Raw genomic sequence first — 144179 nt, forward strand, 5'->3', positions numbered from 1 at the left:
TTTGTGGATCCCCTGCAACGACAAAAGAAAACAATTACCAAACTCGTTTTGTTTGAATAATTTATCATTTTACGCAACTGTTTAGTTGCTTACAAACATGTCTATAAGGGGAAAATTTAAACTGAAATCACTTGAGCATATAGGAAGCAGAATTAGAATCAGCTTAAACACCTACATGTATAAGGAGCATAACACCATCCAGTGATCTCATATAGGTAAATGTTGCACCCTACGATCTTGACTGATGCTGTTCCGAATGTCACTGTAGGTGCAGGACTGTTGTTTGCAGGTAGGGCTGAGTACCGATCAGAATTTTTCGATTTCGGTTCCGGTTCCATTACCTTCGTTTTGGTGCCGGTTCCTATTTTATAAACACTCAGGATGACGACATTTTAAAAAATCATAACAGACCATCGAGCCTCCCTCATTATCCGGTTGAAGTGTCAAAGTGGTTTTAAATCGAGAACTATGTTGTACGATCTAAACCCAACACTATCCATTTCGTGTTGCACATCTTCGTGCTGCACTTCTCCGGTGAAAGATGTTCTCCCAGCGATGGGGAGCTACATGAGAAATCAGAATAATGTCCTAAGCAGTCTGAATCTCTGCCTCACAGAACTGGCAGCTAGAACAAGAATCAGTAATAGAGGTGATGTGAAATATTTTTCAATCTCCAATAGTGATTCTGCTTAATCCCACTCGCTCCCCTTCAGGGTCCGGGAGGGACACGGCAAGAAAACAAGTCAGCAATAACAATTCTCCCTGCTACAATGTAATTGCAAAACAGCTGTAACTTTTCACATGGCTTTGTCCATTTACACTTATGGCAGTAGTAGTATGTATAACTATAGCTAGCAAGATGAAGTCACCCAGCTAAGAAAATTAGTCGTTCGCTTGGTCAAAAAAAGCGTCGGTCCATAAATTATCCCCACGGATGTCAGTTACCCAGACGAGCATGCCACACCCCCTCTAATTATTCCACAAGTTCAGAGCCGTATAAGGCTATAGCTAGAGGGTCTTGCTCATCAAACTACCTGCCAGTACATTGTATGCCAGATACCACCAAGAATACATGTCCCTAGAAAAAACGAGCTCTCATTCTCGAGCTCCGGACCATAGGCATGGGTGTGCCTTCTCTTTGCATCGCAGCATCAGTCAATACAAACGATGTTCATGGTAAACACAGTGAATCATGCAAATTTACCTCATCACAAACTGAGCCAACATGAAGTTTTGCATCAGCCCCACACAACTTGAGCGACAAAACAAGGACAAACTCATATTTTATTTTCATGCTGTACACGCTCCTTTTAAAACATACGTTGTGGGGGTCTCGCGTGCAAACTATCAGTGTTAAATGGAAAAGCATGGTGTACTGTCTGTTACTGCCGTCCCGTTGACTGTCAGGACTACTTGAAAATGTTCAGATTTTTGGCATAAAATCAGGGAATTTTGCCGTTTGTTGTAGCTCGAAGTTGAGCATGCTGTTCTAGCAAAACCTTTTTTTAAATAATGAAAACTTGTTACACTCGCAGTGAAGCACTGGGCGTGCACTATTTAGATAAGCCTATAGCCTATTCCACAAGAATTAGTTCTTTGCACTGTCCGTAATTATACCAAACGAAAGTATCCACATATCAAGTCTTCAGTTTCGATAATCCACATTACAAATCTGCGAGCCGTGGCACAAATGTAGGCCTTCCAACAGCTCCAAACAAAGTCTCTCCATGAGGCCATCAAAGGCGCACCCAGCTGTTAGCCATACAAGGGACCGAAGCGTGACTAACCCTGGTGCGAGGGACCCCAGTATGGATTATGGGGCATCCTGGAATGGCCAGGAAACAGCCTTGAAATTAGCTATTTCATAGAGGTATTTAAAAAGTATAACAAGTTTTGCTGGATACAATTTGTATTAGTCTTTCTCCTGTTTCACAAAGGTATGCAGTAGCCTGACAAAGCCATGCAATGCTTTTACATCCAAGTAGTATGCACTACAGCCCTTCATATATATACACATTTCAAATAGGGTGGTATCGGTATCGGTATCGGACGATACTGCACAGCCAGGTATCGGTATCGGGGCCAAAAATGGTATCGGTGCTACACTATTTTCAATTACAGTGCGTGAATCCACCTCCACAACTGGCGTTGTCCAATAATGGTTCAACTCCTACCTATCGGGACGCAACTTCAGTGTGTGTCACAGCAAGAGAAACTGTCTACTGTCAAATATGTGTTCTCCTACCACTGCTATGCTGATGACACCCAGATGTACCTGTCATTCCGTCCAGAGGACACCACGGTTTCGGCACGCATCTCTGCCTGCCTCACTGACTTGTCAACTTGGATGAAGGACCAACACCTACAGCTGAATCTGTTCAAGACAGAGCTCCTGGTGATCCCAGCTTAAGAGTCACTCAGTCACATCAACCTCAAGATGTCAACCTCATCAACCTCATTGTCACCCCAAACAAAGTCACCAAAAACCTTGCTGTCATGATTGACGACGAGCTGTCATGCTCCAATTACATCAACTTAAGGGCTCTGCATACTTCACGTGCGCACTTTGGCGCGAGAACCATTAATGACGTCATCACTTGCGCCAGACTATTCAGACTTCAACAGGCTTTCGCTCGCATTGTCGGAAGTGCCCTCTGCTGTTCATGAGAGAAACGGCAGTATCTTTCGCAACTCGCAGCGTGAGTTCTACGGATGTATAAAATAGAAAGCCAAACACGGCTGCTGTAGGGCTACTGAACGTCTGACTTGTGACTTACCACATTGAAACATATATTTTTTGTTGTAGCCTACATTGCCAGTTCATTCCAAGACCATGTGAGAGCATTGTTCTGGCGGCAGAATTTATAAATAGATCGCCGAACACAACGTGCTTCTGAACAAAGTAAACAATTGTTTCACTGAACAACATTTAAGAGAGAAGATAAAATAACTCTCTAGGACATTTTATTATCCTCAAAATTATGCAGGATCCATTCTGTAGTAGTTGTAGCCTCTCTTCGCAACTCCTGCTTTGTCTGCCTACCTGCATGGTCGCTGGTGGCGCACGACAAGTTACAAAAAATGTGGGGTGCACGACGTCGCGCCACGGCAGCTCGCGCCACGGCGTGTGACGTCATTTTGGGTCACGTGACGGCACGCGCCATCGTTGCGAGTGAAGTATGAAGGAGGGTAGCGCCAGTCACGACAAGTATGAATCCCCCTTAAAGGAACAGACCACCCTTTTTTGATTTTCACATATTTGCAGTATTTCCAAGCATTATTTATGAATGTGCATATAATTTTCGTCTATGTGTTTGCATTGCCCCGTTTAACAGTATAGCCACATTAGGCATAGCAATGCAAGTCTATGGTACAAAATAAAACACAATCAAATGTACTTATAAACCATTTTAAAATTAATGTAAAATTCACCCGAGTGTAAAACGGCAATTTAATTCCGTCCAGTGACCACTTGTGGCTTGATGCTAAAGATACCAGTTACTTCCAGTGATTATGCTAAGCTATGCTAATAATTCTGATCCAATAAATCTAAGTACTGAAAACACTGAGAAGAAAATGATATGCACATTCATGAATAATGTTGGGAAATACTGCAAATATGTGAAAATCAAAAAAGGGTGGTCTGTTCCTTTAAGTCACCCGGACCTGTCGATTCCAGATGTCCAACGTGCGGAAAATCAGACCTGTGCTGACCCAATATTCTTCACAACGACTCCAGGCCACAGTCCTGTCCCACGTGGACTACTGCAACTCACTCATGATGGGTCTACCTGCTTGTGCACTAAAACCACTGCAGATGGTCCAGAATGCACAGTTGATTTTCAATAAACCAAAAGGACCCATGTTACTCCTCTATTTATTGAGTTGCACTGGCTACCAATCGCCACCCGGATCAAGCACAAGGCCTTGACCCTTGCCTACAAACCCCATCGCAGGAACGGCCCTAGCTTATCCAGTGGACTTACTAAAGCCTTATGTTACTGGAAGAGAACTGCGCTCCTCCAGCACAAGCCAAAATACATCAACAATAGGGAGCATCAAACGCCTCAACGTCTGAAAATTCGGCTCTGCTTTTGCAAAATTGTTCCTTTGTATTAATAAAACATCCGTGTAAAATCTTAGCAAAGTTGGTTAATGTAAAGTTGGTTAATGTAAAAACACCAAATCTTACATGTATTGGTATCTGATGGCTGGAAGGTTAAGGAAGATAATCCAGGACAGTAAACATTGGACATCATTGAGGTGACTATATCTGCAATAGTGGACTCCTACTGGGAAGCTTACCACGAGTGCATTATTATTAAGATTGAAAATAATTAGGAACTCACCCAAAAGCTGTTACTACCAAAAGCATTTTTATTTTATAAGTGCTCACACTTAATGAACTGATTATTATTATAAGGCTTGTTGAGCAACATATTAGTATTATACTGGTATTCAATGGAAGATTAATTAATTATGGGTAATAGGCCTGGCTGTGGCTGAGTATTGTTCATGATCTTAAATGATGTGCTCATACCAATGATACAGAATAGCCAACGGGTCGGTGTCTCACAATATAGTGTGCAGTCCCTTTAAGAAACTGTGACGTGACGTTTTCAGTCTGACTATTTTGGGGATACGCTAGTTTTCGTTCATTAGGCAGGTTATCGCCAGGTTATTGCCTAAAACTTCAACAAATCCCAAAAATCTAAAAACTACTGTCTGGGCGTTTGTCTGGATTTTGGTCGGCACAAAATATAATAAGGGAGCTGTGAGATACCATGGTATGCAAGCAAGGTGTCATTTAACCACCAGCACAAGTTACAGCACTGACACATTTAGCCAAATGAGCACAGTGTAATGTGTGGACCGACAGTTACACAGCCACATCTATAGGCTACAATTATGATCAATTATGATCGTCGCATGGTTTAAGCCCTCTACTCCTCCGTGCCTGAAGGTGTGTGTGTGTGTGAGAGAGAGAAAACACCACCAGCCCTTTCCGAGATATGAGCTATCTACTAATGGGAGCAGGTGTTTGTTTACATTTTAAAGAATCTGAACATAGGCCTACTCCTAATATTTTCTCAAAAGGTATCGTCATTTGCTAGTTGTCTGCTGATGTTGCATAGCCTTTTGTATGTTTTTGGGATTTTTTTTTTTTTAATTAAATGTAAACAAGCACCTGCCCCCATTACAATGACCAGGATCCCGGAAAAGGCTGAAGAAAAAGAAAAAAAAAAATCTCAGGTACTGACAAGTCCAGGGTAGTGTGGGCATTACAACTGCATGTTGAAATTGGCTGGAGTTATCCTTTAATGGCTGATTTTAAACGTACTTGTATGTGTGAGTTCTTCGTCGTCGTCGTCCGCCTCCTCCTCCTCCTCCTCCTCCTCTTCATCCTCCATCTCCTCCTCCTCCTCTTCTTCTTCTTCGTCGTCGTTGTCCTCCTCCTCTTCGTCTTCCTCCATCTCCTCTTCCTCCTCCTCCTGTAATGTTACGGAGATCTCTGCTGCTGGAGAAAACAGATCCAGTCAGACGTACAAAGGTTGCCAACCCCTGGCTCAGACTAACTTCAAGACTATGTCAGAATTGGTAAACTGTTGAAAACATCAAGCATCCTTCTGGCCAATTCATAGAGCATACAGTATGTTACTGCATTGGTGGGCAAACGACCCATTAGATCTGAGTCAGACAACTGTTTCCTGAACTCAAACCTGGCCAATGAGCTGCAAGAGCACTTAAATGTGAATGAACACAAGATGTGCTTTTTAAATTCACATACACACACTCACACCCACACACCCACACACACACACACACACACACACACACACACACACACACACACACACACACACACACACACACAGTGTAGTATATAACTACAGTATATACAGTTTAGCAAAAAATTGAGAGACCACCTCCAAATGATACTTTTTTTTCTTACTACTTATTGGCCCGTGGCAACACACACAAACATACACACACAACAAACAATGTCTGGTGGGAGACGTGACGCCTTGTTTTTTCGTAACATTGGTTAAAAACCTACAAAACTGTTTTTTTCCTACAAAAGTGTTATTTTTCCTCTTAAAAGCAAATGTCAATAAAGAAGATGTGGTACACTATGTTTCATATTAGTCTTAGATGAGAAGAAACATTTTTGTTAAGATTTATGTAAAGGTTTATATGTCAAATATCCTGTGGTGTGACTGTAACGTTAATGACACCTGGAATATAATATATATATAAATTAACCAACAGCATTTTGAATAATGTATGAAGCATTTGGCATGATTGCATAAATATTAACTTGATATTAAGGTATGTGAATGTGAAAAAAATCAAGACAGTAATATTAACTACAAGTTCCATTTCGTAACACAAATTGCGTGCTGTGGGGTGACATGTATGTCAATGTTGATGAAAGGGCAGCTGCAAGGCCAACTACAAGGGTCTTAAAGACAGGCTCCTAACCAGCCAGTACCTCAGCTATTGGAGAGTGGTCTGGAAGTTTAAGGTGACTCTTCACCTCTTAATATGTCTACATATTGCAATGTTTCTGTCACGTAATGCTTAGGTTCATTTTATGGTGTCCTGTGGTGTGACTGCTCTTATAAAAGGAGAAAAAGGTTTTTTATAAATGAAAACACATATTAAGTTTAAACACAATATCATTATCTAGTTAGCATGATCTCAGAGGTCAGTCATGTATACAAAATGATTAAAATGGCCACAATACAGTGAATTTCCTGTGGTGTGACTTCATGTCATGCGGTGTGACATGCTTATGCAATGTGTTACTCAATCCTCACTTATTTTTCATGCATCATGCAAGGATATAAGGATACCAGGAGATTTATTTGTCACATTCACACAATTATTACAAGTATTACAGTGAAACCATGCAGTGAAATCACAGTTGTCTGCCTGTACGATGCATAGGCATGTGGGGGTGGGGGTGCGAGTGGGTAGTAGTGTGTGTGTGGGGTGGGGGTTAAAGGACCAATAGCAGAAAGAGCATTGGTGATATGTTTGTGCAGAATATTAATCATTTTATTGTATCTTACAGAAATGTCACACCAATGATGTCACACCACAGGACACATTTTCCCAAAAATGGCAAAAATTAAGCGAAATTAAGCAAACCACTGAGGGCTTTATTATTTTCTATTTTTTTCCCAATTTTTCCACCCATTTTTTCAGGAATTGGAATATGTTTCCTCCTTTAAGTGTGTTACGGCCTTAAACGTCAACTACCCACCAATATTCCAGCTCGGTAAAATCTTGCTGTTTTATGTGAAATAGTTTTAAAATGTAACTTCCTGAAGTTTAACTAGAATCTCTGGTTCCTTCAACATCAACTTGTACACCTCCTGCTACCCTTTGATTTGTCAGCAGGGCTCTAACTTAACACCAGCCAACCGGCCAAATGCTGGTAACAGCGTTAATTTAGAGCCCTGCTTGGCAGTACTTGCATTATTTTAATTTAGAGTCCTGCTTGTCTACATTTGGCAACACGGCATTATATCCTCAGCCCCCTCATGGATGAAAAATGAAAACGAGCCATGCCCCCATTAGAATGGCCAGGCTCTTGTCTCAAGACTTCAGGAGAGTTGTTCAGCTGGTGAATACGTCAAGCATCAAGAATACATCCTTCTGGCCCAGCACAGCAGCACCGTAGCACAGCATGTTGGTGAATACATCAAGCATCCCACTGGCACAGTACAGTAGCATAGCATGTTGGTGAATACATCAAGCATCCCACTGGCACAGTACAGTAGCATTAAGCTGGTGAGTACATCAAGCAACCCACTGGTCCAGTAAAGCATGTTGGTGAATACATCAAGCATCCCACTGACACAGTACAGCGGCATAGAAGCACAGCATGTTGACATTGTCAGGAACTCACCTGTTCCTGTGGAATCCACATGTAGATTATTGGAATCTTCTAGTTTCACGTCCCTAAGAGGTACCGGGCAGCAGGAGGAGAATGCTGCATCCACACGTTCTAGAACACTGGGCTCTCCTTTTTCTTCTTTCACTTCCTGTTTCAACTCTACAAACCAAACACAGAAGATCTGTTATAAAGGATGCATTCTCATACTCCATAATGCACCCCGGTCCAATGAAGTAAAGTCTATTTTCACAACACAGATTAATGTGAAATCAATGTGGATTTGAAATGTAAAAGTTCGTCCGCAGTGGTCTTGTACCTGTAGAGTCTTCCTGTTTGATGTCATGAGGCTCTTCTTCCCTTTTTATTTCCTGTCTTGGACAAATATCCTCTTCAAATTCTTCTTCCTTCAAGCCACAATCATCTACAAACCAAATATCGAGAAAATTTCAGTTAGCACAGAGAGTATGCCATAGCATCATATTTAGTGAGAAAGCAGTGTTGTTGTCACTCAACATACCGTAGTTTTTAAATAACTACACTTCACAGAATTCGGAATACACTAAACAACTAAATTACCACTACTACGTTCTCCACAAGCAAGACTCTATTTCGTCTTACTCTGATCATTTGGTTTTCGCAGCTAATCTGAAAGAGTAAGATATTGCATTAATGGCTCATTGCAATTGTTGAAAACCATCACACCACTCCAGACTTACCCATGGTCAGCTGGGTTCCAAATAGTGGCTGCAACAGAATACCGTAGAGTGATTAACATGAATAAAGATACACACATCACCACCAAAGCAATGTGACACTGGGCACGGTCCTGATGAAGCAGTGATGCTTTTGCTAGGCAGTGGGCATGCACACTTGGCCAGTTTGATGCATTCTGGTTTGAATATTTCTTCTTATGGGCTGTATGACCTAAATCGTGTTAATATAAAGTAAAGATAAATACTTCACGAACAGTGTCATTACAAATGCTTCAATTCTACACGTAGACCTACCCTGCCTACCCATACGGTGGCCTTTCTTTTGACTCTAATGTCTTTGCGTTTAACACCCACACCAGCCTGGCCCATTGCTGTATCAAACCAAATGATAGGCCTATGCCTTGACACTTATTGTGGATCATCGGTTGTAGGCTAAAGGCTTTTATAGAACTGTATTCTCAATTGGATGGATAAAATAAAAACTGACAACATCCCGATCATGACAGTCGCACAGAGAACACGATCTCAGCAGAAAGGACCCAGCAGTGTGCATTCCCAACTTGGACCACTTTTCAAAGAATAATAGGGACACACTGCCTGGGGCAAAATCCGACGGAAGGCAAAGCAGTTCGATTCATTCCAGGCTATTTAGATACGAATAGTAGGCCTACTACGAGTAAATTAACGGGCAGCACAAATATTCAAGCTGTGATGGGATGCATTTTATAAGTAGCCTTCCCAAGAATGAAAAAAAAAAACAACGTGTAAGCTTTACATCACTGAATGAATGCAAAGTCAACTGACATGCTACACGGTCAAACGTGTCCATTTGTCTGCTCATGACCATCAGCGTTTTTCAAAGACACCCTGAGCTCATAAATCACATGACACATTACATCTTTGCTGTAAATATCAGGATTGTTCACCACGAAGGGTCCACAGCGATGATTTAATCAACTACTGCGATTTTCCTGCGTTGTTGCTGGTTTGTTTACAGCCGCTCTCTGCACGGATGAACTTCTTCTTATGGAGTTTATGGTTGGCATACGCACGGTTGCATTTACCGCGACCTACTGGACATTTATGTAACTACGGGTATGGAGTTTCAAATGTGGAGTGACAAAGAAAATGAATAGTATTAATAATTAAAGAAAAAACAAAATAAATAAGTAAAAAGCGTTGACTAAATCCTAAAAAAAGTCATGTGCTCTTGAGAGACTTATACAGCTCTCCAGGCAGACTCCGGCATCGCGAAGAAGAGTAAACCCTCAAGAGGGAGCCTGGCCTGTCCCAGTTATCTGACCTCTGGCAGTATACCTCTGTGCTGTACACTGGACAGGCAGACCAGTAAAACATGTTGTACTGTTTCCATTTCCCTGCAGTTATCACACTGGCCCGTGGCATGTTTGTCTATAACATGAAGATGATGGATCAGCCTAAGGCCTATCCTAAGTCTTGTTACTATTTGCTCCTCTTTTCTGCACCAGCTGCACTGTCTTCTGGTGGGCACCTGTTTTTGTATGGTGCGAAGGAAGCTTCCCTTACGCTCCTTGTCCCACTGCCCCTGCCATTCGCCTACCTACCATCTTAGTTACTATGATATGCTTAACTTCTGCTTCACTAAGTGGAATGTTAATCTGAATCTCTGATTTTAAAGCATCTTTAGCAAGCTGGTCTACAACCTCACTCCCTTCAATACCTGAATGAGATGGAATCCATACAAAATGAACTAGAATGTCTTGCTGATGCAGTCTAAGAAGACTTTGAAGAACATCATACAGTAGATCAGATCTGCACACTGACTTGCCGTGCAGAATACTAGTCAATGCTGACAATGAGTCAGAGCCAATAACTCTACTGAATACACTGCAAGATGAGTCTCTTTTGATTTTTTTCCCCCCATTGCACGGATGAAGGAGATGGCCAATGAAAAAAAGGTAGCGAGGAGTGACGACACGTTACATTCTGGGGCTTGTAGTTGTACAGATGCTTCCGGTATGACATGAATGGGGCCAGAGAAATTGATGGGGCCAAAGAACTTGGATAACAAGTAACAAAACTCTGGTGCTTCATGGGCAATAGTCAATAAGGGGCGTTTTGAGTCACGCCTGCCATTCTGGGATGAACAGGCAGCCATATTACACTGCGCCCCATTCACCCCCCCCATTCAACTTCTATGCTCCAGAGAGCCACAAAGTAGAAGATGTCTCAGAGAATTTATTGGATATCCTAACAGCCCGTCAGGAGATAATCTATCCTTGACATACTCATTGACATAAACATTATCAAATGAAGGCCATCAGTTAATTATAACTATAATTATTTATTTTATTTATTATTATTGTTTTTCATTCATACGAAGACAAACATATACAGTATATTGACATAGGCTACATACTCTAGGCTACATTAATTCTTGTAGCAATATGGTTAAGCATAATATGGCTAAGTATATAATACTCTCTCTGGTAAAAGCATGGGGCCAACTGTTGCAATGGGACGTTCTATTGGCTTTCGCTTCTTGTTATCCACGTTCTTTGATGGGGGGCACCCTCGGCCCGTTCCGGTCGGGCTGGCAGTGCACCGTCAGCCTAAGTCCCGTCAAATAGGCCTACCTGAGGGGCACATTGTAGTCTCTCACCCAAAAACTAAAATAACCTTTCTTGCCTGCTGAAAATGAGCAGTCTTACGACGACGATTCAAACAAATTCACTGCTATCATATGTGAAATACAGAGCATATGCCAAACGGAATCAGGATTTAGCTTGACTCGTTCCATTCACTTCAATTCAATATTTTACAAGCTACAGGCCCAGAGATCGGAAGTAGAAAGGTGTGACTTAGATGCCATACCACACAAAGTAGCCTACAACAAATCCCACAATGTACGGGGTCTGCTCGTTCTTCCGATGCACCATTGGTCCGATGTGTGAATATTCCGAAAATTCCCCATTGATCCTACAGCCCTTAGTGTTACAGACTTTGTAGGCCAACTCGCTAAAATGAAACCCTTTGTCCCGACAGTCCAATGTTCCAACCAAAAGCTGCTTTAGATCACCGTCAGTGTCTGACATGCGCAGTGGTGACAGGTTAGGTTTAGGGAAAGTTTTGGTCAAGGCACAAATTTAAAACTCAGAAACATTGCAATACTGACAGGTTAGGCTTAGGAATGGTTTTGGGTAGGGCAAAATTGTAAAACTTGGAAACATTGCATTAATGACAGGTTATGTTTAAGGGTGGTTTTGGTAAGGGCACAACTTTATCAATCAGACGCCATATATGTGCTCGTCGCAGTCCATGCAACTGAAGTCTACTTGGCACTGGGGAAAAGAGGAGCAGGACATACGTCCTGGGGAATTATGATGACCGACCCAAAACTGCCATTGGTCGGAACATTGAGTTGTCGGAGCAAAGGGTTTAATTTAATCATTTTCAGTTAGTGGGCTGTAGGATCAATGGGACATTTTCGGAATATTGACGCGTCAGACCAAAGGGGCGTCGGAATAATGACATGCTACCCAATGTACTGTACTGCACACTTGAGCCAGAGAGGGTTTATGGGTATGACGAGAGACAAAAGTCCTGACTTTCTCCGGGTGGTACTGTCCACTAAGTGGCGCCAATGGAGGAGCGCAGAGGCAGTTAGAATGAATGGGGACCTGTGCAAATACCCAGACAAACAATACATGTAAATACAGTTGTTATTACTGCAATGCTAACAAATGTATGGAAAATTAGGAAAAGTCCTCAACCTTTACCATGTGTTGATTTTTTGCCATTCTACTGTACCATCAAAACAATTTACCATATGTGTTTGGCTCAAAATCCAGCATGTTCTTTTTGAAAAATAGTCTGAGAGTCTGGTGTCCATTTCCAATATCCAATACATTTATTTGCCAAGTACAATAATTGCATTAGTAAAATAAAGCATGTTTACAGAGCTCCGGAGTTTGTCATTTCATCTGTCCTCGATGCCATACGCAGATCACACTTGTGATTTAGTCTGGCGTTTGCTGCCAGACAACCATCGATTCACATGATCAGAACTAAATTATTCTTGTCCACCACAGGTCTTTATATTAAGCGTATTACAGACACACACACTTCTCATATCTAGTCTATTGTTGTTGTTGTTGTTTTGTGTGTGTGTGTCTGTGTGTCTGTGTGTGTGTGTGTGTGTGTGTGTGTGTGTGTGTGTGTGTGTGTGTGTGTGTGTGTGTGTGTGTGTGTGTGTGTGTGTGTGTGTGTGTGTGTGTGTGTGTGTGTGTGTGTGTGTGTGTGTGCGCACAGTTGGGATGGTTCTTAAATACAGTAAAGAATCTGAGGATTGTTGTAGCCTGTTAAAATAGCACCACATACCTGTCAAATTACCTTTTATTTAACTGTGAGATCAAAGGCAGTCTATGTTAATTGAAATGTTTGTCATGATTCATCCATGCCATGTGGGTTCATTGTGTTCCACTCTCACCAGCCTCTTTAGTGCCAACCAATTATTTTATCAGTTCAATCAACATCTTACATTGTGTCGACATTCCCTAGTAGAAAAGCAACAGTGGTGAACAGAGTTGAAATGTAGTGTGACACGAAGTATGAAGTTCATGCATGTAGCCTAGTATGAACAAAAAAAAAGTCTCTCATCAAAAAGTGAACCTTGTGTAGGTATGAACCGAGCTTTTTTATTGGTATACCGTTCAGCTCTAGTTTCACTCCTAGCAACCAATCTGAGATTAGCATTGCATTTCAGATTGTCCTGATATGACATCATCAAACAGCTGGAGGCGCACCCTAATATGTACTGTATATAGCAGGCATTCTCTGCATGTTGCCTTCTGACCTGATGCCGTTTCAGATAACTCTTGATGTGCTACACTGCTGAGGTTTTTCTCCAGTATGGGTTCGCCTAATGTGCCTCTTGAGACCTCCATTTTGTGCAAAGTCCTTTCCACATGTGGTACAATGGTAAGGTTTGTCTCCAGTATGGGTTCTCTGATGATTTTCTAAGATGCTTAACTGTGCAAAGCCTTTTCCACATACACTACACTGGTAAGGTTTTTCTCCAGTATGGGTTCTCTGGTGAGCCTTTAAGTTTCCTGACATTGCAAAGGCCTTTCCACATGTGGTACACACATAAGGGTTTTGTCCGCTATGGATTCTCAGATGACCTTTGAGATAACTTAACTGTGCAAAGCCCTTTTCACATACGCTACACTGGTAAGGTTTTTCTCCAGTATGGGTTCTCTGGTGAGCCTTTAAGTTTCCTGACATTGCAAAGGCCATTCCACATGTGGTGCACTGGTAAGGTTTTTCTCCAGAATGGATTCTCTGATGGCAGTTTAGTTGCCAGATGTCTCTACATCCCTTTCCACATGAAAGACACTGGTAAGGCTTTTCTCCAGTAGTACACTGGTCAGGCTTTTCTCCAGTATGTATTCCCTGGTGATCTTTGAGACGACGTTTGTCAGCAAAGGCCTTTCCACATTTGGTGCACTGGTGTGGCTTTTCACCTGTATGGGTTCTCTGGTGATCTTTGAAATACCATTTAGATTTAAAGGCCTTTCCACATGTAGTACATTCCCATGACTTCAAACCATCTGTAGCTCCAAAGTCCTTTCCACTTGCAGTTTTGCACAGTGAGCTAAATTCCTTCCTTTGTGGCCCCCCTGCAATAACAAAACAAAACAGTTACCAACACAGTTCTGTTTGAATGAATAATCATAATCTTGTTTAGTTTGTTTTATGCCACCAACCTGTCTACTTGTCATGGCTATTTTTTTGCACACCCCTACAAGGCATTGTGATACTTGTTTTCACAATATACCGCATCAATTCATGACAATGTATCACAATACTTATATCTAGGGATGTCCGATATTGCCTTTTTTGCCGATATCCGACATGTCCATATTGTCCAACTGTCAATTTTCGATGCAAATATGAGCCGATACCGATATCGATATATGTGGGTTATTTTTCCTCAAAACTAATTTTGGATCACATCACATATGTCCTGTTGTGGAATTAACACAACATGCTCAATTCTATTGAAATGCCACACTGGATGCATTCTTGACTGCAATATAGCTTTCCAAATGTTAACATTGTCTGTGCAAAATAGAAAATACGTTAACTTAATTTAGGGGGGAATGTGAATATAATGGTGATCATCCTGTCAGAATATGTGTTTTCTTAGCAATTTCTCATAGAATATGAAGGATAACAAGCAAACGTTTTTCACTCATTGCTAGTGACTGGCTTAAGACATTTAGTAGCAATCCTCTGTGTTTACTCTTTAACTCATTGGCTGCCAGTCATTTTCATAAAAGAGTAACCCACAGTTCCAGAAATTTTTCAGCATTTTGAGTGTTTTTGGAGGCTCACAGAAAATTGAGTGCTGTGTCTGTCAACACCATACCTATCAAAACACAGAATAGATTCTCATCTATCATCAGAAAAAAACTCTCTCTCTCTACCCCTTTCCGTTCTTTCATAATCATCTGTTGAAAATAAGTGGAATTTGCCAAAATGTCTACACACTTAAATCCCCTTTGTGTTCTTTTAATGATAGGCCAAGCTTTCGGTCGACTGACCTTCCTCAGGACTCTTTCCTCATGGGTCATTTCACGTGAAATCAGACACTTTGGGACCCGACCGACACCGATTTCAATCATACTTGCTGTGCCTGTTTAGTAGCAAGGTAGCACCCCAGAACTGCATTTGTGTGAATCTGACACCAATATTAAGGGAGAAACAGACTAGCAAAGGTTTACATATGAGGGTATAACGTGTAACTCGATTGTCGCGTGTGATATAAAAAGTTTGGTAAAGTGAACTCATTTCGGGTTGTGACTCCTCTGACATTCTGAGGACAACGAACAGGTTTAGATCATCTGGTTATACATTTTGTGCGCTCTGATGACCCTGCAGAGTCTCCGCGTTCTTCTTAAAGGAGGCCCTTTTTAACAGTCAATGCCGATTCTCTCTCTCTCTCTCTCTCTCATTAAAAATGCTGAATCACTGAGGCAATTTTGTTTCAAGAAATTTTTGATGCATTTATCTGTATTTGCATGTACAATTTCCAGTGCTGCTCATTCTGAAATTTCAGTTTGTTATTAATGTTAATGCTTCCTTAATTTATTCGACACACTTAACATATATTGTGTGATTTTTTTTTCCATCACCAAGTATCAGCATAACCATTTTCTTCAAGCCGAGATGCATTTTGGAAGAAAAGGAGATGAACTCTGGTCTATGCTCCATCTGTCAGTAAGTCACAAGACACAAGCCATGGTTTTGGTAGTGTGCATATTCTGTATGAGTCATTCTGTATGAGCCATTTTGATATAGATAATTGCAATGAGATTATTCTAGATTAAAATAAATAATCTATGCCCACCCCTAAAAATGACACAATTTATGTTTATTTGTCTTATCGATAAAAAAAAATGTTTGCTGATCCGAAAAATGATCCGATCCGTGGCTCTGATCCGAGGAAAGATCCGAACCACAAGTTTTTTGATCCGTTGCACCCCTAGTTACAGCACTGACAGATTTAGCTAAATGAGCACAGTGTAATGAGTGGAGCGACAGTTAAACAGCCACATCTATAGAGCTACACTTATTTTGCACTACCTGTCAACACAATACGAGGCAATTCCGCATTTGAAGGGGGAAGAAATCGGATCAAGTGGAATGCTGGCTACCATTCGACCAACAAAGCAGCCTACGTTCATGTGTGCGGTGTGTGCTTGTGGACACTCACCAAAAGCCTCCAAAAAGTCGTAGTCGTCGTCATCATCGTCATTGTCGTCCTCGTCATCCTCCTCCTCTTCTTCTTCTTCTTTGTCGTCATCGTCCTCTTCTTCTTCGTCGTCCTCCTCCTCCTCTTCGCCTTCTTCCATCTCCTCCTCCTGCTCCTCCTGCTCCTCTTTTAATGTTACGGAGATCTCTGCTGCTGGAGAAAATAGATCCAGTCAGACTTACAGACAAAGGTTGCCAACCTCTGGCTTAGACTAACTGGAAAACTATTTCAGAATTGATAAGCTGTTGAAAACATTTAATAGAGAAACAATTAATAGAGCATACAGTGTGTTACTGCATTGGTGGGCAATAACCACAGTGTACAGTGGTTAATGAGATGATGGGGCGGAAGAGGACCAAGGAGGGACAGGTGGAGGGACACAGCCCAGAGGAGAGGGTGACAACCTGGACCACCTACTTCCAAAAGGTAAGAACCAGCAGAAGCAGGTGAGGAAGAAGTACCATTAGTCCTCCCAAACCTGAACATCAATGATGGCCCCTTCACCCCCCAAGAACTAAAAAAAACCCACTGTGAGAGTAGGAAAGAGTGCTGGTCCGGATGGTATACCCCCAGAGGTGCTGAAGAACTGTGACCTGGACGACATCATTTTAGCGATCTGCAACCTTGCCCTGCTGCACAATTGGCTGTCTGATATGTGGTCTCTATCAGTGCCTAAATCTGGAGAGTGCCTAAATCTGGAGACCTCTCAAAGCCAGACAACTACCGAGGCATCAGTCTGACATGCATCACTGCCAAAGTCTACAAACACTTGATCCTAAACAGGGTCCGGCAGGCAATCAACCCCCTTCTAACCAGAACGGCTTTAGAGAGGGACGCACCACTACATCCCAGATCTTGGCGCTAAGGAGAATGATTGAGGAGGTGAGGAAAAACAACCTGACAGCAGTACTATCCTTCACAGACTTCAAGAAGGCATTTGACTCTATCCACCGAGGCATGATAGTGAAGATCCTGAAGGTAGGCCTGGATGCTTTTTCGATTTCAATTTTAATCGCAATGTTAATTTTTTCTACGATTACAAATTAGACGTTCGATGCGCATTCAAAAAAACAAAACAAAGAACATCACCGTTTTCACAGACCCGTGAATAACCAATCATATCTAAACAGCACCGCACGTAACCAATCAGTTGAAAGAGAGTCACGTCAAGTTAGGTTGTGGACACGCACTTGTAACACAGTGCGGTAGGCCCTGTTGCAACATAAACAAACACACGTGTAGAGGCTAGCAGCAGCAGCAGCACAGTCTGTAGCAAGCCATATCTCCGAACAAACCCTCGTTATTACATTAGTTCCAAGACTTGTAAGTGAACGAGAACTCTACTGACAGTTCAACAGAAAATAAGTTGCTATTATTGTGTCGTTACTGCGTTTTGTGTGTACTCGCGATTGTTGTTTTATTGCAACATTGCGATAGCAGCGCAAGTATTTGTTTACTGTTTACGTGTTCCATTGTGTCTCTGTTATGTTTGTATAATAGCACTTACTGCTTCTCATGCCGCGGTTCGGTCAGAGTGTTGCGGATTTGTTTATTAATGCTCTGCTCCGGCAGAGTATAGGTCCGTGTAGAGTTAAAGAGCAGCGCAAACTGCTTTCCTCTGTAAGTGTAGGCACCTCAGAGTGCTCATCTGGTTCTTCTGAAAGGAGACGCGCTCCTTTTTTCTGTTACCAAACACACTCGCTGAGTTTTCATTGGGCATTGTGTACTTTGCTATCACCTATTCTTGTTAAGGATATTTGTTTTAGACAGTTATCCCTCTTGTGGTTAAAGATATACTTTAGGCATTCATCTCTCATTTTCCTCCTTTATATTTTGTAGGCTATATTGTAAATACATCTTCTTTGAGATTATCCATTTTTGCTCTGGCCAGACAACCTGTGCAATTTCCTATTTTCTCTGGACCAGCCTTTATAAAGTCCTTTCTAGGTGTCATACCTTGCACCATTTTCACAAGCCATGTGTTGGATTCATGACCTTCATGCCCCCCTCCCCCGGATTTTTTTTTAAAAGAAACTAGATATTTTATTCACATCTTGATTAAAATCGGAATCGAAAATTTTGGGAGTAATAATCGAAATCTAAGTTTTTCTCATATCGCCCAGGCCTGCCTGAAGGCATACAGTATTCCCCCCAACCTACTCAGAGCAATAGAGTCCATGTACGCAGGAACAAGGGCCAGGGTGGTGAGTGACCACAGATTGTAACAGTAAGGAGTTTGACATTCTGGCTGGAGTTATGCAGGGGGACATACTACCCCCCTTACTCTTCATCATAGTCCTTCATTATGCACTCAGGAAGGCAATCAGTGGGAGAGCAGGAACTTGGCTTCACACTATCTCCAAGGAGGTCAAGTCAATACCCCGCAGTGGTCCTCACAGACCTTGACTATGCAGATGACATCAGTTTGCTCTCCGACAACGTGGAACAAGCACAAACTCTACTGAACATGGTAAAGCTAGAGTGTGCCAGGGTCGGCCTCAGGTTAAACGCCAAGAAAACTGAGGTCATCACCAACAACATTCCACCAGAACATCAACCTCTGACTACAGCAGGAGGGACTGTGCTGAAAGAAGTCTGTGACTTCAAATACAAGAACAAGCCTGCTTCACTAGACAAAGCAAGATTACAAGTGACTACAGCCAGTAAGTATATTTTGCTGTTTTTACCAATTGTGTTTCTGTAAAAAAATGTCATCTTGTGTGTATGTGTGTTAGTGCTGTGCAGTGAAATTACTAAGGTCAGCTGTAGTATTGTGAAGGTGTCAGGTCACCTGATTACAGCAATTGTTAGGAGCACACCCCCAGAAACTAGCCATTGTTGAGGTAATTGCTGTGGGCGGTGCGAGTCACTTAACCACAAGAGTTAAATAGCCAGGCTTATGTGTTAAGGTTTAGAACAAGCCTGCTTCACTAGACAAAGCAAGAGTACAATTGACTACAGTCAGTAAGTGTATTTTGCTGTGTTTAATTAGTAGGAGCACACCCCAGAAACTAGCCATTGTTGAAGTAATTGCTGTGGGCGGTGTTCATTGATTGGCAAATGCGCCCATATTAGGAAACAAGGTGGGCTTCCAGCGGCAGCTGGATAGCGGCAGCCCTCCTCGTGCCCTCCTCGTGCTAAGACCGATGAGTGACAAGACAAGCAACTCTATCTGTGCAACTCCACCGAAGCAAGGACACGTAAGGCACATTTTTATCCCACTACTGACCTACATTGACAATGTGTTTCCAGAGAATCCCAGTGGCACCTTCAAGAAACAAGTAAAGACTTTCCTCTTTCGAGAGGAGCTACTAAACTAATGCTTGAGCTGGCCTAGCCCCAGGGCAGACTCTTGACATGATGTTTAGTCAGCTTAGCTTAGCTTGTTTGTGTGTGTGTGTGTGTGTGTGTGTGTGTGTGTGTGTGTGTGTGTGTGTGTGTGTGTGTGTGTGTGTGTGTGTGTGTGTGTGTGTGTGTGTGTGTGTGTGTGTGTGTGTGTGTGTGTACACTTTATTAATTAAAAAAAAAAACTAACCCCCCTTTGAAACTGCACTTCTTGTTCTGTATATTTCCTGTGCACTTTGTATTTGCTTGTGATGATGGCTTGATTATGTTCTCTTTTGAAAGTTGCTTTGGTTATAAAGCGTCTGCCAAATGCAATGCAATGTAATAATGTAAAAAATACCTGGGCTCATGGGTCAACTCAACTGAGCAAGATCTTAAAGTGAGAATGGCACTTGCATGGAGGGCCCTGAATTGCATGGCTGAAGTGTATGGAACTCCAATCTCCCCCGTCAAATCAAGCTTAGCTTCTTCTACCCGACAGTAGAGTCTGTTCTCCTCTATGGCAGTGAATGCTGGACCCTGAAGCCAACCCTAGAGAAATCCCTTGATGGGTGCTACACCAGAATGTTGTGTGCCGTGCTTAACATCAGTGATAGTGCACATCTAACAAACGAAATCCTGTACGAGGGAATACCAAGGGTATGGAGAATCGGGATGATTGGAAGCAACGATGGAAGGCTCGTCTGAGGACGACCTAGAGAGACAGTGTAATAACCAGTATAACAATATTTAACACCATGTAATATTAATGTAATACCAGTGTAACAATATGCAACACCATGTAATACCACTTACACACAAATACATGATGGTACATGGCAGTGCTTGACATTAACTTTTTCGCTTACCAGCCATTTTGGCTAGTCAGTCCCTCCAGTTTTTCGCGATTCAGCGATTGCGTGGATTCATGCAAATTCAATGATATTCCGCATAATTTCACGATGCCACGTAATTCCTGTAAAGCCGCATTTTTCCCGCAAAATTTCCCCTTTGTCCCCTTCAACATTCTGTGGCAGAGGTGCTCAATAGGTCGATCGCGGTCGGACACTTTAAAAATAAAATAAAAAAGTTCCCAAAGGATACCCAGAATCTGACAGGCTAAGTCCAGGCGTCTACACTGTATGCCTAAATAGACATAAACTCAACGACGTCTTCAGATAAGGAGGATAACTGTCAAGCGCCTCACTCAAACTCCATAAGTCATAACATCGGAGCACAAAAATAGAACGACACGAGACGTTTGCCGTTACCGGGCGCTATATGTTCAGTCAGTAGGCCTACAGGCAGCGTCACCGCTCGAAAGAAACAGCCAGAGAAGAAAACAACAGCCCGAATACCGGCAATCCCCTGCTTTTTTCATATGCTCTGAGAAGCGCGCTCTCTGTCTAGCGGCCGCGCTGAACAGACCTTTTGAGAAGACGCGCCTGCACTCAGGTTAAACAGGCACACATTCACTCTCCCGCGGGAGTTGCAAGATGCAACTCCCGCATTGAGCGTGGAGTTGGCTACCTCGATTAGATTTCATTGCCGAGATTACATTCGAGGGGAGAGTGAATGTGTGCCTGTTTAACCTGAGTGCAGGCGCGTCTTCTCAAAAGGTCTGTTCAGCGCGGCCGCTAGACAGAGAGCGCGCTTTTCGGTCCGTTCAGTGGATGTCTCCTTCTTTATTTTTTGGAACTAGGGATGTCTGTAACGTCCACGAAGACAATATCATCCATGTGAAAACGCCAAACGCCCGCAAACCGCTGTTCTGTCTACTTCTCACAGCGGCATTAAAAAAGTCCTCCATGAAATCCCAAACCAACATCACTTCAATAGGTGACAGCAAGCATGCACACATGAAATACCACTTCAGGGAGGGAGAAAATTGCTCTGCACTCATATTAAAGTGAAAAGGGGATTACATAAAATCTGTCCAGAAACCAAGAGGGCATATATAAACTCATTATCTCTAACAGGAGGACGGCAACATCATGTAGGAACATGAAGGCTCTTGTGTTCCTGTATTACAATCAGAGAGTTCAGTGTGGTGTCTTGGAATCAGATGAGCCAATTGAAGTAGACATCTAAACTGGACAGTCTTATTTTCTTTTTTTTCCACTGTAAAAATGTTTTTCCTCTGCACTTTATGAGTGGGTGTGTTATCACTATTGTGATGAACAGCTTTGTAGTGTGACAAGTGTTTTTCTACCGAGTGTTTTTCAACACTTTTGTGTGACAACATATTTGTAGTGTTTTACTCCTAATATTCAAAATGTGGCTGTATGTGCAGCTTTTTTGACTGTTGCTGTCGCTTACAGCTTTTGACTGTCCAAGACAAATTTCCTGCTGGATAGGCCTACATCTGAACTTGCCTGCCACCTGAATTACCCCTATGGCCAAATGTAACTTTTGTAAATGTAATTTGTGTTGGGATTTCAACAGAAAATTAAAAGGAAGTGTGTTTCTGAATCTCTCTTTCTTTTGTCTTAAGCCTGCTTAGATTGATTGTGGTTTTCAGTTACCAAAAAACCCCAGAAAGGGGTGCAAAATCTTTGCAAAAAATGAGAAAATGCCGCAAAATCTTTGCAAAAAATGAGAAAATGCCGCCACAAAATCAGACATTTTGATCGCAAAAATCACAAAATCCCAGTGCAAAATCCTGGAGGGACTGGCTAGTGGTTTTTCTGACTCACTAGCCATTGGGCCTTTTCACTAGCCATAATTTTCTTACCATCATAGCAGCTTTAATTAATTATATAATAGGCTGTAATAATGTAATGTAGGCTCATAGGCTATAAAATAACATAATATAATATAATATAATATAATATAATATAATATAATATAATATAATATAATATAATATAATGTGCTATAGGGCCTAATAATTAGAATTGTTAGGCTTATTAACTGGTCCATGCATGCATGCTACATGTGTATGGAAAGAACAGATTTACTGATCTGAGGAATGGCATAGATATATTGATTGACCATGCAGAAACACCAAGCACAGTGTTGTGGAAGGGCACAAATGTAAGCTACACGAGAGCAAAATATTTTCGTCTTTGATCTGAAGGGCACTTTCTTCATATCATATAGGCCTATCTGTGGAGGGCGCCGTCCAAATTGATGCGCAAAGTAGATCGCGGGAAGTTGCCAAGTTCGCCTCTCCTTGGTCATGGATGTGGAATAACACCTCTTCTGGAATATTTTCTTACAAAAGTATCCACTAGAAAGCACACAGAGATGCGGTAACTACAGAAGGGGCTACGACTTCCTTTCATTCCGTTTAATATTGAGTTGTTTAAAATGCAAACGGACACAAGGCGAGACGGGCACCTAAGGGCGATGGTGATGGTATATGCTTTTGTGCAGTCTGGAAGGCTACTACTGCGCGTTGTTTAAGCCCGGTTTGTCAGTCGGGAACAACAGCACAAGAAACATGGAGGAATATTAAGGTATGAAGACATACAGGCAAATCATAAAATAGTTTAAACCGAACATTATTAATGCCGCATGTGTCCTTGTCTTATCACTGCGCTAATTAGTCTCGAGACTTTCACAAGACAGACTGACGTGTTTTCCTCTCGCCTTGGTCATTTTAATGTCCACTAATACTAAGTATTGTATTAATGACAGATCCCAAAACAAGTCAGTTGAGATGAACTTCGTTACTTTATTTTCAGGTGAAGGTTTTCAGTGACATTTTCAAACGCACGCTGATGTGCCAGTAGCTCGCTGCCACTCCTCTTCGCAAGACATCAGATTCTTGGCGTGCGTGGGCCACAGGTGACACGTGACACAGGTGGCTTCATGTAATAGTGAACCATTAAAAACATTTGCTCCATTTTTTTGCTTCATTTTCACAATAGTCGTTTGGTTTTAAGCCTATGCACGTCATTGATCTCTGTATAGATATTAAATATATTTCTTTTATATTTTGTATTTATCATATACTGTGGAGGCTGCCCTGTAGCCTCGGCTTGGACTTGAGATGTTCTCTCAGACGTAGCAAAAAAGTGCAGTTCCAGTCTGAAAATCCCTTTGGGGTTGTTCCCCGTTTATTGCAACAAAAAGGTTTAAAGGCCGCCTCTCAACGTCATTTCATTAATATTGCTGTGTTCCCCACTGTTATTGAATGTGTTACGCATTGGTCCCATTTTAAAAAACGTTCTGGTTGCTTTGTTTCAAGCCGTTTTTGCAAGCTAGCAAGGTGGCTGGTGGAGAAACACAACATGATCTCCAAAAATTCCGTACTCCTGGACACGGATGTTGAGGACACAAAATCCGTGTCCAGGAGCACGGATTTTGCCAAAATTTCGTGCTCCTAGACACAGAATTATTTTCCGTGATGGACACACAGAAGTGCTCTCTCTATACTCCCACAGCTCTATGTTTCCACAGTCTTGTGTTTTCTCAGGATTTTTCTAATTTCAAATATTTTTTCTAAAAAAAACATTTCTTACTGACAGGTTAGGGTTAGGAATTGTTTTGGTCTGGGCACAGCTAGTTTTCTTTCATTCATTATATGAATTTATTATATGGTTGTGACGTCATCTGTCGAATGCTCCATTCATTTCAACGGGGCTCCCCAACGTTCGGACGTCTGTTATTTTTCGATAACGGACGGGTTGGTCTATAACAGACCGCTGTCAACGGCAACAAGACTTTTCACTGCTAAAGCGACCTTTCAACAAGACTCTAATCAGCTGCTGTGATAGACAGCACCCGTTGTCCTGGCTACCGCTGTCAATGGCAACAATTACGTTCACTGCTAAAGCCACTGGCTTGTATACAAGTCAGTGGCTAAAGCGAATGTTTCATATCACTCCGCAGGGGGTCCGGTCTTTTGTCACTCTAATCAGCTGCTGTGATAGACAACACCTGTTGTCCTCGCTAGCCTACCTAGCTGTTGCCTAGCGGTGTTCCACAACGGCACTGTTTTGTTTTATGCAGCAACAATCTTAACATTAAATAGGTCTAAAGAAATGTCCCCGCATGTGTGAATCATTTAAGTATATCCATATAATAAGCGGGTTAACTTTCGGCGAGTCGGTCGCTTTGTGGAATAGCAGCACTTCAGAGAGAACAAGACCCCTCCGCTCCGCGTCGGGGTCTAAAGATTCTCTCTGTCGTGCTGCTATTCCACGGTAGCGACCTTCTCGCCGAACGTTAACCCTTACTTGATAGCCTAGCAACCAACTGGAAAAGGTATTTCTTCAAAATATGTCTTTAATGACAGGTTAAGGTTAGGGAATGTTTTCGTCAGGGCATAACTTAAATTGCTATTGCATTTTTTTTGTTTAGGATTAGCATTTGGTATGTATTTTCTAATGATAGAGTTAACACAGTGCTGTGGTAATAGCCTATAGAAAGCACTTCCGTGTGCCCATCACGGAAAACAATTCTGTGTCCAGGAGCACGGAAAACAATTCCGTGTCCAGGAGCACGAAATTTTGGCAAAATCCGTGCTCCTGGACACGGATTTCGTGTCCTTAACATCTGTGTCCAGGAGCACAGAATTTTTGGAGATCAGGCTGAGAAACAAGAGGGTGTTCCGGGTCTCTGATTGGCTCACTCCTCCTGCTCTCGTGGAAATGCATCTCTGATTGGCTCAGTCCTCCTGTCCTCGGAGAGCTTGTAATGGGAAACAGAGTCGCCACTTCCCTGGGTGGTACTGCACTATAGGGGCGCCAATGGAGGCGTGCAGGCTCCATTCAGGGCTGTGCTCTTTCGGCAGCGACCCCTCGGCGAGCTGCAGGCACGGAGCAACCAGAGTGGGCATGCTGTATGTATATATGAGGCTTTGTGCTTTGTGTGTATCTGAGAGTAGCAACCATCTGATAGCTAAGCTAAGCTAGGTTTTGGGCCACCAGACGTTGCTTGTTTTGAAAACAAGCAGAAAAAAATTACTCAACATGTTTTTAGAAAAATGGGTTGACATAAACCTTTGTGGGCAACGCCTTTTTTCGACGTGACGCAACACAGAAGCTTTCGTGATTCGCTCGTTTCTCTGTATTATTTATGTCAATTGGGAAACACCGGGAAACACAGCCAGGCAAGGTGACACACCGCTATGAGAGCCTTGCAAGTGAGTTTAACTTGGCATGACCGTCCGATTTTCAAAAGGAGTGAGTAAAACTGTGTTTTATCGGACGTTGGCCTTTAATACAAAAATAACTAGTTCACCCTTGTGCTGTGCATTTCATCATGCTGTTAAAATGTGCTGGCTGAATTTGGCTGGATCCACACGGCTACGGTAAGAACCGTGTGTTTCCCCAGTCCAAGCCTCATCAACTGTAATCACAGGCACCTGTAATTATACCTGCTAACCTATGTGACCTACGCTTAAGTGAAGTGCTCCCCCAAGTGGCTAAATCTAAAACTACATTAAAACCTATCCATAAGTGAGACTAAAATGGCTCCAACATATACGTTTATGAAAAGGTGGACGGGAGTGGTAGGAATGATGGGGGACTGGAAACGTCGCCTTTCGGGGATATACCTTAAGCAGTCGAAGGCGACTGCACAGGCCTAGTTTTAAAATGTAACTTCCAGAAGTTTAACTAGAATCTCTGGTTCCTTCAACATCAACTTGTACACCTCCTGCTACCCTTTGATTTGTCAGCAGGGCTCTGTAACAGCGTTTATTTAGAGCCCTGCTTGGCAGTACTTGCATTATTTCAATTTAGAGTCCTGCTTGTCTACATTTGGCAACACGGCATTATATCCTCAGATCCTTCAGGCTCTTGCCTCAGCCAAGCTCTTGTCTCAAGACTTCAGGAGAGTTGTTCAGCTGGTGAATACGTCAAGCATCAAGAATACATCCTTCTGGCCCAGCACAGCAGCACCGTAGCAGAGCATGTTGGTGAATACATCAAGCATCCCACTGGCACAGTACGGTAGCATTAAGCTGGTGAGTACATCAAGCATCCCACTGGTCCAGTAAAGCATGTTGGTGAATACATCAAGCATCCCACTGACACAGTACAGCGGCATAGAAGCACAGCATGTTGACCATTGTCAGGAACTCACCTGTTCCTGTGGAATCCACATGTAGATTATTGGAATCTTCTAGTTTCACGTCCCTAAGAGGTACCGGGCAGCAGGAGGAGAATGCTGCATCCACACGTTCTAGAACACTGGGCTCTCCTTTTTCTTCTTTCACTTCCTGTTTCAAATCTACAAACCAAACACAGAAGATCTGTTATAAAGGATGCATTCTCATACTCCATAATGCACCCCGATCCAATGAAGTAAAGTCTATTTTCACTACACAGATTAATGTGAAATCAATGTGGATTTGAAATGTAAAAGTTCGTCCGCAGTGGTCTTGTACCTGTAGAGTCTTCCTGTTTGATGTCATGAGGCTCTTCTTCCCTTTTTATTTCCTGTCTTGGACAAATATCCTCTTCAAATTCTTCTTCCTTCAATCCACAATCATCTACAAACCAAATATCGAGGACAATTTGCATCGAAAAGTGTGCCATAGCATCATATTTAGTGAGAAAGCAGTGTTGTTGTCACTCAACATACCGTAGTTTTTAAATAACTACACTTCACAGAATTCGGAATACACTAAACAACTAAATTACCACTACTACGTTCTCCACAAGCAAGACGTTATTAGTCTTTACTCTGATCATTTGGTTTTCGCAGCTAATCTGAAAGAGTAAGATATTGCATTAATGGCTCATTGCAATTGTTGAAAACCATCACACCACTCCAGACTTACCCATGGTCAGCTGGGTTCCAAATAGTGGCTGCAACAGAATACCGTAGAGTGATTAACATGAATAAAGACACACACATCACCACCAAAGCAATGTGACACTGGGCACGATCGTGATGAAGCAGTGATGCTTTTGCTAGGCAGTGGGCATGCAAACTTGGCCAGTTTGATGCATTCTGGTTTGAATATTTCTTCTTATAGGGATGTATGACCTAAATCGTGTTAATATAAAGTAAAGATAAATACTTCACGAACACAGTGTCATATAAATGCCTCAATTCTACACGTAGACCTACCCTGCCTACCCATATACGGTGGCCTTTGACTCTAATGTCTTTGCGTTTAACACCCACACCAGCCTGGCCCATTGCTGTATCAAACCAAATGATAGGCCTATGCCTTGACACAATAGTCTTATTGTGGATCATCGGTTGTAGGCTAAAGGCTTTTATAGAACTGTATTCTCAATTGGATGGATAAAATAAAAAACTGACAACATCCCGATCATGACAGTCGCACAGACCGATAAAGAACACGATCTCAGCAGAAAGGACCCAGCAGTGTGCATTCCCAACTGGGACCACTTAAATTTCCCAATCAAAGAATAATAGGGACACACTGCCTGGGGCAAAATCCGACGGAAGGCAAAGCAGTTCGATTCATTCCAGGCTATTCAGATACGAATAGTACTACGAGTAAATTAACCGGCAGCACAAATATTCAAGCTGTGATGGGATGCACTTTATAAGTATCCTTCCCAAGAATGCAAAAAAAAAAAAAACCAACGTGTTTACATCACTGAATGAATGCAAAATCAACTCGGATATGCTACACGGTCAAACGTGTCCATTTGTCTGCTACTGACCATCAGCGTTTTTCAAAGACACTCTGAGCTCATAAATAACATGACACATTACATCTTTGCTGTAAATATCAGGATTGTTCACCACGAAAGCCCACAGCGATGATTTAATCAACTACTGCGATTTTCCTGCGATGTTGTTGCTGGTTTGTTTACAGCCGCTCTCGGCACGGATGAACTTCTTTTGGAGTTTATTGGTGGTTGGCATACGCACGGTTGCATTTACCGCAACCTACTGGACATTTATGTAACTACGGGTATGGAGTTTCAAATGTGGAGTGACAAAGAATTGAATAATAATAATAATTAAAGAAAAAACAAAAGAAATAAGTAAAAAGCGTTGACTAAATCCTAAAAAAAGTCTTGAGAGTGTTCTTGAGAGACTTATAGGCAGACGCCGGCATCGCGAAGAAGAGTAAACCCTCAAGAGAGAGCCTGGCCTGTCCCAGTTATCTAACCTCTAGCAGTATACCTCTATGCTGTACACTGAACAGGCAGACCAGTAAAACATGTTGCAATGTTTCCATTTCCCTGCAGTTATCACACTGGCCCGTGGCATTGTCTATAACATGAAGATGATGGATCAGCCTACGGCCTATCCCAAGTCTTGTTAATTTGCTCTTTTTTGCACCAGCTGCACTGTCTTCTGGTGGGCACCTGTTTTTGTATGGTGCGAAGGAAGCTACCCTTACTCTCCTTGTCCCACTGCCCCTGCCATTCGCCTACCTACCATCTTAGTTACTATGATATGCTTAACTTCTGCTTTACTAAGTGGAATGTTAATCTGAATCTCTGATTTTAAAGCATCTTTAGCAAGCTGGTCTACAACCTCACTCCCTTCAATACCTGAATGAGATGGAATCCATGATACAAAATGAACTAGAATGTCTTGCTGATGCAGTCTAAGAAGACTTTGAAGAACATCATACAGGAGATCAGGTCTGCTCACTGACTTGCCGTGCAGAATACAAGTCAATGCTGACAATGAGTCAGAGCAGCCAATAACTCTACTGAATAAACTGCAAGATGGTAGAGTCTCTTTTGAAATTTTCCCCCCATTGCACGGATGAAGGAGATGGCCAATGAAAAAAAAGGCAGCGAGGAGTGACGACATTCTGGGGCTTGTAATAGAGCTCTTCAGCATTGACGTCAACTTGTATGCGGCGTTTGGACTTCCGGTTCGATGGCGATTTTTTACATTGCAAAACGCCATAGAGATTCAGGTTTGGCAAAAATATAAGTTGCACGGCAACAACGAACATTAGCGTGTCCCCGCATCCCTTTCTCATTAGTGGAACGGATCGTATCATCATGTTGGTGTATTCACATGTTAAATCATGACGATTATAATTCAATATTGCTAACCCCTTTCTGATCATTAAAACTTCCGAACTACATACTTTCCTTTGGTTGCCATGGGTACATCCCTCCGCACGTACATGCCGTCAGATACAGGCGCCGCTTCTGTAGTCGCCAAAAGCTTCCGGGTTTAGCATATGGACGCAACATCGTATTTATGTCGAAGTTTGACACAAAATGATCAACCATGTCATACCTACAGCCTATTTTTAACACCCTCGACAGTTTGCGGGGGTTCGCTAAGCGCGTGCTTGCACTCGGAGCTTATTTGAAATTTACCCCTATTCATTCCCAATGGAGGCCGGAAGCCGATACGAACCAGGAAGTCCTTAAATGCTAACATGAAAGACTACAATCTACTACATGCTTCCGCGTTACTGAAGAACTCTATTGTACAGATGCTTCCGGTATGACATGAATGGGGCCAGAGAAATTGATGGGGCCAAAGAACTTGGATAACAAGTAACGAAACTCTGGTGCTTTATGGGAAATAGTCAATAGGGGGCGTTTTGAGTCACGCCTGCCATTCTGGGATGAACAGGCAGTCATATTACACTGCGCCCCATTCACCCCCCCATTCAACTTCTATGCTTCAGAAAGCCACAAAGTAGAAGATGTCTCCGAGAATTTATTGGATATCCTAACAGCCCTTTAGGAGATAATATATCCTTGACATACTCATTGACATAAACATTATCAAATGAAGGTCATCAGTTAATTATAACTATAATTATTTATTTTATTTATTATTATTGTTTTTTGTTCATACGAAGACAAACATATACAGTATATTGACATAGGCTACATACTCTAGGCTACATTAATTCTTGTAACAATATGGTTAAGCATAATATGGCTAAGTATATAATACTCTCTCTGGTAAAAGCATGGGGCCAACTGTTGCAATGGGACGTTCTATTGGCTTTCGCTTCTTGTTATCCACGTTCTTTGATGGGGGGCACCCTCCACCCTTTCCGGTCGGGCTGGCAGTACACCATCAGCCTAAGTCCCGTCAAATACCTAAGGCGCACATTGTAGTCTCTCACCCAAAAACTAAAATAACCTTTCTTGCCAGCCGAAAATGAGCAGTCTTACAACGACGATTCAAACAAATTCACTGCTATCATATGTGAAATACAGAGCATATGCCAAACGGAATCAGGATTTAGCTTGACTCGTTCCATTCACTTCCATTCAATATTTTACAAGCTACAGGCCCAAAGATCGGAAGTAGAAAGGTGTGACTTAGATGCCATACGACACAAAGTAGCCTACAACAAATCCCACAATACGGGGTCTGCTCGTTCTTCCAATGCACCATTGGTCCGATGTGTGAATATTCCGAAAATTCCCCATTGATCCTACAGCCCTTAGTGTTACAGACTTTTTAGGCCTACTCGCTAAAATGAAACCCTTTGTCCCGACAGTCCAATGTTCCAACCAAAAGCTGCTTTAGATCACCGTCACCGTCTGATATGCGCAGTGGTGACAGGTTAGGCTGTGACAGACCTGTGACAGGTTAGGTTTAGGGAAAGTTTTGGTCAAGGCACAAATTTAATACTCAGAAACATTGCAATACTGACAGGTTAGGCTTAGGAATGGTTTTGGGTAGGGCACAATTGTAAAACTTGGAAACATTGCATTAATGACAGGTTAGGTTTAGGGGTGGTTTTGGTAAGGGCACAACTTAATCAATCAGACGCCATATATGTGCTCGTCGCAGTCCATGCAACTGAAGTCTACTTGGCACTGGGGAAAAGAGGAGCAGGACATACGACCTGGGGAATTATGATGACCGACCCCAAACTGCCATTGGTCGGAACATTGAGTTGTCGGAGCAAAGGCTTTAATCATTTTCAGTTAGTGGGCTGTAGGATCAATGGGAAATTTTCGGAATATTGACGCGTCAGACCAAAGGGGCGTCGGAATAATGACATGCTACCCAATGTACTGTACTGCACACTTGAGCCAGAGAGGGTTTATGGGTATTACGAGAGACAAAAGTCCTGACTTTCTCCGGGTGGTACTGTCCACTAAGTGGCGCCAATGGAGGAGCGCAGAGGCAGTTAGAATGAATGGGGACCTGTGGAGCTCAACAATGGATGCTGCCGTTGCTTGGGAGAGAATTGGCATCATGTTTTCATTTGAATTTCCCCAAAGGTAGGATAAATTATCCTTTCAAACAGCACTTAGTTTGAATTTGCTCACTTGATCTTTAGAAAATAAACCTTTATTGTCAATATTACGTCTCGAGTGGCTTCACTCATTGTGTTTGGATTGGTCGCCCGGCTGCATTGCTGTGATCACGATTGCCGTAAAGCAATTTCGTTAGCAAAATGGGTTGTGCTCGCTCGACAGCGCTCCTAGGTGAACCCACTGTGGTTGAGCCTACCGCAAGACCATTTAACGCTCGCATTACAGACAAAATTAAATAGGACTTTGTTGTGACTCTCGACTGTGATTCCACCAGTTTCACTCCAACCACATACTGTAAATGCCCAAATTAAACTCAAAAGGGGCACAAATGATGTCGTTGTTCGCATGGTAGGCCTACCCGTGGCCTGTCTCAAAATCTACAGTCACGAAAAATGCTGTTTAAATAAACTCGCTGTGAGAATGTTTTTCATCACGGAATGCCAATAGTTGAATCAAATCTGAATATGGTATGTAGGCCTAAAGCGTTTTTTTTTTGTATGAGAAGTGCTTCCCATGACACTTGGCTGACTCGGGACAGTGATTAATTAAAGTTTTAATCCTACCTAGAGCACCTTTAATATCAAAATAAAGGGTATAGGTAAAGGATACATATAAAAATGAAGATCATGTATAAGTGAACACTTTGTCAATTTAATTACTTTACATCTCATTATGTGTATAGCAGCATTTATCATCAAATTAAGTGCATATAGGAGTCTAAAAGCGTATGTATCAGATACTAAATGTACAATTGATGACATAAAACAGCTTAAAAAATAAAGAGAGACTTCAAAACTATGTGTATAATGGCAATGAAAGTAGGCATACTCTTCAGCTTTAATTTGATTGTGTGTGTGTGTGTGTGTGTGTGTGGGGGGGGGGGTGTTGTCTTTAAAATATTTCTAAAATTATATTTTAATTTCAGAACAAAAGTAAATACCCAGACAAACAATACATGTAAATACAGTTGTTATTACTGCAATGCTAACAAATGTATGGAAAATTAGGAAAAGTCCTCAACCTTTACCATGTGTTGATTTTTTGCCATTCTACTGTACCATCAAAACAATTTACCATATGTGTTTGGCTAAAAATCAAGCATGTTCTTTTTGAAAAATAGTCTGAGAGTCTGGTGTCCATTTCCAATATCCAATACATTTATTTGCCAAGTACAATAATTGCATTAGTAAAATAAAGCATGTTTACAGAGCTCCGGAGTTTGTCATTTCATACGTCCTCGATGCCATATGCAGATCACACTTGTGATTTAGTCTGGCGTTTGCTGCCAGACAACCATCGATTCACATGATCAGAACTAAATTATTCTTGTCCACCACAGGTCTTTATATTAAGCATATTACAGACACACACACTTCTCATATCTAGTCTGTTGTTGTTGTTGTTGTTGTTGTTGTTGTTGTTGTTGTGTGTGTGTGTGCAAGTAGCCAGTCTTCTATCTTGTACTGAAGACTCAGAGTTCTATTTGTTCCTCCAGCGTCCGCCATCATTTCAAACAGCAATGGAGCAATGTAGCAATGTATCTTATCTTTCTAAGCTAGGCTACTTCAATTGTACTATATGGCAAAACTCATAAGCAGACTTAACAGCAGTGCTGCACACACAGTTGGGATGGTTCTTCAATACAGTAAAGAATCTGAGGATTGTTGTAGCCTGTTAAAATAGCACCACATACCTGTCAAATTACCTTTTATTTAAGTTTGTGAGATCAAAGGCAGTCTATGTTAATTGAAATGTTTGTCATGATTCATCCATGCCATGTGGGTTCATTGTGTTCATTGTGCCTCTTTAGTGCCGACCAATTATTTTCATCAGTTCAATCAACATCTTACATTGTGTCGACATTCCCTAGTAGAAAAGCAACAGGGGTGAACAGAGTTGAAATGTAGTGTGACACGAAGTATGAAGTTCACGCATGTAGCCTAGTATGAACACAAAAAAAACGTCTCTCATCAAAAAGTGAACCTTGTGTAGGTATGAACCAAGCTTTTTTATTGGTATACCGTTCAGCTCTAGTTTCACTCCTAGCAACCAATCTGAGATTAGCATTACATTTCAGAGTGTCCTGATGTGACATCATCAAACAGCTGGAGGCGCACCCTAGGCATTCTCTGCATGTGCCTTCTGACCTGATGCCGTTTCAGATAACTCTTGATGTGCTACACTGCTGAGGTTTTTCTCCAGTATGGGTTCGCCTAATGTGCCTCTTGAGACCTCCATTTTGGGCAAAGCCCTTTCCACATGTGGTACAATGGTAAGGTTTGTCTCCAGTATGGGTTCGCCTAATGTGCCTCTTGAGACCTCCATTTTGGGCAAAGCCCTTTCCACATGTGGTACAATGGTAAGGTTTGTCTCCAGTATGGGTTCTCTGATGATTTTCTAAGATGCTTAACTGTGCAAAGCCTTTTCCACATACACTACACTGGTAAGGTTTTTCTCCGCTATGGATTCTCAGATGACTTTTGAGATTACCTAACTGTGAAAAGCCCTTTCCACATACGCTACACTGGTAAGGTTTTTCTCCAGTATGGGTTCTCTGGTGAGCCTTTAAGTTTCCTGACATTGAAAAGGCCTTTCCACATGTGGTGCACTGGTAAGGTTTTTCTCCAGAATGGATTCTCTGATGGCAGTTTAGTTGCCAGATGTCTCTACATCCCTTTCCACGTGAAAGACACTGGTAAGGCTTTTCTCCAGTAGTACACTGGTCAGGCTTTTCCCCAGTATGCATTCCCTGGTGATCTTTGAGACGACGTTTGTCAGCAAAGGCCTTTCCACATTTGGTGCACTGGTGTCGCTTTTCACCTGTATGGGTTCTCTGGTGATCTTTGAGATACCATTTAGATTTAAAGGCCTTTCCACATGTAGTACATTGCCATGACTTCAAACCATCTGTAGCTCCAAAGTCCTTTCCACTTGCAGTTTTGCACAGTGTGTTAAATTCCTTCCTTTGTGGCCCCCCTGCAACAACAAAACAAAACAGTTACCAACACAGTTCTGTTTGAATGAATAATCATAATCTTGTTTAGTTTGTTTTATGCCACCAACCTGTCTACCTGTCATGGCTATTTTTTTGCACACCCCTACAAGGCATCGCGATACTTGATTTCACAATATACCGCATCAATTCATGACAATGTATCACAATACGTATATCTAGGGATGTCCGATATTGCCTTTTTTGCCGATATCCGACATGTCCATATTGTCCAACTGTCAATTTTCGATGCAAATATGAGCCGATACCGATATCGATATATGTGGGTTATTTTTCCTCAAAACTAATTTTGGATCACATCACATATGTCCTGTTGTGGAATTAACACAACATGCTCAATTCTATTGAATTGCCACACTGGATGCATTATTGAATGCAATATAGCTTTCCAAATGTTAACATTGTCTGTGCAAAATAGAAAATACGTTAACTTAATTTAGGGGGGAATGTGAATATAATGGTGATCATCCTGGCAGAATATGTGTTTTCTTAGCAATTTCTCATAGAATATGAAGGATAACAAGCAAACGTTTTTCACTCATTGCTAGTGACTGGCTTAAGACATTTAGTAGCAATCCTCTTTGTTTACTCTTTAACTCATTGGCTGCCAGTCATTTTCATAAAAGAGTAACCCACAGTTTCAGAGATTTTTCAGCATTTTGAGTGTTTTTGGAGGCTCACAGAAAATTGAGTGCTGTGTCTGTCAACACCATACCTATCAAAACACAGAATAGATTCTCATCTATCATCAGAAAAAAAACTCTCTCTCTCTCTACCCCTTTCCGTTCTTTCATAATCATCTGTTGAAAATAAGTGGAATTTGCCAAAATGCTCACTTCTCGCCAAAAAGCTGAGAAAACGCCATTTGAAGTAGAACTACAATTGCAAATGTTTTTGGAAGTAATGACATCGTCATCATTGACCCGTGGTCCGTTCCAAGTACAGTTCGCTGCGACATGAATCCAGTTGGACCTGTGGACGTCCCTAGAGCGTCCCAAGTAATTCGCCTTGTCCATATTAATTAGGCTATGTAGTCTACAATACGTAAACCGTAAAGGTTTAAACCGTAAAGGTTTGAGGAATTCCACAAGCTAGTTTCCAGTGTCAATTCTGTGCCTAAATATTTTCGTCATAATTATCGTTAACGATTGTTTTTCCCCTGACGACAATAAAACAATGACGGAAAAAGCAGCACGAAAAATATAACGATATTGATTTATATTTACGTCAAAAAAAAAAGAAAAATGTGACTACAATACCACCGGAGACGAAAACCAATAGGAAGCATATAATTTTCATGAAATGTTCATGATAAAAGACCGCAGATGGCTACTCACACCCTTTTCCTTTCTTTGCTCACTTAACCTGTCAAGCGCCAGTAGGCTACAGCCGCCTGAGCGCGCCTGCTCTAAGTGCGACGCAACATAGCCTACACTCAGAGCATGTTAGTCTGCGCCAATCAGGCAACCAGTCCAGTAGAGATAGTCTACCTATTGTGCAATGCACAGATTTTGCAAAATGCTTAGTTGACAGCAATATCTAACCAGCAGCCGTCTCGCCAAATCGCCGTTCATTATATGGGTCATTTCACGTAAAATTGAAAGAAAAATGTCTGCACACTTAAATCCCCTTTGTGTTCTTTTAATGATAGGCCAAGCTTTCGCTCGACTGACCTTCCTCATGACTCTTTCCTCATGGGTCATTTCACGTGAAATCAGACACTTTGGGACCCGACCGACACCGATTTCAATCATACTTGCTGTGACTGTTTAGTAGCAAGGTAGCACCCCAGAACTGCATTTGTGTGAATCTGACACCAATATTAAGGGAGAAACAGACTAGCAAAGGTTTACATATGAGGGTATAACGTGTAACTCGATTGTCGCGTGTGTTATAAAAAGTTTGGTAAACTGAACTCATTTCGGGTTGTGACTCCTCTGACATTCTGAGGACAACGAACAGGTTTAGATCATCTGGTTATACATTTTGTGCGCTCTGATGACCCTGCAGAGTCTCCACCTTCTTCTTAAAGGAGCCGCTGCCCTTTTTAACAGTCAATGCCGATTCTCTCTCTCTCTCATTAAAAATGCTGAATCACTGAGGCAATTTTGTTTCAAGAAATTTTTGATGCATTTCTCTGTATTTGCATGTACAATTTCCAGTGCTGTTCATTCTGAAATTTCAGTTTGTTATTAATGTTAATGCTTCCTTAATTTATTCGACACACTTAACATATATTGTGTGATTTTTTTTCCATCACCAAGTATCAGCATAACCATTTTCTTCAAGCCGAGATGCATTTTGGAAGAAAAGGAGATGAACTCTGGTCTATGCTCCATCTGTCAGTAAGTCACAAGACACAAGCCATGGTTTTGGTAGTGTGCATATTCTGTATGAGTCATTCTGTATGAGCCATTTTGATATAGATAATTGCAATGAGATTATTCTAGATTAAAATAAATAATCTATGCCCACCCCTAAAAAAGACACGATTTATGTTTATTTGTCTTATCGATAAAAAAAAAAGTTTGCTGATCCGAAAAATGATCCGATCCGTGGCTCTGATCCGAGGAAAGATCCGAACCATGAGTTTTTTTGATCCGTTTTAATGAGTGGAGCGACAGTTACTCAGCCACATCTATAGGCTACAATTATTTTGCACTAAGGGGCAAGAAATCTGCCAGTGTCATGGTTTGTGCAGGCTTTATTAAGTTGTGTGAAGCAGTGGGAGCTGAGAGATTAAGTGGAATGCTGGCTACCATTCGACCAACAAAGCAGCCTACGTTCATGTGTGCGGTGTGTGCTTGTGGACACTCACCAAAAGCCTCCAAAAAGTCGTAGTCGTCGTCATCATTGTCACTGTCGTCCTCGTCACTGTCGTCCTCGTCACTGTCATCCTCGTCATCCTCCTCCTCTTCTTCTTCTTCTTCTTTGTCGTCATCGTCCTCTTCTTCTTCTTCGTCCTCCTCCTCCTCCTCTTCGCCTTCTTCCATCTCCTCCTCCTGCTCCTCCTGCTCCTCTTTTAATGTTACGGAGATCTCTGCTGCTTGAGAAAATAGATCCAGTCAGACTTACAGACAAAGGTTGCCAACCTCTGGCTTAGACTAACCGGAAAACTATGTCAGAATTGATAAGCTGTTGAAAACATTTAATAGAGAAACAATTAATAGAGCATACAGTGTGTTACTGCATTGGTGGGCAATAACCACAGTGTACAGTGGTTAATGAGATGATGGGGCGGAAGAGGACCAAGGAGGGACAGGTGGAGGGACACAGCCCAGAGGAGAGGGTGACAACCTGGACCACCTACTTCCAAAAGGTAAGAACCAGCAGAAGCAGGTGAGGAAGAAGTACCATCAGTCCTCCCAAACCTGAACATCAATGATGGCCCCTTCACCCCCCAAGAACTAAAAAAAACCCACTGTGAGAGTAGGAAAGAGTGCTGGTCCGGATGGTATACCCCCAGAGGTGCTGAAGAACTGTGACCTGGACGACATCATTTTAGCGATCTGCAACCTTGCCCTGCTGCACAATTGGCTGTCTGATATGTGGTCTCTATCAGTGCCTAAATCTGGAGAGTGCCTAAATCTGGAGACCTCTCAAAGCCAGACAACTACCGAGGCATCAGTCTGACATGCATCACTGCCAAAGTCTACAAACACTTGATCCTAAACAGGGTCCGGCAGGCAATCGCACCACTACATCCCAGATCTTGGCGCTAAGGAGAATGATTGAGGAGGTGAGGAAAAACAACCTGACAGCAGTACTATCCTTCATAGTCTTCAAGAAGGCATTTGACTCTATCCACCGAGGCATGATAGTGAAGATCCTGAACAGCCTGATCTCCAAAAATTCTGTGCTCCTGGACACGGATGTTAAGGACACGAAATCCGTGTCCAGGACCACGGATTTTGCCAAAATTCCGTGCTCCTGGACACGGAATTGTTTTCCGTGCTCCTGGACACGGAATTGTTTTCCGTGATGGGCACACGGAAGTGCTTTCTATAGGCTATTACCACAGCACTGTGTTAACTCTATCATTAGAAAATACATACCAAATGCTAATCCTAAACAAAATAATGCTATAGAAATTTAAGTTGTGCCCTGACCAAAACATTCCCTAACCTTAACCTGTCATTAAAGACATATTTTTGAGAAATATCTTTTCCAGTTGGTTGCTAGGCTGTCAAACTCATATAATGAATGAAAGAAAACTAGCTGTGCCCAGACCAAAACAATGCCTAACCCTAACCTGTCAGTAAAAAATGTTTTTTTTTTAGACAAAATATTTGAAATTAGAAAAATCCTGAGAAAACACAAGACTGTGGAAATAGCCTATAGAAAGCACTTCAAACAATTCCGTGTCCAGGAGCACGGAAAACAATTCCGTGTCCAGAAGCACGGAATTTTGGCAAAATCCGTGCTCCTGAACACTGATTTTGTGTCCTTAAAGTGTTTATGAAACGAAAACAAACGGTCATTCCCATTAAAGCCCTGTTTTTTTCTGATAGCATCGATGAGACTTTGAACCCAATCATCCTGGAGGAACTTGTGAAAATGGCAACTCAAAGTGTGAATTCTGTGAAATTTGGTGTGACTAATGAGCTGGGCTGTGACATCAAAGAGGAGAGTCCCTGGTTTGCTAGTATGGCGATGTGAGAAAACAACACACATTTGATGGACCCACATCTTATAAAGGAACCAAAATTATGTTACAAACATCAGCGTGTCGAAAAACCACACATCCAACCTCATGAGAAAAAAAAACAGCAGCACAAATCTATTTCAGAGGCACTGATACATCTGCAGAAAGTGATATGTCTGACAGGCGAAGTGACGATTGTTGACATAGCCTGACAGTTCTTATGTTTATGGTTACGGTTGCTAAGGGCGCTTTGCCATGACCCAAAGATGACATGGCGTGTGTATTTGTTGACAAATGGGGGGCATTTTGATTCAATTGCGCGATATAGTGTGATTGAAATGCATAAAGGTTACATGCAAAAATATCATCAACTAGAGAAAAAACGGAGGTATTAGGCTGTTGGAAAAACACCCTATATAGCCTGAGTCCTCAGCATATTTTTAGCGTTTATCATTACTATTATTTTTTGTGCTCAAAGTCACAGGCGTTGCGTGTCCCTCAGCCTGACTCTGAGGATGAGGTGTGTCCAAACGTCAGCCACACATGCACCACAATACTAAAAACAAACAATCAACGCTTCAAAGTAGGCCTACGCTATGTGCATCTCCGTTTATTCGCTAAGCAGTAGCAGAACTTTTTCTAGGATTTTTTTGGCATCAGGGAGCATCATGGCAGGTTACAGGGGGTGAAGGGGGGTGTTCCCCCCCATGAATGAGAAATTAATTAGGGGCGCTCAAATATATATACAGTATATAAAAATAAAAGTATGAGGGTGCACCCACGGAGGTATGAGGGTGGAGCGCCCCTATTTCCCCGTTCAGAAAAAGCCCTGAGTAGCCCAGTCTGTGAGTTGGCTGTCCTCGACCGAGAGCACCACGCTGATGCGCGGATATCCTCCCAAAACCAATATATTGACCAGTTGAATGGCAATCAACAAAAAGTGCATATTCCGAGAGCATTCGCAACGGTTTGGCATGTAATGTGCATTACCCTTTCCTGAAAACAACATACAAAGCAGATGGACAAGGTAAAACAGGGGCAGTTTCAGTCTGCACGCCGGCGATGTCAATTGTTGGAACTGCTTGAGGCAATAGCATTCTCTTCAGTCGAACCATGCCCGCGACCTCCACATTTGTGGTGAAGCACAAGGGGTGGAAATGTGCCGAGGACAGCAGTGACCAACAGCTTGCTTCAAAACCACGCATTGGATCCACAGAGCCCTAGCTTGATTTAGCCTTCTCCTTGTTGGCCACAGTTCCATCATTCTTCACAGAAGAGAACTTGTGCAAAGATATTCCTTCTGTCAAGTAGCCATTTTTGCAGCTGGCACCGTTCGGCTCTCCAGCAACACACTGCTTGACACTGCGCTTTGTTTTGGTACTAGCCGCCATTGATCTGAACAAGGTGGAATGAGGTGAACTCACCCCTTCTATGTCACGCATATCATTTGCATAAAATTTGCATGTCACCAAAAAAACACTTTTTGGGAACGTTTTAACATGACTTTTAGGACAAAATATCACCCAGACAATATCCCATTTTATTCAAAAGGCTTAGAACTTTCAGAATCTGTCCTGGAAATGGTCAAATTCCTTTACTTTGTTTTCGTTTCATAAACTCTTTAACATCCGTGTCCAGTAGCACAGAATTTTTGGAGATCATGTTGTCCTGAAGGTAGGCCTGGATTTCAATTTCAATTTTCGATTTCAATTTTAATCGCAATGTTATTTTTTTCTACGATTACAAATTAGACGTTCGATGCACATTCAAAAAAACAAAACAAAAAACATTACAGTTTTCACAGACCCGTGAATAACCAATCATATCTAAACAGCACCGCACGTAACCAATCAGTTGAAAGAGAGCCACGTCAAGTTAGGTTGTGGACACGCACTTGTAACACAGTGCAGTAGGCTCTGTTGCAACATAAACAAACACACGTGTAGAGGCTAGCAGCAGCACAGTCTGTAGTAAGCCATATCTCCAAACAAACCCTCGTTATTACATTAGTTCCAAGATTTGTAAGTGAACGAGAACTCTACTAACAGTTCAACAGAAAATAAGTTGCTATTATTGTGTTGTTACTGCGTTGTGTGTGTACTCGCGATTGTTGTTTTATTGCAACATTGCGATAGCAGCGCAAGTATTTGTTTACCGTTTCCGTGTTCCATTGTGTCTCTGCTATGTTTGTATAATAGCACTTACTGCTTCTCATGCCGCGGTTCGGTCAGAGTGTTGCGGATTTGTTTATTAATGCGCTGCTCCAGCAGAGTATAGGTTACACAAGTCCGTGTAAAGTTAAAGAGCAGCGCAAACTGCTTTCCTCTGTAAGTGTAGGCACCTCAGAGTGCTCATCTGGTTCTTCTGAAAGGAGACGCGCTCCTTTTTTCTGCTACCAAACACACTCGCTGAGTTTTCATTGGGCATTGTGTACTTTGCAATCACCTATTCTTGTTAAGGATATTTGTTTTAGACAGTTATCCCTCTTGTGGTTAAAGATATGCTTTAGGCATTGATCTCTCATTTTTCTCCTTTATATTTTGTAGGCTATATTGTAAATACATATTCTTTGAGATTATCCGTTTTTGCTCTGGCCAGACAACCTGTGCAATTTCCTATTTTCCCTGGACCAGCCTTTATAAAGTCCTTTCTAGGTGTCATACCTTGCACCATTTTCACAATCCATGTGTTGGATTCATGACCTTCATGCCCCCCTCCTCCGGATTAAAAAAAAAAGAAAGAAAATAGAGATTTTATTCACATCTTGATTAAAATCGGAATCGAAAATTTTGGGAGAAATAATCGAAGTTTTTCTCATATCGCCCAGGCCTGCCTGAAGGCATACAGTATTCCCCCCAACATACTCAGAGCAATAGAGTCCATGTACGCAGGTGGTGACCACAGATTGTAAAAGTAAGGAATTTGGCATTCTGGCTGGAGTTATGCAGAGGGACATACTACCCCCCTTCCTCTTCATCATAGTCCTTGATTATGCGCTCAGGAAGGCAATCAGTGGGAGAGCAGGAACTTGGCTTCACACTATCTCCAAGGAGGTCAAGTCAATACCCCGCAGTGGTCGTCACAGACCTTGACTATGCAGATGACATCAGTTTGCTCTCCGACAACGTGGAACAAGCACAAACTCTACTGAACATGGTAAAGCTAGAGTGTGCCAAGGTCGGCCTCAGGTTAAACGCCAAGAAAACTGAGGTCATCACCAACAACATTCCACCAGAACATCAACCTCTGACTACAGCAGGAGGGACTGTGCTGAAAGAAGTCTGCGACTTCAAATACAAGAACAAGCCTGCTTCACTAGACAAAGCAACAGTACAGGTGTACAATTGTGTTTCTGTAAAAAAAATGCCATCTTGTGTGCATGTGTGTTAGTGCTGTGCAGTGAAATTACTAAGGTCAGCTGTAGTATTGTGAAGGTGTCAGGTCACCTGATTACAGCAATTGGTAGGAGCACACTCCCAGAAACTAGCCATTGTTGAGGTAATTGCTGTGGGGACCCACTAGTTTGACGCCCTCTTGGTACTTCACATGGTAATCGAACATTTCAAACAAGCGATTTAAGGTTAGGGTTAGGTTTAGGGTTGGGGTTAGGGTTAGGGTTACAGTTAAGGTTAGGGTTAGGTTTAGGGTTAGGGTTAGGTTTAGGGTCGTATGACTTAAGCGGTAAGTACCGAAAGGGCGTCGAATTAGTGAGTCCCAATTGCTGTGGGCGGTGCGAGTCACTTCACCACAAGAGTTAAATAGCCAGGCTTATGTGTTAAGGTTTAGAACAAGCCTGCTTCACTAGACAAAGCAAGAGTACAAGTGACTACAGCCAGTAAGTGTATTTTGCTGTATTTTGCTTAGTAGCACACCCCAGAAACTAGCCATTGTTGAAGTAATTGCTGTGGGCGGTGCTCATTGATTGGCAAATGCGCCCATATTAGGAAACAAGGTGGGCTTCCAGCGGCAGCTGGATAGCGGCAGCCCTCCTCGTGCTAAGACCATCGAGTGACAAGACAAGCAACTCTATCTGTGCAACTCCACCGAAGCAAGGACACGTAAGGCACATTTTTATCCCACTACTGATCTACATTGACAATGTGTTTCCAGAGAATCCCAGTAATCTGCAGAAGGTGCAGGCCTTTCAAACCCTCCGAATAAAGCAGAAACCTGGCCAACCGTCAGCCACTACAACCTAACACAACTTCAATCACCTCCTTCACTGTTGGTCTCTGGAACTGCCAGTCAGCTGTCAACAAAGCAGACTTCATCTCTGCTAACGCTAGTAGTCTCTCTGTTGACCTGTTGGCACTAACAGAAACCTGGTTGAAGCCTGAAACACAGCCACTCCAGCAGCACTGTCAGCTAACCACTCATTTTCACACACCAGTCGACTAAAGAAAGAGGAGGGGGAACAGGGATCCTTATCAACAAGCATTGGAGCTATGCCCCCCTGCTGCCTGCCAACAACTACAGCTGCTTTGAATACCATGCCATCAAAGTCACAGCTCCAATCAAGGTGTCTGTATTTGTGGTCTACCGTCCTCCAGGAACACTGGGCGACTTCATTGACGAACTGGATACACTGATCTCCTCCATCACGAACCTAGGTGGCCCCCTACTTGTCCTCGCCGACTTCAACATACACCTAGACAAGCCGTAAGCCACAGACTTCAAGGCCCTAATGAACTCATTTGACATTCAACTAGCCAGCTGCCCCCCGACTCACAAGAGTGGTAACCAGCTCGACCTGATCATGACTAAGGACTGCCAAGCGGACAACATCAAGGAAACACCAATGCATGTTTAAAACAGTTTTTTCCTTCATTTCACCACCTCCCTACCCAACCCTACACCCTTGGTCACATATAGGCGGAATCTACACAACCTGTCACACACTAGCTTTGCATCAGTGGTGGCAGATGCCTTGCCCTCAGCAAGCGTGCTCTCCTCTCTCGATGTTGACACTGCTACGGATTCGCTCAGCTCCACATTGACTTCCTGCCTCGACAACCTGTGCCCACTAGTCACTAAACCTGCAGGACCTTCACAACCGCGACCATGGCTGACAGAGACCATCCGAGCTTTATGTACCACCCCCAGAGCGGCGGACAGGAAATGGCGCAAAACCTGCAAACCATCTGACCTCGAAAAACTTAGATCTCTACTAGCCTCCTTCTCCGCCTCTGTAACAGCTGCCAAGACGATCCTCTACAACGACAAGATCAGCAACACTTCAGACCCACTTAAGTTGTTTTCTACATTCAAGTCACTGCTCAATCCTACCCCCCCCCCCCCCCCCCCCCCCCCCCACCCCCCCCCCCCCCCCCCCCCCACCCCCCCACGCCCGCCTCCCCCCCCCCTGCGGCTGCCACAGACCTGAACCCAGACAACTTTGCCACCATTTTCATGGAAAAGACGGCAAATATTAGCAAGCAATTCTGTGAGCCGCCCTCCACCCCAGAAGATACCCCCCTGGCAAAGGTGCCGACTCCTGCAAGACTCCATGAATTCACTCTCACAAGGAGCCGTCCCACTACCTGCCTACTGGACCCAGTGCCCACGAACCTTTTTCAAGACATTTCCCATACAGTTGTCCCAGCGATCACATCCATCATGAACTCCACACTCTCCTCTGGCACTGTCCCCTCCGCCTTCAAACAATCCAGGGTGACACCACTACTGAAGAAGCCTACACTGAACCCTGCTAATGTTGAAAACTGCAGACCGGTCTCACTGCTTCCCTTCCTATCCAAGACACTAGAAAGGGCAGTTGCAAAGCAGGTCACCAACTTCCTAAACCAGAATGGATTACTGGACCCAAAACAATCTGGTTTCAGAAGTGGACACTCAACTGAAACTGTGTTAGTCTCAGTGACTGAGGCTCTAAGGACTGCAAGAACGGAAGGACTATCCTCTGTCCTCATCCTACTAGACCTGTCTGCAGCCTTTGACACAGTCAACCACAAGATCCTCCTGAAGATACTCACGGCCATGGGAATCACTGGCGTTGTCCACTCATGGTTCAACTTCTACCTATCTGGACGCACCTTCAGTGTGTCATGGCAAGGGAAACTGTCTACGACTAACACCCTCTCCACAGGCGTACCCCAAGGATCAGTGCTGGGACCCCTTCTGTTTGCAATATACACCTCCTCCCTGGGACGTGTCATTCAAACACATGGGTTCTCCTACCACTGCTATACTGATGACACCCAGATGTACCTGTCGTTCCGTCCAGAGGACAACACGGTATCGGCATGCATCTCTGCCTGCACCGACTTGTCAACATGGATGAAGGACCACCACCTTCAGCTGAACCTGGCCAAGACAGAGCTCCTGGTGATCCCAGCTATAGTCGCTCAGTCACAACATCAACCTCAAGATAGGCTCCACCATCGTGACCCCAAACAAAGTCACCAAACACCTTGGCGTCATGATTGATGATGAGCTGTCATGCTCCAACTACATCAACTCAGTCACCCGGACGTATCGATTCCAGATGTCCAACATATGGAATATCAGACCTGTGCTGACACAATATTCTACACAACGACTGGTCCAGGCCACGGTCCTGTCCCACGCTGACTACTGCAACTCACTCATGACAGGTCTACCTACTTGTGCGCTAAAACCTCTGCAGATGATCCAGAATGCGGCGGCACGCTTGATATTCAATCAAATAGGTTTTAAGCCTATGCACGTCATTGATCTCTGTATAGATATTAAATATATTTCTTTTATATTTTGTATTTATCATATACTGTGGAGGCTGCCCTGTAGCCTCGGCTTGGACTTGAGATGTTCTCTCAGACGTAGCAAAAAAGTGCAGTTCCAGTCTGAAAATCCCTTTGGGGTTCTTTCCCGTTTATTGCAACAAAAAAGTTTAAAGGCCGCCTCTCAACGTCATTTCATTAATATTGCTGTGTTCCCCACTGTTATTGAATGTGTTACGCATTGGTCCCATTTTAAAAAAACATTCTGGTTGCTTTGTTTCAAGCCGTTTTTGCAAGCTAGCAAGGTGGCTTGTGGAGAAACACAACATGATCTCCAAAAATTCTGTGCTCTTGGACACGGATGTTAAGGACACAAAATCCGTGTCCAGGAGCACGGATTTTGCCAAAATTCCGTGCTCCTAGACACGGAATTATTTTCCGTGATGGACACAGAGAAGTGCTCTAACTATACTCCCACAGCTCTATGTTTCCACAGTCTTGTGTTTTCTCAGGATTTTTCTAATTTCAAATATTTCTTATATAAATATAAATAAAATAAATATAAATATATAAATAAAACTATATATTAATAGTAAATAATAAATAAAATTTCTTACTGGCAGGTTAGGGTTAGGAATTGTTTTGGTCTGGGCACAGCTAGTTTTCTTTCATTCATTATATGAATTTGACAGCCTAGCAACCAACTGGAAAAGGTATTTCTCAAAAATATGTCTTTAATGACAGGTTAAGGTTAGGGAATGTTTTGGTCAGGGCACAACTTAAACTGCTATAGCATTATTTTGGTTAGGATTAGCATTTGGTATGTATTTTCTAATGATAGAGTTAACACAGTGCTGTGGTAATAGCCTATAGAAAGCACTTCCGTGTGCCCATCACGGAAAACAATTCCGTGTCCAGGAGCACATTTGGCAAAATCCGTGCTCCTGACACGGATTTTGTGTCCTTAACATCCGTGTCCAGGAGCACAGAATTTTTGGAGATCAGGCTGAGAAACAAGAGGGTGTTCCGGGTTTCTTGTGGAAATGCGTCTCTAATTGGCTCAGTCCTCCTCCTGTCCTCGGATAACTTGTAATGGGAAACAGAGTCGCCACTTCCCCGGGTGGTACTGCACAATAGGGGCGCCAATGGAGGCGTACAGGCTCCATTCAGGGCTGTGCTCTTTCGACAGCGACCCCTCGGCGAGCTGCAGGCACGGAGCAACCAGAGTGGGCATGCTGTATGTATGTATGAGGCTTTGTGCTTTGTGTGTATCTGAGAGTAGCAACCATCTGATAGCTAAGCTAAGCTAGGTTTTGGGCCACCAGACGTTGCTTGTTTTGAAAACAAGCAGAAAAAAATTACTCAACATGTTTTAAGAAAAATGGGTTGACATAAACCTTTGTGGGCAACGCCTTTTTTCGACGTGACGCAACACAGAAAAGTTTTCGTGATTCGCTTGTTTCTCTGCATTATTTATGTCAATTGGGAAACACCGGAAAACACAGCCAGGCAAGGTGACACACCGCTATGAGAGCCTTGCAAGTGAGTTTAACTTGGGATGACCGTCTGATTTTCAAAAGGAGTGAGTAAAACTGTGTTTTATCGGAAGTTGGCCTTTAATACAAAAATAACTAGTTCACCATTGTGCTGTGCATTTCATCATGCTGTTAAAATGTGCTGGCTGGATCCACACGGCTAGGGTAAGAACCGCGTGTTTCCCCAGTCCAAGCCTCATCAACTGTAATCACAGGCACCTGTAATTATACCTGCTAACCTATGTGACCTACGCTTAAGTGAAGTGCTCCCCCAAGTGGCTAAATCTAAAACTACATTAAAACCTATCCATAAGTGAGACTAAAATGGCTCCAACATATACGTTTATGAAAAGGTGGACGGGAGTGGTAGGAATGATGTGGGACTGGAGACGTCGCCTTTCGGGGATATACCTTAAGCTTAAGCAGTCGAAGGCGACTGCACAGGCCTAGTTTTAAAATGTAACTTCCTGAAGTTTAACTAGAATGTCTGGTTCCTTCAACATCAACTTGTACACCTCCTGCTACCCTTTGATTTGTCAGCAGGGCTCTGTAACAGCGTTTATTTAGAGCCCTGCTTGGCAGTACTTGCATTATTTCAATTTAGAGTCCTGCTTGTCTACATTTGGCAACACGGCATTATTTCCTCAGATCCTTCAGGCTCTTGCCTCAGCCAAGCTCTTGTCTCAAGACTTCAGGAGAGTTGTTCAGCTGGTGAATACGTCAAGCATCAAGAATACATCCTTCTGGTCCAGCACAGCAACACCATAGCAGAGCATGTTGGTGAATACATCAAGCATCCCCACTGGCACAGTACAGTAGCATTAAGCTGGTGAGTACATCAAACATCCCACTGGTCCAGTAAAGCATGTTGGTGAATACATCAAGCATCTCACTGACACAGTACAGCAACATAGAAGCAGAGCATGTTGACATTGTCAGGAACTCACCTGTTCCTGTCAAATCCACATATAGATTATTGGAATCTTTTAGTTTGACGTCCCTTAGAGGTACCGGGCAGTGGGAGGAGAATGCTGCATCCACACGTTCTAGAACACTGGACTCTCCTTCCTCTTCTTTCACTTCCTGTCTCAACTCTACAAACCAAACGCACAAGATCTGTTACATAGGGTGCATCCTCATGCTCCACAATGCACCCAGATCCAATGAAGTTAAGTCTCTTTTCACAACAAAGTTTAATGTGAAATCAATGTGGTTTTGATATTGACATAGTTTTTAATAATACTTAATACACTTCACAGAATTCGGAAGACACTAAATAACTAAATGACCACTACTACGTTCTCCACAAGCAAGACTCTATTTCGTCTTACTCTGATCATTTGGTTTTCGCAGCTAATCTGAAAGAGTAAGTAAGATATTGCGTTAATGGCTCATTGCAATTGTTGTAATTTGAAAACCATCACACCACTTACCCATGGTCAGCTGGGTTCCAAATAGTGGCTGCAACAGAATACCGTAGAGTGATTACCATGATTAACATGAATAAAGATACACACATCACCACCAAAGAAATGTGACACTGGGCACGATCGTGATGAAGCAGTGATGCTTTGCTAGGCAGTGGGCATGCACACTTTGCCAATTTGATGCATTCTGGTTAGAATTTTTCTTCTAATGGGCTGTATGACATTAATCGTGTTATGAACACGGTGCCTACAGATATTCCTGGGTTGAATTTACTACCTATTTACTACTAGCTACTGTACATTCCAGAGTGGCATACTAGACTGCCTGTTCATTCCAGAATGGCGGATTTGACTCAAAATGCCCCTTTTGACTGTTTCCCATAACCGACCTGACCTTCGCCTCTTGTTCGATCCACTTTCTTTGATGGGGTCCTTAAAGGGACACTGTGCACGATTTTTAGTTGTTTTTTTCCAGAATTCATGCTGCCCATTCACTAATGTTACCTTTTTCATGAATACTTACCACCAGCATCAAATTATAAGTATTCATTATGACTGGAAAAATTGCACTTTTCATACATGAAAAGGGGGATCTTCTCCATGGTCCGCCATTTTGAATTTCCAGAAATAGCCATTTTTAGCTGCAAAAATTACTTCACTTGGGCCAATTTATTACTTCATAAACTTTCATGAAAAGGTCAAATTTGGCAATAGGCAACCCAGTTTCAATGAGCAGCATAGTTGCAGTACCTTTTTTGACCATTTCCTGCACAGTGTACCTTTAAGTCTCCACCCTTTCCGGTCTGTGAAAGTCAAAAATTTGGATGGGGCTGGACTTATCAAACCCATTTTCAGATCCACCTCACATTCCCCCCACACATGCTGTACCTCATAATTCACTTGTCAAGCGATTTGTGAGTTGCGTGCGTGAAAAAATGTAATCATTGGACTACACAACAGAAGTTGCATATCTGACGTACAGCCAGTACAGCAGTGTACCTTTGGCTGTGCACTGTGCACTGTGCAGCTGTTTACCTTCAGCCTCAGTACCGACAAAAACCTGAGGTGCACATTGTAGTCTCTCAACCAGTTTCGCACAAAAACTAAAATAACCTTTCTTGCCTGCCGAAAATGAGCGGTCTTACGACGACAATCCAAACCTTTAAAATTTACTGCTATCATATGTGAAATACAGAGCACATGCCAACGGAATCAGGATTTAGCTTGACTCGCTCCATTCACTTCTATTCAAAATTATATGAGCTACAGGCTGAAGTTTGGCCTGATCTTCTTAAGCTCAGGTGTTAAGTCAGGTGTTCAGAGATGCTTTGGTCAACTTCCCCTTCCACTACTTCTGTTGTGAGCTAAGCAATGAATGACCAAAAGAACCATATTCAAGAAGATGAAGAACAAAAAACTAAACTAAACAAAACAAACAAACAAACAAAAAACAGTAATAAGGGACTGCTAAGAAACACTATACAAAACAAAATTGTGGCTGCAATTTACTTGTTGTTTCCTTTTGAGACCGCAGTGGTTTCCCCCATCTGATGATGATGTCTGACGCCCCTTGCCATATTTCTGCTTCATCTGCAACACTTTGTCCATGTGTACCAGGGTCTTCCGCACTTTTTTGAATTTATTTTTAAGACACTCCAACAGGGTTTCCTTGGTATACAAAGCAGTAGAAATGTGTTTATAATTATTCTATTATAAGCATAACACCAAGAATAACTAGGCCTATGCTGTCAAGCACAGGCTGCCAGAGCTACAAATGCAAACCTCTGAGATCTGCTGTTAGCAGAGTGACCACTACATGGCGTTAACATATTGTAAATAACAAACAAACAAAACTTACTAGAATCATGACAGATGAAGAACATAATTTGTCTCGTCTAGTGTGTAGAAATTACCAATGGTAGGGACTACAAGTTTACCGTAAATCCATGGTTGAATGTGGAGCAATATCTACCTACTGCTCAGAATGAAAGATCTACAAAGTGGATTCCAAAAAAGTTGGGACAATAGGTGTTTTGTGAATAAAAGCAAAATGCTGCCATTTTCAAATCATTCATACAAGCATAACATGGACAATAGCACAAGGTCAAGATATCAACCGCCAAGCTTAAGTATTGATTTGAGGGAAATACGTGTTTATTCAAAATTTGACCCATGCAACAAATCTCAAAAAAAGTTGGCACAGGGCCAAAACATGTTGTAATAGTTGGATAGTTATACTAAATAACACAAGGTAGACCATTTATAAAGGAATTATACTGACTACCAACATGAATAAATGCACAAATAATAGACCAAATAATAGACCATCACAGAGATGCTGTGTCACTCAGAAGTGAATATGTTGAGGGACTAATTACTGATCTATGACACAGAAAGATTGAATGATCAAAATTGCAGGTATAATGCATATTTATGTAATTTAGAATTCTGTGAAATCATCTGAGTTATGAGATCACAAAATACCCACTGTCAATAAGCACACTATGACACTCCAACAATGACAGCTCATCCTTCGTCTTGTCTTTAGTCTTATCCAATGTTAAAGATGGCCTCTCAACGTAATTTAATTAATATTGCCGTGTTCCCAATTGTTATTGAATGTGTTACGCGTTGGTCCTGTTTTAAAAAACGTTCTGGTTGCTTTGTTTCAAGACGTTTTTGCAAGCTGGCAAGGTGGCTTGTGGAGAAACGAGAGAGTGTTCCGTGTTTCTCGTGGAAATGCGTCTCTGATTGGCTCACTCCTCCTGCTCTCGAAGAAACGCGTCTCTGATTGGCTCAGTCCTCCAGTTCTTGGAGAGAATGTAATGGGAAACAGAGTCGCCACTTCCCCGGGTGGTACTGCACTATAGGGGCGCCAACGGAGGCGTGCAGGCTCCATTCAGGGCTGTGCTCTTTCGACAGCGACCCCTAGGCGAGCTGCAGGCACGGAGCAACCAGAGTGAGCTGGCTTTATGTATGAGGCTTTGTGCTGTGTGTGTACCTGAGAGTAGCAACCAGCTGATAACTAAGCTAAGCTATGTTTCGGGCCACCAGACGTTGCTTGTTTTGAAAACAAGCAGAAAAAAATTACTCGACATGTTTTTAGATAAATGGGTCGATATAAACCTTTGTGGGCAACGCCTTCTTTCGACGTGACGAAACACAGAAAGGCTTTCGTGATTCGCTCGTTTCTCTGCATTATTTATGTAAATTGGGAAACACCGGGAAACACAGCCAGGAGAGTTGACGCACCGCTATGAGAGCCTTGCAAGTGAGTTTAACTTGGGGTGACCGTCCGATCTTCGAAAGGAGTGAGTAAAACTGAGTTTTATCGGAAGTTGGCCTTTAAAAGCATTTATTTTTATTGGTCCTGTCCCAACTTCTTTGGAATTTGTTGCAAGGTTGACATTTTAAATGAGCACATATTTTCCCCAAAACACTAAACACATATTTTCCCCAAAACACTAAACACATATTTTCCCCAAAACACTCTGTGCACAATGCTCCATCTTAATAACAGATTGAATGTTTTGAAAATGAAATCACTTTGATTTTATTCACAAAATACCAAGTGTCCCAACTTTTTTGGAATCCGCTTTGTATTTGCTGATTTATCTACTAGTGCCACCCAGCCTCTCAATAATAATAATAAACAAAACAAAAGTGAGATATAACAAAAAATGAGAATGAGGATAAGAATGTTTAGTACTTACAAATCCAGAGAGGCTTCCATCCATAAGAAATGGATGCTGGGTTATTAAGGTGCTCATGACGTCACTATACATCTTGCGACTTGGATACCTGTATAGTGGGGGGAAAGGGTCATCTACAACATATTTGACATCAGCCTGGTATTTTAAGCATTCACACAGACACATTGCTGTATTTACCAAGTATATTGTGTTATGTCATCACATAACAATGTAATGAGAGCAGTTCTTATATGCGATTGGTGTTTTCTGAAGAAAGCAGGATCTCTCTTGGCCAGCGCCTCCCTGACCTCTGGGCTTAAAGTGGGGAGGGTGTAAACAGTTGGCCAGGCAGCGGTTGGTGTTTGAACTGGTGTTTTCTTAGTGGTGATTGCTGAGTTGACTGGGATGCTATCATTTCTGATTTTAAAAAGAAGAAACATTAAGACAGTCATAACTTTTTACATCCAAATTGGATACATATATTATCAAGCAATGTGGAAAAAATTATGACTTGGTCAGGTTAATAACTGAAGAAACATGGTAACATCATTTTACAAACAACTACAGCATCTTCAAGCAAAACAACTTTTGAGAATAAGAAGACTATTGTACATACTGTTTTGGCAGAACGTTGCTTTTTATTTTTTCCAATGCTGATAAAAATTTAACTTGCTGTTTTGATGTTGGGAAGAGGCGTGCCACCCTATTCTCTGTTAAACCGAAAAGGGCTTCCCCATCAATATCCTCATCTAGAGAGAGAAAACACACACACACACACATACACACACGTACATTAGCAAAGGTGTTTATAAACAGGCAGACATCAGTGGCGCTATTAAATATTTTGGTATTTTCTGCCCTATTTTTAAGTTAACTGTCATGTAACCAGCATGGCTATTGTATGTTCATATACACGGAATGGTGAAGGCTAATGGCAGTTTTGTCATCAAGGACATAGAGATCAAGGGAGTTATAGTCTTTTTCTTCACCAGGTTGGGTGATTATCCATTGACCTCCATCATCTCTGACCTCATATGAATACAGGCGATTACTATACTGAGAGGGGATCAACATTTCTGAAAACAAAAGCCAAGTGCCCCTGAAGCGCAGTATCTTCCCAATTCTCTTCAACTACATCCAGCACAAAAACGTTGATGACAATTCATGTAACATTGTCAACACACAGTTTGTTGACCACCAAAACACTCTCATCCTCTTCAATGCTTTCTGCACCGAATCTCTGTGCAAGGCCTAAACAGTGAAAGGGACCTCACTGGACGAGAACATTGTTTCTCAGTGTATTCATCCTGCCTGAGGACATCGACAGACGTCAAATACCGTAGCTGGTGACGTTTGGCCAGTGTGAAACAGAGATTCTTGAAATTGAAGGCATTTCGGGCCCGTCTTTTAAAGTATTGATGTTTTGCCTCAAAACGCAAACACCAGATAGTCTCAGGGGTCCAAATTGTTTGATAAGCCGTATGTAGTGAATTAGTTAGTGAAGTTTTGGGGTTAATTTTCCTGGAAAAAGTGAATGGAATAGGGAGAGGTGTCCGATGACGATGGACAGGTAATGAAGAATGCTTTCCTTGATGGATGGAGCAAGGATTATGTCTCCAACCTCTCTACATAAAAGGTAGAGCTCCCACTGTATACTACCCTCTGGAGTGTGATGGCCAATGATTAGAGGTGCACCAAAAATTCGGCCGCAGAAAATATTCGGCCGAAAACGCAAAAAAAGACATTTTCAGTTTTCAGCCGAAAGCCAATTGAGTGGCTGAATCGGAGGCTGAATAGAAAATTAAGTGAAAATGGGCATTAATTAAACTAATTTAAGATCTACTCTAACGTTTAAAGACTTCAAATACACATTTATTTTCTTTCAAAAGCTTGTCTAAACATGTTTTGTAAGCCATAGATTTAAGCAATACTTGAAAATAGTGGAAAAACCTACATTTTGATAACTTTTAACTGAATTGTAATATTCGGTTTCAGTTTCGGTATTCGGCCAAGTGATTAATTTTTATTATAATCAACTGATTTCTCGTGTCATGTATCCAGCATAATCGGGTTACTATCAGGTTATTGACATTCTAGAAGGATAAGTAGCCAATCAAAAGCATTCAATTCTACGTAGCTTCGTGTCACACACTTTAGTGGAACACAGGCAACCGACGAACTGCATATAAACAGCTGTAAAAGGTTTACTCCATTAACCTGTTTATTCCAATGACTATTGCGGCCATATAAACGGGCTCATTGTAGTGGAACACAGGCAACCGACGGACTGCATATACAGTGCCCTCCATAATTATTGGCACCCCTGGTTGAGATGTGTTAAAAGCCTTAAAATAAATTCAGTGTTTATTGCAGAAGAATACTGTCACACTGAAAATTGTAGGAAAATGTAGCCTTCAACTCAAATGAATTGTAAGAAAATAAAAAAATCCCTGACTAAAAAATAATTATTTTTCATTAAATCACCTGTTCCACAATTATTGGCACCCTTAACAATTCCCAGGAAATAAATATAATTGAAGCATTTCTGTCATTTCTACAGTAGTTTACAAAGTTTACCAGAGTATGTAGGAACATTTAATTAGTAATTCATCACTTCCTGTTTCCCTGGGGTATAAATATGACGTGACACAGAGGCCATTTCTCTTATCCACTCTTAAACATGGGAAAGACAAAGGAACACAGCATACAAGTGAGGCAGATGTGCGTCGACCTTCACAGGTCAGGCAGAGGCTACAAGAAGATTGCCACTTAACTGCAGCTGCCCATATCCACTGTGAGAGGAATAATTAAGAAGTTCAAAACAACTGGAACAGTGGTAAACAAGCCTGGACGAGGACCCAAGTTAATTTTGCCACCACGCACAGTGAGGAGGATGGTAAGAGAAATCAAAAGATCTCCAAAGCTCACTGTTACAGAATTACAACAAATGGTAGCATCCTGGGGTTACAAAGTCTCCAAATCAACCATCAGGCGCTGTCTACACGCCAACAAGCTGTTTGGGAGGCATGCACGGAGAAAACCTTTCCTCACTCACAATCATAAACGCAAACGTCTGGAGTTCGCCAAGCGGTATTGGGGCTTCAACTGGGACCGTGTGCTTTGGTCAGATGAGACCAAGATTGAGCATTTTGGCAACAAACACTCTAAGTGGGTCTGGCGTGCCACGAAAGATGCGCATGCTGAAAAGCACCTCATACCCACTGTGAAGTATGGGGGTGGGTCAGTGATGCTGTGGGGCTGTTTTCGCTTCCAAAGGCCCTGGGAACCTTGTTAGGGTGCATGGCATCATGAATGCTTTGAAATACCAGGACATTTTAAATCAAAATCTGTTGCCCTCTGCCCGAAAGCTGAAGATGGGTTGTCACTGGGTCTTTCAGCAAGACAATGACCCTAAACATATGGCCAAATCTACACAGAAATGGTTCACCAGACACAAAATCAAGCTCCTCCCATGGCCATCTCAGTCCCCAGACCTCAACCCCATTGAGAACCTGTAGGGTGAGCTGAAGAGGAGAGTACAGAGGAGAGGACCCAGGTCTTTGGATGATTTAGAGAGATTCTGCAAAGAGGAATGGCTGAAGATCCCTCTTTCTGTCTTTTCCCATCTTGTGAAACATTATAGGAGAAGATTAGGTGCTGTTTTTTTGGCAAAAGGGGGTTGTACAAAATATTAAAACCAGGGGTGCTAATAATTGTGAATCACATTATTTGATGTCAAATAATTATTTCTTTATGTGGGATTTTTTCCCCACTGAATAAATGCACTTATATTGAAGGTTGGATTTTTCTCTTTTTTTCCATTAAGGTCCCATATTATTTAGAAAAATAAATAAATAATTGGAAGCTAAAAAACACATCTCAACCAGGGGTGCCAATAATTATGGAGGGCACTGTAAATAGCAATAAACCGTTTACTCCAATAACCTGTTTATTCCAATAGCCCGGTTATAGCGGCCATATAAACGGGCTCAATGAGTTTCACCGTCCACTCTTCCTCTCTCTCTCTCTGTTGTTGTTTGGTGTTGCAGTGACTACAAACTAATGAACTGGCTGTCAATTACAACTTAAAAAACAATACCGTTGATATGTTTGTTTTGGAAACGTTTAGTTGTAGCGTTCTAACTCTTCCATACAGGCTGTAACTCAAAATAGCGAACATGGTGAGACTGACAAGTCATTCACCAATTACAAGCGTCAGGTAGGCCTAAAGTTATAGACAAGCAAAGATGCCTTCTTTTGGTGTAGTTGCAGCTGTGCGGAGCCAGCGCCTACATGCTGAGCCAGGAGTAAAGGCAAAATTGTTGCGTGAGGAATTTAATATCTCTCGATCGTTTTTTTATCAACATGTTTTTCCGATCACCGATCAGGCTATTTTTGGCCATTATCGGCCGATCATGATCGGCAGCCGAGCAATCAGTGCACCTTTATTGATAACACTAATAGTAATAGCTAATATTGTCTCTAAACTATGTCCTGGCAGAGGTTCCTCAACATTTTCTTCTTCTATATTTTGATCTGCATCAGAGTCCTCTACATTTTCCGATTTTTTTTTGGTCTTGAGGTTTGGCTTGCACGTAATGCCGGTGGAGGCATTACGACAGAAAAAAAAACGTTCCATAATTACAAAAAGTTGGGTGTGTTACCGATAAAGATCTCTTTGGCCTCACTTAACCCATTCAGCTCCAGCCAATGACACACTTCAGAGGTGGACCAGCCAAAGGTGGTATTGGCCATGTCTCCTAAAAGAAGAAAACAAACAAACAAACACTCACAAATTTGTGAAAGTACTCAAAATTCTGAATCTAATCACAGAACTAGGTGCATTATTTACAGACCTCATTTTGCTATTTTGTGTCTGAGGTGAATCTTGCCGTTGGAAAGGTTAGTTGTTTAAAAACCACGAATGACATAAAATAATAAATATTGCGTATCGGCCAAAACCACACGCGTATCGGCCGATACCGATACACTTAAAATATGCAAATATATATATATCAGTCTATCCTTACACATAACCTCTCATTACTCCAACGACTGTCACCAATACGTGTGTTGGATAAAAGAAGCGGCAACTAGGTGTAATTTAATGAATAATTACAAACCGTGATAAAACCATGGTTAGTTTTCAGATTAAAACCATGGTTCATTTTAGTTAAACCTAGTCAAACCAGAAACCATGCCGAACCATGCTAACAAAAACATGAAATCATGTAAGAGACATGACTGGCGAAGGGGGACATGCAATGCAGTGTTGAGAGGTAATTAATTTATGACCAAAAGTAATTGTCAATATTGCACATAGAATACAAGGTGAGTTGTTAAGGACTTGGAAAAAATAAGACTTGGACTTGGACTTGGCTTGGCTTTGGCACGACTTGGACTTGACTTGGTCAAATGTGTCGTAACTTGTGTTTTCACTCGCAGACTTACTTGCGACTTGCAAATTAGTGACTTGGTCCCATCTCTGATGGACTCTCAGGTGCGATCGGAGATCAGATTTTCTTGTACAGAACTTTCCACATGTGCTACACTGGTAAAGCATTTCCCCAGTATGGATTCTCTGATGATCCCTTAAGGTGCGTGACTGTCTGAAGGACTTCCCACATGTAGCACACTGATAAGGTTTTTCTCCACAATGGATTCCCTGGTGATCTTTCAGGCGATTTTTATATGTGAAGGACTTTCCACATGCACTACACTGGTAAGGCTTTTCTCCAGTATGGATTCTCTGGTGAACCTTTAAGCTTTCTGACTGTCCAAAGGCCTTTCCACAGGTGCTACACTGGTAACGATTTTCCCCAGTATGGATTCTCTGATGATTCTTTAAGGTGAGTGACCGTCTAAAGGACTTCCCACATGTAGTACACTGGTAAGGTTTTTCTCCACAATGGATTGTCTGGTGATCTTTTAGGTGATTTTTATATCCGAAGGACTTTCCACATGCACTACACTGGTAAGGCTTTTCTCCAGTATGGCTTCTCTGGTGAACCTTTAAGCCTTCTGACCGTCCAAAGGCCTTTCCACAGGTGGTACACACGTAAGGCCTCTCTCCGGTATGGACTCTACGGTGAACCTTTAAGTGTGCTGCCTGTCCATAGGCCTTTCCACAGATGGTACACACGTAAGGCTTTTCTCCAGTAAGAGTTCTCCGACTAGCCTTTTTCTTCAACTGGTTCTTTTGTGGACCCCCTGCAATGAGAAATTATTCAGTTTCTAAAAGTTCTGTTGTAATGGGGTGCTTGACAAATAAGGGTATAACACAATGTTTTTAAAAACATTCCAATTCTTGAAATTATATTGTTCAAAGACAAAGAGGTGTTTAGAGCTGTTCGTTGTCTGTGGAATTTCCCCTTATTTTTGCCATTTTCCAGATGTTTTCAGTCACTAAGGAAGATATGCACTGCGATGTGACATCTCATTTCTGTAAGATACAGTAAAATTAATAATATTCTGCACAAACATCTCCCCCATGCTCTTTCTGCTATTGTTCCTTTAACCCCCACCCCCACCACACACTACTTGCCACCCTCACCCCCTCCCACAAACACCTACGCGTCGTGCAGGCATAAAACTGATTTCACTGCATGTTTTCACTGTATGTGAACGTGACAAATAAATCTCCTGGTATCCTTACATCCTTACATGAAACATAAAAAAAAGCAAGGACTGAGTAACACATTGCATGTCCTGCGGTGTGACGTGCTTAGCAATCACACCACAGAACATTTACGGCATGGTGGCCATTTTAATCATTTTGGATACATGACTGACCAACAAGATAATGATCTTGTTTTTAATCTCAACCTTTCCAGGGTAATCTTAATAGCTTTGGGGTAAGCTTAATAGCTTCGGGGCTATTTTGTAGGGGTAGGCGAGTACATCTATGCAAAAAAAAGACCTAACCCCCAAAAAAATGATACAAAAGGTTTTTCAACTGATTTTGTTACCTCTAAGTGTCCTTAATAACATACTAAAAATCTAGGAAAATCTGACTTCAGGAAAGGTGTCATTTTCAAGATCAAAGTTTTTTTTAAATAAAGGTTACTACATGATAATTACATTGGCATGAACTAACATGTTTTCAGGATCTGTTTGTTTGGAGTGCTGTTTGGGTGGAAAAAGACACTACTGCTATGATAATATCCATGTGCTGTTTGTCAGGGCACATCATCAGTGATGAATCAAGGTGTCACTAGGTATTTTGGGTCTTTCAGCAGCTGAACTGAATAGACAGGAGCCACTACATGTGTAAGTAGAGGGCAAGGTGAAACGGTTGGTACTGGAGACAGACAATGTCCTGAAAGGACATAGGGCTTTAGCATAGCTTTCGGGTAAGCCAGAGTAGGGCCTGTTGTAGCTTCATAGGCAAGGGTCAGGGCCTTGTATTCAATTAGGGCATGAAAAAGAGGACATGACTGGGAAACTGAGGCTATGTGGTCAGAGAATGATAGATGGTCATCAACAATGACACCTAGATTTCTTGTGGCCTTATTTGAGGCAACAGTAGCAGAATCCATATTGAGCTCGATATCATGGCAACCTAAATCTTTGGCTGAGATCACCAGCAGTGCATTTGGGCGAGGCTCAACTGAAGGTTGCATTCCTTCATACTTGTGGATAGTTCAGAGAGGCAAGCGGAAATGTGTGTGACCGCGTGGAGTCATCTGGCACAAAGTAACTGTGCTTCATCGGTGTAACAGTAGTATGAGAAGCTGTGGGAACAGATAACATGGCCCAGTGATGTGGTGTACATGGCAAATAGGAGTCCCAGCACCAGCCCTTAGGACACCTCTGTGGAGAGGCTATGATTTGAGGACAGCTGACCTTGCCCTTGATACATGCTAAGAATGATACCACCAGACTCAAAGAATGTCTGGAAGTACTTGACACATAAAACTCAATTATTTATCTAAGAGAGATGTTAAATAATCATGTTTTGAAAAATGCTAGCTGGTGTGTCTGCACAAAGATTTTTAGATTTACTACAAAACAAAAAGAGATGTCCATAATCTCTTCTGAACATATCTTCTGGCTTACTAGAAACAAAATAGAGGAGTAATTTTGAGCTTGGCTTTTTCAGATTTTGAGGTTTTGCATTTTGAAATGTAATGCATATTTAATTAGATATAGTCCAATTACCATATTAAAACATAACATTTCAGAAAACTTGCAATACATTTTTTTCTCACAAATATGTGAGTAATCACCGGATTAAGTTTCATGGTGATATCGGCAAGCTACATTTTTTGGCCTATTCACCTGGAGTGTCTCTTGACCCTTATAATAAGCCTATGGCAGCCATGTTGAAAAAACTAATTTCCCAAAGTCAGATTTTACTAGATTTTTAGTATGTCATTTAGCAGGTCCAATAGTAATAGAATCCATAAAAAAACCTTTTTTATACATTTTTTTGGGGTTAAACCCTAAATGTACTCGCCTAGGGTTTTTTTTAGGTTTTGCACAACGTCTACTTAAATGGTTCCTGTGTCTTTTATACTTTCAATCCATCATGAAGTAACTGGTTCCATTTGAAAGTAGAGACTCTGTAGAATCCACAAGAAGTGACAGAAAGATTTTATGATGTACTGCATTTGTGTGAATCTGACACCAATATTAAGGGAGAAACAGACTAGGGAAGGTTTACATACTCTGTGGTGTTGTTTGAAAGCTCTTTTCTGTCTACAAATTACACAAATAGTATGGAATACAACAACCTTCAGAATATGAATTATGACGAATTGAAAATTTAAAACTTGAATAACAAGAAAACTTATATTTTAAAATGTCTGGTTTCTTGTCTAAACATAGCCTGTACAGTGAAATTGTGTAATAATTGATAATAATGCACATATAAAATGTTCACATCCCTGTAAAGTAGTGCTAAATGTATTTCTGAGGGTCTAAGCTTTCGAATGATATGTATTGTTCCTGTGTTTATTACACCACCTGGACTGTAAACAATTGCGGAATGAAGTTCAATGTTGAAGTTAAAAGTCCCGGTACAGGGCCCTCCGCAAGTTAGGAGGTTTTAATATGTGTTTTTATTTATAAAAACTTTTTTTACCTTCTATAAGAGGAGTCACACCACAGGACTGCAGGACTATTAAAGTAGCGAAACATTGGTGAATGGTGGTTCCTGGCTGATGACCCTGCAGCTGACCCATGGGCACCGGAGGAGGTGCGACAGGCAGCAATGCCCCGCAGGATGTAACACCTTCCTGTGCAAATCCTATAAGAGCAGTCACACCACAGGACACCAGAAATGTACTTAAACATTGTCTAAAATTGTAATTATTAAACTTACACAAAATTCTGCTAAAGGAGTTTGAAACTGATATCACTTGAGCACACATAAATCAGGATAAGAATCAATGTAAGCACCTACACACTGTAAATAAGGATAATCAAATATTCAATACAAACAGCATGTACCGTACACACAGGCTACTTGGTATATAAACCCACTTTTCAACAAAATTGCTAATGTAGGGAAGGTATTGATTATTGGACCAATCTCTGCAATATGGGATTTTACTACAGCACAACTGTACAGGTGTAACTGGACTCAGCTGCAATTACTTATCAGTACAGCAGCTCAATTCCAGTGTTGCCAGATTGGGCTGTTTCCAGCTCAATTGGGCTGCTTAGGATGGCCGTGTGCGGGTAAAATGGCATTTAGCAGAAAAACCTGCCTATTTTTGCCATAGAAATCAATACAATTGGGCGGGATTTTGTGCTTCTAGGTGGGTTTTGAGCATTTTTGGGCTGGAAATCACCAACCTCATCTGGCAACCCTGCTCAATTCCTTTGCATGGACCAGCTAAACAATTTGTAATGGGGAAATGGGCCAAAATCCCTTGTAGGACATGTGCCAACCTAGTAAACTAAGCAAAGAGAAAGATGTCAGTTTTGGTTCACAAATGGCACCGTATTGACTATAAATGATCAGGGGACTAATCATTTTGTCAGAATGGTCATATTTCCGAATGTCCCAGGCTGACGAGCAAGAGCCGTGTGATTAGCTAAATGAAACATGTCAATGTCACGTTCAGAGCGAATTAAGAGAATTCATGACGAAACTTCTTCAGCTACCTGGGTAGTGTAGGTCGCTTTTTTGATGTACAAAGAGCTTAATGTTTAGGTGGTCAGCCTTAGGACCAGCGGATTGCCGGTTCAAATCCCACACTAACCAACAGCAAGAAGGAGCATCTCTTGACATTCTCATCCATGGCCATCCATTGAAGGGCCTTGAGCAAGGCACCCTACACCCACACTGCTCCAGGGGCTTTAACTAATGTAGTTCACGTAACTAATGTAGTGTTTTTTACACGTTTTCACCCATGATTGTGCAGGACTTTTCCAAAACCTTTTGTCAAATTCCCATGACCAAAAGAAGTTGTCATCTCAATGTCACCAACAAAAAAGCTGGTTTTAAACACTGAAACATCCTGTTATATATAAAAAGTAGTAGGCCTATATAAGAGAGCAAAATGTGAACCGTGAAGAAAATAGACAATCATTGTTTCATTTAACATTTATTTTTATTTTCCAACAAGACTTCAAATAAAATGAAGTTGTAATAAAAATGTAAAAGAGTAAAATATGAACAGTGAAAAATCGAAGACACCATTACTGTACATTGTTACAGTCTGGATGGAGATTTCAAATAGTGTACATTTAGCGGAAGACTCGAGGGCAAACAGTTGGGACCCAAACACAAACAAACAAACAAACAGAGCGGAAACTCAAAGAACAAAACTTGCCCCTGGACCTCTGCAACTGAGTGACCACCAAAAAAAAAAAAAAGAGAAATCTTCATACATTTTATCTTGGTCACTTCATGTGACACCATGTGCAAAACGATGCATTACTTTTGGTCCTGTCTAAATGTGCAGTGTGGAATAGTCGTATGTTATGGATGTCCTAAATGTTTTACAACACTTGACTGCAAAACAAAATCTTCCTTTGGGTACTATTAAAAGTTATCTATTCTACTCTAATCTAAACCCAGAATAGTGACCATGTAGTAAAATAAAACAGTACACAGTTATGGATTTGGGGTCGGTCGTTCTGTGACACTTAAGAATAAAGTGTGCTTAAAAACGTGCTATAAACACTTTGTAAATAATTAACTAATCATCAACAAAACATTTACAAATGCTTGTAAATAATTAACAAATTATCAACAAAACATTTACAAACGCTTGTAAATGGATAAAAAGTCCCACATCAACACAGCAGCAACACAGTTAAGCCCCAACTAATCCTGGGGGTTTGTCCTCCGAAGAACAAAAGAGATGGAACCACTAGATACATCATGTGCATTCCAATATGCGGACTTGCATCCTCCACTTGTGCTTGTGGCCTCATACCAGGGAGTAACACGTCGTGATGACATCACCGACAACAGCATTGTATTTCAATATCTCCCAAAAGCTCAATTCTAATGTCATTTTCTCATTTGCAGTTGGGATGGTGAATGAAGAGCAATCCCCTCAAAATTGTCGTAGCTAGGCTGACAGTGGGGAAACTTTATCGTTTTCTTCACGGAGGCGGGGCATCAGCAACATGCGAGGCCACAAGCGCAAGTGGAGGATGGGAGTCCGCATATTGGAATGCACTTTGTGTCAGCCAGGCAAGCACACTTCAAACCCATCCTGGAGGGGCCTATTACAACTCCACTGTGCAGCCGTAGGTTTGTTCTTATTCATGTTAAACTGTTTGTAAATACTTTGTTTATAGTTGATCAATAATTGTTAATAAAGGTTTTTAAAGGACTTTTTCTAATGTGTTACCAATTTTCTGAGGACAAAACATGACTCTAGGCCTATTAAGGTGAGTGGTCACCAATTAAGTAAAAAAATGACCGGCAAAGAAAATACAGTACAAACCAGACATGTGGACTCGAGTCCAGTGACTTGGACTCGAGTCTGACTCGAGTCAGCAGTGTGAAGACTTGCGACTTGAAATTTCAAGATCAGAAAGGACTTGCGACTCGACTCGACTTGCACGCCTTTGACTCGGGACTCGACTTGGACTTGACAGTTGTAAGTTTCAATGACTTGGCGTGACTTGCCATTTTGGGTCTAAAAAAAAGTCCAAGTCCAACCCTTGTTTTCAGAATGCAACAGCCCGCCCACATTCTTTGTTTGAATCACGTCATTGTCCTAAGCGGTGCTATGCCATTGGCGGCCAGATGCGGCCGGACGCAGCTGGCCTGGACGCGGCGACCAGCGGCAAAAACACCATTAGTGAGTCTCCAGAACAAACATAGCCTACATTTTAAACCATCGCGGAAGTTAATTTATCTCCCTCTCAGCCCCAACTCATTTTGCATTCTTAATAGGGTAGGCTATGGAAGTTTGCACTGTGATCAACAAATATTTTCTATCAATGTTGTAGGCTACTTGTAGGAAGTGTGTGTGGTGGCCGCTGTGATGTGCAACACGCGTCAGTAGGCTACACACGTGAAGCTCTCGCTCTCTCGCCCCTCGCTTACGACAGAAATTCAGTGAGAACCAAGCTGTCTAAATATTTTAGCTAAATGGTGATGGGCATTGATTGTTGAACATTTGGCTATTTAAGCAGTTGAAATAAAAAAGCACACGCTGCTGACATAACCGAACCACAGGACTTAATCTATTGTTGTTTTATAAAAGAGTACGCCTATCCGTTTTGCTTTCCCTGTCCTTTATGAATGCGCTTGCCTTCAGCCCACGAAGGCTGTTACAGTATGTTCCGCTCCCACACACTATGCTTGCGAGTCAGTCACTTCAAAGTGAAATGCAACCTTGCGAATAATTTCCACCATCGCGGACAAAACCAAGTTATGATGGATATGTGGCGAGGTAAACGTTACGAATATGGCCTGCTTTTAAGTTTCCCCCAACCCAGGATGTGTCCGTAGGCTATATGGCTTGATATCCCAGGGCTATTTCACGACCACAACTCCACGCGCTGAAAATGCATGTTAAGCTCGCGCTTCTCAGTCTAGAAAGATAACCTCTCGGTAACATTCTTTGCATTGACCAGCCACCATCGGTTGAGTATTAGAATCAATACAAAAAGACACGTTTATACATGTCTTAGTCTTCCAGCATGCAATCGAAAATAGGCGAGCAGAGAACACTTGTTCTTGCATCCATCAAAAGAGCTCCACCGCGGTTGCCTACTTTTAGATGCCGGTGTGAATGATTCCAAAGGGAAATAATTTAGCCTATAGCCTATTCATGACAGTCTTGCAAAGAGACAAGACAAACGACCAAAATTGTCAAATAATTGGTCAAGGCGCGAGATGAGGAATACTGCATGGCTATTGGAAAAACTTTGAAGAAATAAGCGCAAGCAACACTGCTTCCCGCGAAGCTTGCGCTTGAGGGCTATAAACAAGCTATGCGCCCCGAACCTCACTGCTTGTTGTTCATGACTTGAATCGAAACATTTCTAAGGACATCAGGGCTATCTTTGATTCCTGGAATACCGCCTCAGCCAGCTGAAAGCAGAGAAGCAGTGTCCCATGTGTCAAATGGTAAGATAATGCCATAGGCTACCTGTTCCTTGAAAGTTTTAAAACTCAGCCTTGACACACTGTCATGTCAGCCACATCAGTTCAAACGCAATCTTTAGGCCTAATGCAGCCTATCGTGAAGTTTAAATGTAATGCGAGATAGAGGTTGCAAGCTACTGCTGCTGAGCAGCGCAAGACATAGGCATGGGTCGGCTCCCGTGGATAAAAAGCATGTTGCGTGTCGCGTGCTGCTCTCAGCCCAATCCTTGCGCGCACGAACCTTGTATCTCGTGGTGTCGACACCGCTTTATCTTATGATTCTCACAGTTCGAACTACATGCTTCGTTTGGTATTTTGGGGGAGTTTGGAGTCACAATGACCGCTGCTTTGAAATGACACGTTAGAGCTACACGACGCCAGCACTGGAGAACTGGGATGTAACCCTGTTTTCCAAATTAACAAAAATTAGGAAACATAGAAGCAGAACTTTGTTTGGCTACAATCTATGACCTGGACGGTGAACTTAATCTTTTTGAAGAGGCATGAACAGCATACAAGTGCCTTTGTGGGGGAGGAGAGGGCGATTGGGGAGAACAGGGAGACGAGAGCATGGCGCGAGGCGCATATTCTTTCGGGAAAAATGAGAGCGAAATGTTGGATAGGGCATTACACACCTTCCTTCTTCCTACACTGTAGAAGCGCAGAACAAGGTTGCCTCGTTGCCATAACTGACATTCTGCAGCGCTAACGCCATGTTTAATCGACAGCGTGCTGGCGAATAGTCTAGTAGCCTAATATAATTAACAAGACGTGGATTAATGACTGTGCAAACGAAGTTCTAGTTAACTTAGACTGGGACGCAGTAAAATGGTTGGTGATGGGCCATTGCGGCGAGAATGTGAGGGGGAAAGCGACAATGCCGACATCAGCTTCAACAATAGTAAAGTAGAGTAGAGTAGAGTAGAGTAGAGTAGAGTAGAGTAGTAACTTTATTGATCCCCAGAGAGAAATTCAGGAAATTCATCATTACTTTACCAGGAATTTAATCCAACTAACTAGCCTACGTTTTCCTAATTTCTTAGCCCATATGGACAAGTGTCTACTAGGCTAAATACTGTCGGCACGTAGCCTACAGCAGATAGCCTAGTGCTGCACCATGCATGTGCTCATTGGTGGGTTCACAGTTATGACACTGTCATTGCTCAGCTTTTGGTTCACAGATAATGGGATGAAGTGAACATCATGGACCAGCTGAGACAGGGCTGCCTGCTGAGCCTGTAGCCCCACCCCCCATACGCACACGCACACACACGCACACACACACACACGCACACACACACACACACACACACACACACACACACACACACACACACACACACACACACACACACACACACACACACACACACACACACACATTATTGAAATTGATTACCCCTGCTGTATGTCATATCTTGATGAGAATGGTGAGCTTAATATGGTACCTTAGGGAAAATGGCGTATTTTAAAGCCAAACCAAAATGTTTACATTAGTCGAGTGTTACACTACAGTAAAGAGAGGGGGGAGGGTGGGTAGCACCTGTAAGACATGAATAGGCTACTACTTTCACCCTTGGCCTTTGTGGGTAAATTCAAACATAGTACGCTGAAAGTGTGAATCCACGTTTTCAGGTCGGAAGTGTAATATGCCCCCCTAATGTCTTGAAAAAACCTTCCAGCCAAAGCTGTCAGCGGCCCTGCCTGTGCTCCTAGTGAAAAAGTTAACCATAGTCCTGTCCTTAGCGTTATGATGCTAGAGTCTGTATAACTTACAACCTTGACTAGATATGACCGGCCCACCACCAAGACCAGGGTGGAGTAGTGGAAGACGTTTATGCCATCAGATGATGGAACGGACACACACACATACGCACACATTCTTGCAAACAGGACTATTTGCCCACTGGACAGTAAATATTTGGCATATGGTTGCTCCTTTGTTTAAGTACAAATTCACATGAAATGTATTTTTATGTGGAAAAAAATATGAAATTAAATGTCATTTTACATACACAGCACAAGCAGTAGTTTGGTTTAGACTGATTTTTCTGCAACTGTTTTAGTAATTGTCATCTTTTTACTCAGGTCTCATTATTATACTAATGAATTTATGATCGAAATTGTGATTGCAAATGGAAAATCCCTTTGTGACTTGTGAAGGACTTGAAAAAATATGAGACTTGGACTTGGACTTGACTTGGCTGGGGTACGACTTGGACTTGGACTTGACTTGGTCAGATGTGTCTTGACTTGTGACTTGACTCGGACTTGAGTGGAAAGACTCGAGACTTACTTGTGACTTGCACGTTAGTGACTTGGTCACACCTCTGGTACAAACTATTTACACAAACTGGGTTCACAATTATGGACTTAATAGGCCTAAAACATGGGGTCATTTTCCCAGAATCCAGAAAACAAAAGACAGTCTTTGTTGACCGTGTAAAAATCAGCAGTGAAAAACATAGGATGTCACAACATGCCAAATAGCTGAACACGACATGTTGCGTCATTAAAGTTCCTCACCTTATCTCCTGTTGGACCTCGTGCCTCAGTGTCCATTCGCCTCAGCGGAGAAACAATTACAACATTGTTGGGGCAGATTTCACCCATTCAACAGTCCGATTGCATGTCATGACTTTTAAATTGTGCTTTCATGAACTAGTAAATAAAACTTCAAATCGACAATGACATTGAGCTTTGCATCACAAGGTCAAGAACGACAGGAAAGGACGGGAGGAATCTTAAGACTTGTAGCCATAGTAGTTCTACCAAAGACTCTTCTACTAGAGAAAGGTCATTCAAATTTACCCACCCAATGCAAAGGAGTGTCCTCAAGTTTGCACAAGATGTGCCCTACCGCCATCTACAGCGCTAAGGGAACTCCAGTTATTATCAACCTAAAGTCTCCAAAGGTCTACAAACCGAAGGTCTCCAAAAGGGGCGTTCACCTGATGTCACATGGATCCAGGGGAGGAATCTTAAGACATGTAGCCATTATAGTACCAGTTGTAGTTCTCAGGCGTTGATGGAGGGGAGGGAAGTCTAATGACTTGTAACAGTTGTAGTTCCATTTGTAGTTCTCTGGCGTCGAGGGGGGACAGGGGGTCTAATGACTTTTACCAGTTGTAGTTCCATTTGTAGTTCTCTGGCGTCGAGGGGGGACAGGGGGTCTAATGACTTTTATCAGTTGTAGTTTCATTTGTAGTTCCATTTGTAGTTCTACGGCGTCGCTGGAGGGGAGGAAGTCTGGGGGCGTCTGGTCCTTGCTTGAGAGGAAACTCACGACGAATGCGCAGAGCCACGCAGGACGGGATGTCTACGTGAATCTGTCGCCCCAGGAGACCCCAACACCAGGTCATCAGGCTCCAGCGTGACAGAAACTTGTAACGACTAAAAGGTGAACAACGATATTCAAGTTAGATTTCATATTACTAATAATTATTATTATATAGAAACTTGTAATGACTAAAAGGCGAAGCCGCACCGTTCCTGGACATAAGCTCTTACACCATCCGTTGAGTTAACTGATTGTTTCCAAAGCGGCATGGTTAGCCTGCCTCCCTTGGTTTGCTACTGGCCAAGGCAAGAAAAGACTTTGCTAAAGCTTAAACCAAACATTTTCTTAGTACCAATAGACGTCTGTTTAAATCACTGCCTTGAACATGCCTAAACAGGGTGGTTGGAACTGCTCAAAGTTGATTAGTTCCCCACAAAGTGGGTGGAGTTCCCAATTTTCCAGATTACAGAAACGATATGTAAATTGCTCGTGGCCTGACTACCGTAGAAGCAACACAGAAGGTTTTGCGTCACACAGAGGGCGTGGCACGGCTACCTCCAAGCTAGCATACAGTACAGTATATAATAGACTCCTATGGGACCAACAAGCAGCTATATGGTTAAGATTCAACAATTACCGCTTGGAACCTGAAGTAGCATCATGAGACAAGCTAGGAGAACACAAGAAAGGTAAAACTCAAATTTAACTCTATTTAGTGATCGTATTACAAAGCCCAATTCCACTGGAGTTGCAACAATTGGTTGATTGTTTAACGTGAATGTTTAACTGGAAATGAATGAATGTGTACCGCTTTAGTGACCGGATGCGCAGGCGGTCGTAGTGCCACTTGTAGGTGTTGAAAGCTCTCTGGAGGCTGTAGACATTCAGACAGACAGGATGGAACCCTGGATGGTCCGTCATGCAGCCTGGCACCGGATTGGCCAGCTCCCCAAGCCGCTGGGTCAGCTGGTAACCAATCACATTACATCACATTACATTACATAACACTTTGTAGGTAACCAAACACTTTAATTATATTACATAATACCTAGCAGTAGGCAGGCAGCAGAGTTTCAATGAGCAGCTACTCTGGCCACCAAAAACCAATTACATTTTACATTACATTCAGGGCTTGGAGTTAATAACATAATCGGATCATAAAATTCGAAACCAATCATTTTCCGACAGTACTACTGACCTTAATAGAGCACATGAAACAAACAAAAAAATAATTTTATCACAAAAATCCTACGGGAGCTGTTTTTTCTGACAATTACTGCTACACTACAACGAAATTGAACGTTTCTCAGGTGGGTTCTCACTCACCTGTGGAATCTCCTGGCAGCAGATGTTCTCAGACTCCTTACGCATTTCTTTGCAATTTCCACAAGTGCACCTATACAATTAAAAAGCCATTTGAGTGGTACAAACTTCATACAGTTACAAATGAAAGCAAATATTCATTCATACAGTGTATACAGAAAGGTATTACGTGAAAAGCAACATTAGGCTACATAGTCTTGCGCTGTAACAAGACCAAAAGTACTCCAATGGTGGTCTAGCCTGAAAGTAGCACCAAGTTGACGTTGACATCAGTCGATTTAGAGAGTTGACTAAATGCAGTTGTGAGTTGACTAAATACAGAGTTGATTTAATGATTTGACATTACATACTGTAACATTACCCTTAACTGATGTTTTTATCAAAAGCGACTTAGTTATTGTACAGGATATTGGTGCAGTGCGGAGCAATGTGGTGCTAGGTGGCCTTGCTCAAGGGCACTTCAGTCATAGATGGAGGTGTAGGGAGAGGTAAGGCTGGGATTCGAACAAGGGATGCAAACTATCAATTAATTCATTAATCGTTAGTTGATTGCCTTACCGATCGACTTACAATTCATTGATAAGTGGCATTTACCCCCCAAAATCTCAATGTTTCTTGAAAAAAAAAAACCCCACTAAATCTAAAAATAAAAATTAAAAAGTTAGATAAAATGCTACATTTAAATGAATTCTATTTAAATTCTTTAATCCAGAGGTGATTTAAATATTCCCACTATTCACATCCCTCTTCACACACACTCTTCACATACCCATTTCACCTGGGTCTCTTGTCAGTTGAATTGGCAATTAATTGTGATTAATGTTTTTTAATCGATTAAGGTATTCATCGATTAATCGTTTGCATCCCTAATCGAACCAGCAACCCTCTCATCTTCAGATCCCCTCCCAGTCCCTAATCATTCGGCCCCAGCTGTCCCAATGACTAAATGCATTTAAGTTGATGGAATGAGTTGACTAACCAATCAGATGCTGGCACGCCCCTTCGTGGCTTTCTGGCAGGAGGCTCCTCCTCTTGTTCCGCCTCTGGGTCGGACTCCGGTTCGAACATATAAGGTCGGCTACCCCAAACATAGTAGCCTACATGGTAAATGGACTACATTAGTAGTAGTCTCCAGGATTCGAACATGTACGATCGACTACCCCAAATGTAGTTGTCTACGCCGGCATTGAATAGGTAAGGTCGGATAGCACACATACAGTAACCTACGGGAACGAATAAGTAAGGTCGGCTACCCCAAATGTAGTAGCCTACATGGTAAATGGACTACAAAAGTAGTAGCCTACGGGATCGAACGTGTAACAGTCGAGTAGCACAAGTGGTAGCCTACGAGATCGAACAAGTTAGGTCGGATAGCACACATATAGCAGCCTACAGTTGGGTGGCGCGGCTGATTAAAGGATTTATCCGGAGTTGGAACAAGTTTGCTTCATTTTTGCATGTGTGGGATGGTCACTCTAGAGCACAATCAAGGCATAAGGATCAGTGATGCGCGGGCTGACCCGAAATCAGCGGGCGCTTGCAGTTAACCGCGGTTGACCGCAGGCACGGGTTATGAAATATTATTTTTAATGAAATTCGGGTCGGTTGCGGTCGGGCAGGACCTTTGAAATGATCCCGAATTTTAAAGTAGGCTATAGCCAATAGGCTATAGTTTACTTTAGCAGACAGAGACATTTTTGCGAAATAAATCAAAGTTTATTTGGCTGAATAACTACGATGGTGCCACAAGCTCTGCAGGAGACTTAATGAGGCGAATCCTCTGCGCGCAACTGGTGCAGGTGCAGCAGGTGCAACCATTGATTGCATTTTGAAGAACACAGAGGGTGCTCTCTAAACACTGTAATGATGGATATAGCCTATACATATTTTCTTATACAATTGTAATGGTTTCGCACTCCTGTGTTGCTTACAGAGTTTGTTTTCATTCCCTGTGTCCTACCACGGCTACGAGGCAATCTACGTGACGACTGGCTCCGTCTGCTCCCAAACTCTACAGACTAATTTCCTCCACAGCTAGGGATTCGTGTGGCTATGCCTACATTGTCGAAATATAATAGGCTACTAATAGCCCAAACAATGTCCAAATTATTAGCCTATTCCCTTTGAATGCAGTGCTCATTTGAGTAATGTAGCCAAGAGTGGAAGAACAATGCCCTCGGCACTTAAAATAGGCTAAATAAATATGCTAATAAATAGCCTAAATAATAAAATAGCATTGTACGTATGAAGATCAAACTTGGTAGTCTGGGTAACAGACAAACATATTAGGCTATGATCGAAATGTTCATATTATAAAATAATAATTTGTGAGAAAATGTTCTACTACTACTACTACTTTTTGTTGGACAGGGCATGTCGCGTTATAGCATCGTAAGTGCAACTGTTAATCAGTTGAGAAGGGCTCTGCAGCCTACCTGATTATGTATGGATCTTTACATTGCAGTCATCTAAGATTACGAGAGTTCAGGCTTTGTGTGGGCTAAATGACCATTTGCGTTAGAGCAGTGTTTCTCAAACTTCTTCAGATCGAGGACCACTTTGTCCCCCAAACATGTTCAGGGACCACCTCTCAGTCGACGGGTGCTAATTCGACACTGCTAATTTCGATGCAGATCACTTACTTTTTATTCACATTTACAAGCCGGTCTTATTGAGACTTCAGTTATGTTTAGCTTTGTGATAATGTTACAAATATAGCCTACTGCTAGCTTGTCTTGGAAAAGTACAAATCCCCCTGCGGACCACCTGAGCTTTGTTGCGGACCACTAGTGGTCCCCGGACCACACTTTGAGAATCACTGCGTTAGAGAGACAAGCGTTGCCTATAGTGGCACCAGCAGCGCAGGTTGCGTTTGTGGTTTGTGTGACGCGATGATTTTTCCCAAACTGCCAAATTAACCGCTTGGCAGTTTGGTGAAGGAGGGGGTGGTCTTGGCACCCTTCCTGTCCCTCAACTTCGGGATAGGAAAAAGCGAAACCAATTTCAGTTCAGGAAAAGGACAGAACAGAGGAGTAGCCTACCAAACCAAACAAACATAAAGTGTTGTAGGCTACATTGCCACAATGGGTGTTTTCATAGCCTACCTGGTCCCTATCATTCATTTAAGCGAACTTAGACCTGCAGCTCAGCATTTTCTGTGATGTGAAGTGTACCCCTCAGAAGTGAACCATGCTAAGACCTTTATTGACATGATTATGCGTTGCCAATGACGCTAGGGTGTTCGTAAGACGCACAGCTACTATTTTCAAAGGCGGGCCGGGAAGCGGACCGGGTCTATTTTTTCATAAATATTTCTTGCGGGCAGGGCAAGCGGTCGGACTAGGAAAAAAAGCGGTCGGGTGTATCTTGTTTTTTTGTCGGCCCGCACATCACTGATAAGGATGCATTTTGAGAACGTTTGATAATATCACGTTAGCCTCGTTATCCATATCAGCTATGCAATATGATAGAATGGGGGCATCATATGCCGTCTGTGCAAGACTTTAAAATGATGTGTTTTTGAAATGTGTGTAACCGCCGAGGTATGATGCCCCCATTATCTCATATTGCATAGCTGATATGGCTGACGAGGATAACGTGATATTATCAAACTTTCTCAAAATGCATCATTTCGCCTTGATTTCGCTCTAGAGTGACTGTATTTCATCCCAAACATGCAAAAATGAGGCAAACTTGTTCCAACTCTGGATAAATTCTTTAACGGTCGAACATGGATAACACACAGATCAGATCAAACAATTGTCTATTCACGTAAGATACATTGCATCGAGTAGGAAGGGTTTGGGGTATCTCACTCTAATAGACAGTTCTTTGTTCGGATAGCAACGCTGATTAAGGCTCTTTTTCAGGCACTTTAGATACATTTCCCATTTACAAACATCCCATTTGCGCTGTGAGAAGGGGAAGGATGCTAAGCAGTCAATCATGTGAGTGCATTTTTGGAGTTGACAGCAGTTCCCAAACAGTCAGAGGTTGCAGAGGAATCCACAGCTGTGTGCACAAACAGGAATGTTTCTAAACAGGGAAAACAGTCTACGTATAAGTAGGGATGTTCCATTCAGGAATACTTGTAAACAGGGGATGTAATATTCAATTTCAGATTTGGTATGTTGATGGGGTCTGGTTTCGGCCAAACCCTGCAACATCCACTAAAGCGAACCCTACCGTATGTAAGTGTGATGTGATTATGTTGTCAGTCTTTAAGAAAAGTTATTGCAAAATCCTAATTTTGCTGACAATGTGTGAAAAAAAATTCCATTACATTAAATAACCTATACTTTGCTGACGCTTTTATCAAAAGTAACTTACGTCCCTGGATACATGTGGGATTAGGTGCCTTGTTCCCTAACCATAAGGCCTAATTTATGCATTTTTGCACAGATGGGCACAGAGCCCCTGCTTCCGTCAAATCTGTATCTGTGCGTGATCCACCCACCCCCCCACCCCCCTCCCCATGCGCGTGGTTGTGCACCTCCTGACTACTAGTGGTGTGGATTGGCACTGCCCTCACGATCCGATTCGATCACGATTCGGGAGGTTTCGATTCGATTCAGTTCTCTGCGATCCGATCCGATTCAATTCTAAAATGCATTGCAATGCATTACATTTCTACTGAAAGCAAAGCAAATGTTTAATCAGTTATGATGAGGCAATACAAGTAGTCAGATACTGAGCAACAATTTATTGGCTGTTTTCTGTATCAGTCTGTATCAGTCTTGCAATGTTTTGAAGTGCTTTTATTTAATTTAACATTCATTTGCTCCCGAAATATCCATGGAAGTAATTGAAACTTAAAAAAATTGCCGGATCGATTCTGGAACTTGCCGTATTGAATTGGATTGTCCATGCCCTGCATTGGATTGCATCGCGGAATCGATCATTGTTGACACCAATACTGACTACACGTTGATCACCCTGGATAATGGCCTGATGAAGATGGGTGATCAAAAGGTTGCTTTTACAATGCTGTTTATACGTTTATTTTGAGAGCTCGTTGGCAGTGTGCAGACCTATCTACTTCAACTGTCTGACACTTTTGTCTGGAACCTGCAAACAGTATTTTTGGATGTGCGTACCCTAAACCATCACCTGACACACGCCCAAAATGGGCATTCCGAACCACCTGACACTCCGCCCAAAATGCCACGACCCACCTGTCACTCCGGATGTTCCCACATCCTCTTCTGTGTCCACAGAGGGCTCTGTTCTCACATCCTCAGAAGGCAGCATTGCTACATCCCCTTTAGTGACCTCAGAAGGCAGCATTGCTACATCCTCCTTAGTGTCCACTGAAGGCAACTCCTGCTTTATTCCCTCTTTAGTGTCCTGTGTAGGATGCTCCTGCTTTATCTCCTCCTGTTTCACCACGATGGAGATCTCTGCTGATGTAGAAAACAGATCCAAGTCAGACTTAAGTCCTTTTCCGACAGGACTAGTTTAATGGGGTACCTGGGGTAAAGTAATAGTAACCGGGAAATTTAGTTCCGTCCAAACGCGCCATGTCAGTAAAGATAGCAGAGTATGTTGGTAAAACTACTGTAAAGCGGTCCGGAGAAATCATTATCGGTGTAGCAAAGGGGAGTAGAGTTGCCCAGCTGGGACTCGAACTCAGACCTTCTGGAGTAGTAAACTGGGGCTCTGACCGCTACACCAAAGAGCCAGGCTCATTAGCATGTTAGTCAGAACACATCCAACCCTAGTGATGGTCACTCCATCACACTCTGTAATACTAATCCTGTCCGAATGCGACTCTATGTAAAGATGTCTGAAAGGCACCTTGCACAAATGTGACATCCAACCCCGCAACATTTGCGCAAGGTGCCTTTGAGAACCCATATCTTTTGAAGAGAATGGATTCTATGGGAACTAAAACTATACAAATGTACCTGACAAATGTAGCATCGGATCTGTATAGAAATGGTTTCCTTGTTATATACTTTTTTTCCTGAAAACTAGAGTTAGGTTTAAAAAAAAAAAATGTCACAAACAACCCCAGTCTCCCCACATTACCGGTCTGCCCACTGTAGTTCTATGCGTTTGTAAGATACTCCATTCTATGGAAAAACACACAAGCAGCCTTCACACCAGCGCAGCTGCACAGGCAGTTTGGATGGTAATTACCGGTAAATGTAAGAATTTGAACTGTTGTATAAAACAGCACAACACAGAATTGCATTTTATGTAACTTTGTGAGGCCAAATTTAATTCAAATGTTCATCATGACCTCATCATGTTTCTCTCTCACCAGCCTGGTTAGCACTATTACCAGTGTGATTAACAGCATTTATAATTGTTCAATCAACATCTTATATTGCTGACATTCCTCGTGGACAACCAACAACAGTGTGAAATGAGAGCAGAGTTGAAGATAAGTGTGGCGTGAAGTATGACGTCCACGCACATAGCCTATGAAGTGTGATGCGGCTCATGATGGAACAAAAAAACGGCTCTTATCAAAAAGTGAGCCGTGTGTCGTGTGAACCGAGAACGTGCTTTTTAATGGTATATCGTGCAGCCCTAACAGCTACAGTGGTGTGTGTGTGTGTGTGTGTGTGTGTGTGTGTGTGTGTGTGTGTGTGTGTGTGTGTGTGTGTGTGTGTGTGAGATTAAAATCATAACTCATTTTCACCGACAAGGTTACGGGTGCAGATGCAGTTACATAATTGTAAACAATATTCCAATGTGAAATGTTTGTGGATTATAAGATCAAATGTGGAATTCTGCTGTGGTCTTGTACCTTTAGAGTCTTCCTGTTTGATGTCATGAGGCTCTTCTTCCGTTTTTATTTCCTGTCTTGGACAAATATCCTCTTCCATTTCTTCTATCTTCAAGACACAATTCAAATCTACAAAACAAATATCAATAGTCAATACAATCTGAGAACACAGAATTCTGAATGCATAATGTGATCATTTCCTCCCCGTAATGACCACAGATAGCCTACCACTACCATCTTCACAAACAAGAATAGTCTACTTGTTTGTATTATATTTGATTGGCAGAGTTATCTGAAGGACTGTTGAAAGTTAAGTACTTTAAAAACCATCAGACAGACCACTCCAGACTTACCCATGGTCAGCTTGACTCCAATATGTGTGGCTGCAACAGAATACAGTAGAGTAGAGTAATTACCATGTCATGGCATGAAGTAAATGTAAGCCTACACACATCACCCCTACAGAACTAGTAGGTGAGAGTCACGTGTTTCAATTCACATACCCACCCACCCATGTACGAGGGTCTTCGGTTATGTACTCTCTTAACTGACTCCATCTATAGCATCAATAGGTGATTTAAATGCTTCAGACAGAACCATGTACAAAACACAGTCCGGTTGGGTTGTGGTGTGTAGTGTATTCACTATATACACTAAACAGACGCTTAAAACATCCCGAGAGTCAGCCGCATCAGTCCCATAACGAAGAAGAAAGGACTCATGGCGAGATGGCGAGATAGGTATTCCCAACTTCACATTCAAAGAAAAGAGGGACTGGGGGGAAATCTGACTAACACAGCAAAAACATTTAATTGCATCAAGTATTTAGAATACGACAGAAACACGCGTACTTATCCAGCATGGACTATATTCCACAAGCTGTGATGGGATGTATTCTACAACCAAAAAAAACAGCTTCTTTAGACGCCATGTGTAAACCAAACTTAGCTACTATGCTACTGTCCATTAGTTTGCTTGGCCTAACTAGCCATTAGAATTCCTGTGTATACAGTGTATGACACGTTACCTCTATATTGTAAATAATATTTACTAAATATCACAATTGCTCACCGCGAAAGTCCACAGCGATGATTTAATCAACCCCTGCGCTTTTCTTCCTCCGATGTTGTTGCTGGTTTGTTTACAGCCGCTCTCTGCACAGGGCATGGAGATTCGAGCAAGCTGTGATGAGGGAAATGTCCAATGAAGAAAAGGCATGGAAGTGACGAAACGTTGCCATCTGGGTCTTGTAGTTTACAAATGCTTCCAGAATGCTTTGAACACGAAGTGAAGTACAACAAATCCCACAATGCACGGCACATTGTCGCGCTCACAGCAAAGACCCTTCAAAGGAACAGTCCACCCTTTTTTGATATTCACATATTTGCAGTATTTCCGATAATTATTAATGAATGTGCATTTAATTTTCTTCTCAGCTTTTTCAGTACTTAGATTTATTGGATCAGAATTATTAGCATAGCTTAGCATAATCACTGGAAGTGAATGGAGGCATTAGCATCAAGCCACAAATGATCACAGGACAGGACTGAATAGAGGTTTTGCACTCTGGTGAATTTTACATTAATTTTAGAGTACTTTATAAGTACGGAAAAGAGAATGGATGAGTGCATCTGTGGGGTAGTGTGAAAATATTCAGGTGCTCATCGGTTTCCAAAGTTGCAAACTTGTAGAGAGAGAGGGTCCGAGGCACTCTGAAGTCAATATTAAAAGTCCTTTATCTAATACATGGACACCATATAGCCATATGTGTATATATGGGCTATATGGTGTCCATGTATTAGATAAAGGACTTTTAATATTGACTTCAGAGTGCCTCGGTCCCTCTCTCTCTACTTTATAAGTACATTTGATGATGTTTTGTTTGCCCCCATAGACTTGCATTGCTACGCTTAATTTGGCTATACTTTTAAACTAGGCAATGGAAACACATAGACGAAAATTATATGCACATTCATGAACAATGCTGGGAAATACTGCAAATATGTGAAAATCAAAAAAAGGTGGATTGATTCTCCTTGGGCATAGAGATTAAGTTTTAGTCCAACTAATAAATGTCCACAAATTATCAACATCATCTTTATAGATACGTACGTGTATATAAGTGTATGTATGAGTGTACAAGTGTGTATGCATACCACACACTTAAGTTCCATTTCATGGGCTTTAAATCTCATGGGTATAGCTTTAGTCCAGCCACGTAAAAAAAAGTTTGAAATCTAATGTCACACCTCGGGAAAAATAGTACATGTTCAAGGTCTTAAACATATTCTGCATTTAATTTGTAATACTTTTCATGCCTGGATCGTCTGTGCAGCAATGTACAGGTTGTGCCCTACCGCTTGAGCCACAGCAGGCCCCAGAGTGATTCCTATAGGTGGGGAACCCTTATCATTCGAGGGGCCACTTCAAACTCCTGCAAGGGCCTATAAGTCCTCCAAGGGCCATACTCTGAACACAAACCAGGATTTCCACCTGCACTTCAGACCTAAATTGAAGGCAGCCACCTGTACAGCAGACCCCACCTTCACTAGATCCCCTGGAAATATAACTTAATTGCATTGTAAAATGTATTTTTTTACAATTTTAAAGATTCCTTTACAAAACATGTTTTATTTCATATGAATCTGCATAACATTAAAATTACACCCCTGATTTAAAGAAACAGCCAGTCAGTACTGAGTCTTTGGTCTTTCTCAGTCAGTGTACACGTGAGCAATTGAAAAAAAAAATGCAGCAAAATGACTTAAATGCCATTTTTTGATTTTTGCATTTTATTATTGGAAATGACTGATCAGACACCCTTTCATCTATATGTGAATTCTTGACATTCATATATTTTGACAACATACTTTTTATTTAATCCTATATAAAATGCATTTTGCAATAGAATGCAATACAATGCCTACTACAGCACAGTACATTACATTACATTACACTTATTGGTTACAGTCCCTGGTGTTGCCTTGCTCAAGGCGGCACTTCAGCCATTCCCTAACCATTAGGCCACGGCTACCCATACGGCCAATACAAAAATGTCAATTCTCCCAAAATGTTCCAAAATTTGCTGCTACGTCCCTGGTTATGAGTGGCTCTGCTCCAGTCTTGAGTCTTTCCTCAAGTGTAACAGAATGCCATCATAAACACTTAGTGGTTTCTTTTGCCTTAAGACATGTGACCCTCTGATGAAGACGGAAGTAACACCGTCGAAACATGTCAGGTAAAAGATAAAAACTTTTACATGTCTTAAGGCAAAAGAAACCACTAAGTGTTTAAGTTAAACAGTTAGACATAATGAACTTAATTCATATGACAATGCCATCATGTCGTCACGTGTGACACAGCACTTTACAGCACATAGGAGTCTACGTGCTCAACGAAATTGCATGTATGCCTTAACCGTGTAAAGGGGCAGCCCCAAACAGCACTCTAAGGAAGCAGTGCGACAGGACGGTACCATGCTCAGTCCCCCTCACCAACCAGGCAGGTCGGGCATCGAATCAGCAACCTTAGGGCTACAATTCTGACGCCCTAACTGCTTACCCATCACAACCCACATTGAAACCACCGAGCTGAAACTTCAGCTACATACCAGTGCTTTCCAATATCCTGACTCCTGTCCTCCACCTGTGCTTGTGGCCTCGCGCTACACGTGGCGCTCCGCCACCGACCGTGGAGAAAACAATAAAGTTTGCTTACTGTTAGCCTTGCCACAGCAACATTTGTGGAACTTTTCCCCACTCACCATTCCGAATAGCAAATTCGAAAAATGACCTTTCAATTACGTGTTTTTTTGAGACATCCACTTAAACTCCTCTCGTCAATGACTTCTTCTGACATCATACCACGAGACCACGAGCACTCAGGGAGGACTGGAGTTGGGATGCTGGAAAGAACTCACACAGACCAGAGTCATGCGTTTTGTTATGGCTGCATGTGTGCGCGGTTTCTATGCCCGTCACTCTCCTGCCTCCACTCTCGTTAATTGGCTGCGACAGACAGTCATGGGAGTGGCCAAATTGGAGGCACCTAACACAGCAATCAAGCCCAGGATAAAGGTAGCAAGAAGAGGATTCCCATTGGCGGCTCCCTTACTGAGACTTGTGAATGCTGCCTCTCCAGCCTGCGTTTTGTTTGTATATTATGTCTTATTACTCTCTTGTCTTACTTCCCACAGGTTGGGCTGACTTTTAAAAAGTGTTGTGCTGTGTTAAAGGTTAAGGTTGGTTCTATTAGTTCACCCCATAAGGGCCAGACTGTGTTGGGGCGTTAACTGTTGTCTTTCCTCAGGTGCACTGCACTCATGTCTTGACGTCCTCAGAGTGAGTCTTCTGATGCTTCACCAGTTGAAACTTGAACGCGAACGTCTTTCCGCAAAAGCTACAGTCGTGCAGCTTCCCGGTGTGTGTAATTTGGTGGGCCCGGTAGGCTCCCGAGAGCCTGAAGGCCTTGCCGCATATGGAGCACTGGTGAGGTCTCTCTCCCGAGTGGATCAGCTGGTGCTTCCTCAAGTCGCTGCGCTGCCCAAAGGCCTTGCCACAGTCAGGGCACTCATGAGGCCTCTCTCCTGTATGAGATCTCTGGTGGGACCTGGAAGAAGTAGGTAAAGTATATATAGTTTAGTGTTTCTCAACGGGGGTGGTAGAGCCCCCCAGGGGCCGTTGGGGAGCCCTAGGGGGGCATTGAGAAGGACACGGCTGAGAGGGGGCGGTGCTTAGTTGCCATTGGGGGGCATTAGTACATTTCCTTTTTTAATACTAAGGGGGGCGTTGTGAGTCTTATGATGAGTTCAAGGGGGCGTTGGGAAGCTTATGATGAGGCCAAGGGGGCGTTTGTTCAAAAAAGCTTGAGAATCACTGATATAGTTGGTATAAAAGTATAAGAGAAAGCTGGGAGAAGGCATGAGATCTCTGGTGGCATCTGAAAGAAGTCCAGTGTGATTCATTAATGCTTAATGAATTCATTTTTTATACAATAACACATAAAGGTTAATTCTCATATCAATGCATAGTGCAGGCCTACCTGACGTCCTCCTTATGGATGGTACGGTGACACATCATGACACCTTATGCAACCAGTCAGGTTATAATTGCATAGCCCCAAGTCAAGATATACTGCATTATGAAGCCCTAAGTCAGGTTAGGATGCATTAAAAAGCCTACCTGAAGGTGCTGAATGTCTTGAAGCACCTAAGTCAGGTCATGATGCAATATAAGTGTCCGAGTGTTTTTAAGTCGTTCCCTCAAGTGTCACAGCGGTATTGTTTTGCCGCTACGTAATTTACGCAAACGCTAACGTGTGATCATAACATAATAGTGAAGCCCTATGTCAGGTTATACTGCATTATGAAGCCTACGTCAGGTTATGTGATGCATTATGAAGCCCTACGTTAAGTTATACTGCATTATACCACGGCAGTCTGGAATCTCCAATTGTGACGCGCTAAATTGGGTGTTGATTAACTGTCTATATATGCACACCTGAAGTAGTCCCACTATTAGGTCACTTTTCTGACCGCATAACTCCAGTGTATCAATGCGCCAAGGCACGCACGTTCATAAATTACACACAAAAAAGTTGCAAGCATTACGCGCTGAAGTGACACATGTGGCACCGCGCGTCTGGAAACACCAGCAATGTATAGTGAATCTGGAGCAAATCTTAGTAGGCCTAATCAAATTTGAAACATGTTTATTTCTCCCAACTGACCATCACTCTGTCAACTTTGTGATAGAGAGAGAGATAGAGAGAGAGAGAGAGAGAGAGAGAGAGAGAGAGAGAGAGAGAGATTCCCTGCGCAAAGGGACGCCCGTTTCACGTGCCCGTTTCACATGGGCGTTTCTTCCCCACGAGAGGAGATGTTTCCTGCGGTTGTAGCGTTTATCAGTTGAGAGAGTAGCGTAACTTGTGAAAAGTATGGGATATTTTCGGATCAATAGGCTTAACTATGGGGACGCAGTGGAAAATAAAACAAGGGGAGTTTCCTATGGGAGGAGAGCACATTGACGAGGTGCCTGTTTTGATGAAGTTAATGGCGAGGTGAGGCAGTTAGAATGTCGCCAAGATGCGCGGGGTATTTTTTTAATCTATTGAGATCTGTACATGTGTAGGAATCATGCCAACTGTAGCATGGTCTAGTGGGCAAGTCAGACGCGCCCATATATCGAATGGGTAGAACATTGAGGCGACTGACTTGACAACCAAATGCGATAGAATTAACGACTGGCTCTTGACTTGACAACCGAATGCGATAGAACTATCAACGGTGTCTTGGCCGTAGCAACCTTCAATTTAGAATTAGCAACGGCAGTTGGCCAGAAAGTTATGAAAAGAAGCTTCTTGTGGCGGAAGGAATTAGTTCTACAGAAAACCTTTGTTTTAGCCATTATAGCATCGAAATAATGCCTCAAATAAATTTCAGACAGTGTGGCAACCGTGGTATAAGCGGGATAATTGACTTCACGGTGTGCGTATAACAGGAAAAATAATGCACACCGAGGTGTAACGGCCACTCCGCTTCGCGTCGTGGCCGCATCACCACCTAGGTGTGCATTATTTTTCCTGTTATACGCACACCGTGTCGTCAATTATCCCTTACTTATGACGCCTATGTCAGGTTATGATGCATTATGACGCCCTACGTTAAGTTATACTGCATTATGACGCCTATGTCAGGTTATGATGCATTATGAAGCCCTTCGTCAGGTTATACTGCATTATGAAGCCCTTCGACAGGTTCTACTGCATTAGGAAAGCCACCTGAAGGTGCTGAGTGTCTTGAAGTCGTTGCCGCAGACGTCACAGTGGTATGGCTTCTCCCCGGTGTGATTCCGCTGGTGGGCCTTCAGGTGTGCTGATTGGCTGAAGGCTTTGCCACACTCGGTGCACTGGTACGGTTTTTCCCCTGTATGGGTCCGCTGGTGTTTACGCAGCGTGCTCTGCCTGCAGAGGCAAGACATAATCATAGAATAATATAATGACATGAAAACCAGCTAAAGAATAGGAGAGAGAAAGAGAGAGAAGAGAGAGAGAGAGAGAGAGAGAGAGAGAGAGAGAGAGAGAGAGAGAGAGAGAGAGAGAGAGAGAGAGAGAGAGAAAGAGAGAGAGATGGCGATGGAGGCTTGTCTGGACATAACTTTCCCAGGGGGAGGGAGAGAGAGGGAGAGAGAGGGGTGGAGAGAGACAGAGAAAGGGAGGGAGAGAGAGAGAGGCAGAGAGAGAGACAGAGAGGGGGATGGAGAGCGAGAGAGGGGTAAGGAGAGAGAGAGAGAGAGAGAGAGAGAGAGAGAGAGAGAGAGAGAGAGAGAAGAGAGAGAGATGGCGATGGAGGCTTGTCTGGACATAACTTTCCCAGGGGGAGGGAGAGAGAGGGAGAGAGAGGGGTGGAGAGAGACAGAGAAAGGGAGGGAGAGAGAGAGAGGCAGAGAGAGACAGAGAAAGGGAGGGAGAGAGAGAGAGGCAGAGAGAGAGACATAGAGAGAGAGAGAGAGAGAGAGAGAGTGAGATACAGATGAAGATACACTACTGGCCTGGAGAAGGTTTTCCCGCATGTGGTGCACTCATATGGTGTCTCCCCCGTGTGCCTCCTCTGGTGCGTGTTGAGGTTCTTCCTCAGCGTGAAGGCCTGGCCACAGATGGCACACACGTGCGGCCGGGAGTCGATGTGCGTCATCTGGTGCAACTGCGCGTCTCTCTTGGCGGCGAAGGCCATCGGGCATACACCACACAGGAAGGGTTTCACGCCCAGATGACGACGCTGGGAGGAGGGGGGGATAAAAGGGGGTGGCGGGGGGGTGGAGAGAGGAAGGAGAGAGGGAGAGGGGGGAGAGGCGGGGGGTAGAGAGAGGAAGGGAGGTGTAAAGGGGGACGGAGTTAATATAACTATGGTATATTTACTGTGTATCGCTAAAGGGCTAAGAGTTAAAATAACACTGCTAGATACTCTGTAGGGTGTTAATAGTTAAAATAACACTGGTACATTTACTCTGTATGGTGTTAAGGGTTAAAATAACACTGGTATATTTACTCTGTAGGGTGTTAAGGGTTAAAATAACACTTGTAGATACTCTGTAGAGTGTTAAGAGTTAAAACAACACTGGTATATTTACTGTGTGTGTTTCCAGCTCGTATCTCTTGTGGAAGGCTTTGCTACAGATCTTGCACTGGTGAGGCCTTTCCCCCTTTGGCTTGCACTCCTTTGGCTTGCTCTCCTTGGTCTCCTTGGCCTTTTCAGCCTGTGGAGGTTTGTCCTCCAGTTGCTTGTGATCTTCTGCATTGTGGTCTGAATGTGCATGTTGCTCTGGTGAGTCCGCTGTCATTACAAGGAAGAGAGAATCCAAAACAAACAGGAAATCATAGTGCTGCAGGGTCTTCACCTTTTTTCCTTGGCGTTCATCGGTGAGGAGGATATCCGACGCACTCAAGGTTGCAATTTTTTATACTTTTTAAAATTTGGATCCAATGCCTACGCGTTTCGTTTCGACCCATGTGGCCTTCTTCAGGGCGTATCAAGAGCAGGCTGGTCACATGATAAGTATATCACAAAGTATAAAAAATTGCAACCTTACCTCGTATTTCCTCTACCCTGAACACAATAGTCAAGAGTACTTTATCGAAAAAACATCTATGTAACAAGTGGTAGCACACTTGTTGTGTTTGACCTGGCTCCAATGTGCCTAAAACCTGAAGCACCACTCTGAGATTTGTGACATAGACCATGCCCTATATCCTTTAGATCAGTGGTTCTCAACCTTTTTTGAACAAACATCCCCTGAGGGGCTGTTGAGTCCAATTTGAGAAACATTACTTTAGAGGTATGGGTTACTTGAGAAGTTACACTACACGTGATCAAGCTAGTCTTCACGTACTGCAACACCTTGTAGTACAGGCACCAGGTTTGGAATTTGTGCATATTTTTTGTTTGCCTGGTTGTCACCAGACCTCCTAGTGGAGCTACACAGACACACAGAGGTCAATGAGACTGAAGAGATGCTACGTCTCCAGCCGGAAAATTGACGGAGCGAAAAGAAAACTTTTTGAAGGAATTTGTTGGTGGTGAGGACGGGCAGAATGGCCTCCCAGACCTAGTAGTGGAGTTCTCAAAGCTGCGAACTACACAGGTCGGGCAATATTTTTGTACCCATCCTTTATCCATGTTCTAACACCCATGTACCCATCCTTCATCCACGTTTCAGATGCTTCACTGTAATTTATCCCAAATTATTTTCCAATGTATCTCAATTTACTTTCTTATTCTACATACATTCTTCTATATACATTACATGGGTGAAGGGGTGATCAGTGAACAATTTCTGAAGATTTAAAACTTTTAGAACGTACCTGTACAAGTAGGGACATGTGGCTGAGGTTCCACTTCACTGTCTTCTGAAGCACTCAATCCACCATCCTTTTCAGAGACCTCTGAAGCGCTTGTTCCTCCATCCTCCTCCTCCACCTCCTCTTGGTCTTCTTCCTCCTCCACCTCCTTCATCTCCTCCTCCTCCTCCTCCTTCATCTCCTTCTCCTCTTCTAACGTTACAGAGATCTCCGCTGCGGGAGAAAACAGATCCAGTCAGACTTGAGCGGAAGCCTTGGGACCCAAACGGAACCCCAAGGGAGCAGTGTGGCGGCATGGTACCATCAGAGAGAGTAGAGAGAGAGAGAGGTTCCATTGGCCCATTGTTTCCGGGTTCTATTATTGCAAGGGGGAGGGGGGGGAAATCCCCCTTTAGGCAGACCTAGGCAGACCTAAGGACTGTTCTATTCAATGCTAGGAGTATTATGACACGCTCCTTTAGGCAGACCGGAACCTGGTCACGCTAGGTGCCCATAGAAACCTATTTTGTTGGCATATCTCTATATACTTAAAGAATCTCTGGTACCATGCTCAGGCCTAAATGGAACCCCAAGGGAGCAGTGCGGTGGCAGGGTACCATGCTCAGTATTGCTTAAAGTATTGGTATTGGTACTCTGTATCAGCAAGTACATTAATGTCCTCATAAAGGGTTTAAATAAAAGTGGTACCGTGGATCCCTATAAAACTCAAGTCTTTTCTGTGCAGGCTCCCTTTGGCATGTATGGCCTGGGAAGGCTGGGATAGGATACTGATTCCCGCGGATAGAAAGCTTTTTTCAAAGGTGCACTGTATAATGTTTTTCATTTCAATATTTTTCACTGTGTAGTTATTTTTCACCACTTACTGTTATTTGGTCATACTAATATTTGTTTATTATTTAGTAATATGCGTGAACAAATCAAATTTGGCAATAGGCAGCACAATTTCAATGAGCAGAATAATTGCAATACCTACTCTAGCCACCATCCAGCCATCCACCTTTAAATACCTTTCTACAAAAATGGTGTGTATGTGTATGTCTTAATGTGAGAGAGAGAGTGTGTGTGTGTGTGTGTGTGTGTGTGTGTGTGTGTGTGTGTGTGTGTGTGTGTGTGTGTGTGTGTGTGTGTGTGTGTGTGTGTGTGTGTGTGTGTGTGTGTGTGTGTGTGTGTGTGTGTGTGTGTCCTGCTTTGTGGGGTTTTAAGGCGTGTTGTTTCACGGTGTGTGTATAGAGTAGAAGAGTAGAGTACTTTTATAAATCCCAAGGCAAATTAAGCTTACATAAATACACAAATACATGTGCGTGTGTGTGTGTGTTTGTGTGTGTGTGTACCTTCTTCTCTCTTCACAGTATGTGCGCGGCCGTCTGAAGAGATCAGTTTCACGTAGGCGTCACCATGGCCCTCATCACAGCTGTTCACCTCGCCTTCATCTACACACACACGCACACACACGCACACACACAGACACACACACACACGCACAGACACACACACACACACACACGCATACACACGCACACACACGCTCACACACACACACACACGCACACACACAGACACACACACACACGCACAGACACACAGCAGCAGGTCAGCAGTTACATCCCGTCTCTTGTCCTTCACTACAAGTTTCAATACCTGCCCACTCTGCATGTCCGCGCTGTGCACATCAAAATACAGTATATTTCATTCACACAGATCACCAGAAAGATCACAAAACCGGAAGTAATTTCTTATTTCGCAATTTGACGTCTCTGAAGTCATCAACACTATGATACTGTACGTGGCAGCTGTAGCCTAGTGGTTAGGGAGTTTATCTTTCAATCTGGGGGTTGTAGGTTTGAATCCCATCTGACCTCTCCCTACACCTCATCATCATCCATGGTGGAAGTGCCCTTGAGCAAGGCACCTAACTGCCACAGGCACCCACATTGCTCCGAGGAACGTAACCATTACCCTTGGTTAATTACTCGGCCCCATCAAACTGGTGGGTCAGGAGTTCAACCGACAACCTTTGGGCTAGAGGTCTGACGCCCTAACCACTTATCCATGACAGCTTGTACATGTGAATACTAAGAGTTTATGGGAATGGCTGTATCATATGAAAACCTACTGCATATTCCAAACTGTCCTTTCTTTCCGCAACATCTCCATGAGCCTCTTATGGGTCCTGACCCCCAGTTTGGGAACCACTCTATTGTACCAACACATAATTCCAGACTTACCCATGGTCAGCTGAGGTCCTCCTCAAACAGTTGTTATCTGCAACAGAGCATAGTAGAGTCATTACCATGAAAGAGAGAAGAGAGGGCCTCACTTTGGTTATTTACCCAAGTCCAGTAAATAAGGTTGCTCGTAAAAAACAACAAAAACTAGGGTCTCCAAACAACCATGAAAAAAATGAAAGAGAACTCCAAGGCACTCCTTACTAAAATTTTAAAAAGGCTTTATTAACCTCTGGCTACATGGCATGTTTTATTTTTTTTCCAGAGTCATTAACATTTCACAGCATAAACTGGGAAAATACACAAACTATCTATCAGTAAAGACCATCTACAGTAGTGTACGGTGGTACAGCCCCCCCAGTGGGAGGGTTGGGGCGTTGAGAAGGATACAGCGGAGTGGGTGCAGGGCTTAGTTCCCATTGAGGGACATTAGTCTATTTTATTTTTCATTACTAAGGGGGCGTTGACAGGCTTATGATGAGGTGAAGGGGGCGTTGGGAGACTTATGATGAGGATTTGTTTGTTCAAAAAAGGTTGAGAACCACTGATCTACAGCATACATTAAAATGGCATACTTTTCTTTGCATGGCTCACATGAATCATAGGGAGAGAGAAAACCACCTTTTAACACCTATAGTGGCACTTCAGCACAACACTTTAGGTCAAGATGCTGTTTATTTCATTAGTGTTTTGCTGGGAGATCTTTTCCCTTTATTTTCTGATAGGGATGTGTGTAATATATCTGGTTTGTATTACCATTTTGTACGAATGTTTGATGTTTGGTAGGGCCAAGATGAAGATACTAACAGCAGCTGTCTTTTTACATGCAGGGGAGATGACAGAGGGGGTCAAAGGGGTTTGTTGCCCCGGGACCAGGGGCAGAGGTGGGGGCCCAAAAATGGTTCCTAAATTACATGCATTGATTGGAGGGCCCTTTCAAATGATTTTGTCCCAGGCCCAGCCACAGCTGACAGCAGCCCAGGTTACATGTTTCCTTGTTTAGTATTGTCGGTCTATCATTTGTCTTTCTGCTGTGTTATATCTCTTGAAGAGACAAGGCTTATCTTATCTTATGAAAAACACTGCATGCATCTGTAACCCCTTGGCATTACATGGTAATAATGGTAATAAACATGGCTTGACGTTGGCACCTACCAAACCAGCCAAAAATGGATAAATGGATGATTTTAACTTTACGTAGGCCTATCAGCATCCTGTTTCTGCACCATTTCGGTTCCAGAGAGCACAGATTCTAGTCTGATCTAGCCTACTAGTTCCATTTAGCACACGCTGGCATCGATCATTTTGTTTTACCATTTCATGTTCTGACCTTAGATGTGTCATGGTAAAGAAATATTCCTGAGCAAAATACTAACAACAAAACTGTCTAATAGAAAGGCTGAATGGCTGGAGATTCTGCAAGCCCATTAGCCACTTTGACAGGTGATTCTACCATAAGCATGGTAGAGCTCATTACTACAAAGTCCAGATAGATATTTTGAACCATCACACTTGCCCATCACTAACATTAGATGCAATATAATCCATGTACTTTCTTTATTGTAAATATCAGACATGCTCAGCTCACCACAACAGTATGCAGCGGAAGTTTACACAACAACTCCTGCGCTGCGTTCTTCTTCTGGGTTTTTTCCCCCACGTAGAAATCGCAGTTTGTAACCTAAATTCTGCGTAGCGCCACCAGCGGCATGAATGGGAATGAGGAGATGTACGACAGCTATAATGACTGGCTGCAGGCTTGCAGCCGGGTCAGTGGTGACGTCACCACTGACCTGCTCCGGGACCTGCTCCGGGACAGTGTCGACGTCACACGCGATGAAGTGGACGATGTGGCAGGTTCGCGTCCCCGAGGGGGAGTTGTGTTACTTTGGCAACTGAGATAGCAAGCTTGCACTGCACACAATGTGTTATTATTATTACTATTATTATTATTATTATTATTATTATTATTATTATTATTATTATTTTCTTATGTAGGCCTATGCCTACATCGTCTTTCAGAAAAAAAAGGCCTCGGCTATCTTTGACAGACGGCCACGTCATGTGTCGTTAATCTTCAACCACCAGCAAAGAGGTGTTTGCCTGTTTTAATGTTCCACGTGATAGCCTACTCTGTTAGTTGGCCTTTCGTTTCTTTCCCGGCACACACTTATAACATTACGTGGTGTTGTGTCGTAATAAACACTCGTAGGTATAATAACTGTACGTTTATTAAAGCAGATGAAAAGGTAAGTATGAGAGCGTATTACAGGAGCGTGGCTTCACTCTCAGCACTGTACTACTACTCTGGTGATACAGTAGACAACGCATCTATGTAGGCACAGGCTCCACCTAGTGGACTGGTTGCATATAACACATTGCATATACCACACGTGGTGTATCAATAAACCACGAAAAATGCCATATAACCTCGACTACTCGAACAAAACAAATGTTACAGAGTACAGACAGCCTTTCGGCGAAACAAGCCTTTAACTGAAGGGCGACTACTCCACGCAACGTGTTGCACATGCGCAGAGCGGGGACACAGACCACAAAACATAACATTCGACATTAAGCAACATTATAGGCCTACGTGTTAAAAACATGTCTTCTCAATTTAAAGTCTGAATTTCAAAAGACGAGACCGAGGATCGGATTGTTTACATTTTAGCTTGATGTCGCGGTCTTGTAGGCCCACAGACTGTTGTGTGGCTCACGTGTGACGTCGACTCTGTCCCGCAGTTCAGCGGTGACGTCACCACTGACCCGGCTGCAAGCCTGCAGCCAGACCCCTCTCTACGACAGGGCTGGATGTTGTAGTTTCCAGATGTTTGCAGTATTTGGTGATTGACGTCTAACTGTACTACAAGTCCCATAATGCATTGCTCAATTAACTTCTTCAAGTTTTCTTCCTGCTATGTCGTTCGCTCACTTTGCCGCGGCTGTCGTTGCGAGTAGAGTATGGTCATCATGTGCTCCGGTAAAGTGAAATATGGGGTCGGAATGTCCAAAAACACTGGATCTGTGGTCGCTGGTAAGTTGCACATTTCGTGAATGTTCTTTTTGAGCGAGTTAACGTGCACACGTGGATGTTAAACTTAGGCGATTTCTCTTTAGCAGTTCTCTCGCGTGGTTGATGGCCGTTCTCCTCGTGCCCACACGTGTCCTCCTCATGGTGCGAGACAATTATTCCAAAGTTACTTAAAACACCTCAACGACTATAGGCATCTACCTGCCGCATTGAGTCACAATCAAGACTGTATTACGACACTAATACCTAGATACCCCCTTTATGAATTAATGTAATGGCTGGTTGCAACTTGGTGCCCCTGGGCCTTTTTGATGATCTGGTCCAGCGGCGCACTTGTGCACTTTGGGCACCATGTTTCAGTGCGGAACTAATGCGTCTCACGCACTGAGGCATGTACACCAAAGTGCACTGTTTGAGATCCAGCCATTTCTCTTTCACCTCGGCATCAGCCTCATACGCGTAGCCTACGTGTGAACTTGAAGTACTTATGTGTTTGAGCTTGTGATGATTATTCAACATTTCTGACACCTCGAATGAGCTACACAAGTAGCGTCTTGATTCCAAAGCACAAATCTGAAGCTCTTTCTTACACGTATTGATAACCTACGTATTGATTTGCTGAGATCCATACAGACAAGCACAAACAAACTCTTATGGCAATTGTCAATGTGTGTGTGAAAAGCACAAAACAATCTAATTGTGTGTGTCTGTCTTTCTGTCAGATGGAAAATCCATTCTTGTCCCTGGGCTTCACCTTGAAGTATCAACTCAGCCAGGTATGTTCATGCATTAATTCTCTCTCACACACACACACACACACACACACACACACACACACACACACACACACACACACACACACACACTGAGCTGGTGATGATTATTCAACATTTCTGACACCTCGAATGAGCTACTGAAGTAGCACCTGATTACCAAGCTAAAATCTGAAGCTCTCTGACACACACACACACACACACACACACACACACACACACACACACACACACACACACACACACACACACACACACACACACACACACACACACACACACACACCTGCTTGTGTTAAAACTAATTAGAGTTCTTGCTGTGTGTTTGTGCAGCAGATGGTCTGCAGCAGTGGCCTGGGCGTGCCTCACCTTGGAGTAGCAACTGATCTGTAAGTACACACACACACACACGTTTTTTAATTTTCACACAGACACGCACGCACACATGCGTTTGTTCATTTTCTTTCAAACATACACACCCTCTGAGCTGGTGATGATACTGTAACCTTTCTGACACCTCTTCTGAGTTGCTCTAGCAGCACCTGATTGGCAATCACACATCTGAAGCTCTTACATATCCAGTATGTGTGCAGGTAGTGATGCATACAAAACCTGCGCACCAACTTCTGTGTGTGTCTGTGTGTCTGTGTGTCTGTGTGTCTGTGTGTCTGTGTGTGTTTCCAGCTAGTGTGGACCCTGGTGTGGATGTCACACAACCAGGTACGTACAGTATACATACATACATACATGTAATTTATTCTCTCTCTCTCTCTCTCTCTCTCTCTCTCTCTCTCTCTCTCTCTCTCTCTCTCTCTCTCTCTCTCTCTCTCTCTCTCTCTCTCTCTCTCTCTCTCTCTCTCTCTCTGAGCTGGTGATGATACTGTAACCTTTCTGACACCTCTTCTGAGCTGCTCTAGCAGCACCTGATTGGCTATCACACATCTGAAGCTCTTAGATATACACATGCATGTAACATGGTTCCCACTGCTCATGGAATTTCCTGGAATATCATGGAAATTGTTTTCAGTCATGGAATTGGAGTATTTTCCATTTACAGTCAAGGACTGTCATTGGATTTTTAGTCATGTCTAAAATAATTTCATTTGAAAGACTGATAAGCTCACAAATTGATGACCGTTCCACAGTCTTATCAATATGTTGGGTATGGAAAGGTCATGTAAAGTTTGTTGGGGTTTTTTGGTCAGGAAAAGTCATGGAGTTTTATGTCTGGTTTGGAGTGGGAACCCTGATGCAATAACTAGCACTGCAGTGGGATGCATTCAAATACTTGCACACCGACTCCAGTTGTTAACGATACTGTTTGTTAATCGTGCGTGTGTGTCCGTGTCCAGATGGAGCAGCTAGTGTGGATGTCACCTTGGAGAAACTCAACCCAGGTACAGTCTCTCGCTCTCTCTCTCGCTCTCTCTTTCTCTCTCAGCTGGTGATGATTATTTTACATTTCTGACACCTCGAATGAGCTACACAAGTAGCACCTGATTACCAAGCTAAAATCTGAAGCTCTTACACACTTAATACACACACTGAAGCTCATGCGTACTAGCTACTGAGGTGCTGTTTGTTTCACTAGTGTTTAACTTGTGTGTCCAGGTGGAGCAGCTAGTTTTGGACCCTGGTGTGGACGTCACCAAAGAGTAGGAACTCCAGGTTTGTACATATTCATTAATTTACAAACACACACACACACACACACACACACACACACACACACACTGAGCTTGTGATTATTTTACATTTCTGACACCTCGAATGAGCTACTGAAGTAGCACTTGATTACCAAGCTAAAATCTGAAGCTCTTACACTTCATACACACACTCGCGCACCTACTTTACTGAAGCTCACACATGCCCTTCTGAGAGTCTTGTCTGTCATTGGTGTTCTACTTGTAGATCTGAGATCTGATTGGCTGGTTTTGTCTTTCTGTCACAGGAGGAGACTGCTGATTGGTCTTCTGGCATCACGTCTGCAGGAAGTCACTGCTCATTGGTTGTAGTGGCTTGAAGACATGACTTAAGTACGTATACAGACACACACACACACACACACACAGACACACTCTGAGCTGGTGATGATTATTTTATATTTCTGACACCTCGAATGAGCTACACAAGTAGCACCTGATTCTAAAGCACAAATCTGAAGCTCTTAACACTGTTACACACACACGCGTAACCAAACAGCTGATGACAAGCGTTTGATAAGCACTTGGCATTCAAATCGTTTTTGGAGGAGAAAAAAAGCAGCACACGCACGCACACACCTGAAACAAACTTATACCTGCACCCTTTCCTAAGAAATGCTATATTTCATGGTGATCTGATGGTGATGTTGCCTTCCTGTTACAGGTCGCAGCATATTGGGCGGTGGTCACCATGGCTACAGGAGGAGAGAAAGCTGATTGGCCAGTGGCAGAAGCAGCTCAGGTATGTACAGACACGCACGCGCGCACACTCACGCGCACACACACACACACACACACACACACACACACACACACACACACACACACACACACACACACTGAGCTTGTGATGATTATTTTACATTTCTGACACCTCGAATGAGCTACTGAAGTAGCACCTGATTACCAAGCTAAAATCTGAAGCTCTTACACACTTAATACACACACACACACACACACACACCTGATTGAAGTTATGAAGTTCTTGTACACATGGGCCACTGAGACTCTTGTCTGTCATTAGTGTTTTGCTTTGAGATCTGATTGGCTGGTTTTGTTTTTGTGTTACAGGAGGAGACTGCTGATTGGTCTGCTGTCATCACGGCTACAGGAAGTCACTACTCATTGGTTGCCGTGGCTTGAAGACATGACTCGAGTACGTTTACATGCGCGCGCAGCTACACACACTGAGCTTGTGATGATTATTTAACATTTCTGACACCTCGAATGATCTACACAAGTAGCACCTGATTCTAAAGCACAAATCTGAAGCTCTCTGACACACATTAGCACACACTTGCCTTTACGGCAGTCGTTCCTGAACCCGGCTGCGATACTGCCCCCTTTTGGGCCCCCTTGAATATTTACCCAATCACTGATGGCGTTTTTCTTCTGCTACAGAAACAGGAGGAGACTTCTGCCCATTGGTCAGTGCACATCGTGGCTACAGGAAGTGACTGCCGATTGGTCGACTGAAAGAGGACGAAAGTGCTATGTGGGGGGACTTCTGGTGTGCTGCTGTTACCTGTGTTACCATGGTAGTGTTGTGGAGATCCTGGATCCATGTGATGTCATGTGAATGCTCCTTTAGGAGACCTGTGACGAAGAATCGTGCAAGAGAGAAAGATATCCCAAACTCTGCCCATCCAATGCAATGGAGTTTGCTCACATTCTGTCTCCTAAGGGGGCGTTGTCCCCTCTGAGGCTGTCCTCATGTTTTAGCGTATGTATTGCATGCTAGTGCATTTGGCGCGTTGGTGCGACGCCTTTTGAAGTTAACACGTGCTCCTCAGGAGCAACGGTAAAGCGTTTTCATGCACTTTTGGCACCTGACGAGGTTTGCACAGTTTTCCCGCCGTGTCTGCGATTTTCTTTTGCCACAGGGCATTTCTGTTGCTAAACGCAAATATGCTTTACTGTGCCCTAACCAAAACCATTCCTAAAACTAACCTGTCAGTAAAGTCATGTTTCTGCTGTTTTACTATTGCCGAGAACAGCAACATTTGGCAAATTTCTAGCTAAATTGTGCCTAAACCAAAACCATCCCCAAATCGAACCCGTCGTGGAGCACGCCTTAACTTGCAAAGGCATGTTGGACACACGCGATAGTGTTGCTTTTTGTGGCGTTTGCACAAGTGCGCTACCGCCATCTACAGCACTAAGGGAACTCAACCGACACCACATGGATACCGGAAAGGAACGAGACTGAAGTATCTTTCTCTCTTATACGATTCTTTGCCTGCAGTTAGGAGACCTTTGGAGGCTTTAGGTTGAGAATAAATTGGCACTGTAGATGGTAGCAGCGCACATCTTCTGCAAGCCAAATGCCACAGAAAGAGAAGAATGGGACAGCGCCCCCTTAGGAGACCGAACCTCAGCACGCTCCTTTGCATTGGGTGAGCCTTTGGTAGCCTAGACGCAGGACTCGAGACTGAAGTTTTGTTGCCTACAACTGAACTGTAAACATTATGATCAGTTGAACTCTTATTGTCAGCAAGTGTGATGTTCAGTTGAACCCTTGACTGAACTTCACCGCTGTTTTGCCGGCTATATATCACTACTGTACACTGTATATGCATTGACTTCAATGCTGAAGTGTAAACTTCACTACTGTATTATTATGTATGTGTAGTGCAAGTCATTTGCTGGATCTCAAAAGGCACACTTGTGCACTTCGGCACTATGTTTCAGTGCGTAACTAATACGCCATACACACTGAAACATGAACACTGAAGTGCACAAGTGCATCATGTGAGATCCAGCAATTGTTTGTGTTTTTCGACAAAAGGTCCATTCTCAGAGACTCGTCACATCCAGGACACAATCTGTTTGTTTTTACTGCTGCCATCTGGCAGTAGATACAGGTCCTTGAAAACCAGGAAAAATAGACTGAAAAACAGCTTTTACCCAGCGGCTATTACTGCACTAAATTATCTTAAACTGTCTTATACATACTTTTCTAACTTTTTTTATATGCACAATTTTATTGCTTAAACAAGGAAAGCTCAATTTCGTTCTCGTTACAATGACAAATGAGGCGTTCTATGCTGTTGTACATGCATGTGCTTCATGCAGTGTGTATGCGTAGCTGTGTACTACCCCAATTTAAGTCTTCAATACATGGCATAATGACGTACTCATGACATTACTACCATTATTAACTTAACTGTTGTTCACTGTACACTTCTGAACCATTGTGTTAAATAAAATGGGATTGTTGCTTCAGAAACATGCTCGTTTTTGCTCGTGTTTCTCTTGGATAGGAGTTTGATGTAGGCAGATTTTAGTTTCCAAAGCCAACACTACAGAATTGTGTGTAATAATTTGTGACTGCTGTTTGTGGGAAGAACTTGTTTTGATATTTTAAAATTGCCTTCAAGACTAGCCAGGCAGCTGTGCCCTAATGGTTCGGGAGGTGATCTTAAGATCAGAGGGTTGCCTGTTCAAATCCCACCCTGACGTCTCCCTTCACGTCCATCCATGGCTCCATGGCCACGTTGCTCCAGGGACTGTAACCAATAACCTGTACCTAAGTAACTTGCTTTGGCGAAAGCAAGAGCTAAGTATAATGAAATGTATACCACTAGGGGTGGTACATGAGCACACTGCAAGGGCAACTGGTAATTAAGAAATGAATGGTGAATAGTCATGTTGGGATGGAGGAGAGGAGACTAAGAGGTTTGACAGAAGTGAGTGGAAGGTTGTGCAAGTTTTTTTGTCTTTATTCAAGGGTCATTTTTAATTATTGTGAGGCCATTTCCTTCAGATTCTCTATGGCATTTTGACAATTGTTCTCAGCTTCTCTTATTTTTCATATTGAAAGTTATGCTAAACCCATTGCCTTTATCTGCTGAGCTGAAGAGTGTTAGAGTGGCTATTGGGTCTGTGAAAGCCAGTTAAAATAGCCTGGTGCGCTCTCTCTCACACACACTAGGTTTTTTTCCACCTTTTGTATTAAGTCAACAGTGTTTTTTTTAGGTTGGCCTTACCTGCAGATGTGAAAAGCAAGACCAGAGATTCTTAAAGTATAGAGATATGCCAACATAATAGGTTTCTATGGGCACCTAACATGACCAGGTTCCGGTCTGCCTAAAGGGGCGTGTCATAATGCTCCTAGCATTGAATAGAACAGTCCTCAGGTCTGCCTAAAGGGGGATTTCCCCCCCCCAATAATAGAACCCGGAAACAATGGGCCAATGGAACCTCTCTCTCTACTCTCTCTGGCAAGACTGTTGAGGATGGAGTTGCTGGTTAGGAGGTTCTCGTGAGGCATGGAGCTGCCCTGGTCCCGATGCTGACTGTCCATCACCACCATGTGGATCATCAACGCCATTATGACGCTGAGCAGGAACAACTTCTTCCCTCTGCATCCACACATCCACACGCATACGCGCACACACACGACAGGAGAGATACAGGGTATATGCCACATTAAAGAAAATCACACCCATCACTTAAAGGGGTATGCCACTATTTTGGGGCTTAATACAGTTAAAATCGTTGGCCAGGGTTTATAAAGGTGGTAAAGTGTCTTACTTTTCATGTAAGCCGTTGTCTTGCTTTAAGACAAGTTAAAAGAGGGAGTATGTCGCTAAGCTAGTGAAAGTCAATGGATCCGTGTAGCATGTAGCAATGCTACATGGATGCATTGACTTTCACTAGCTTAGCGACATACTCCCTCTTTTAACTTGTCTTAAAGCAAGACAACGCTTCACATGAAAATTAAGACACTTTACCACCTTTATAAACCCCAGCCAACGATTTTAACTGTATTAAGCCCCAAAATAGTGGCATACCCCTTTAAATGCAAAAAATCTGGTTGAACAACAGATACGACACTGCCGACCTGTGGGGTCACCGTGCAACTGTGGCCTAATGTACATCCAGGCCCGCTGCTAAGATTTTGGAGGCCCCCCTCATAATTGAATAATAATAAAATAATAATCTACTAAGTAATATATAGAAGTTTTGTAATAATGTAATTCAATATTTTTTTCGTGACGTTTTTTAGTCAATCTCAATTTAATAAGCCCCAATTTGGGGGCAAAGTGGTTGGTGCCCCAAGCATTCTGCATCCTCTGCTTGTGGCCCTGTGTACATCCTCTGTTTGTTCATGAGTGCTGAAGCTTTGAATATTCTTCTATAGGGCCTACATGATCTCTGCCATAAAGACATTCAAATGATGGCTCAGTTCAAACAGACGTGCGCAACACAGCACAGGAAGAAATTGCAGGCCCATATGAAATAGCCTACTTATTGGCCCAGACAGTGGCCCTCATTTATCAAACTTGCGTAGAAACCATCGCAGAAATGAGCGCAGATCTTGTCGTACGACGAGGCTCACGTGAGATTTACTAAACATGTGTACCTCTCCAATCTCATCTCATCATCTCATAAGAGCGAGCGGCTGTTGATAAATCCAGCGTCTGAAAACCATCGTAATTAGAATAATCACACCTTCTCTAAACTGGCGGGAAGGAGACCGCACCCCTGAGTTTGCGACATGGAGAGACGCAAACCGGCTAAAACATCCACATTTCTGGTTGATTGACAGCTTGAAATTAGGCTTTACGCGAGGTAGACAACAAAATAACACGTGGAAATAATCAACAGCAGTAGTCAACACTGTTTCGGTTCTCAATATGGAAGGGGTAGAGATTGATTTCCAAATAATGATGGTTAGCCCACAATGAAATGTTTGATTGACTACAGTAGACATAATGAAGATATTTTTTAATGAATATTATTTAAATATATGAAAATTAAATATGATGATCTTTTGTAAACGAGGTCAAGAAAAGGGTCCTACGTGAAACTGGCCAACAAACAGTGCCCAAACAATTGGTTGGGGAAGGAGAGTTGTACATGTCCAGTGCGCTATCCTTCTCGCGCTCATGTGCGTCCTGCTTCTCCAGCGCTCCAGTCCTTCGACCGGATAGCCCTTTTACCACCTATGGAGTGGACACCAATAAAATGTTATAGGACACACACATGGTGTAGTATATATTGGGATAGTAGTTGTGTGCGATCAAACGTTGAAACTCAACCGGGAGATTATTAGGCTATCTGTAGGTTATTGATTGATGTGCGCATGAACTCCCAGCTGTTAAAAAGAACGGACGTCGGTCATTCATCCCACGACTGAAGGCACATTACGCGGCTGTAGGCCTATATTGCACAAATATTCACACATCACGTCAAATCACAAATTAGAAGTCTCTTGTTCCTATGCCAAATTAACGCAGCGCTCTCACCCAGATAGCAAAAATGTTCTGGGCTTTTTATGGCCCAGAAACCTTGGTTCTTCCTGGCAATATGCCACAATATGCAGGGGTTACTCCCGGGCCTAAAACGGCCCACAAGATTTTGCCGGAATCATGCCAGAAAGCAGCCAGTAGAATGCCAAGAACGTTCGACAGAGTGCCGGCACCTTACCAAATGTTTGCCAGAAGACCCAGAAATGGCCCATGAGCCTACCACAAGATTGCCAGAACCCTACCGATTAAAACCCATAAATATGCCGGAATGTATTTAACCTTCCCAATAATAATAATAATAAAGAATAAAACCCACAAAAAATCATGCAAATTGGCCATTTATTATCTTTAGTAGGCTACAACATTCATCCATTCAATAGATTTTGGAAATTGAAAATGTATGACATTTTAAACAAGAATTTTCAGAAAAGAAAACAAAATGATCAAAATGCATTTTTTTAAACTCACAGCCTTTCTTAAAATATCCCTTCATATGTTTAAAATGGAATTTTCCAAAAAAAACAAACCAAATGATAAACACGTTTCTTAACATATCCCTTTGAGTTATTAAAAAAAAAGTTCAGAAAATAAACAAAATAATAAACATTTTGTAACGCATAAACCTTTAAGATATCGGTGAGAAAAACAGTGCAGTCGCACATTGTATTTTCTTCTGTGAACATGTGTTAATCATATAGACAAACATGTAAAATACATACAATCAGGGTGCGGTTTGTAGGGGGATTGTCCCCTCTTCTGGTTTTGATATTGTCACTTTTTCCACATGATTTTAATCATAGTTTAATGTAACTCCATTGATATTGTTGACATCTGAAACACATCCCCCTTTCTGGTTTTCTGACAAATCGCACCCGGCATACAATATAAAAAGTTGAGTCCTTTCCTGAGACGTTCTGCAGTCAGGGAGCTCCTGAGACATTTGACCCACAGGTACCAAACATACTTTTTAAGGCGACATCTTTGTCATGATGTGTTAATTCAGCACTGTGGCATAAATCATCTCAATTACAAAATACATCAAAGTGAAGCGAATGGGTATACAAGAGTCTGACTATCAACATTTTAAAATATCTTCCCACAACAAAGTTCCTCAAAATTGACAAAGGTGTTCCTCCAAAAAATGGATGCAGTCAAGCCACCGATGCAGCCTTTTCGATCTTGGCTACTTTGAGCATGTGTGTGTGTGTCTGACCTAGTTCACAGTCCAGTGTGTTTGTGTGTGTACCGTAGCATGCATGCGTGCAGGTATTTGTTGCTGCTTGGGATGCCATTGTGGTTCGGATGAAGGCACACCACACCTGGGGAGAAAGTCAATGCTGAAGGACAGGACTCGCGTAGGTGGGGCACGATGGTGGAATCATTGCCGTGTGTATCGATTCAGATTATTTGCCAACATCACCAGAGACTCATCTTGTTGGAGAGTGCGTGTATGTGTGTGCACGTGCGCCTGTGTCTATGTGCATGTTTATATGCTGGTGTGTGTGTGTGTGTGTGTGTGTGTGTCTGTGTGTGCTGGGCATAAAAAAGGGCAAATGTCTGACATTCCGTTCTTGGTCTGTGCTTCTCTTCCTCACCCCATCTCAGTCTGCTGCCAGGTACAGCCACCTCTTCGTACGATTTTCCACCTCCTAGTGGGTGGCCTGGATGCATCTCTCTATTTCTCCAAAAAGTAAAGATACAAAAATGGCATTGAATCAGCAAATTTCAATGATCATTTCACCTGCAACAACATTCTTAAACTAAATTGAGATTTGTAAATACAGTTCATTTTTTCATGGGACAACAATTAATACATTTCACTTTGACACATTGAATAGTAGCCAGCGTACAACAATATAACTACTTCAATTCAACTTCAGAATGCATCCATGTAAATCAACTTACTGCTTGAGGATGTCTGTCTGGCACCAAGACGAAAGCCCCCCTTTTGGTCCCTGGCTGGAACGTGGCACATGGACTGACCTGTAACGAGAGTGAGATATTTAAGTCCTGTTCTACATATACACAGGGTTAAAAAGTTCAGTATTATGCAAATTATATTATTTCACTGATATACCTAAATAATCAAGAAAAACTAAACAAAAAATTGGCATAAGTTTGTTTGTAGCACATGCACACTCAGAAAGATGGGCGGGCGGGCACGCGCACACACACATTTGATTTTTTATGGACTGACCTTATACGAGATTGGTAATCAAATGCTTGTGTTCTATTTAAAGACAATTCACATGATTTCCTTTATTTGATGTAGAAGATCAACTTACTGTTTGAGGATCTCTGTTGATCCATGTCACTGGAAATTCCTCTCGGGCCCCTGGCCTGAAGACGTGGGCTCATGGACTGACCTGTGACAAGAGCAATAGTCAAATGTTTGGGTCATTCTAGGTATAGGGGTCTGTTAAGTCCAGGCAGGATTCACTTTCACTGTCCAGTCTGCTCCTACAGTTATACACAGGGCTGTTAATTAACTTTTTTCTCCACCAGCCAAAATGGCAAGAATTTTACTATTAAAACACACACTTAATAATGACTCAAAGTGGCTAGTTGGTATTTTCTACATATGGCTAAAAAAATCAACTGTTCACTGGGAATGTTGATCATGGAGGAGTGCTGTTTCACTTTTTGTCCTCATAAGCAGGTGCACTTTGGCTCAAGGAAATAAAGTTGCTCAGAATTATGGTCAGACTTAGCTCCAGTGACTGTTGATAAGCCCTGCCAAAGATTCCAAGGCACACTGATGGTGAATTTAAAAAGCCTTTAATTAAACCCTTTAAGGCCTTATCACTAGCTGGAGCCAATTCTGACCATAATGTTAAGTCCTTTTTATGCATACAATAGACACCTTTATATTGCATCATTTTCTTATGTAAATCAACTTACTGCTTGAGGATCGCCGTCTTTCCTCATGTTGTAGAGCCTCCTCTTTGGTCCCTGTCCCTCACCCGTGTTAGTGAGCTGATGGACTCTCCTGTGACAAGAGTACATGGACTATTTTATTGCAAATCTGACATTACCTCGTGCATGTGTAATAATAAGGGCAGCTACTTTGTGTCCTCAAAGATATATCACACGTATGTCACAAACTGCCCTCTTTCGTCTGATAACGACCTAAGAAACTGGTGGCTATATTGCATCGGTAAAGCGATGTGGACTCGAGAATAGCACTAGAACTAGAGCTCAGGGTAAAGCAATAATCCGTGACCTGACATTAGTCATCATGTTCTCAACGAAGTGGGTGGCTATTAACCCTTTCATGCACGGTGTCCACATACGTGGACAGTAATTCTAACCCCACTTTAGATAGGTAAATAGTGGTTATTTTTTTCCAAATTGTATATGGGAAGTACCATGAGGTTCATTACAATACTTTAACAGCAATTATAACTTTTTGCACTAAATATTAAGTGTTTGATGACATCATCAATCTAAGAAATCCACCGATGTGAATTATGACCATAACAAGCATGTTTATATCTGAAAATCAACCACACCAAAGGGCAATTTCAGGTTTTAAAAAATATTATGATGTTTAGTACAGTTCACTTGAGAAGTCTATGTTGTTAAAATCCAAATTTACAATAAAGGTAGGTTTTTATACAATATAAAGCTACTGTCCACATATGTGGACGTTGCGCATCAAGGGAGTCTAATGATAAACATATTATTTATGATTACCGTGAGAATATTCTGCTCATTTTGGGCAAATACTTAATGTTATGAGCATTTATAATGATTATAGTGTGAAAATAAATTATTTTTAACATGTTAAACACATTTTAACACTTTTAATTTAATAAATTCAAGAAAAACTACCTAAAATTAGTGTTTCACGCACGTGTCTATAGGCATATTTCGGGTTTCTTTCACCACAAAATGACACAAATGATGTAGGAATGAGCCAGAATACATGCTGAATCAAATACAGATCTGTCTTCATCAGAATTGAAGTTTTTTTCCACATGCAACAAGGTTTCCCCACAAATCTTGCCATAGCTGTGTATGTAAATATTGCTAAATTGACAGTTTTTTTTTCTCTTTTTTCATCCTTGTTCGTTAAATACTGTAATATATAATGTGTAAGTGTCATATAATGTTGTAATATTACATATAGTAACATGGAAAGTAAGTAAAATAACTTGCATTTATAATAGGAGGTCTATTTAACACTATTTTTTCACAGAAAATACTTGAACATGCTGATGAATGACTACAAAACGCATGTGTCTGGAGGCAAATTTCATATTACCTTTCATATAGGGACAACATAAATGATGTAGGATTGAGCTAGAATCCATGCTGAATCAAATACAGATGTGTCTTCATCAGAATTTAAGGGTTTTTTCCACATACAACAAGGTTTCCCCACAAATCTTGCCATAGCTGTGTATGTAAATATTGCTAAATTGACAGTTTTTTTTTCTCTTTGTTTCATCTTTGTTCCTTAAATAGTGTAATGTATAATGCATAAGTGTCATATAATGTTGTAATATGACACAAGGTAACATGGAAAGTAAGTAAATTAACTTACATTTATAATAGGGGGTCTATTTAACACTATTTTTTACAGAAAATACTTGAAAATGCTGATGAATGACTACAGAATGCATGTGTCTGGAGGCAAATTTCATATTACCTTTCATATAGGGACAACATAAATGATGTAGGATTGAGCTAGAATCCATGCTGAATCAAATACAGATGTGTCTTCATCAGAATTTAAGGTTTTTTCCACATGCAACAAGGTTTCCCCACAAATCTTGCCATAGCTGTGTATGTAAATATTGCTAAATTGACAGGTTTTTTTCCTCTTTGTTTCATCTTTGTTCCTTAAATAGTGTAAAGTATAATGCATAAGTGTCATATAATGTTGTAATATGACACAAGGTAACATGGAAAGTAAGTAAATTAACTTACATTTATAATAGGGGGTCTATTTAACACTATTTTTTTTTTACAGAAAATACTTGAAAATGCTGATGAATGACTACAGAACGCATGTGTCTGGAGGCAAATTTCACATTACCTTTTATACAGGGACAACATAAATGATGTAAGATTGAGCTAGAGTACATGCTGAATCAAACTGAGCTTTTTGTTCACCAGCATTGGCTGTCTTCTTGCATGCAATAAGAATTTCCCACATATTTTTCTATGACCGCCTATATAAACAATGCTATTTTTATATATATGTTTTTGTTGTTGGTTAATTACAGTGATATATGGTGTTAAAGTGTTATATTGTGTTGTTATATAGCATAAAACACCATAAAAATGAATAAAACAGCTTAATTTGAACTTGAAATACAGTATAGGCCTATATAACTTTTCACTCCTTTGATGCGCAGTGTCCACATATGTGGACAGTAAAATAACTTCCACATCAAAAGAGATTTTTGAAAAATTCCAAAAGATTCTTCATATTAGCTCCATTATGAGTGAGAAAATCAATATATAAAAAATCTTGCACATTTTTTTCATGGTGTCTGCATGAAAGGGTTAACGTCAGCAGGCATCTGAAATCTAGTCAAACGTGCTGTCTCAAGCCCGTAAGATATGTTATGACCAAAGGCCATGATAGCACACCAACGGTAAATTGAGAATAACATACGGTAGTCTTGGCATATCAGTCATCTAGCTCTAAACACTGACGTTTGCCGAATGTCCAAAAAGGATTAAGCTTAGCTGCCATCTATGCTAGCAAGGGTCGCTAGCTTGTCCTCCAAACCAGTTAAAAGCCATGACATGACATAACATGAATTCATACGTACTGAAACGCCTGTCAAGAGACCTAATGGCACTTAGTCATGAACAAACATCTGAAATACCGTAGGCTAGATGTTAGCTATCTCCAAAGGAAAATTACCTCAAGAAATGTTGCCTCAGCTTGTAGCACAGGTAAACACAACAAAGAACAGTGAGTAGGCCTACAGTGTAGCCTAGTTATTAGGCAAAAGTATAACAATCGTTTTACTTACCTCAATGCAAATTTACACAGCACAATATCCTAGTTCAGTAGTAGATCGAGTCCAGGTTCGTTACTAGACTACTACTGTCCCGCCGAAAAGATTCCCAGGATGAAGTCGGTCTCACCTAAATGAGCATGCGTGTCAACCGTCTCCGTAGGGCAGGGCCGCTGTCATCTTTGCCTGGGCCCTAGGTTTTAAAAAAAGCCCCCCCACCCGAACAAAATGTTTTCTGGTAATATTCCAACTTGCCGGGAAAGAACCATAAAGTATCTGTAGCTCCGCCCTCCTGCACCACCGATTTTGTTATTTGGGTGGCATTCCAGTGAAAAGCCAGAATATCTCTGGCATTATTCCCACGTTGCCATTAATTTGCCGGAATCAACTGAAATCGTACATTCCCCAGACAAATGCCAGAAAGATCCAGAAAGATGCCGGAGGGTTTTGCTATCTGAAGGCTGCACCAATTCAAACAGGTAGACGTTGGCTTATAGCCAAAATATACAATGTAAAAACATTTTGTAATTATGTAGGCCACATATTTATGATAATGAGTTGTTGCGCTACAACTGCTGCTCAAGTTGGTGATCATAGTCATCTCAAGTCCAACTTGAAAACGGCGTGCACCGTCTGAGAGCAGTCGTAGGATTTCATCTTTCCTGCGCTTACGATGAGATTTGATAAATACCAACTGGTCGTAGAAAAAGAACGTACGCACGACGTACGTATGATTCTCGTCGTACGCTGCTTTGATAAATGAGGGCCAATGTGTTTAGGGGTAGGCTAGCCTAGGCTTCAATACCACATCATTTCATGATCACTTGAGGTACAAGCAATCAAAACGTCCGACTGTCATTTGAAAGGGATGCCATAGGCCTATAGGCCATATAGACATATAGGCTATTATTCAAACGAGTAGCAAACCCTCGTGATTATTGTAAAGTTATGACTTGTAGAATAAAGGGATAAACCGTGTTCTCAGTCGGAGTCTTTATTTACGTGGCTTCATAGTTTGCCTGTTACACTTGTTCTGGTGTCTTGCGTACAGTTCATGTATTACAGTGCCGTAACCACCACACTGCCACCCAGTGGTCATATGATATCATTACATCCTCCTTTCTCTGAGGTTATTCAACAAGTTAATAAAATGGGCCAACAGCCGTTACACAACTAGACATGGATGCTTAACCCACATCATTCCGAAGTATCATGAAAAATTGACAACTAACATACATCAACTTAACATTTCATAACATCCCCCTTTCTCCAACATTAATCAATAGAGTGAAATAGAAGTGAACTCGGTGGTCTCATCCGGACTGGACCTGTAAGTGAAACAGTAATCATACAGTAGGCATATTCAGAAATAGAAGTGAACTCAGTGGTCTAATCCGGACTGGACCTGTAAGCGAAACAGTCATCTCATACAGTAGGCATATTCAGAAATGCTTTTACTTTTTTTTTTTTCTTTCAGGTATGGACGGTAAGTAATGTTAGTTAATAATAAACCCATCTGTAACTGTAACAACAAAGGTAAGTTATGCATATGCAATAAAAAGGATATAATCTTGATTCAAGTCCTTTCACAAGTCCATCAGCACTCTTGATCTCTTAGATCTGCTGGACCTGCGGCAGACAGGTGCATCTGTCTCTGGTGTAGGTGTCTGCTGCTCTCCAAACTGGTGTGTGTTGGGAAAGTTCTCAAATGTCTCTTTTGTTCTGAGCAGGCACCTGCGATTCCTTCGGAGTACCTGCCCGTCCTCCGTTTTCACTGCATACGACCTTGGGCCCACCTCTTTGAGCACCACTGCTTTTCTGCTCCATGAGTGGGGCTCCTCGATTCTGACCACGTCGTGTTCTGAGAGGGGTTCGAGACGTCTGGCTGTCTTGTCGTGATGCTTTTTCTGTGCCCATTTCAACTGCATGTGCTTTTGTTTGGGCACAGTGTTTTTCTTTCTTGGCATTTGTGGCAGCGTATTGCGCAGTTTGCGGTTCATGAGAAGTTCTGCGGGGGATGCTCCACATGCCAGAGGAGAAGACCGATAGGTCAACAGTGCCAGGTACGGGTCTGATTTAGTCTCTGCAGCCTTCTTTAGAAGTCTCTTAACGATCTCAACGCCTTTCTCTGCCTTTCCATTCGCCTTTGGATAGAGGGGGCTTGAGGTTGTGTGATGAAACCCATACTCCTCTGCAAATCTCTGAAACTCTTGGCTGCTATACTGTGGGCCGTTGTCACTGTGGACGACCAGTGGAATGCCATGTCTGCTAAATATGCTTTTCATGCGTGTGATAACAGCACTGGCAGATGTGCTGCTTAGCTGCACTGCTTCGGGATAGTTGGAGTGATAGTCTATCACTAAAAGAAAGTCTTTTCCATTTACGTGAAAGAGATCTGTTCCAACTTTTTGCCATGGCTCTGTTGGCATTTCGGGGATCAACATGGGCTCTTTGGCTTGCTTGTATCTGTGTTTTAGGCATGCCTCACACTTACTGGCCATTGTCTCGATGTCTCTGTTTATCCCTGGCCAATAGACAGCATCCCTGGCTCTTGCTCTGCATTTTTCTATGCCCAGATGCCCCTCATGGATTCTGTTCAGCATGTCTTCCCTCATAGATGCAGGGATGACGATCCTGTTCTGTCTTAGCAGTAGGCCATTTGACATGCTCAGCTCTGCCCTGATAGAACAGAATTGTGGAAGTGTCCCTTTTTTCCAACCCTTTTTGAGTTTTTCTGCCACTGCCTGCAGTGTTTCATCCTGCTCTGTTTCTTTTGCAATCTTCTTGAGCACCCTGTCCGACACTGGGAGGGAGGAGACAACTAAGTTAATGTGCCTTTCAACCTCTTGGGATGATTTTGTTTCTGTCTTTCTATCTGGCGTGACTGCTTGTGGCGGTACAGGTGCTCGGGACAGTGCGTCAGCTAAGACTATGTACTTTCCTGGTGATAGACTAAATCCATGTCATATCTTTGTAGCCTCACCATCATACGTTGGATCCTGGGAGACATGTCATTCAGATTCTTTTTGTAGATGGAGATTAGTGGTTGGTGATCTGTTTCACATGTGAATGTAGGCAGCCCATATATGTATCCATGAAATTTGTCACACCCAAACACTAATCCCAGTGTCTCTTTCTCAATTTGGGCATACCTCATTTCGGTTTCGGTCATTGATCTTGATGCATACGCGACTGGTCGCCAGTGGCCAGCGTCGTCCGCCTGGAGCAGCACGGCTCCCAATCCGTCTTTGGAGGCATCTGTGGAGAGTTTGATTTTGCGAGAGGGATCAAAGAAGGTAAGTACTGGTTCTTTAGTAAGTGTCTGTTTAAGCGCCTCCCACTCTTTGTCATGTCTGTCTGTCCACTCGAACCCTCTGTCTTTTTGCAGCAGCTCACGGATGGCTACTGTTTTTGCAGACAGATTTGGAATGAACTTGCCTAGGAAATTCACCATTCCCATTGCTCGTAGAACTCCCTTCTTGTCTGTGGGGGCTGGCATGGCGAGAATAGCCTGGACTTTGTTGTGATCTGGCTCTACGCCTTCCCCGGATAGCTTGTCACCCAGGAATGTTATCTCTCTGGCCCCAAACTGGCATTTGTTTTCATTTAATTTTAGCCCGCTAGACTGAATTCTTTTCAGGAGGGTCAGCAGCCTGTCATTATGCTGTTGTAGTGTTGCGCCCCATACAATTATATCATCGATGAAGACCCGGGTGCCCTCTAGTCCCTCAATGATTGTTTCCATCGCTCTATGGAAAATTTCGGGGGCTGACTTAATTCCAAATGGCAGTCTAAGAAAGCAGTATCTGCCAAATGGTGTGTTGAATGTGCAGTACTTGCTACTCTCAGGGTCTAGTTTCAGTTGCCAGAAGCCATGTCATGATCTCTTCTCTTGTTGGTATCTGGTAATGTTCTCTTTTAATGTTCTCATTGAGATCTTTGGGGTCTAAGCACACTCTTAACTCACCATTGGGTTTCTTTACACATGTAATGGAGTTCACCCAGTCCGTCGGCTCCTCGATGGGCTGAATGACTCCCAGACCCACCATTCTGTCCAGTTCCTTTTTCAGGCTGTCACGGAGTGGCGCTGGTACTCTCCGTGGTGCGTGTATGACTGGCTTGGCATCACTTTTCAGCTGGATCTTGTATGTGAAGGGCAGTGTTCCTTGCCCTTTAAACATCCCTGGAAACTGGCGCGCTATGTCTTTTGCTGTGTTCATGTTTGGCTCAATTTCACTGTTGAGCTGGAAGACTCTCTTCACTAGCCCCAGGTCCTCACATGCTCTGTCCCCCAGCAATGATTCGTGATCCTCTGGAACCACAACAAACATGAGGTGTTGTGCTTTGCCTTTCCCCTGTATTGTCAGCCGACACACCCCCTTGGTTTCAATTGGCTGGCCATTGTATGTTTTCAGTGGGACCGTGCGGGTCTGAATTTTTGGCTTCTCTGTCAGTGCTTTAAGGTCTTTTACACTTATTAGGTTGGCCTTTGCCCCTGTGTCCAGTCTGAACACTACTACGGCTCCATTGACTAACAGAGGTGCCACCCATTTATCTGGCTGCACCGCATTTACTGCCAACCCTTTCTGTTCTCCACTGCCAGACTGTGTTTCCTTTGCCCCATCACGGACCATGTACACAAATTCTTCATCACTGGGCTCACTGTCTTCATTCACTACATGGACATTACGGCCCTTCTCCTTTGACATACACATTCTGGCATAGTGGTTCAGCCCGTGACATTTGGAGCATGTTTTCCCAAAAGCTGGGCACTGTCTGGGCTTGTGCTGGCCTCCACATCGTGTGCAGGTAAATTCTCTGTCTCTAGTCCTATCTTCTCTGTCGCCGCTCCTCGGTATTTTTCCTTTGCCCCTAACGTCCCTGAAACGATCATTCCCGCGCCACTGTCCTTTGGAAACAACATCCACGTCCCCATGCATTTGCGCGGGCTGCTGGGCTATTGCTAGTTCTTTATCTTCGCCATCAAATTTTTCAGCATGTTGCTTAGTTAACTCCCTTGCCTGGCATATTTGCACAGCATTCTCCAGTTTTAGGTCGGCTTCACTCAGCAACTTTTCCCTGACTTTCTTGTCACGTACCCCAAACACAATCTGATCACGTATCAATGAATCCTTCAATGCACCGAAGTTGCATGTTCTAGCTTTTAGCTTGAGGTCGGTGAGGAAAACATCGAACGTCTCCCCATCCCGTTGCATCCGAGATCTAAAGATGTACCTTTCGTAGGTCTCATTCTTTTTAGCCAGACAGTGATCATCAAACTTTTTCAGTACTACGTCTAACTTGTTCTTGTCTTCCCTGCCGGTAAAAGTAAACGTATTGTATACCTCTATTGCTTCCGTCCCTGCAAGAGTTAGCAACAGTGCTACTTTCCTCTTCTGAGCGGACTCCTCCACATCGATCGCTGCCAGGTACAGCTCAAACTGCTGTTTAAACGTCCTCCAGTTGGCATCAAGGTTCCCTGTAAGCTTCAGAGCCGCTGGTGGCTTTATTGCATCCATTCCTGGTACCATGTAAAGTTATGACTTGTAGAATAAAGGGATAAACCGTGTTCTCAGTCGGAGTCTTTATTTACGTGGCTTCATGGTTTGCCTGTTACACTTGTTCTGGTGTCTTGCGTACAGTTCATGTATTACAGTGCCGTAACCACCACACTGCCACCCAGTGGTCATATGATATCATTACAATTGGGTATAATACGAGATTTCGTAATCACTTGGTGACACGGCGAACTTTATCAAATAGGCTATAAAAGCAAGCAATCACAATCCGTGTTTCGTTTCAAAGCGATTTCAAAATGTTTTTGAAGGCGGCGGCAACTGTGTTCAATGACTGTTTTCAAAAGGGGCCCCCTCTATAAAAGACAAACTGGTCAAAAGTTACTTGCCAGACAGGAAAGAGAAAACATGGATACAAAAAGACCTCTACGGGACCTATAAGTGTGGATCATGTAAACACTGTGAGGGTATCATCCAGAGCAAAACCTTTTTAGATTTGAGAACAAAAAAGGAATACAAAACAAATGATTTTATTAACTGTAACTCTGAATATGTTGTTTACCGTTTGCTGTGTCCTTGTGGATGTTTTTATGTGGGGAGAACAAAGAGGAAATTAAAAGCACGTTTCTCAGAACACAAATATGCAATCAAGACAAACAATGAGGATTATCCAATGGCCAAACATTATAGAGAAATTCATCAGAGTGACCCATCATCTTTAAAAGTACAGGGGATTGAAGTGATCAAGAAAACTGTACGGGGTGGGGACAGATTGAAAAGGTTGCTACAGAGAGAAACCTTTTGGATCTGGAGCTTCAAGGCAATGGAGCATCCAGGTCTTAATGAGGAAATGGACTACAGACCTTTTTAGATGCGTCCCACGCATCTCTATAAGAGGCTTTGGTGTCCGTCCGTCCGTCCGTCCGTCCGTCCCTCCGTCCGTCCGTCCGCCCTCCCGTGATGTGTTTCCCTCCCGTGATGCGTTTCTGAATTGTGATTCCCTCCTGTGATTCCCTCTTGTGTCCACAAGGTGGCAGTCGCTCAGTTTTGGCCTGGAGCTCATGCGTGCAAACCAACCGTGCTCTTTGCCAGTGAGAAAAACATGGCGGCACTTCCTGTTGATTTTCACATGAAAGTTTTGCTTAATTTAAAGTCCCTAAGCGACTATAAATGTTGTGGCTTCCATATATTGATGTAAAAGTGCCCCACGAAGAAATGAAGCACAACAAAGTTACTCCACATTACCATTTGACCACTCGTTTTTCTATGCTAACAGGGTAGCTAATGTAGCATTGTAAATGATCCAGGGAGAAAGGGGGAAATGTTGTGATTTCAGTCCGCCTGAGGCAACGATTTTCGTGGGGAAGATGACCTGCATCTCGGTGGCATTGAACCACGCCCCCGTGCCTTATTTGGCTCGCTCAGCACGTGCGTCCTCAGTCCAATCGCAATGCTTTATTTTCCCCAGACGTTTAATCGCATTTAAGTGAAAGTGCCATGTATACACATCGCAAAATAACTCTTAATCCGATCTATTTAAATCGCATTTATTAAATCGGACTTAAAAACATCATGTACACGTAGCCAATGTCTCATTGATTAGTTTATGGAACTTACGGTTTGTCTGTTACGGTCCACGAAGACAATATCCACGTGAAAACGCAAACGCCTGCAAACCACTGTTTTGACAGAAATACAGTTCACCTGTCGCCTACTCTGTTTTCTTCCCAAAGCGGCATTTAAAAGTATTCCATGAAATCCAACATCAACGTCACTTCAAATAGGTGACAGCATCATGCTCACACATGAAATAACACTTCAGTGAGGGGGGGACATCACTGCTCTCATATTAAAGTGAAAAGAGAATTTCACATTTTAGTTTATTTAATGTAGGCCTATGCAAAATTGCAAATAGCCTATTCATTGAAATCTGTCCAGAAAGGGTTGTAATGTTTGCCTGTTTTTTATGTTTGTAATTAAAAAAATAAAAAAAAATAAAAAAGTGATTTAAAAAAAAAAATAGCCTAACAAAAATAGAGATTTTATGTTAAAAAAAATGTGATATGGGATGGACCGATGGCCCCCCTAAGCTAAATTCGCCTTAGGTCCCCACATTGCTAAATGTAGTGTAAGGGATTATTTTGAAAAGACAGTAACATGTAATCAGCAATGCATTACAGTTTTTCAGTAAATTGCCCAACACTGTTGAAATCCTATGGTACTTTTTCAAATCCAGGCTTATACAGTACATGGTAGGCTTATTGATAAATTGCCTTGACAGGTTATGAGGAGGCCAAGGGGGCGTTTGGGCAAAAAAGGTTCAGAACGGGCATAGACGGACGCATCTGTTGTCCGCCTGTCGGACTTGTTTGTAAAATGTGTTCTTTTGTATTTTATCACTGCTATTGTACCCAGTATCTACTTTTTGAAATGTTTAATATACTGGATCTGCTATTTTTTGTAATTGTTTTCAAGTACCTGTTTGAGGGGGCGGGTCTTAGCTACACTTAAGTCTGTGGTGGGGGAGGTGCACTAATTGTGGGCAATCAACTAGTCAACAGGTGGAATGTTTGTCTAACAAAAGGCTTCACTGTGTCAGTATCACTATGCCCTGAAGAAGGCTCAACTGCCGCTACGCGTGGGCAATTTTAAAAGTCCTTAATGGACATGTCATAATAATAAAGACATTTTAACTATACTTTTTGGAGTGCCTTGGTGAAGAAAAGTTTTTTCTCTTTTCAAGCAACTTTTTTGGCGGCAACTGTGTGTTGGTGAAATCTGGTGAAGTCTGTTGGTCAATTAGCTCAACCTCGACTGGTTGATGCGCTGAGCAGAGCAGGTGGGTCTAATTAGGCCTACTGATTGACCCTAATTAGGACAGGTTTGTTCTGAATTTAAGACACGCATGGTGACAACCTCGGTTTGCAACTGAGCGGCCAGCAACACGATGGAACGCGCACCAACGAAGAGGTGCACTTAAAAATTCACAGGGCATGGGACAAAAGCTCTAAATAGATTATCGGTAAGCTCTCTGGACTCTGTTTTTATCTTCAAGTATAGCCAAGCAGTAGCCTCCACAATGAGAGCCGTTAGGCAACCCAACAGCAAAATAATTATATATCCTAAAATACAAGGCCATGGCCGTCTTGGTAGGCCTAACAATTAGTTTAGCTTGACACAGAAAATGAACACAAACCATGCAAGCAACAAGACTATATTTTCTTTCATGTTAGGCTGTTCCAGCATTGCACTGTGTAGAGCTCTGTCCACGCTGCTAAATGTGCCCTCACTGCTTGCACCTGCTGCACCAGCATCAAAAAGGGTTTCTCCCTCCAAATTAAAATGAGTGATGTAGTCACAGTAAAATCATATTAGGCCTAGGCCTACTGTAGAAATTGTACATCTCTGGTATAGGCCATATCTCAGGTAGGCCCTAGAGGCCTGGCTAGTGTCGGCCAGACGCTAGTAGGCTAAGGCCTAAATTGTTTCCAAGTTTGTTAATGGTTTTTGTAGGCTAACTCTTTTTTTATCAAATTAGTTTGATTTCATTTAGTTTCCTTTGTCATTTATGTTAGTAGTGTCTAAAGTAGGGCCTACATGGTCTTCAAAGGGCTAATGGATAAAAGTAAACGGCTCAGTGTTTTCAGTTTATGTTTATTCAACAACTTGCTGATCTTATTGAATGCTTGTTTGGTAACATTTCGACCTGGTTGATGCATTAAGTTTAAAATATACTTGCCTTCAAGATTTTTTCAAGTACAATTACCAAGTGATTAAAACCTAGGTTGCTTGTCTTTAACATTTGTTGCCCATTTATCTTGAACTTAGTGGAGGCCATGCATTTAGATGTTATATGTAAATAATGACTCAGAAAGATTAACTTATTTTTTTGTGTGCGTGTTTATATGTTTAAAAGTTTTTTCACCTATTCTGGTCTAGGCCTACTCTTCTATTACTGATAGGGCCTACTACTTCAAGTCAACTACTTCAAAACATTAATGGCACTGAAATCACTAAAGACAAGACGAGTGGAATCCTCTGTCCATCCTACAGTCCTTCTCTTTCAAGTGCGGGGAAACCCAGTGCTGACATACACTTGACAGTGAAAAACCACCAGAGTGGAAAACAGATGCACCATTGGAAACCGACGACTGCCAGTGCATCACCAGTGAGTCATCTGCCAGTGGACCACCATCTAACCAGTGCAACACCCGGCTGACCAGTGAGGCAACTGACCAGTGGACAACCTCCTGCTGCCACTGACCAAGACGCAACGACTCCACTCACACATGACCCAACAGAGAGGGAAGACGCCTGACAAAAGAAAAAAAAGTAAAATACAAGAAAATGTATGGAAAGAAACCTCAGAATACAAAAACAAAGAAGAATGGCAAAGTTATTAGAGGAACTGAAAACACAGCAAACCACTTTGAAGGCCTGTAGCCGCCCTCCACACATAACTCACCAGTTGCTTGGTCTCTGTATACAACAAGCCTGTCAGTGGTTGTGTTTGGGAAGTTGATGCCGCCTTGAACTTCCAGGCACAGGCTCAGCAACTCGCTTTCCATTTTGCTAACGGTGATGATGCTGGATTAAGGTACTGCCTCCCACTTTGCTTCATCTCCCCTCTTGACATTTAGGAAGCGTTTAGCTGCTCTCCATGTCTATGCAACTGTCCTAGCTAGCCGTCTTAGACAGCTGAAGCGCCTTTTGTGTAATAGCTCTTGGACTGCTGGTACTGTTGGTTGTGTAGTTCTAGACTTGGACTGTGTGCTTGTCCTGGGCAGCAATTGGGTGTTGTGCCCTCAGCTGACTTCGGATGAGTACTGCAGTGAATATTTTCTTCTGTATTCTAGTTACATTGTCTTTTGCTTGTGTAGCAATGTATTTGACTGTCTTTGTTGGCCACTCACCCTCAGGAAGCTGAAGGAACTGTGTACCGGACTGCCACTCTGAACTTTCATATAGGTTATCAGGACTGGTCCCTCAGTTGATGTCTGTTATGCCTGGCTAAGTGGGAGAGAGTTTGGAGTTCTTATTTTCTTAACTTAGCAAAAGTTGTTTTTTGTAGCAGATTTAACACTTCAAACAATTAAACTAGCCATGTTTATCACTTAGTCATGTTATTGGAATTCTTCTTTGGAATCCACCACCAATCTCTGATATCAGTGCTGCTCTGGAGTTCGCCAACTCTGTTTGCGTAGAGGGTTTGTTATTCATAACTTTCATGCTGTATGGCACCCAAGATGTTCTGGCTGTCGAACTGGTGATTCCACTTCTTGACCTCGATTCGGCAGTGCTTCTAGAAGTAGTTCTTCAGCTGTGCTGCAAAGACTGCTCCGCAAATCTTTGCCTTCACGAGGTCACCTTTGTTGTTCAAGAGGGGTCAGCTTGGCCTCGTCCTCAACCAGCTTCACAAAGACACGTGGCTGCAGCTCCACCGCAGTTACAGCCCAGACCATGTGCAATCGCCTTCTCTGATGACAGTGAGCATGCATATGGTGCTTTCAGTTGGGTCTGATGGTGTGAGACTTGTTCAGCAAGCTCAGAGATGATGCCATAAAGCTCCTTGAAGAGAATGCTGAACTGAGCCAAGGCAGCATTCCAAGTGTCTGCTGCATAGTGCATGACTTTTGCCTCTTGGAAGGCCCTGCGGTCATGATGGTCCCCCTCTTGTTTTGTTGGGGCTTGGCTTAACAGCTCTCTTCTGGTGAGTGGTTCTGGTGTTTGACCTCTCAGCTCTCTTGGCTTTCAGCAAGTCCTGGCCGAGGCACATTTTTTTCTTCTTGGAGAAGTTGACCGCAACATACCATACAACTTCTCATCTTCGATGGTGTAGCCAAGGCCTTGGGCTTTATCCTCTTCTCTTTATCCTCGTCTCTCTTTGAGGTGCTTGCATGAAGTCAGGCTGGTAGCCTTCTGTGCAGGCACAGTTGGCAAGATCCAGAGCAGCACTGACTTCAGACAGGTGGTGGATTCCGGGTGTGTGGGTGTGCTGGACGTCATCACTTGGTGGGGGGGTCCCTCCTGATGGTCTGGCTGGGGGTTCAGAGTGGCAGTCTGGTCCGCGGTTTCTTCGGCTTGGCCAACGGGGTCAGCGAAATGCGTTGCTGCACAGGTGGGGAGGTGGTGTCACTGGAATGTGGAGGAGGGCATTCACTACAGTGCTCGTCCGGGGTCAGTTGGGGACACTGCACCTGATTCTGTTCTGAGCTGGCGTGCGGTCTGGGTCTGGGGCTCCACCGCCAGCAGTGGCAGTGGTCCAGGAACTATTAGATGAAAGGCTCTTAGGCAATTTGGGGCGGCTGGTTGGGGCAGTTGCATGGACATGGGGAGCGGCTGAGCGGTTCCTGGGTGTCGAGAAGGGGAATTGGGCAGGGTGGGAGGCAGTACCTTCATCCGGCACCATCACTGTCATTGTGTTCCTTGGCCTGTGCCTGGTGGTGCAGGAGGGTGTCAACTTCCTGGACACGGCCAATGGCGGGCTTGTTATGTCCAGGGGCCCGTTTCCTCATGTGGAGGGCCTGGGTCTCCACTCTCCTAGCGCAAGAAGCACACAGTAAGGGGCATGACGGAGTGGAAGGAACTCTGATCACCAAGGCTCTCTCTCTCATCTGCAGCGAAGGAAGAATCCTGGCCCAAAAAGCAATTGACTATTGTATTGTCTGCCAGAAGAAATGTGTCAAAACCTGTCAGCAAATCATGGGTGACTTACCTGAAGAGTGTAAATCCAGCTGCACCATTCCAGTTCACGTCAATCGACCTGTTCAGACCATATCAAGTGAAGGATGACGTCAAAGGGAGAACAAACATGAGTGTTTTGGGCCTATTATTCTTCTCCATGCCAAGCCGAGTCATCCGTGTCAATCTGGCAAAACACCCTGACCCTTCCTCCGACCAGAGATTGACTTGGAACCGTGGTCATCTGCAAAAGATCTGGTCCGATCCCGGAACGAACGCCATTTGGGCGGAAGCTGTCCTGGAAGAAATGTGTGCTTACCTGACACCGCAACACCAAGAACCAATTGAATAGTATGCTGTTAGTAATGGTACCTGCTGGATGTGGAGACTCCGGCCTGTCGATTCACCACACCGGTATGGCCCTGCCGGAAGCTGCTGTCAAGGTCGCAAAAAGTCTTGGTGGAGGATGCCTTCCCTTCAGTGATTTCCTGACCGTGCTTAAGCTAGCCGCCAACCTTGCCGATGAAAGGCCAATGGATGTCTGAGTTCATGAGTCGTGAGTACTAAATCACCCCAAACACATACAGTGTACACATACAGTGTACATTTTACATTAAAACATACTTATACTCTCCCATTGTTTGTAAACTACTTTCAGGCCAGATATAATTCCTTCACTGTTAGTGTGTCAAGAAGTGTTCCATTAAATTAGTTATTAGCTTACATTATGTATTGGTCTTTGCAGAATGTGCCATGCACTGCATGTTCTGTCTTACTCCGATGCTTCTGCAGCTCACATGTAACTATAATGGTTTCTGTTCTTCCCTCCTCCTGCAGGTGTACTGGGTAGGTCCCACAAGATCAGTGGTGCTATGGGTGCCATCACATACGACTTTATGCTCTTCTCCCAAATGTGTGGCCTGGCCAAAAACTAGCCACCGTGAAAGGGAGCCGCTTTCTGCTGATTCCTGTCTTGGACATGATTTCAACAGCTCAAATGTCAGGTGTGCGTTTTGTCATTTTTTCCCCTTCAAATTATAACGTGCTGTTTAGAACCTCTATTTGTCATTACTGCACCCCCATGCTAGCCTGTTTCCTACCAGACCTCTAGTGCTCTGGAGCCCCCTGGTGGCCCTCCAAACACACACATCGGTCTGGGAGCATGTGGCAGGATTCAGGACTCAAAAAATAATGCCGAGCATGTATCACTTCAATATCACTGGCAGCTCACATTGAGGAGTCACAGGTCATATTATAGACCATATTGACGCTTTAGAGATCAACAGAAAATGGTTTTGAAAGAATTTGTTGATATTGAAGCAATAAATGCTGCGATTATTTTTTGACTGTAGAAATGGAATCCTGCTACATGCTCCCAGACCTAGTAGTTGAGCTCACAAAGCTGTGCAGAACTACAGGTCGGGCAAGAGCCAGGCAACCCCCATGCCATCATAGATGCTGACTTTTGAACTAAGCGCTAAAACATGTTCAATGGTCCATTTTCACTGCATCTTGACTTATAATGTGCAAGACAATTTTTTAAATAAAGAATGACATGGCAGGAATGACTTCTGTAACCAAAGGGCAGTTTACTGTCTTCTGGGTCTATTTCAAATGAGATCGGGTGCATAGACTAAATCCTTTTCATAATTTTGTACTCATTCAGAATTCTTAATATGGTCAGGTTTTCACAAGAGTGCCGGAGTAAGACTACAGACAATATGAATTTAATGATCTCATGACTCAGCCTTTGTCTGACTGTTTTCCAACATTAAAGGTACACTGTGTGAGATTTTCAGTTGTTCATTTCCAGAATTCATGCTACCCATTCACTAATGTTAGCTTTTTCATGGATACTTACCACCACCATGAAATTCTAAGGATTCATTATGACTGAAAAAATTGCACTTTTCTTACATGGAAAGGGGGATCTTCTCCATGGTCCGCCATTTTGAATTTCCAGAAATAGCCATTTTTAGCTGCAAAAAAGACTCTACTTGGACCATACTAGAAAAGCTGCAAAAATGACTCTACTTGGACCATACTAGAAAATATGTGTTTATTACTTAGTAAACTTTCATGTAAAGATCACATTTGGCAATAGGCAGCCCAGTTTCAATGAGCAGCATAGTTGCTGCATAATATCCATGTAAAAAGACCATGTTATTCATTTTGAAATGTTCTTCCTTGTGTTTTTTTAAGCTTATTTGGATGTTTATTACATTTCACTGATCCCCATCCCAACATATTTGAGACCTGTTGCAGTTATCTAATTTGAATTGAGCACATATGTTCCGTAAGCACATATTTTCTGAAAAATGCACATGCTTCTTTCTCTACATGTCCAGAGCGCAACGATATCCATGCTTCCTTACCTTTTTACATTAAATTTAATACTCAACTCTGAACAATATTTATTTGTTTCAGATGTTCTACACTGGAGCCCTTTCAGATCCGCTGCCCCTGCTATGTTCATGAGGAACTTCATGAACCACTGGGAGAAAAAATAAAAAAAATATATATATACACAGCTGTGGCAAAAATTGAGACCCCCTGGAAATTTCCAGTTTTTCTGGTCTTACTACTTATTGGCATGTGCCAGTAACATTAACATTGTTGTTTCATTTTAGGAACATTTCCTCAAATCTCAAATGAAAAAAGTAATTTATAGCATTTATTTGTATGTACAATCCTGTTTTGCAGAAAGTTACAAATGGTCAAAATAACACAAAACATGCAATTTTTTCAGACCTCAAAAAATCCAAAGAAAACAAGATGATATTCACTTTAAAACAACAAAGTTGCTGAGTTTTGTTTGATGTCTTGTGTCTCATGCACTGCATGACTTAAGATTGTTCTTTCTTGCTCCGATGTCTCTGCAGCTCACATGTAACTACAATATGGTTTCTGTTCTTCCCTCCTCCTGCAGGTGTACTGGGTAGGTCCCAGAACCTGATCGTGATCCAGATCGGTGGTGCAATGGGCGCCATCGTGTACGACTTAATGCTCTTCCTCTGCATGCACGGCCTGGCCGAGAAGCTAGCCACCCTGAAAGGCAGCCGGTCTTGGACATGATTTTAACAGCTCAAATGGTAGGTGTGTGTTTCGTCATTTTCTTCCTTCCAATTATAATAACTGGCTGGCTTCTTATGCTGTGTAAAACGAATATCTGTCTTTCAGTGAGTGAGGAGATCTCAATGAATGCATTACTGCACCCCCATGCTGTAATTGTTGGAGTGCCCAAGTAAGACTACAGACAATATGTATTTAATGATCTCACAATGATCTATACAATGATTTTAATGACAGAAATATGTCTTGTATACACACAATCTTGTTAATTCAAAGGAAATTCAATATTTTTTTTAATTTTTCTACTGTTATCCATATTGAAATGTTCTTTGTGGTTTGCTACATTTCAGTGATCCCCGTCTAGGGGTGGGCGATACGGGCAAAAAAAAATTTCACGATAACGGACGGGGGGGTGTAATCAATGTGTTTGAATTTTACCGTAATATGGGATTGACAGGGCAGGGTGAGTAAAGCAGAACATTTGTTGGCCTATGTAGCCTAAACTGCATGTTACCAAGAGGTCTGCATAAATAATGGCAAGTCTACACTAGGCTACATCACAAAGCATGGCAGTGTAACAAAGCTACACATTTGTGCTGTCTATTATTTGTGCATGATTCCCGACTAGTTTCAATTCTGCACTGGAGGTAGTAGTGCATTTGTGTTTTAACTGGGGATGGACAGAGAGTGAGAGTTGGGAGAAATGCTGTGCTGAAGAACTGTCACTTTTTGAATGTAATAATACACATATGCTCTGGTCTGTAAAGTAATACTTCATCACTCGGCATGAAAACATATCCATTTAAATAAAAAATAGTTTTATGATGTATTGCCTATGTTTCTGTTAGATGACAGCCATTTTTGACAGGAAGCAGGGCATTTGTGGATGTTTAAAGGGACACTGTGTGAGATTTTTAGTTTTTTATTTCCAGAATTCATGCTGCCCATTCACTAATGTTACCTTTTTCATGAATACTTACCACCAGCATCAAATTCTAAGTATTCATTAAGACTGCAAAAATTGCGCTTTTCATACATGAAAAGGGGGATCTTCTCCATGGTCCGCCATTTTGAATTTCCAAAAATAGCCATTTTTAGCTGCCAAAATGACTGTACTTGGACCATACTAGAAAATGTGTTTATTACTTTGTAAACTTTCATATAAAGATCAAATTTGCCAATAGGTAGCCCAGTTTCAATGAGCAGCGTAGTTGCAGTACCTTTTTTGACCATGTCCTGCACAGTTTCCCTTTAATGTCATGCATAATTTAACTCACTGCACCAGTCACCATTTCTTGTCCACCTAAGCAGATATGATATCTATACATGCAGTTGAGTGTTTGAGTAGTGAGTAACAGCCACTCTAATAGTTGTAGAGAACAACATTGCTTAGCCTATTTCGCTGACTAGCATGCTAACTAGCGATTTCTCAGACCAGAGACAAAGCTATTTCTCTTCCTAACTATTTGGCTTTCCATAATCACAGACGGTTGCTAATTAAACCCAATAGTTCCAAAACGCCCTCAGCATCATGCAATGGCTGGTTTAATGGTTGAATTCCTCATGTAAATCCACCATTTGGATAACAACTCCCCTCCACTGCCCATTAGCAGCAGTGCTGCACGAGTGACGAGGAGATTTCTTGTCTCCCACAGTCTGCCAAAATGCTGGCCGGGCTCTGCCCTACTGCTGACGCAATGCCTTTGGTTCAGCTACACACAGTAGGGCCAGGAGCTTGTTCAAGTAGAATCTGATCTCCACCCACTTTATCTGGAACCAATCAACTGAGCATTTCCAACTGTCCTGGGTAGAGGCGTGTTCAAGGCAGTGACATGGTTTAAGCAGAGACGTTCTATTGGGACTACGGCTGAATTCGAAACGGGAGGCAGTGACTCGATGACTCTCCTCCTACATAAACAGGTCACCGATCAGTTAGCTGATGAGGCAGCCGTTACGAACGGCACTAACGAGTGCGCCGCCTTGCGCATTTGATGTTACGGCGATTCTTGCGATTCTATGGCGGGAGTTACGTTCATCACGTTAGCGCTTAGCTTACGCATGCTATTTGAACGGTGAATGATCGTCAGACGGCGGAATCGTAAAATAGGCTATAAATAGATCTAGCGACAGCATATTTAGATACTACAATGTTGATTTATGCATTTGATTTTCAATATCTACATACATAAGTGTCAGAATAAAGAGTATGATAAGGTAGTAGCTTGGGTAGTAGCCATGTTTGTTTTTCAAGTTTCCGGTTGAGAGGGAGGTGGCGCACAGCATGTTGGGTACCAAGGCAGCCAAGACAGCATCTGATGTATCCTCGAAATATCCTCGTTACGCCCACAAATGCAGTCAACTGCCGAGAGAGGAAATAAAGCAATTTTTCGTTTCGATTCACACTTGATGACTCGATGTCCAGTTAGCTCACTGGAAGGACAGCTGCCTTCCCCGTTTCGAATTGGGCCTACGAAATGTTTGGTTTAAACGTCGGCACAGCCCTCAACCAGTAGCAAGCCGAGGGAGGCGGGTTAACCAGGCCATTTGGAAACACTAATCGTTATTGTCCTGGTCAGACCAGATCGCGGTACGTGATACGAAGTCTATGAAAATCAGGCAACCAAAATGCTGCCGCCCGCCCGCCCCCTCGGCACTGTCTGCTCATTGGTTCACAGACTTATCCTTCACCCAGAGACCGCCAATAGTAATATTGTTGTGAACTGACATGCCTGGCTGTCGTCGTTGTCTGGACGAGTCCTGTCACAGAGCTTTGTTGATTTTAGAGACTTCATAAAAATATCTCGATATTGCCAATACCGATATATCGTCAAAACAACATTCACGATAATTTCGCAGACAATATATATCGCCCACCCTTATCCCCGTCTCAACTTGAGACATGTTACATTTATCAAATTTGAAATGAGCACATATATCCCGTAAGCACATGTCCCGAAAAAAGCACATACTTTTTTCTCTACACATCCAGAGCTCAACAATATCCTCGCTTCCTTACTTTTTTACATTTAAGCTAATACTCAACTCTGAATACTATTTGTTTCAGATGTTCTACCAGGAGCCGGAATGAACCCTTCCAGATCCTTTGCCCCTGTTATGTTCATGAGGAACTTCATGAACCACAAGGTAAGGGAAAATATATACATATACAAATTATGCATTAAATTGGCTTATTTCTCCCATTGTTTGTAACTACTTTTAGGTAAGATATAATAGATTTCTGTGGTCTTCACTGTTAGGCACTGTTAGTGTGTCAAGACGTGTTCAATTAAATTAGTTATGTATTGGTGTTTTGCAGAATGTGCCATGCACTGTTGTTCGTAAGGGGTTTTCTTGCTTATTTGGATGTTTATTACATTTCACTGATCCTTGTCCCAACTTATTTGAGACATGTTACAATTATCAAACTTGAAATTAGCACCTGTCCCGTAACAGTCAATATGTTTCTTCAACATTCTCCATCTAATGACTGTATTGAATGTTTTGAAAATTATAGTATTGTGATTTTGATCAGTTTCCTAACTTCAGTGTCCTAACTTCATAGAATTTTGTTTTATTTTGTGCTTATACAGTATGTTTAAAGATTTTTCACCTATTCTGGTCTACTGTTGTACTATTATTCCATCAGTTGCTACTACTACAAGTCAACTACTTCAAATCATTAACTCCACTGAAATCAACAACAAGACCACATGAGTGGAATCCTTCATCTGCGTACACTCCTTGTCTTTCAAGTGTGCGAAACCCAGTTTAAGGCAGAGTGGAAAACCAATACACCATTGAAAGCCAACGACTGCCAGTGCATCACCACTGCACCAGTGAGCGGTCTGTCAGTGTACCACCGCCTAACCAGTGCAACACCTCGCTGACCAGTGAACCAACTGACTAGTGGACAACCTCCTGCTGCCACTGACCAAGACCCAACGACTCCACTCACACATGGCCTAACAGAGATGGACGATACCTGGAAGATACATTTTGAAGTCACCTGACAAAAGAAAAAAACACAAGAAAAATAGCAAAGGGTAAACGCGGCGGAAAAAAAAGAAAAATCATTACAGGAACTGAAAGCTGACAATGATGGTGCCGGATGAAAGTACTGCCTCCCCACTTTGCTTCATCTCCCCTCTTAGCATTCAGGATCCATTTAGCCGCTCTCCATGTCCACACAATTGTCCCAGCCAGCCGTCTTAGACTGCTGAAGGGCCTTTTGTCCAATACTTCTTGGACTGCTGCTACTGTTGGTGGTGGAGTTCTGTACTTGGACTGTGCGTTGTCCTGGGGACGTATTACAGAAATGTTCCTGTCCTAAATCAAAAGTTAAGATCGGATGAGTGGAGACAAGTTTCCTAAATGTAGGACAGCCACCCCAGCTGTCCCAACTTCCTTCCCCCTATCCATTGGTGTTTAGAATAGATGTAATTTTGGTGTAGATGGTGGGGACATGTCCATACCGCTTTTGAAATAAACCTAGCTTGTCCACACCACTTTTTCACAAACATAATGCAAAAATGGCATACCCGGACAATTTGCCATATTAATGTCCCCACCACTTTCCAAGCCAAAGCTACACCTTTGGTGTGGGTACTGTTAGCCAAAATTTAGCTGATGTTATCTATTTACGATGAATATATCAATTAATTAACTACTGATTGATAACTATTGATTGAAATGAAATGAAAAAACAAATGCATTGGAATGAACATATTTTACATGTAATATATTTTACTGAAACTGCCGCAATTTAACATGAGATTGCAGGCAGCTAGCGTGAAACGCCCCGAGCCCTCCTCCTTCAAAGATATTGCCATTATAACTCTGATCGGTGGAACATAACATTAATAAATGTGTAAATGTTATTACATTTTTTTAAAAACCCTGCTGCAGACACCGACGTGTATCATACAGTGTAGTGTCATTTGCGGTAGAAGCAATGTTACCGAAAAATGTATGTCCTCTTCCTTTCTGGTTTAGAAGGCATACGTATGGTATGCAGACCATTAGATGCAGTAGTCAGTTTCATTCTAGCTCTGTTTTATCACATTGTTGCTTAACACTCTAACATTACTAATTCTACTAGCCTACTTTTTTACTTATTTCTACTAATTCTACTTCTTTCCGTATTTTTAGCTTCTTTCCTTAAGCCACCGCTTTTAACATCTTTGATGTACCAAAAGATGTAACATCTTTTACCTAAATTGCTTTTAACATCCTTTTAACATCATTTTTTTTTACCATTTGTTGGGCATTGTTGTCAGTGTTGCAACTGTACACTGCACCTAGATGTCTTTGTTTATTATCTAAAAATGCCTTCTTACCCTTCTTATTATTTTGTGCTACATCTTTTACCATGTGTTGTACAATGCTCTCAGTGTTGCAACTGCACGCTGCCCCTTTTATTTTTTTGCTACATGATCTTTTACCTTGCATTGGACAATGCTGTCAGTGTTGCAACTGTACACTGAGCCTAGATGCCTTCCCCTTTTCCTGCTTAATTTCCTCCTTGTAAGTCTCTTTCCTTATAAGTCTCTTTGGTAAAAGACGTTTGCTAAATATATGTAATGTAATGTAATGTGATGGGTAGCAGTGCATTTGTTGTTAGGTAACAGACATACAGCTCCAGGCCTTTTTATTAGAATACCATGAAAAAGTTGATTTATTTCCATAATTCCATCAATAATGTTAAACTGTCATGGATTGTAGATTCATGGCCCAGTTTTTTAACTATTCCAATCATTATTTTTTTTCTTTTTATATACGTTGGCCTTCCAGCTCAAAAAACCCATGAATTGGGGAATTCGCATTATTAGAATATTGTTATAAAATCACATTTTTCTTCATCAAAATTTGGGTCACATTAAATCAGTTGAAATTTAGTACTTTCTAGTAGAATCTACATAACATGCAATGGTCAATACTTGGTTAGGACATTCTCTGTCTTCATAATGGCCATGATGCGTTTAACATTGAAGTCAATGGAAAAACAGTGCATGGGAGTTATGGAAGCCCAGATATCCTTGATGCTTTGCTGTCAGCTGTTCTTGTTTGTTGACCTGGTGCCCCACACTTCCCTCTTCAATATACCCGAAGATTTCCATGCCACGTTTTGGTGTTAACTCACCAGTTTAATTCTAACTCAACAGAAATTAAACCCCATTCATTTTCAATGGGGATTCATTTCTGGTTATTTAGAATTAAACTGGTGAGTTAGCGCCAAAACGTGGCATGGAAATCTACAGGGTATATTGAAGAGTGAAGTGTGGGGTACCAGGTCAACAAACAAGAACAGCTGACAGCAAAGCATCAAGGATATCTGGGCTTCCATAACTGCCACGCACTGTTTTTCCATTGACTTCAATGTTAAACGCATCATGGCCATTATGAAGACAGAGAATGTCCTAACCAAGTATTGACCATTGCATGTTATGTAGATTCTACTAGAAAGTACTAGATTTCAACTGATTTAATGTGACCCGAATTTTGATGAAGAAAAATGTGATTTTATAACAATATTCTAATAATGCGAATTCCCCAATTCATGGGTTTTTTGAGCTGTAAGGCCAACGTATATAAAAAGAAAAAAAATAATGATTGGAATAGTTAAAAAACTGGGCCATGAATCTACAATCCATGACAGTTTAACATTATTGATGGAATTATGGAAATAAATCAACTTTTTCATGGTATTCTAATAAAAAGGCCTGGAGCTGTACAACGTGAAAGTCCATAGCTGTTTTTTAGGATTCCCAAAGATAGCATTTAATCTATTTGCGCATCCTATCACAAGTTAGGAAAAGTGTTTAAAAGACGCACCCTAACCTCAAAAATGTTCCAAACACTGTTGAACGCAAGTTAAACACTAACACACTTTTTCTAAATATGGTCCTGTTGCCGCGGGAAATAGAGAGATAAGATTCTCAATCTAGGATGCTTCTGTAATACGTCCCCCAGACTGCAATTGGGTGTTGTGCCTTCAGCTGATTTTGGACGAGTACTGCAGTGAATGTTTTCCTCTGCATTCTAGTGACATTGTCTCTGATTTTGTTGGCCACTTGCCCTAAGGGATGTGAAAGGAACGGTGCACCGGACTGCCACTCAGGACTTTTAATTAGGTAATCATGACTAGCCCCTCGGGTAGTAATGTCTATGTTCACAGCACCTGGAATCCACCACCAATCTCTGATGTCAGTGCTGCTCTCGATCTCACCAACTCTGTTTGCGTAGAAAGTTTGGTATCCATAACTTTCATGCTGTATGGCACCCAAGATGTTCTGGCTGTCGACTAGGTGATGCCACTTTTTGACCTCGATTAGGCAGTGCTTTTGGAAGCATTTTGGCAGCCGTGCTGCAAATACTGCTCCGCACATCTTCGCCTTCACATGGTCATCTTTGTGGTTAAGAGGGGTCAGCTTGGCATTGTCCCCAACTACTCTCACGACACCATTGCTGTAGCTCCACCGCAGGTACAGCCCAGACCATGTGCATGCTCACTGCCATCAGAGAAGGTGATTGCATATGGTCTTTCAGTTGGGTCTGGCGGTGTGAGACTTGTTCAGCGAGCTCAGAGATGATGCCATAAAGCTCCTTGAAGAATATGCAGAGCTGAGCCAAGGCAGCATCCCCGGTGTCTGCTGCACAGTACATTACTTTTGCCTCTTGGAAGGCCCTGTGGTCATGATGGTCCCCCCTCTGTTTTGTTGGGGCCACAAGACCAAGGAGGTAATAGAGGCCTGAGGCTTGGCTTAACAGCTCTCTTCTGGTGAGTGGTTCTGGTGTTTGTTCTCTCAGCTCTCTCTTTGTCTATGAGCAAGTCCTGGCCAGGGCACTTTTTTTTTTTCTTCTTGGAGAAGTTGACCGCAACCATGATATGCAACTTGTCATCTTCGATGGTGTAGCCAAATAGCCGGACTTTATCCTCTCTTCTCTTTGGGTTGCTTGCATGAAGGCAGGCTGGCAGCCTTCTGTGCAGGCAGAGTTGTTGAGATCCAGAGCAGCACTGACGTCAGAGATTGGTGGTGGATTCCGGGTGCTGTGAGTGCTGAGTGGTGGTCCGGTCCTTTGGCTTCCTTGAGGTGGGTGGCCAATGGGGTCAGTGAAATAAGTCGCTACGCAGGTGGGAGGCAGAGTCACTGGAGTGCAGAGGATGGCGTTTACTGCAGTGCTCGCCTGGGGTCAGCTGGGGGCACTGCACCCGGTTGTGGTCCAGGCCGGCGCACGGCCCAGGTCCGGACCTCCGGCGGCAGCAGTGGCAGCGGTCCACGAGCTGTTGGACGAAGAGCACTTAGGCGGTCTAGGGCGGCTGGTCGGGGCAGTTGCATGGGCATGGGGAGCGGCTGGTTGTTTCCTGAGTGTCAGGATGCGGGGTGGGGCAGGGTGGGAGGCAGTGCCTTCATCCAGCACCATGACTGTCGGCAAGATTCACTTCTCTCCATGGTCATCCGTAGAATATCTGGTCGGATCCTGGAACAAACTTCGTTGGGGCGGAACCTGTCCTGTAAGAAATGTATTCTTACCTGAGAGTAAAACCAGTAAAGACGGTAAAACCAAGGACTACTTGGAAGGTATGTTGCAAAAAATGGTATCTGCTGGATGTGGAGAATGTTTCCAGCCGATTCACCCCACCGGAATGGTCCTGCCGAAGCTCCTGTCAAGGTCATCAAAAAGCCCTGCAGAGTCTTGGTGGCGGAGGAGGCCTTACCTTCAGAGATTTCCTGACCGTGCTTAAGCTATCTGCCAACCTTGCCAAAGAAAGCACTGTGAGCACTAGTTTTACATCAACTACATCATTCCAAACACACTGCTGCTTGGCCTAGCCACTGGAGATCTCAAAACAGTCCACTACAACATCTACCCCTTCAAAAGACTGCAAGCAATGCAAACACAAGTCAGCCACTTCTGGATGTCCTGGAGTAAACATGCAGTACAGAACCTTGCTTCAGTCTGGCATCAGCATTGGGCATGGCCACCACTGTGGAGCTCTTCCTGACCAGGCATCTGCATCTTTCCTGCAACGGGTGAGAGGAGCAAGGGACGCATGGGCTCCGCTCCCATGGCCATCGCCTTCTGTCACCATGGCCAATCTCATGGGAGTGAGTGTCACACAGTCTCACACACACACACTCACATTGCACCCTCTTTCTCATACAGTTATGCTCAAAATAATAGCAGTATCTTTAAAGAGTTCAGTAAAGGTCAAAACTCTTCAAATAAACTGTACTTCAATGAGTATAAATGCATTGGGGACACTGCGTTCAATTTCCAAGCAAGAAAAGTAATTTAGTTATATAATCTTTCCCGGAAAGTGAGGAAATATGTTTAAAAAATGGCAGCATTGCTATCTGTCTTTTGAGACTGAAGTGTTCTGTACAAGCAGACATTTCAGGGTTATGCCTTCATCAGTGCTCTGTGCTCACCTGCACACTGATGAAGGCAGAACCCTGAAACGTCTGCTCTACTCTGCTCTCTGAAAAAGACAGGTGAAGCACAAGGAGATTTTTTTGTGTGCGTGTGTGTGTGAACTTGCTCTCACCCTTAAACTGTTTTATTTGGGTCCACACACACACACTGGATGTGTAGAGATTCTCACCTCTGAACACTACTTGTTTGCTTCAGATGTTCTACACTGGAGCTGAAATGAACCCTGCCATACTGTATCCTTCGCCCCTGCTATGTTCAAGAGGAAGTTCATGAGCCACTGGGTAAGAAAAATTACATACAAATTATACATTAAAAACATGATTATACTTGTTGGTAAACTAACAGTGAAGACTGCATAAATCTATTGTATCTGACCTGAAAGTAGTCACTGTTGCTGTGTCAAAAAGTATTCTATTAAATAAGATATTACATTATGTATTGGTGTTTTGCAGAATGCGGCATGCACTGCATGTCTTAAAGCGATGGTGCGGAGTAGATTCACCCTAATTCCATTTGAACCGTGACATCCATCCAGTAGTCCACCTGAATTGTTTTCTACCTTTGGCGAGCATTAGCAGAGTTACCGAGTTATTCTGAATAGCTTAGTACAAGCGCTAATGGATCTTAACAGCATCTCCAAACTTGGCGCGCTAAAATAAGTTTTGAGATACTGTGAAGATCCATTTGCACTTGTACTAAGCTATTCAGAATAACTCGGTAACTCGGCTAGTGTTCACCCAAGGTTGAAAACACTTCGGGTGGACTACTGGATGGATGTCACGGTTCGAATGGCATTAGGGTGAATCTACTCTGAGCCATCACTTTTAAGATCATTCTTTCTTGCTCCGATGTCTCTGCAGCTCACATGTAACTATAATATGGTTTCTGCTCTTCTCTCGTCCTGCAGGTGTACTGGGCGTGACCTGTGGTGCTACGGACGCCATCATGTACGACTTCATGCTCGTCCCGCGCATGCGTTGCCTGACTGAGACTAGCCACCCTGAAAGGCAGCTGGCCCCCGGAGGTGAACCAGCCTGACACACGCAGGCAGCCCATCAAGGTCAAGACCCACGCCCTATACGCCTGCCACCCAGGGAAAACGGGGGCCAGCCACGCTTATTATAGTAGGCCCCCCACTGTCAGCCACACCATCATGGACATAGCGAAGTGCAGACACATACATACACACAAGAATTCTAACCAACGCCACAAAGGGACACGTATGTACTGAAATGGCAAAAACCAGACATATGAACTAACACAATAAAGACAGCCCTTGCACATCAGTGCTAGGGGGAGACTGTGCTGATAGTCTAAATGTTAGTGGCTCTGACATGGACAAAGGCATAAATACGCACAAAGTGGGACCCAGTCCTGGTGGTACAAAAGTGTTGTTCTCAGTGGAAGGGAGGAGCACTCAGAATCTACAACTCATGTCCAAGTTCACTGTTCTAGCTTACTCCCTGGCATTTCATTTTATTTACTGAGTGTGCGTGATGGACCTACCGATCGTGTGTGCGCGTGATAGACCGTGTGTGCAACCGACTGACTGACCTACCCAACCGTGTGTGTGTGTGTGTGTGTGTGTGTGTTTGTGTGTGTGTGTGTGTGTGTGTGTGTGCGCGATCTACCGACCAGCTTTACAAACAACCTACCAACCGTGTGTGTGTGTGGGCGTGCAAAAGACCGACCTACCAACCATGTATGTGCGAGTGACCGACTGACAGTGTGAATGTGTTTGAGAGGATGTGGGCCAGTGCAAGTGGTGTGTGTGCGAGAGAGAGAGAGGGAATGTTCACTGCATTGGGTTTATACCACACCAACCTACTGACTGTGTTTGTGTGAGTGACCGACCATGTGTGCGAGTGTGTTTGAGAGACTGTTTGAGGGTGGCTTTTGTGTCAGGGAGTTGCTTGAGTTGTTTTTCTTTGCAAGAGGGTGTGTGTGTGTGTGTGTTACTAAATGTTTTTCATCTTTTTATTTTGGGTTTATATTACAAAGCATGCATGTGTTGGCATCATGCAAATGTTCATATTTTTTTCTTATCTACTTTTGTATGACTTATTTTATTACACTTGTTTCACCTCCTCCCCCGTACCGATCGACCAACCGTGTGTGTGTGTTTGTGGGGGGGGCGGGGGGGCATGTCTGTTTGTCTTTGCTTGTGTGTGTGTGTGTGTGTGTGTGTGTGTGTCATGTCTGTTTGTCTTTGCTTGTGTCTGTCTGTGTGTGTGTCTGTCTGTGTGGGCCAGTGCAAGTGATTTGTGTGTGTGTGTGGGCCAGCGCAAGTGATTTGTGTGTGTGTGTGGACCAGCGCAAGTGATTTGTGTGTGTGGCACGTGTGTTTTTCTTTGCTTTTGTGTGTGGGGGACTGACAGAATTCTCACTGCAGCTTTTTATTTTGGGCTTTATACAAAGCATGCACATGCTGCTATCATGCAGATGTTCATTTTCTTATTTATTTTTATTAAACTAATTACACTTGTTTCACCCCCTCTCCCCCGACCGACCTATCAACCATGTGCGTTTGAGCGAGGGACCAACCATGTGTGTGTGTCCGTCTGTGACTGTGTTTGAAGAAGGGTGTGGGCCAGTGCAAGTGATTTGTGTGTCTGTGTCTGTGTGTGTGTGTGTCTGTCTGTCTGTCTGACTGACTGACTGACTGACTGACTGACTGACTGACTGACTGACTGACTGAATGCTCACTGCAGCTTTTTATTTTGGGCTAATATCATTACAAAGCCTGCATGTGTTGCGATCATGCAGATGTTATTTCTTGCTGTTTATTTTTATTCAACTTCTTTCACCCCCTCCCCAAACCTGTATTATTTGTTATGATATTAAGTTGATTTTCACTTTGTATACAAATAATCTGATCTGCATTTCTGTACCCTGCAAAAGAAAAAAAACACGACCCATCACACAAAGTTGCCTCCCTGGTTCTCTTTTTGTGACATTTCACTCTTATGACTGGTCTGAAGTCTGAATCTCTGAGTTAGTCCATACTCCACAGACTGCAATTTAAATGGAAATGAATCCCTCATACTTAAGAATAGTGAGACAAAATACAATCGCGGGACACAAAACACTTACAGCGCCGCCAGTTAGTATTTGCACCCCTTAATTTTATTTACAAAATGTGCAGTATATCCAGAAATAAATGAATATATAAATTACTTTTAGCAACAGGATCTTTTAATTGAAGGTCCAAAGATATTTAGAATAGCAAAGTATTTTTTCCAAAGGAATTTTGGAATTTCAAGCAAAAACATGAAAAAGGGCATGTCCATGAATATTGGCACCCCTCCTTAACAGATTGGTCTCGCACCATTAGACGGCAAAGGCAGCCTCCAAAGGTTTTGGTATTCGTCTACGAGCTTCTTGCACTTCTCTAGTGGCATTTTGATGTGTGCATTTGGATGTGTGCTTTGGGTTTTTGTCTTGCTGAACATGATCTTCACCTCAAACCAAGTGTTCTTGCACATGGTTACACATTTTCCTGTAAATGATGATACCTGTGATGCCTGTCATGATACCTGTGATATGGTCAAAGCCTCCAATACCTAATGCATCAATGGGGTGACATAATATTATAGATCTGACACCATGCTTGATTTTTGGTAGGGTTTCCTTTTCCTTAAAGACTTTCTGACAGAATATGCAAACATGCTGTTTGTGTGCATCACTGGAAAGCTGTACTATTGCTTCATCTGACCTTAAAACATTCATAAAAGGGCTGTGTTTTCCCTGTATTCTCTTATACAGACTTCAGGTGTTCCCTTTTATGACTTTCATGAAGCAATGTGGTCTGTCTTTGCCTCCAACCAAAAACCAAAACTTTGTGTAGTGTTTAACATGTGATGCTTATTGGAAAAAACTTCCCAAAACAGTTCAAAGTTGACCTTCAGGTCTGTAGATGTTAGACCCTGTGGTTTGTCATTATTTGCACCGACTTCTACAGACTACTATCATAATTTCTTCCCTTAACCCCACATCCAAGGATGTTCTTTACAGCTCCCTGTTTGGCAAATATCTGAATAACCCAGTGTTGGAAATGGTATACTAGGGTATTTTGAGATGACCTTTTTATTATTTGGAGGTCTTGTTTTTGCAAATAATTGTATTTCTGGTGTCCTCAGGCAGCCCATCTGTCTTCACATTTGTCAAAGACGCACAAGATGTAACAGGTGGCTATTTAAAACACAAATATAAAAAAAATCCTTGCCTAATTCATGTCCTATGGGCAAAAGCAATTTGTCAAAGGTGATTCCCATTTGTTATCTACCATATTTGAGTCAAATTAGGTTTCCACAATGGTATCCAGTAAAGGGTGCCAATACCAGTGGTTCCAGGAGCTTTAGCTTCTCAATTTTTTCCCTCTCGTAGTTTAGTATTCCTTGCTGTTGATCATTTTTACATTTAGTATCAACCACAAGCTATCTATAGAAAAATCATGGTTGACCTTATTTGTTGTCTGGAGATGTCTCATAATGTGCTTAAGCTTCAAGGGTGCCAATACTAACTGGCGCCACTGTATTTGGACCTCAAATTATGGTTTGTAGGCTCATATGGTACTATTGGAATATGGCGTACAGAATGTTGAAATAAAAACGTTTTAGCACACCCTTTTCTCTCCCTCTTTCTTTCTTTCCTTTCTTTCTCCCTCTCCCTCTCTCACACCATGATGGTTATTACACATCAATATATATTTACTGGACTTATTACAAGGGAAATGAATATTCGCAGCAGTCCCAGTATACCGATTTTCACAAGTAAGATCGTCTGGAGGCTACCTATGCAATTTGTCGTAGGAAAGGTGTGGTTTACGACTGCCCATGGCCGTTTATTGGGCATTACTAATGTGTCATTCGGCATGTATGTACTGTATGTACCCCATAGCCAATCGTATCTCTTCAAAACTGCAGTCATCGCCTGTCCACCCCTCCCCGCTCTCTGATTGGAGCCCAAGATCTGGAACCCATTCTGAGGGATAGAATTCATGCTGTCTTTCAGATCGGAACGATTTTACAAAGTAAAATGGGATTTCAGTCAGACTAAATAACATGTCTCAAAAGAGAGGGTGGCAATAAACAGCAAAGCAAAACAAAGGACAACACAATTTACATTAACCGAAGAGATGATTTGGCATGAAATATGATTTTTAATTCCTATCTTGGGCATGATTTCAATGGCTCAAACGTTGGCACACTTGTGAACTTCAACCATTTATGTTTCAGTGCGTAGGGGCCTCACGCTGAAACTAATGTGCACTGAAACTCATTACTTTCCCCCCACACTAAAGACCTCTGTGCTCTGTGTGCACTATGCACCAAAAGTCTATGCACTGACACAAGTGCAGTATTTGAGACACGTGAAATGTCGAGCCCTGCTCTGTTGTCAATAAAATATTCCTTCTCAACTGGATGCACATCATGATTAGGCTCCTCTCGCTCCCTAGTGTCAGTGTGTGGAGGTGCCACGATGCAGCTGTGAACGAACAGAGCCTTTAACAGCTTATGATGTAGCGATGATTTGCAGTGTTTATAAAATGTTTTTTTTTTTTTTTTTAAGCACACATTGATACCTAAGATGCCACTCAAACTGCTCTAACAATAAGAAAGGAAAACTAAAAACAGCAACAAAAAAGCAAAGTAAAAACAGAATAAAACGGTAGAGTTAAAAACCGTGGAAATAATTTAACAGAGTAAAAACAGCTTCACTTAAAAAAACGATAAATAAAATAAATTGAATCGGTTGGTAGCTTTAAAGGGACACTGTGTGAGAGTTTTAGTTGCTTATTTCCAGAATTCAGGCTGCCCATTCACTAATGTTACCTTTTTCATGAATACTTACCACCAGCATCAAATTCTAAGTATTCAGACTGGAAAAATTGCACTTTTCATACATGAAAAGGGTGATCTTCTCCATGGTCCGCCATTTTGAATTTACAAAAATAGCCATTTTTAGCTGCAAAAATGACTGTGCTTGGACCAAACAAGAAAATATTTGTTTTATAAACGTTCATGTAAAGATCAAATTTGGCAATAGGCAGCCCAGTTTCAATGAGCAGCATAGTTGCAGTACCTTTTTGACCATTTCCTGCACAGTGTCCCTTTAAAAGAAAAAAAGAAGCCAGAATATGGCGTTGAATATTAGGTGCTGTCCTAATGTGGAGGGGGAGTCCATTAGGAGTGTCTGATTAAGTGCTGTGAGGACGTGAATTAGGGTAAAGTAACAGTCTTGAATAAGCAGTGTGTGTGCACGTGTGCTTCTGTTTGTGTGTCTGTGTGTAATGTATGTGCATGTGCGTGCGTGCACATGTGTACTTGTGTATGTGTGTCTGTGTGTGTGCACGCTTCATTTAAAAGTGTCTGCCAAATCCAGTGTAATGTAATGTAATGTGTGTGTATGCGCCCCCCTTATTGGGGATTTAGGTTCAAACCTTATTGTCAAATACAGTAGCAGCAGCCTACAGGAGGCCCCTTGGGAAAAGGGATTACGGTGTGTGTGTGTGTGTGTGTGTGTGTGTGTGTGTGTGTGTGTGTGTGTGTGTGTGTGTGTGTGTGTCTGTGTCTGTGTCTGTGTCTGTGTCTGTGTGTGTGTGTGTGTCTGTGTCTGTGTCTGTGTCTCAGTGGGTGGGGTGGGGTTGTCATTTGGCCTTGACCCTCACCACCCCTCACAGACACACACACACACACACACACACACACACACACACACACACACACACACACACACACACACACACTGTCAATAAGCCCCCTAATTACTTCCATCCATCTGTAAAACGGCTGGTTCATTCAAAAGGATCAACAATAACAGATTAACACTTCACCAGCCAATCACATCCCCCGCAGTGACATCACACACTGACGTCACATGACACAGAGATGTCCAATCACATTCAGAGACTCTCTGAGCATGGATGATTGACAATAATAATGTAGTTTCTTTAAATAATAATAGTAGTAATGATACTACTACTACTACTACTACTACTACTACTACAACTACTACTAATAATAATAATGATTATGATGTTGACATTGAAACAAATATAAAATAAGATGGAAAAAAAAATCTCAATTCAATTTTTTGATTCAGACACAGCGGGATCCATATCACATAAAAATGTCAGAAGACAGTAAAAAAATAATATTAATAATAATAATAATTAAAAACAGAAGAACAATAAGGGAGGGGAAAAACAACAACATACAAATACATTTAAACATCAGACTTCTTGTGGAGTAAATTGAACAAATATGATTGGATTACAATAGGCTGGCTGATTTAAACAAATATTATTGGATTACTGTATAAGATGGCTTCATTAACCCATTTTGTCCTAAGCCCTTTTTGGGAAAGGGTGCCCTCTGCCTATGAAATCCTACATATCTCAGTCTCCAAAGCGCATACAAACATGACATGAGTTACATGTAAAAGCTAGGGCCCTCGTTTTGCTTTAGAATGTGTTCATTCAGCTCTAACGTACCCACATTTTTAATGAAACAGCGGAAATCTCAAGAACTTGAATGCAGCGTATATGTGTCTCCAGGACACAATGGGTTAAACAAACATTACTTGCATAGGCATGCACAGATAGGGACGAGGTGGTGCTAAAGCATCCACCCCTTTGCCCTTGTTACGAATGGCTGTTGTTCTGCCAAGTTTAACCTTTTGTGCTCCGCCCTTCTTCAGGTGCTTCTCTTTAACAGAGGCTGGATGCCGGAGAGCCAGGTGGCTGACTGGACAAAAAAATGCCCTTTTTGAAAGTTGTATTTTGGAAGTCTTTGGCACAATTTATGTAATGTGGTCCATGTTGACATTATAATGTTTGACGATCAAAAGCATGTGACCATAATGCATTGATATAATATATAGACGCTATATTGCCTAGTAAGGCAGCTGGAAGTTCCACATGCTCCCTGCTCCCCCTTCATCACCTGCCTCCAATAATGTGTGTGCCACTGATTACTGGATTATTGTATAAACAAGCTAAATTAAACAAATATTATTGGATTACTGCATAGGCTAGCTAAATGGCTAAATGTCTGAAATCTGCCTAATCCTGTTCTGGTGTAGGATGGTGGCCGTACTGCAACTATGCTGCTCATTGAAACTGTGCTGCCTGGCCCTGCCGTGGCCAACCGGTAGGACACACGCTTGCCATGCGGCTTACCCGGGTTCGATTCCCAGCCTGGGTCCTTTGCCGACCCCTCCCCATCTCTCTCTCTCCTAATTCGCTTCCTGTCCACCTCTCAGTCCTATCAAATAAAGTCGAAAAAGACAGCAACAAAAAACTTTTAAAAAAGAAACTGCGCTGCCTATTGACAAATTTAATCTTTTCATTGATATTTACTGAATAATATTATCTTTATATAGTATGACCAAAGTATAGTAAGTTTTACAGCTAAAATGTCTATTTCTGGAAATTCTAAATGGCGGACCATGGAGAAGATCACCATATATGAAAAGTGCCATTTTCACAGTCATAATGAATACAATGTAATGGCGGTGGAAAGTACTTGTGGAGAAGGTAACATTTGTGAATGGGCAGCATGAATTCTGCAAATAAACTACTAAAAATAATACACAGTACACCTTTAATTGTGACATGATACACCACATGCACCACACACCACATGCTGCTTTTTGTTGCTCCTGCTACAACTTCACCAATGTGACTGCCCTGGATGTCTTGTACTGTACTGCACTGTGTCTTGTACACTGTATTGTTCTTGTGTCAAAGTCAAAGTTTTTTATTTGCCATTTGTACATGGGCCAGTAGTCCAGGCATATACCGTAGGAACTCTTGTACAGGCCCTCTGAGTCAATACATAGAAATAAATAGAAAAAAAAGAGAAAAAGACACTCAAAAAAGTGATCCAAGTGGCACACATGATCATTTTATTACAGTAATGATCATTATTGCACAGTGTACATTAGCCTACACGGCTACACCACGCTCTCCAATAGTATTAGGCGACACTCTTGTAGTACAGTATCCAATAGTTCACTATTAAATTAGATAGCCAATCAATCAATCAATCAATCAACCAATCTATCAATTACAGACAATTAATAAATCAACCAATCAACCAATCAATCAATTACAGTTGAGTTTAAGTATCAGCATGAGTTAATTTAGTGGGCTATTGTTAGGGCCCACAGATATTGTATGACATAATTTCACAATACTATTAGCACAGGGCTATTGTCAGTGCTTGTTTTTATTTATTTATTTATTTATTTATTTATTTATTTATTTATTTTAGGAAGGAACTGTTCTGGGTTTATCCCAACAGCTTAGTGTGGCAGGCAGCATGTGTTTGCGATGTTCCTCGTGCTTTGGTCGTAGGCTACCTTACCGGGATGCGGAAGTGTCCCCGTGAAGTGAAGTGTCGTGAACGCGCACACGCTACAACCTGCTGGGGAATGGAATGTTGCAGACAGTGGGGCGGGTGCGCGCACGCACGCACGCAGCCAGGGCAGGCGAGGCAAGCAGCTAAGGGGAGCGCGCAGGTTGGCCAGTCTGGTGCTGTCGGAATGCAGCGCTGCTCGCTCGCGGGGCGGGCAACACACACACGGTAGTCTTGGAAACCACGAGTCAGAAACTGGAGACTGCGGACTGGCGTGTCCTACAGCACGAGAGCGGAATACAGCAGCCAACGGGGAATAACTGGGAATAACCGGGGGTGCTACGGAGGGGAAAGGGACACTAGCAAGCTTTTTTCGCGTGCCATCCTCCTGCGGATATAGCAGCACCAGACACCTTGGCGACATTAGATTACGCAGACACCGTGAGTCTCTCTCTCTCTCTCTCTCTCTCTCTCTCTCTCTCTCTCTCTCTCTCTCTCTCTCTCTCTCTCTCTCTCTCTCTCTCTCTCTCTCTCAGGTGAGGTGTCCTCTCTTCTCTATGACGCTCCTGATAGTGTGGCAGGCCGTAGGATGGTGCTTTATCAACACTATGCTTACTCTTATTAATTTACTTGACACACTCGTTACAGACTTGAGGAGCGGTTGGGTTGTAAGCGGGGATAAGACACATAGCGGGGTTGCCCTGCTGAGCCTGGAAGCGGATTAACGGCAACTCGTGAGCAGGTGCTTTTGTTGGCTGGTGGCTTGGCTCGCGCCGCCGACCGTTGCCACTGGAGACCCGCAGTGAGGAGCGAGATAGGCCACCGTAGATAGATAGATACGATAGGTAACTCGCGCCGTGTCGCGCTCCTGTAAAATTGATGCAGGCTGCGTGCGCCATACCGGCCTCTCTCGCCTCGCTCTGCTGAGCGTCGTTTAGTTGCCGTAGCTGTCGAGGAGAACCGCGCGTGCGTCCGGTAGGTAGGCAGCCTATATCTGATCTGCGCACGACACGAGGCACGTCAAGAGAGATAACCCATCCTGACTTCTCTTCTTCGTCTTGTCTTGTCTTGTCTTGTCTCTCATCCCCGCTCTTGCTCACGAGCGCAGGAAGGAACGGGAACAGATGGCACGAGCTTCGTCGGCGGCGTGGTCCCGGGATCGGCGGAGTGGATTTAGCTGATGGTGCAGCATCACACCGACACACACACACCACCACACATATACACACACACCCTTCCTACAGAGACACCGGCCAACAAACCCCACACCCTGCTGCACTAAAGGTAGGCCTACTGAGGACCTGTGTGTGTGTGTGCGTGCGTGCGTACATGTGTGTGCACGCGTGCATAAGCATAGGCATGCACGTGTGTGTAGAGGGTATCTCTGTGTGTAGGCTACTTTGCAAAAGTGTAAAACTCATTATGTCTGTTTTACTTTAGTTGCAGCATCCTGTCAATGTTAATGCGTTATAACATACAGAAACAATTTATGCACATTTGAATGAAAAAAGTCATGCGTATAAATTTGGACAACCCAAACAGGATAACCACATTCATAGTTTTGGGCAGCTGTCGTGTAATGGCTATGGAGGTGGATTGTAGAGCACATGGTTGCAGGTTCAAATCCCCACCCTTAAGCAAGGCACATAATTGCTCCAAGGACTGTAACCAATACCCTGTAAATTACTGTACGGTAAGTCACTTTGGATAGAAGCATCAGCTGAGTGTAATGTAATGTAGAGTGTAGTGTAGTGTAGTGTAGTGTAGTGTAGTGTAGTGTAGTGTAGTGTAATGTAGTGTAGTGTAGTGTAGTGTAGAGCAGTGGTTCCCAACCTTTTTCTTAGGGGACCCATGTTTTTACTATTTTAAGCTTTGGTGACCCAACCTATGGGTCGCCAAAGATCCACAGGGGGTCACGGAGCCCTCTTGATTTTAAGGGGTTTCATTTTAAATATATATATAGCCCATGTTGAATAAAAGACAAAGCATTTAACTAATAAATGCATAGAAGCAACAAATTGTAAGTGCTACATTAAACATTATTCTATATTTGACAAAAGACGAATTGAGGAATAAAAATAACTAAAATTAGTTTTCGCAGGAAACAGAGGGCATCTTGTGACTCCGTCTCATGCGGGTGCTCGCGTGGTTGGGTCACCAAAGCTTACAATAGTAAAAACATGGGTCCCTTAAGAAAAAGGTTGGGAACCACTGGTGTAGAGTGTAATGTAGTGTAGTGTAGTGTAGTGTAATGTAGTGTAGTGTAGTGTAGTGTAGTGTAGTGTAGTGTAGTGTAGAGTGTAGTGTAGTGTAGTGTAATGTAGAGTGTAGTGTAGTGTAGTGTAGTGTAGTGTAGTGTAGTGTAGTGTAGTGTAGTGTAGAGTGTAGTGTAGTGTAGTGTAGTGTAGAGTGTAATGTAGAGTGTAGTGTAGTGTAGTGTAGTGTAGTGTAGTGTAGTGTAGTGTAGTGTAGTGTAGTGTAGAGTGTAGTGTAGTGTAGTGTAGTGTAATGTGTAGTGTAGTGTAGTGTAGTGTAGTGTAGTGTAATGTAGTGTAGTGTAGTGTAGTGTAGTGTAGTGTAGTGTAGTGTAATGTAGTGTAGTGTAGTGTAGTGTAGTGTAGTGTAGTGTAGTGTAGTGTAGTGTAGTGTAGTGTAGTGTAGTGTAGTGTAGTGTAGTGTAGTGTAGTGTAGTGTAGTGTAGTGTAGTGTAATGTAATGTTGAGTGTAGTGTAGTGTAGTGTAGTGTAGTGTAGTAGCGCCATTGTTTGCCGATCCGATGGGTATTCCTGAATATATCTCCTAGGGGTGTAAATGATAATCGGTATTGATGCTTCGATTCTACAGCAAATCGAATCGTGGGGCATTCTTAAGTATTGAAAATAAAATCGCTATCGAATCGTATTGTCATGTGATTTATACCCCTAATACCTCCTCCTATAGAGGCAGGCAAGTCCCTGAA

The 144179-nt window shown here is 42.6% G+C and overlaps 4 protein-coding genes, 3 long non-coding RNA genes and 9 other non-coding genes across 20 annotated transcripts in view; 11 read left to right on the forward strand and 5 right to left on the reverse strand.

Moving 5' to 3' along the window:
* The window catches only part of LOC134455293 (zinc finger protein 23-like), an 11858-nt gene extending 2227 nt beyond the window's left edge, over positions 1-9631 (reverse strand). The window contains exons 1-6 of one of the 3 annotated variants that reach the window (XM_063206315.1): positions 9431-9631; positions 8623-8650; positions 8223-8327; positions 7919-8065; positions 5342-5518; positions 1-12 (exon numbers count right to left, since the gene is read on the reverse strand). The exon at positions 1-12 is cut by the window's left edge and continues 2227 nt beyond it. In XM_063206315.1, coding sequence (XP_063062385.1) covers positions 1-12; positions 5342-5518; positions 7919-8065; positions 8223-8327; positions 8623-8650; positions 9431-9466 — 505 coding nt within the window. In that variant the 5' untranslated portion in view covers positions 9467-9631. Of the gene's footprint in view, positions 13-5341; positions 5519-7918; positions 8066-8222; positions 8328-8622; positions 8651-9423 lie in introns of all 3 variants that reach the window. The other 2 variants (XM_063206322.1, XM_063206328.1) reach the window with 2 other exon arrangements.
* Positions 9632-12485: 2854 nt separating this feature from the next.
* LOC134455313 (zinc finger protein OZF-like) lies at positions 12486-28570 on the reverse strand. Of its 3 annotated transcripts, none has more exons than XM_063206345.1 (6): positions 28424-28570; positions 27480-27507; positions 27084-27188; positions 26780-26926; positions 16379-16570; positions 12486-14279 (listed from the first exon to the last, which is right to left on the reverse strand). In XM_063206345.1, exons 2-6 carry the CDS (start codon positions 27481-27483, stop codon positions 13465-13467), a joined length of 1263 nt encoding a protein of 420 aa, XP_063062415.1. In that variant the 5' UTR covers positions 27484-27507; positions 28424-28570; the 3' UTR covers positions 12486-13464. The 3 variants fall into 3 exon arrangements, with proteins under 3 accessions (XP_063062415.1, XP_063062407.1, XP_063062423.1); XM_063206337.1 differs by having other exon boundaries at positions 28394-28570; XM_063206353.1 differs by having other exon boundaries at positions 16379-16567; positions 27480-28570.
* Positions 28571-33028: 4458 nt separating this feature from the next.
* Positions 33029-78989, reverse strand: LOC134455273 (uncharacterized). The gene is made up of 15 exons (XM_063206296.1): positions 78899-78989; positions 78181-78210; positions 77849-77956; positions 76266-76493; positions 62007-62171; positions 58373-59131; positions 57586-57681; positions 53538-53670; positions 53120-53338; positions 52943-53030; positions 50739-50897; positions 49236-49263; positions 48750-48896; positions 37725-37952; positions 33029-34869 (listed from the first exon to the last, which is right to left on the reverse strand). The coding sequence occupies exons 2-15, from the start codon at positions 78182-78184 to the stop codon at positions 34052-34054; spliced, it is 3180 nt and encodes a 1059-aa protein (XP_063062366.1). The 5' UTR covers positions 78185-78210; positions 78899-78989; the 3' UTR covers positions 33029-34051.
* Positions 78990-81163: 2174 nt separating this feature from the next.
* On the reverse strand, positions 81164-89471 carry LOC134455337 (zinc finger protein OZF-like). The gene is made up of 7 exons (XM_063206362.1): positions 89407-89471; positions 88513-88611; positions 87185-87394; positions 85954-86156; positions 85375-85601; positions 84605-84787; positions 81164-82435 (listed from the first exon to the last, which is right to left on the reverse strand). The coding sequence occupies exons 1-7, from the start codon at positions 89408-89410 to the stop codon at positions 82147-82149; spliced, it is 1215 nt and encodes a 404-aa protein (XP_063062432.1). The 5' UTR covers positions 89411-89471; the 3' UTR covers positions 81164-82146.
* A 3465-nt stretch (positions 89472-92936) lies between these two features.
* Positions 92937-93022, forward strand: LOC134458923 (small nucleolar RNA SNORD60). The gene has a single exon (XR_010036699.1). It is a non-coding gene; the product is annotated as a small nucleolar RNA SNORD60 (small nucleolar RNA).
* Positions 93023-93308: 286 nt separating this feature from the next.
* On the forward strand, positions 93309-93393 carry LOC134458929 (small nucleolar RNA SNORD60). The gene has a single exon (XR_010036700.1). It is a non-coding gene; the product is annotated as a small nucleolar RNA SNORD60 (small nucleolar RNA).
* A 305-nt stretch (positions 93394-93698) lies between these two features.
* LOC134458947 (small nucleolar RNA SNORD60) lies at positions 93699-93783 on the forward strand. Its single transcript, XR_010036713.1, has one exon. It is a non-coding gene; the product is annotated as a small nucleolar RNA SNORD60 (small nucleolar RNA).
* Positions 93784-94079: 296 nt separating this feature from the next.
* Positions 94080-94164, forward strand: LOC134458934 (small nucleolar RNA SNORD60). The gene has a single exon (XR_010036703.1). It is a non-coding gene; the product is annotated as a small nucleolar RNA SNORD60 (small nucleolar RNA).
* A 488-nt stretch (positions 94165-94652) lies between these two features.
* Positions 94653-94737, forward strand: LOC134458889 (small nucleolar RNA SNORD60). The gene has a single exon (XR_010036687.1). It is a non-coding gene; the product is annotated as a small nucleolar RNA SNORD60 (small nucleolar RNA).
* Positions 94738-94949: 212 nt separating this feature from the next.
* On the forward strand, positions 94950-95031 carry LOC134458939 (small nucleolar RNA SNORD60). The gene has a single exon (XR_010036704.1). It is a non-coding gene; the product is annotated as a small nucleolar RNA SNORD60 (small nucleolar RNA).
* A 130-nt stretch (positions 95032-95161) lies between these two features.
* LOC134443406 (uncharacterized) lies at positions 95162-98163 on the forward strand. The gene is made up of 4 exons (XR_010033665.1): positions 95162-95249; positions 95581-95658; positions 95988-96072; positions 96318-98163. It is a non-coding gene; the product is annotated as an uncharacterized LOC134443406 (long non-coding RNA).
* LOC134458896 (small nucleolar RNA SNORD60) lies at positions 95296-95380 on the forward strand. The gene has a single exon (XR_010036692.1). It is a non-coding gene; the product is annotated as a small nucleolar RNA SNORD60 (small nucleolar RNA).
* LOC134458904 (small nucleolar RNA SNORD60) lies at positions 95759-95843 on the forward strand. The gene has a single exon (XR_010036694.1). It is a non-coding gene; the product is annotated as a small nucleolar RNA SNORD60 (small nucleolar RNA).
* Positions 96107-96191, forward strand: LOC134458911 (small nucleolar RNA SNORD60). The gene has a single exon (XR_010036695.1). It is a non-coding gene; the product is annotated as a small nucleolar RNA SNORD60 (small nucleolar RNA).
* Positions 98164-103105: 4942 nt separating the features above from the next.
* LOC134443472 (uncharacterized) lies at positions 103106-104185 on the reverse strand. The gene is made up of 3 exons (XR_010033686.1): positions 104075-104185; positions 103459-103539; positions 103106-103156 (listed from the first exon to the last, which is right to left on the reverse strand). It is a non-coding gene; the product is annotated as an uncharacterized LOC134443472 (long non-coding RNA).
* A 26694-nt stretch (positions 104186-130879) lies between these two features.
* Positions 130880-133379, forward strand: LOC134443537 (uncharacterized). The gene is made up of 3 exons (XR_010033691.1): positions 130880-131530; positions 132054-132139; positions 132766-133379. It is a non-coding gene; the product is annotated as an uncharacterized LOC134443537 (long non-coding RNA).
* Positions 133380-144179: the final 10800 nt, after the last annotated feature.

This window comes from Engraulis encrasicolus, chromosome 1, assembly GCF_034702125.1.
Source record: "Engraulis encrasicolus isolate BLACKSEA-1 chromosome 1, IST_EnEncr_1.0, whole genome shotgun sequence".
NCBI lineage: Eukaryota > Metazoa > Chordata > Actinopteri > Clupeiformes > Engraulidae > Engraulis > Engraulis encrasicolus.

Excerpts from the sequence above, each read along its gene's own strand:
- LOC134455313 (XM_063206345.1), bottom strand. Across the intron at positions 16,571-26,779 it reads TGTGGATTCCACAGGAACAG|CAGCAGAGATCTCCGTAACA; the intron begins GTGAGTTCCTGA and ends TATTTTCTCCAG. Across the intron at positions 14,280-16,378 it reads CGACTTTTTGGAGGCTTTTG|GGGGGCCACAAAGGAAGGAA; the intron begins GTGAGTGTCCAC and ends TTGTTATTGCAG.
- LOC134455273 (XM_063206296.1), bottom strand. Across the intron at positions 50,898-52,942 it reads ATGGAAGCCTCTCTGGATTT|GAAACCCTGTTGGAGTGTCT; the intron begins GTAAGTACTAAA and ends TTGTATACCAAG. Across the intron at positions 34,870-37,724 it reads CGACTTTTTGGAGGCTTTTG|GGGGGCCACAAAGGAAGGAA; the intron begins GTGAGTGTCCAC and ends TTGTTGTTGCAG.
- LOC134455337 (XM_063206362.1), bottom strand. Across the intron at positions 87,395-88,512 it reads TACTGTGAAGAGAGAAGAAG|CGGAGATCTCTGTAACGTTA; the intron begins GTACACACACAC and ends TTTCTCCCGCAG. Across the intron at positions 84,788-85,374 it reads TGCGGGAAAACCTTCTCCAG|GCAGAGCACGCTGCGTAAAC; the intron begins GCCAGTAGTGTA and ends TTGCCTCTGCAG.